The sequence below is a fragment of the Curcuma longa genome, unplaced genomic scaffold, assembly GCF_044706935.1.
Source record: "Curcuma longa cultivar G26 ecotype Majalengka, Jawa Barat unplaced genomic scaffold, ITB_CL_G26_1.1 utg2646_np1212_2152390_RagTag, whole genome shotgun sequence".
Classification (NCBI taxonomy): Eukaryota; Viridiplantae; Streptophyta; class Magnoliopsida; order Zingiberales; family Zingiberaceae; genus Curcuma; species Curcuma longa.
The window spans coordinates 1,387,825-1,497,414 of NW_027435599.1; the positions used below are offsets into that span (position 1 = coordinate 1,387,825).

At 35.5% G+C, this 109,590-nt stretch overlaps 13 protein-coding genes and 1 pseudogene across 19 annotated transcripts in view; 10 read left to right on the plus strand and 4 right to left on the minus strand.

Moving 5' to 3' along the window:
• The window catches only part of LOC141819986 (glycosyltransferase BC10-like), a 2,978-nt gene extending 792 nt beyond the window's left edge, over positions 1 to 2,186 (plus strand). The window contains exon 2 of the mRNA XM_074707257.1: positions 1,120 to 2,186. Coding sequence (XP_074563358.1) covers positions 1,120 to 1,761 — 642 coding nt within the window. The 3' untranslated portion in view covers positions 1,762 to 2,186. The remainder of the gene's footprint in view (positions 1 to 1,119) is intronic.
• A 1,381-nt stretch (positions 2,187 to 3,567) lies between these two features.
• Positions 3,568 to 4,822, minus strand: LOC141820044 (peroxidase 47-like; annotated as a pseudogene).
• Positions 4,823 to 7,372: 2,550 nt separating this feature from the next.
• LOC141819960 (protein root UVB sensitive 6-like) lies at positions 7,373 to 12,940 on the plus strand. The gene is made up of 13 exons (XM_074707228.1): positions 7,373 to 7,823; positions 8,445 to 8,543; positions 8,667 to 8,780; positions 9,388 to 9,459; positions 9,541 to 9,651; positions 9,745 to 9,864; positions 10,634 to 10,735; positions 10,826 to 10,898; positions 11,545 to 11,628; positions 11,705 to 11,769; positions 11,888 to 11,989; positions 12,065 to 12,256; positions 12,373 to 12,940. The coding sequence occupies exons 1-13, from the start codon at positions 7,491 to 7,493 to the stop codon at positions 12,442 to 12,444; spliced, it is 1,539 nt and encodes a 512-aa protein (XP_074563329.1). The 5' UTR covers positions 7,373 to 7,490; the 3' UTR covers positions 12,445 to 12,940.
• A 755-nt stretch (positions 12,941 to 13,695) lies between these two features.
• On the plus strand, positions 13,696 to 19,540 carry LOC141820049 (E3 ubiquitin-protein ligase CHIP). 2 transcript variants are annotated; one of them, XM_074707328.1, is made up of 8 exons: positions 13,696 to 13,885; positions 14,242 to 14,313; positions 14,383 to 14,472; positions 16,820 to 16,891; positions 17,611 to 17,744; positions 17,854 to 17,989; positions 18,069 to 18,179; positions 19,144 to 19,540. In XM_074707328.1, exons 1-8 carry the CDS (start codon positions 13,775 to 13,777, stop codon positions 19,267 to 19,269), a joined length of 852 nt encoding a protein of 283 aa, XP_074563429.1. In that variant the 5' UTR covers positions 13,696 to 13,774; the 3' UTR covers positions 19,270 to 19,540. The 2 variants fall into 2 exon arrangements, with proteins under 2 accessions (XP_074563429.1, XP_074563430.1); XM_074707329.1 differs by having other exon boundaries at positions 14,242 to 14,309; positions 14,409 to 14,472.
• A 1,542-nt stretch (positions 19,541 to 21,082) lies between these two features.
• Positions 21,083 to 21,597, plus strand: LOC141819860 (uncharacterized). The gene has a single exon (XM_074707114.1). It carries the CDS (start codon positions 21,104 to 21,106, stop codon positions 21,458 to 21,460), a length of 357 nt encoding a protein of 118 aa, XP_074563215.1. The 5' UTR covers positions 21,083 to 21,103; the 3' UTR covers positions 21,461 to 21,597.
• Positions 21,598 to 23,730: 2,133 nt separating this feature from the next.
• On the plus strand, positions 23,731 to 26,952 carry LOC141819862 (TPR repeat-containing protein ZIP4). Its single transcript, XM_074707115.1, has 5 exons — positions 23,731 to 25,073; positions 25,160 to 25,349; positions 25,420 to 25,452; positions 25,537 to 26,154; positions 26,230 to 26,952. The coding sequence occupies exons 1-5, from the start codon at positions 23,731 to 23,733 to the stop codon at positions 26,950 to 26,952; spliced, it is 2,907 nt and encodes a 968-aa protein (XP_074563216.1).
• Positions 26,953 to 28,726: 1,774 nt separating this feature from the next.
• Positions 28,727 to 30,834, minus strand: LOC141820128 (protein IQ-DOMAIN 13-like). Its single transcript, XM_074707407.1, has 5 exons — positions 30,725 to 30,834; positions 30,382 to 30,660; positions 29,590 to 29,832; positions 29,370 to 29,504; positions 28,727 to 29,305 (listed from the first exon to the last, which is right to left on the minus strand). The coding sequence occupies exons 1-5, from the start codon at positions 30,815 to 30,817 to the stop codon at positions 28,727 to 28,729; spliced, it is 1,329 nt and encodes a 442-aa protein (XP_074563508.1). The 5' UTR covers positions 30,818 to 30,834.
• Positions 30,835 to 34,480: 3,646 nt separating this feature from the next.
• On the plus strand, positions 34,481 to 40,537 carry LOC141820005 (arginase 1, mitochondrial-like). Of its 3 annotated transcripts, none has more exons than XM_074707283.1 (7): positions 34,481 to 34,653; positions 34,973 to 35,115; positions 35,696 to 35,855; positions 38,036 to 38,169; positions 38,840 to 39,049; positions 39,793 to 39,903; positions 40,038 to 40,537. In XM_074707283.1, the coding sequence occupies exons 2-7, from the start codon at positions 34,978 to 34,980 to the stop codon at positions 40,296 to 40,298; spliced, it is 1,014 nt and encodes a 337-aa protein (XP_074563384.1). In that variant the 5' UTR covers positions 34,481 to 34,653; positions 34,973 to 34,977; the 3' UTR covers positions 40,299 to 40,537. The 3 variants fall into 3 exon arrangements, with proteins under 3 accessions (XP_074563384.1, XP_074563382.1, XP_074563383.1); XM_074707281.1 differs by having other exon boundaries at positions 34,565 to 34,647; XM_074707282.1 differs by having other exon boundaries at positions 34,583 to 34,658.
• A 1,268-nt stretch (positions 40,538 to 41,805) lies between these two features.
• LOC141820011 (flowering time control protein FPA-like) lies at positions 41,806 to 50,223 on the plus strand. Of its 2 annotated transcripts, none has more exons than XM_074707289.1 (7): positions 41,806 to 42,319; positions 45,260 to 45,505; positions 46,306 to 46,422; positions 46,508 to 46,778; positions 46,850 to 47,447; positions 47,530 to 48,892; positions 49,997 to 50,223. In XM_074707289.1, exons 1-6 carry the CDS (start codon positions 42,014 to 42,016, stop codon positions 48,872 to 48,874), a joined length of 2,883 nt encoding a protein of 960 aa, XP_074563390.1. In that variant the 5' UTR covers positions 41,806 to 42,013; the 3' UTR covers positions 48,875 to 48,892; positions 49,997 to 50,223. The 2 variants fall into 2 exon arrangements, with proteins under 2 accessions (XP_074563390.1, XP_074563391.1); XM_074707290.1 differs by having other exon boundaries at positions 46,877 to 47,447.
• Positions 50,224 to 50,686: 463 nt separating this feature from the next.
• On the plus strand, positions 50,687 to 62,462 carry LOC141819991 (uncharacterized). 2 transcript variants are annotated; one of them, XM_074707263.1, is made up of 13 exons: positions 50,687 to 50,912; positions 51,547 to 51,599; positions 52,577 to 52,745; positions 52,836 to 52,899; positions 54,473 to 54,552; positions 54,692 to 54,848; positions 56,396 to 56,457; positions 56,633 to 56,695; positions 59,424 to 59,482; positions 59,662 to 59,743; positions 61,645 to 61,694; positions 61,779 to 62,024; positions 62,206 to 62,462. In XM_074707263.1, exons 1-13 carry the CDS (start codon positions 50,766 to 50,768, stop codon positions 62,222 to 62,224), a joined length of 1,251 nt encoding a protein of 416 aa, XP_074563364.1. In that variant the 5' UTR covers positions 50,687 to 50,765; the 3' UTR covers positions 62,225 to 62,462. The 2 variants fall into 2 exon arrangements, with proteins under 2 accessions (XP_074563364.1, XP_074563365.1); XM_074707264.1 differs by lacking the exons at positions 61,645 to 61,694; positions 61,779 to 62,024; positions 62,206 to 62,462 and adding an exon at positions 59,951 to 60,112.
• A 357-nt stretch (positions 62,463 to 62,819) lies between these two features.
• LOC141819953 (nicotinamidase 1-like) lies at positions 62,820 to 65,461 on the plus strand. Its single transcript, XM_074707217.1, has 5 exons — positions 62,820 to 63,013; positions 63,097 to 63,280; positions 64,601 to 64,734; positions 64,821 to 65,006; positions 65,121 to 65,461. Exons 1-5 carry the CDS (start codon positions 62,852 to 62,854, stop codon positions 65,205 to 65,207), a joined length of 753 nt encoding a protein of 250 aa, XP_074563318.1. The 5' UTR covers positions 62,820 to 62,851; the 3' UTR covers positions 65,208 to 65,461.
• Positions 65,462 to 66,358: 897 nt separating this feature from the next.
• Positions 66,359 to 84,006, minus strand: LOC141819952 (ABC transporter B family member 26, chloroplastic). Its single transcript, XM_074707215.1, has 18 exons — positions 83,450 to 84,006; positions 82,430 to 82,557; positions 81,031 to 81,073; positions 80,865 to 80,909; positions 80,626 to 80,748; positions 80,444 to 80,547; positions 78,124 to 78,178; positions 77,981 to 78,051; positions 76,876 to 76,978; positions 75,924 to 76,134; positions 74,070 to 74,143; positions 71,724 to 71,780; positions 71,508 to 71,582; positions 69,105 to 69,179; positions 68,741 to 69,022; positions 68,586 to 68,650; positions 68,458 to 68,518; positions 66,359 to 66,800 (listed from the first exon to the last, which is right to left on the minus strand). Exons 1-18 carry the CDS (start codon positions 83,918 to 83,920, stop codon positions 66,717 to 66,719), a joined length of 2,127 nt encoding a protein of 708 aa, XP_074563316.1. The 5' UTR covers positions 83,921 to 84,006; the 3' UTR covers positions 66,359 to 66,716.
• Positions 84,007 to 85,027: 1,021 nt separating this feature from the next.
• LOC141819945 (protein-L-isoaspartate O-methyltransferase-like) lies at positions 85,028 to 94,647 on the minus strand. Of its 2 annotated transcripts, none has more exons than XM_074707209.1 (4): positions 94,450 to 94,647; positions 91,885 to 92,155; positions 86,388 to 86,552; positions 85,028 to 85,597 (listed from the first exon to the last, which is right to left on the minus strand). In XM_074707209.1, the coding sequence occupies exons 1-4, from the start codon at positions 94,453 to 94,455 to the stop codon at positions 85,347 to 85,349; spliced, it is 693 nt and encodes a 230-aa protein (XP_074563310.1). In that variant the 5' UTR covers positions 94,456 to 94,647; the 3' UTR covers positions 85,028 to 85,346. The 2 variants fall into 2 exon arrangements, with proteins under 2 accessions (XP_074563310.1, XP_074563311.1); XM_074707210.1 differs by lacking the exon at positions 94,450 to 94,647 and adding an exon at positions 94,136 to 94,205.
• A 1,792-nt stretch (positions 94,648 to 96,439) lies between these two features.
• Positions 96,440 to 105,174, plus strand: LOC141819948 (MA3 DOMAIN-CONTAINING TRANSLATION REGULATORY FACTOR 1-like). The gene is made up of 4 exons (XM_074707212.1): positions 96,440 to 96,481; positions 96,550 to 96,790; positions 102,939 to 103,033; positions 103,167 to 105,174. Exons 2-4 carry the CDS (start codon positions 96,565 to 96,567, stop codon positions 104,940 to 104,942), a joined length of 2,097 nt encoding a protein of 698 aa, XP_074563313.1. The 5' UTR covers positions 96,440 to 96,481; positions 96,550 to 96,564; the 3' UTR covers positions 104,943 to 105,174.
• The last annotated feature ends 4,416 nt before the right edge of the window (positions 105,175 to 109,590 follow it).

Below are 109,590 nucleotides of genomic sequence, written 5' to 3' on the forward strand. Positions count from 1 at the left end.
GAGATGAATTGCTTTTCCTTGGCCTTGTTGTAGGATAGTGTATGGTGCATAGTTTGAAATCTCGTATCGTGTTGGCTGACATGGTTGAAATGTATTGTTCTAATAAGTTACCGAACTCGAAATTACTTGGCGCAAGCAATTTGTCTTGTGTTGTTGTGTCGATGATGTTGATGAGTATTGTGTCATACTAACATTCAACACCCTTTGATATGCTATGTTTTGTTAGCTTTTGTTATGTTATATAATGTTAAAATTGTACCATTCCATATGAGAGTTAGGAATTATATGTGCATTCTTCTTCTTCTTCTTCTTATTTTTTTTCATCTCCTTCCTCCATCTTCATCCAATTCTCCATCAACACCATACATCGAGAAACTAATACGGTTTCAGAATAGTATCGGTCCAATTAAGGTTTGAAACTCTGGCACGACTCGAGATTTTGAACTTTGGTATGATTAGTGAGGGTATATATGTGTGAACTTCAGGTGTTGTTTAGTATCTATTTATGACACTAGTAAACTCCTTGACTGTAATTGCTTGAAGGAGCTTGTAGGGAAATTGAAAACAATTACATTATCTTACTCTCACTCATTTCCTTCTATCTTGATTGCTTTGCTGATACTGATTGGAAAACGATGTGGTGTCTACTTGGACAGAAGTAGGAAGGAAAAGAAAAATATCGAATTCTCTTGTTTACTTGGACGTTTAAGAATCTAATCAACATAAATTAGCAGCCATATTATTTTTTTCATCTTATCTTCATTCCCACTAACCAGGAGAAATTAGCAAATTCATTTCCTTGTCTTTTCTTTTCGTCTTATTTCTCTCCAAATAAACACAATATTAGTTAGAACTGGACGATGAAGATATAATCGTGTTGCTTGTGACAGCTTATTCTGCTGGCAGTAAACTCGTTTTAGAATGTTAACTCCATGCTTGCACTAAATGATACTACAAGTTACTAAAAAGTTTCGTAGTCATTGTGAGTAAACAGTCCATCACACAAAATTAGTATGTACTTCGATAGAAATGCTAAATCAATAAATCTTTCTTTTCCTAGTAGAGTATGATGAAGAATTTGTTAACTAACATATCCACTAACAACTTCTCTTCCTGCAGGAGGTTTCTTGGGGATCGGTGACATTAGTAGATGCAGAGAAGCGTCTCTTGGCCAATGCTTTGCTGGATTTCTCCAATGAACGCTTTGTCCTCCTCTCTGAAAGTTGCATTCCTGTGTACAACTTCACCACCATCTACGACTACCTCATTTATTCTGCTCACAGCTTTGTCGAATCCTACGATGAGAACTCACAACAAGCCCGTGGCCGTTATAACCGTCGCATGGCCCCAACAATCAAACTCTATCACTGGAGGAAAGGTTCTCAGTGGTTTGAGCTCAACCGAGAACTGGCAGTGTATATCGTGGCAGATTACCAGTACTACTCGATATTCCGGAAATATTGCAAGCCTTCTTGTTATCCTGATGAGCACTATATACCGACTTACTTGAACATGTTCCATGGGTCTCTAAACTCCAATCGGACTGTAACCTGGGTCGATTGGTCAAGGAGCGGGCCTCATCCAGCAACATATGGTGCTCCCAACATTACAGCAGACTTTATCCAGTCGATTCGAAACAATGGCACCTCATGTACTTACAACTCGAAACCAACATCCATATGTTTCCTCTTCGCGAGGAAGTTTGCTCCTAATGCCTTGGGTCCTCTACTCAACCTCTCTCGGACAGTAATGGGATTCTGAAGCTTTTAGTTCAAATCCACACACCCCTTCCTTCAGCTTGAGAGGCAGTTGCTATATGATTGGAAGTCCTTCCCTCTTATTATTCATGCTGATGTGGCTACTGAGCTGGCAACATTGTACAGGTCAGCTTGAAACCTTGACTCAACTCTTTAAAGTTAGGCATCTTGAATTTATTATACTCAACCAGAGAATAAAGATGTCATTATTGATTTTATGAATACAAATTCATTTAAGTGGTACCTTGATAAGGAATTAAAAATAGGTACAGAGTCCTTGTCTTATAAAATTTATTAAAATGGTGTTTCATCTATAATTTGATACTTAAAATACCTATGTGTGCTGCACCTTGTAGTAACTTTTTCCAAAGTTGTATTATCTAGTAGAGCAACTTTGACCAAAGCTACTCCACCATTGAGATATATTGTTTTAAGGGCATAGTGCAACTTTGCCAAAGTTTGTTTGATAAGCTAATTGAGTCCAAATCAAGTCTAAAATGCATCAAGTTGTTGAAATGGTTGTTCAAGCTTGGTTTGCATTTTTTTTTTTTTACGAGCTTGAGTTTGGTTCAAGCTTGACTTGAGCTTAGATCATTTAGATGTTATCGAGTTTTGAGTTCAAGCTTTGTTAGATTGTTTGAAAATTTTATGATTTTAAACTTGTTTATCCATTTCGAAAATTTCTTATTTGTCATGTCAATGAGAGGTTTATTAATTAATATGGTTTATAAATTTTGTTCATGAATAATTCATAAGTTTTATTTATGAGCATTAATGAGTTGAACGTATATGTATCTAAATTTGTTTATTTAGTTTAACGAGTTATTCAAACTTGTTCATTTAATTGATTTTATATTTATTAAACAAACATAAACAAACTCATCTAAGTCGAACACCAAATTTGCCCGTGAATATTTAATTCATTTATGACTCTAATCAAAGTTGTATCATCTTGAAACAATTTTGATTAAAATTAGACCATTTTGGAACAGTTGGATTAAAATTATACCATCTTGATTACTTGAGAGGAAGAGAGGGGAAGGAGTAAAGAAATAGCAAACGATCCTTTCCCTCTCTTATTTCTTTTCAAGTAAACAAAAATGTTTCAGATCAACCTAATATCTCTTATTGTAATTTGTATTTGATAAAATTTCAAATTTACTCTCCTTCAAATCCAATCATATTTTTGATAAAATAACATAAGGAATTGTATGATTTTACTAAATTCCTTCACTTCCATAAATATGATGAATTAAATGCAATAAGATTTTTTCAACTTAAATAATATTTAAAAAATATGGAGCTTTTAATTATATTTTTCAATTAGAACTTTAATCCTAATTTAAATTAGATTGATACAAATAATAGAAAATAAAATTAGATTCATCCAAAATCAGAACACTCAGAATTTCCAAGAAGGATGGGTTTAGTTCTCTTCTCTAGTTAACCCGAATGGCTTGACTCGACTCGACTCTAGAAACACTAATTCGACACCATCAATCTAACTAGATAGTCGAGTTAACTAGATGAACTAGTCGCTCAATGTTTGATTCGAGTTTTCTTTCTGTATCAAATTCGAGTTAACGATGACGACGACGACGACGACTGAGCTAGAGGAAGAGCAGCAGCCACCTTCTTCAGAGTTGCCTATTTGATGTTTGAAGAATTGTTGATGTGGATTAAGGATGAGAGTATTACTCCAATACTAGTATCCTACTTAGTCAGATAAAGATTTGATTGTTATCGTGTCCTACTTAGTCGGATAATGAATAACTTTCTTAGTGTGGATTTGCTTTCGAACTTTGTTTGCGATTGTTAGCACAACAAACTTTCTAACATCCATAACATCGAGGGCACAGCTTCTTACTTACAAACAACATGGTTTTAGTTGAATTTTCTGCAATTTAGCCTGATCTCCCCTTGATTGTCTTCTTTGATGTCCAGGGCTCCCATCTTGATCATTGCCTGCTGAAAATCAGAGAAGAAACTCCTCTGGTCCATCGAATAAGAATCGACCATCGACCGTGTCCGAGGGTCGGTATACAAAGTCTGGTCCGACCGGAGGAGCCCCATCTTGGCCTGCAGCGCGTAGAAGTAGTTGACGTCGAACCGATTCCTCGTGTAGTCGAACCCGACCTGCGTGTTGTTACCCGTGCTGCTGCACGTCCTCTGCAGCATCCTCGCGTAGTTGGAGTCCATCGTCGGGTCAACTTCGTTGGTCGAGTCGAACTTGCTCAACCTTTGATTGAACGATACACACCTCGCGACCCCCAAAGTGTGGCCCCTAACGTAATTAATTCACATTAATTAATTAATTAATTAATTAATTGGTGTTTGTTTGCTTAATTAATTACCGGATAAGGCCACCAATTCCTGAACACTGAAGCCATGCTGAGCAAACATCTTGATGAGTCCTGTGCTATTCAGGGTTGGGGGCGGCAAGTTAATGGTGTCTTCTATCCTCGACCTTCTACCATCCTTCCTTCCTTTCGCTACCTCATAATATGGACCTCCAGCCTAATTTTTATATATCGAATCAATTAATGAACAATACGATAAAGAATAATATTTCATCGTCAAATTATCTTACAAATAGAACAGCATCTCTAGCTGCCAGAGCGATGATATCAGCACACGAGACGACCCCGGGGCACTGAGCCTCCAGCGTTTGCTTCGCCTGGTCGATGAGCTCGTACCCGCGAACGCTTTCATTGGCCGGCGAATCCTTCTCGGCCGTTTTGTCACTGGCATCGATCAAAATAGAAGCATCGCATCCCTACAACCCATGATAATTAATTAAGGAGCTAGCAAGATTAATTTAACAAGAAGTAGATATTAATTATGTTGACCTGAACAAAACAGTCATGGAAGTGGAGCCTCAGGAGGCCTGCCGCGAGGGTAGGATCATTTTGCAGGGCTTGGCTCACTGTGTTTCTCACCGTGAACTCGACATACGGGCATGTCATCGCGTAATAACTCGAAGACAAGGCACCGAAACTAAGTCCAACCGCCGAAGCCAATACGGCCATCATCAGCATCAAGTCCCCCAAACAAGACTTCATCATATGCATCATCCTCTCTAGCTAGCTACTTTAGTGCCAAATATAACAGCCAACAACTGTATATCTATATATATAGTGTTATTGTATGCATCAATATCCCACTTGATCGGTGTTCATGCAATTAGGGTTACATGGACGGTGGAAATGAGTCATCCGCAACAATCGAATGAGAAAATGAATGCGTGATATCTAAGATAAAGATGGTTTCACGCCCAATGTAATTAATGATATAAGACTAGATAATCTTTGTGATAAAGATCGAAAAGTGAGTGTTAGTGTTCGATAATAATAATAATAATAAATATTATATATCGAATGAATTGGAGACAAGTTGTGCATGTGCGTTTTGGCTCGATATGGGGTGAGATATTTTAGGGTTGTTTGTTTGACCTCAAAGCAAGTTTGTGGAGGTTGTTTCATCGCACACAACTACGAGGTGGGTTGTGACAAAGATTTGCACTCGTCGAAGTATTCTTCACGTATATAATTCATTTTGCTAGTTTTCACTATAAAATTAATTAGTCGATCGATCGAGCGGGTGATAACATTTAAAATTAATGATCGTCGTCCTTTTGAGAAAAAATAACTATTTTATTCAAAATTTATAAATGAATAAAATGTAATTAACATGTCGATCGAGGAATAATGAAGAATAACAACTAGTGTTTTAAAAAATATATTGAGAAAATCTCTTTTCATATATAATCCCATAGTAGTGCTTAATTGGTAAGGTGATATGGGACGCAAGAGCAATTTTAAATCTTATTATTATTATTTTTATTAAGTTAGAGTTTCGATGGTATTTTGGTTTTTACAATGTTATGATTTTTAATCTATTTAAATCATTATTTAGTTGATTTTAAATTTATAATTTTTTATCAATAAGAATTTATATTATGTTGTTTTTTCTCAAACATGTGATGTTTAATTGTCTATCTTTTAATATTTTATCGAATTAATATGGTTTAGAAGATTATTTTTGATATTCGTGCATAAATCAATGGAATCAATAATTAGTTATTGCATCATTATTTTTGACATTCATATAATCAATAGTTATCCGTTGTATTATTATTTTTGATATTCGTGTTTGAATTAACGAAATTCAATAATTATCTACTGCATCACAAATGAGCCAAGCCGAGCCAATTTTTGGAGTGTTTAAGTTTGTGTGATAAGATAACGGAGTCAAATCAAATCGATTTAAAATGAATCAGTTGTTGAAATAATTATTCAAGCTTGACTTGAGTTTGGTCCATTAATTTGTTTGATTATTTAAAATTTTTATATTTTAAATTTATTTAGTTGGTTATTGAATTTGATAATAAAAATTTATTTATTTATTTAACTTATTGACATGAATATTATTCAAGAATATTAACGAACAAAAATATATATATATATATTTAAATATTATTTATTTAATTAATATTATATATATTCAACGATTATAAATAAGTTATTATCAAAATCGAATATCAAAAATATTTATGAACGTTCAATTTATTTACAATCTAAGTACAAATTAATTATTATAAAAAAAGCTCATTCATATAAAAGCTCCAAAATGACAATCTTAGATAGTTAGATGAAAAACAAAATTGTACAACAACAACAAAAGAAACACGAGGATTAACGTAATAAAAACACGAGGATTAAGGTAATATTAATATGGTTTTATAGCTTAAATCACCTAAATGAATAATTAAAATATATATATATATAAAAGAAATTTTGAGGCGTGCACTCGAAAAGTTAAAGGACAATTGGAGCTGAGTCAGGTGGACCCCAGCGCCATCCATTTCCACGTCAGCAACGGCATGGGACACACGAAGGGACGCACGTTTTTAACGGTCAGCGTTCAGCTTCAAGCTAATTTCTCTGATAAATACTTTTTTAAATCAATATTTGTCATTGGACGATAAGTTCGTTGATCAAATCCATCTATCACTACTGCAAAAAAAAAAAAAAAAAAAAATAATCTGTCAGGTTATTGATCTCACATAATTAATTATATGATTATCTATAAAAAAATAAATTAAAAATTTACAATTGATCATAATAGAAGAGGATATTTTCGATTTTTGGAAATTCATACAATAAATAATCAACAAAAATACCAAAATAAATCCATCAATTACCAAACATAAGTGATGAGTCGTATTGACGTAGCAAAAATTATTAAGATTCATATATAAATATCAATTAATATAATATCAAAAAAAAATAGACATATAAAATTCACCATTTTAGAAAAAGGAAAGTTAAAACAAGGTTTATTGATAAAAAATAATTGACTTAAAAATCAATTAAATAATAATTTAAATAGTTTTGAAATTTAAAATTTAAATTATAAAAATGAAAATAATTTTTAAAAATTAAAAGATAAAAGATACGCAAATCCACTTGGATGGATAGAAGGTTCGACTTGGAAAAATGGACCAAGTCGGGCCGGTTCGGTGACCCACATCCAGAGGAGCCACCAATTTTGCAAGTGTTTCGACGCCACCCTCCACTTCTTTATTATTTCCTTTCTTAGTAATAATGCGGAGCTGTCACAACGCCGACGACGCCCCCAAAAGCGCCGGCGACACAACCGAGGCGACCCTCTCGCCCTCTAAATCCCGCTTCCTCGCTCAACCAGCTCCCAATCCGCCGCCTCGATCCGACCATGGCTCCGGTTCCATTGAAGCCCTCGACCAGCCTCGAGGCCCGCGACATCGTCCGCGACGCCGTCCGCGCCAACGCCGTCGCCACCCTCGCCTCACCCACCGAGCTGCCGCTGTGGGACGACCGGATCCAGACCGAGGTCAAGCTCGGGCCGCCCGTCGACCCTGGCCTCGGCCTCGCCCTCGCCGCGCCTAGGGTCCTCTGCTGCGAGGAGATCGACGGGAGGAGGTGGAGTTATGTGCTGGACGATGTGGAATGCCCGCCCGGAAGCAGGGTGAGGAAGGGACCGTCTCTGCGCGCCGTCCCGATGCAGAGCCCCGTGAATCCCTTGGAGGTGACATCTCTGAGCATTCTTTTGCTTCGATTCGTCTCTGCATCGAGTTTAATCTCTTTTGGTGAAAACATCGGACTAACTGCAACCTATCTTACGACCTAATACCTAAAGCTACACCAGAAAGATCATACACAGATTTTATCGAAGCAAAACTATATGTCTTTTATGTGGCACTGTCTTTTGTTCGCTGATGTTCGAAAGAAAGACTCTGCCTTAAGTAGATTAAGGAAGATGACAGATCATAAATCATAATGCTGAAGATGTTTTCAAGGTCCCTTTCTCTATAAATGTTTTTCAAAACAATATCTTAGTTTTGTAGAAACTAAAATCAGATATCGAACAGTATGCATCCTGTGAAATGAGGAAGCTTGCCCTTAGTCTTTCACCATGCTGTCCTAGTTCATTTTTGCTCCCTATAATGCGGATCATCTTGTTCACTCATGTACCTCTGTGATGATCTAGATAAGTTATTTTTGCTTAAATTCCTGAAAGTATTGTCGATTTTTTTCTGTGACTCCTAAGGGAAGTGACGACTTATATTTTGTGTATTTAAGATGGCTATTGTAGTTAGCACTAGTATTAGGATCCATGCTGAATTGCTAAATACACATTCACATGCAGGAGTTGATGTCATTCGTAAGATCGTATGTAGTGCCTGAAGGTTTTCCTGACAGTGTGACCCCTTCTTATGTCCCATATATGAAATGGAGGGCTTTGAAGGTGAATACTAGTTTATCTGAAGTAGTGTGAATCCATTTGTTACTTTATCCTTATTGCAATGAAGGAAATTGTTGTTTCTTTTTTGTTTTGACTTCCTCGCTAGTGTTTCCTTCTGTTGTTCAGCATTTCTTTGGTGGAGCCATGGGTGTTTTCACAACACGGACACTGTTAAACTCTGTAGGAGTATCCAAAAATACAGCTGCATCAGGTGCTGTTGCCATCAATTGGATACTCAAGGTAAATTCTTTTTTTTTTTCCAGAAAAATTAGTAGTTTATGTAGATGCAAAATTATGTCCATGGAGGAGTTTATTCCTTTAATGGAGAAGAAGATCTCTTTTCAAGCAAGTTCCTCCTAACAAGTTCCAATTCCAACGGCCACCATTTCCAAGTAAACAATGCTGAATCAGGCAGCATTGAACCAAAAATTGACAGGGTATTGTTTTTGTAATGCAAATTGATCCAAATTCACTTATTTCTTATGTAATGATCTTGACTTAATCTTTTCTAAACCTTTTTTCTTGACCATGAGCCTAAACTATTTCAGATAGCAATATTCAATGTCTAGATTTAAACTTTTTTCTTCTGATGTTACTGCCCTTTGCTGTGTATACCCTTGGCTTGAGTGTGTAAAGTATATAATTAGTTTAATTCATCCTGTAAAAACAATCAAAGTTTGCATTACTTAGTTGAAGAATTATTTGCTTATTTGTTACTTTAAGGAAAAAAAACAATGATATATTTCCTGTCGTTGGTTGGTTGAAACAGTTTTCATGTTCCAGTACTGAATCTGTTTGACCAAGTACTTCATTTTGGCTTTTAATCATATCTTCAAAATTTATCCAGGATGGAGCTGGCCGGATTGGCAAAATGCTCTACTCACGTCAAGGAAAGAAGTTTGACTATGATCTGAAGCAGGTATACCCTTGTGCTCTTTCCATTTGATAGCTTCTGTATATGGTAAATAATTGTTGATTGATAGTCTATATTTTCCAACAGCTTCGCTTTGCTGGTGATCTTTTGATGGAGTTAGGTGCAGGAGTAGAGTTAGCAACTGCTGCAGTCCCACAGCTTTTCTTGCCGCTCGCTTGTGCGGCCAATGTTCTGAAGGTTAGGAAGCAAAGCTATGTGCTAAGTGTCTAGTTTCATTTGAGGATAATAGGATCTGCATGATGTGTGATACCTTAATTGTCTCCCTTACAGAATGTTGCTGCTGTGACATCGACATCTACACGTACTCCAATCTACAAGGCCTATGCCAAAGGAGAAAATATAGGGGACGTCACTGCTAAAGGAGAATGTGTTGGCAATATCGCTGATCTGGTAGGCTATGCTATTCAACAATTATCTGGAATATAGACATTCTAAAAGTTTGAGAACTTTCCACTTCGGGAGTCAGTCGTCCCAACTATTCTTGCAGTGTAGACTTGTGCATGCTATTACTTTATTATGCATGGGCTAATCCAGTTACTATCCCTTTTTCAAGCCTGTTTCTCAATTTCAATGACTTGACCTAAATTTAAAAAAAAAAATCTTGATGTTTCTTCAAGCATATTAACTTCTGCAAATTTTAGAATGAATCGAATTAGTAAAGCAGGTTGTGTACGGTATGCTACGTTTTCAAATTTCTATCTTTTTGGTGTCACAAAGTTTTATTCTCTAAATTGGCTTTAATTCTTGCAAGCTTTCAAAATTGGAACCTAATAAGAAGAGAAAAGTAAAGAAATGAAATAAATTCCTAGTTACCTCAGAAAGATTTGGATTAGAAGGCATGCCAACTTGACTTGCTATGCATTATTTTGGAGTTTTCACAAATGCTACATAGAATTAAGTTTTACAGAAAATGGTCTTTCAGACAATTATAATATCGATGAAATCATTCTTCACTTGCATTTGCTTCATTCTTACTATCAGGAATACATTCTTTTTTGAATAAGTTACACTCTGTTGCCTTTATGCTTGACAGAGAAATGTTATCTTTCAAGATTCAGATAAATTGTCTGACATATCCCTCATTTTCTTTCCTTTACAAATTTTTGTTGTAGAACTGTATCAAAATGCTACTGACAGAAATTTTCCCTTTTTGTTTAAGTTGGGTACTGGACTGTGTATCATGATATCAAAAAGAAATCCATCTTTGGTGGCCTCATTCACATTCTTGTCATGTGGGTATCTGTTTAGCTCATATCAGGAGGTTAGTCTCTGTTGGCTTAAGGTGCTGTGTGCCATTTTTTTTTACAGTTGTTTCAATAAGTTTATTATGTGTATTCCTCATCTTTGCTAGGTCAAATCAGTAGTATTGAATACGTTAAACAGAGCAAGATTTGCTGTGGCAGTGGATTCCTTCATCAAGACCGGTATGTGAAGCAAGATATCTATAGTTTAAATGCATTTTTGTTCGCACTAAGATATCATGAAATACTTTGATGTTGTGTTTCTGATCAACTTCAGCTAGTAAATAGTATAACTAAAGTCTACTCTCATTTGATGGATCTATCAGGCAGGCAATGTGATGTTTGCAAAATTCTAAGGAAGTTAATGAACAGAGAAAAGTTTGAAAGAGTAGTGTGTGTATAATAGATATTTACTGCTGTTATAATAAAATCAAATAAACTAGTAATGGTGTTCGATAATAATGATATGGTTTTTCATTTTTAGAAAAGGAAAGAAAATGGAAAGAAGGAAACTCAAACATGGCCATATTTTCTTCTAAGCAGTTTTTTCTGCATCAGGTTGTGTTAGTCCAAACCACCGAGGGTTGGCTATATGGATACTGCATTATATGCTATGCAAGTCTATGCCACTAGAAATATTCATCTCTTAACTAGAGTATCTTTTATCCCTCGCACTTCCAATTTTATCCAATTTAAGCATGATTTGCTAGTTTTATTTCATTTCTATTACTCTGACTACTCAGTGACATTCGACTATCTTTGGAGTAGATTTTTGTATATATAGTATCTTCTTCTGTAACCTTTATTAACATTGGTTGAAATTTTCTAGGGCATGTTCCATCATTAAGGGAAGGCAATGTAAAGGAGAACATTTTTAATCCTCCGTGGTCTAACCGGACACCAATTGTTATAGGTATGCGACAAATAAATGACTATTTCTATTTGCCTGCACAATTTGCACTGCTATATCTATTTTAACTTATGTTCAGGATCAAGATTTTCTGAAGCATTCCAGGAGTCGTCTGCATTTGTCGCTACCCAGCCATTGTTCGAGGTATATTTAGTCACATTATTCCTGCTCGCTATAATTTTAATTCACATACCCAGCTTTATTTGTTTCATCTTCTACTTCCACTTGTATTTCGGAGTTTGAGTTGCTTTTGCAATCACAGGAGGAGAGATACATGATCACATATAACCCTTCGAAGGGTAAAATCTATGCATTGCTCAAGGATCATGCAAAATCAGATGATATACTTAAAGCGGCCTTCCATGTGAGTACTGGTTACTAAATGGCAAATATACAGAAAAGACCTGCTTAACTTATCGGGCACCTTCTTTTACCTCAGGCTCATGTTCTTCTGTCTTTCATCGGTTCGTCACACCCAAAACAAGCTTTGACGAAATTTAGGAGCACCGGCCAATCAAGATACGAAGAGCCATTGCTTGCTACAAATACCAACTTTCTTTCTCATATCACAGAGTCTTGCAAGATCGTGTCGTCTTCGTATACGACATTCAAGAATAAAGCTACTGAACAGGTGATGCATTGGCGTTTACGACATACTATTTATTAGTGCTTCTATCATTCAAACTGATTCATATTTTGAATAATTCTGAGCTCTCTATTGACGATGTCTGTCTTCTGGTTTGGTAGGGATGGATAATGTCCCACTCGTTGCTCAACCCTGGTAGAGCGCGACTAGTTAGTACTACTCTACAACACTGATCTACAATCGTCCTCCAAAACATTCAGAGGTCCCTTTGTTTTGCTGGATTCATGTTTAAGTTTCGACAAAGAGTAAATTTGATGGTGGCTTACACACGAACAGTGAGTTGCCACTCGAGATCATTAGCCTTTTATGCCATTGCAGACTTGAGACGTGAGAGTCTTCCAAAGCCATCACCTCCCTGAGAAAGTGTTGGCATTCTATTTGTGATTGCTCTCACAGTTGCCGCGCCTTGCAAACTAAGAGACAGGCCATTTTCCGAAAACAGTTTTGCTTGACGGGAATTGCTAGCTTCTCGATTCGCCATACGATAGTATCGATATCCTTTTTCAGCTGTCTTTGTTGTAATATATAAATTTGTTGGTTCCCTGACTGTATTATAGAGCTTGAGATGCAATGGTGATAGAAAGCAGTGATAGTAATGGAGATTTTACCATCATATAAAAGTCACTATTAGTAAAATATATGATAAATTAGTTAATTTTAAATGAACAAGGTGAGCACTAGTAAACTCGATTCATTTATGAATAAATAAACTTATTTATTAAATTTAATAAATTTTTTACAATCTTAAATTATCTAAAAAATGTTAGATATTAAAAATAAAATTAATATAAATTTTATGGTAATTTAATTTATCTAAATTATAAAAACATTAATTAGTTGAGCTTGATAAATGATTTGAGTGTGGATTGAGTTGTTGAAATGGACAAGTCAAATTTTGATGAAGTTGAGGTAATATTTTTTTTTTGTCGTAGTTAATTGTAGTTTCTTGATTTATTTTCTTATAGATGATTGTGAGGGTGATTGTGTGAGGCTGTTAGAGTGATAGATTTTATTTTTTATTGAAGAGTATGGGTTGAGTTTGATAAAATTTTTAATAAATAAATTTAAATAATTTTGATAAATAAATTTAAATATAGTTGGATTTAGTTTCTTTAAATTGGAGTGAGTTGGAGGTATGAATCCCTTATTAAAGAATTTGAATTTGTTATGATATATTTTTTAAAAAATTAAAAAATATTTATTATAATTATTTTTTGTCAAAAAGTATTTTTTAAAAAACAAAATAACATTTTTATGATTTTTTTAAAATAAATAAATTTAATTTTTTTAAAAAATAAAATAATAATAAAAACAGAAGACTTTAAAAAATGGTTAAATCCAATAAATACAATTTTAATTTCGTTTAAGATATAAAATTAACCTCGTAGTCCTGTTTATTTAACTACTAGTCCACATTTTTCTTCGCCCATCCTTTCCTGCGCGTCGTTTCGTCGATCAGGAAGTTTCGAGAGCGAGCGGTCGCGGAAGGTGGGCGGCAGCGTGATGGCGCCGGTGCCGGCGAGCGTGGCGAGGCAGGCGGAGCTCCTGAAGCAAGATGGGAACAACTACTTCAGCAAGAATCGCCTCGGCGCCGCCATCGATGCGTACACCGAGGTACACCTTCCATTTTCCGCCTTTGCCCGTGAAGAATTCGGTCCATTGCATCCATCCGGACCTTCTCTCTTTGATCCATCTATCCTTCTGTTTTTTTTCTCTATCGTGGCGGAGATACGTTTAATTTTCTTGTAAAAGTGTCTTTTTTTTTTGTTTTTCTTTTCCCCTTATTGCGATCCATGTTTTTTTTTTTTCACGTTGACTGACCTGGTGTAGATCTCAAGGTGAGAACCAAAAATTGGACTTTCAGATGATGTTCTTATGATGGATTCTTCATTTCGTGAAATCTTGCTTCGCCAATTTCCTTTTCCATGCGTTTCTTTATTTTAGATTGATTGCGTGATTTGACAAAACAGGCTATTACCTTGTGCCCGGATGTGGCGGTCTATTGGACGAACCGAGCGTTATGTCATATGAAGCGGAAGTTTGTAACAATCATATGCGCTTCTTGTTTTCTTTCTATAATTCTTCCACATAGGTATCTTAATTAGTATTAGGCTGTTTTGCTTTTGGAGTTTTGTAGGGAATGGGATAGGGTCGAAGAGGACTGTACAAGAGCTATTCAGATAGACAGTCATTCCGTTAAGGTAATTGCATTTTTTTTCCTGCTAATGCCCATTTGTACCTTTTAGATTGTTCTTTTCCCCATATCCTTGATTGCTATATTCAATGCAACCCCAATTCTAGGGTTTCATCTGCTGATTATCCATTTAGCTTTCTTTTCAACCTTACAGTTGCATACTACCTAATTGGTTGATATGAGTAATGTCACTTAGTATCAACTTTGTCCATGCATAAAGTTTGGCGATGCTTTCCCTTTGTCAAGTCAGTTTCAAGGATCATTAAAAAGGTTTATTTTTTAGATTTAGTTTAGCTAGTTTAAATGCCCTACATTATCAACTTGTGCCTCTTTTAGTCCTAGGTACAACAGTTTGCATTGTAATTTACGTGTTCATGCTTGCATAACATGATAATCCCTTTTGTACAAGGAAGTTTATGAATACTTCTGGGCTAAGTGATTTTCTATTGTATCTTTTTTCTATATTTGTCTAAAAATGCAAATAATAGATCAAGTGATAAAACTCCCATTCCATCTCTGTTAGAAAACTGAATCACTGAAATGAATCAACGTTATGAACATTTCTTCTATATGCTTATGATATGTGTATCAAAGATATTGTGCCTGTATTGAGTTCCAATGACATCCAAATATCCGGTTGACTATTCTTTCTATTTTCCTTGATTTAAGATGGTGCCTCTTATCCTATATATCCTCTTATTGAAACAATAAATATCATTTACAGTGGGCGCAAAGAACTTTGGAGATGTAGGAGCTTAAATTTAACATGAATCCACAGGCGTATAGCGTATCTAAGTGCAGAAAGTGGTTATTATCTATAATTTTTTTTGCCTAGGTTGGGTAATTTGTCATTCACCTTTGCTTGTAACTTGGAAGAACCTCATCTGTGGAATTTCAAAATTATATACAACTAAACCAATCATTATTAATAACTCTTATTCTTCATAAGATAGATTTTATATGCATATGAAAAGAATCATTTCCAACCAAAATAGTATTGGATGTTGATCAAAGAAGATATATTGAATTGTTTATAAAGAGGGAAGTGTTTATAAAGAGGACTCAGAGAGAAGATCTAGAATTCTCCTGAATGCAAAATTTTCAATATCCACATTGGACCACATTTGTTTACTAGGTTCAACCAAATATTGTCTCTAAAAGAATAATTACACATAAACAAGATAAAGTTTGGAGTACATATTCAATTCAATGCAGGAATTCAGTTCATCAAAATGAGGAGGTATAAAGCCCCTTGTCTACAAAAGATGGGGAAAATGCAAAGGAATCAGGAGCGAATAATTTAGAAGGAGAAAAAGGTCACACGTATATTGAGCTTGATGTGCGATTCAATTGTAGAATCTTTGGAAGCTAATGAGTCACATGTCTCAATGTAGACAAAGAGCTAAGAAAGCAAAGTTCTAGTTTTGTTTAGAAGAAGAAAGGTCACATGGATATAGCCATTAGATCTGCTCGGTCTTATTGTCATTCATGGTCAATTTGTCATGTCTTGGCCTGCATCACCAAGGATGTTATCTAGCCCAATTTATATATGACATGGACAAAGAAATACCTATCATTCAACGGGCAATAGTTCATGCTTATATCAGAACACTTTCCCCTTTTAGACAGCCTTAATTACTGGGAGAATCATCTGAAAACCAAAAGATCACCTCTTCCTCTATATTGGAGAGGATAAATACCCATTGATAGAGGTGCACCATTTCCATTTTGTAAAATCCTTAAATCTTTAACTCCTTTGGCAAAAAATCCAACCTGTTCAAGTTCCTTGCTGGTTTTCCTTTCTTCCTTTCTTTTAAGATAATCTTTGTGATGGTTCAGAAAGTTTCTTACATTTGAAATGCTCTTTTTTTTTATACTAGAACTCATTAGTGTTTGAAGGAGATAAAATTAGAGAAGATTGGATTTAGAATGTTCTTAAAAGTTTAAATGGCTGAAGATGAGGCCTGAACCTCCACTATAGGTTACTCAGAAACATATTGGACTATACCAGTGATTATACTTTAACCAATACTAGTGACTGCTGGACAATATACCACCTGTACTGGGTGGTACTCATGGTTTGGCATGTGAAAAGATACTACAAATGCCTTGATCCATACTGCTCTTAGTGGATGGTGGTTCAAAGACCATGGTTGGACTGGTACACACTGAATAGCCAGACTAGACAGACAGAGGGTTTCATACATGATTTATAACAAAAGTCATTGCAAGTTGTAACTCTTGTAGTTTGTTTTTTATTCTCATCATAGATTGAGTGTCTGATTGCACGCCATTACTTATCATTTGACGATTGTTGATGACTTAACAAAAGTCCTTCTATTGGGGTATCGCAGGCCCACTATATGATGGGACATGCAATGTTGGAGAGGCATGACTATTCTGGAGGAATCAAGCAATTGCAAAAGGTATACTTTGATTTATGGCGTGATCTCCAATTTTTATTTTGTCTTCAATTAGCTGAAGTCTTGCACATATCGTTTGTTTAAGACACACATTGCCTATGACTGAATATTATTTTTCAAACATTAAAGACTATCAGAAATTGCAATTTATCTTTTTCAGAAAAATTTCACTTAACACTTTTACTTGTACACCATGACGCTCAATTCAGGTTTTCCTCTACATATTTGATAGTTGGTTGGGATTTATTCATTTGCAAACTCTGATCTTGAGGTTTTTGTCTATACAATATTTGGTTTGACCTTTGGTCTGTGTTGAGTCTTTTAAAGCATTGTGTCCAGTCATTTCATCATAACCAAGGACCCCAAAATAACAAAATAAGCAACAAAGTGAACAAACCAAATTAACTTAAAGGGATCTAGACAAACAAAGTAGATATATTAGGATTTTGATTATTGTACTTAAATTTGTCCAAGTGGACAAGTCAAAGGGATCCATATAGGGAGTCATCCAAAGAGTTTACTTGAAAGGTTTCATTTAGGGACAAGATTTGTTTGAATGGAAGATGCAAAGGGATCCATTTAGGGAATTTGTCTAAATGAATGACTTAAAGAGATTTTGTTAGGGATCCATTTAGTTAGAGATTTGTTATCTGGACTGGTTATATTTGCACTCATAATACTTAATTAGTGACAATCTTAATGATAAGAAACCACTGATGCAGGCATTAGAACTTGGAAGGGGTGCAAAACCTTCAAGCTACATGGTTGAAGAAATATGGCAGGTTCTTTCCAAAGCGAAGCACTTGGAATGGGAGGATTTGTCTAGTAAGAGGGCATCTGAATTGCAGAAATTGAAGTAAGTTTCATTTGCTGATACTATGTTGCTGGATAAATGAAGCTTTTACATAATTCAGAGGTTTTGATTACCCATGAATAACCTTTTCATCATTGTTTGCTTGTTTCAGAGAAATGTGCAAGAAAGCTCTTCTGAATTTTTATGCAATTGAGGATTCTCAACATGGCACTGAGGAACGGTTGCAGCAGTTGCAATATCTCGAAGAGGTGTTTATCAAAGCTGGAGAAGATGACCAACCTAAGGATGTGAGACATGCCAATAACTTCAAATATAAGACAATTTCTTTCATTTGTTGTTATCTGACTCATGTTAGTGATATTTTAGGTGCCTGACTATCTTTGCTGCCAAATTTCACTCGATATCTTCAGGGATCCTGTGATCACTCCTAGCGGCATTACCTATGAGAGAGCTGTGTTGCTTGATCATCTTCAGAAGGTATCATATATCATTTTCATCGTAGAACATCTATATTTCTTTTTGGTATTGCCGCAACATGTAACATCTTTTTTCTTTCTATTTTAAATTATGTTTCTAATATTGAAAGAATTGAATCCATTGCCTGTTTTAAACCATGGGGGTTGCTCAAAAGATGCAAAACTCGATCAAATACAAATGTCAATAATGTTCTTTTGTTCTTTTAGCTGCCTGTTGTTGGTACAACAGTCTACTGACTCTCATGATGGAAGAGAATTCGCCAAGACCATCCTTTATTAGGAGAAACATATTAAGCTCAAAATTCTCACCCACTCTGTAGCTTATCCTGTTGGAAGGCAAGGTTTCTCGTATTTGTCAAAACTGATCAACTTAGATCATCAATGTTGATGAAGATTTAGGGAAAGGGTCTGGTATTTGTTTGCTAGATCCTGGAAACGTCGGAAACATATATTTGCTAGACCTTATTCGAGTAGTAGAGTATTCAAGGACAATACCACTCATTTTATTTTAGATAGTAATCTATACGAATACATATTTGAAGTGCCCCATCCAGAGCTATAAAGCATTCTCACTCCCATGTCTGTGCCATCATTTAAGTCTACTATTTCAACTGACCGCAGAAATAGAGTATACACAGTTTGTAATTTCCAATTCCATTTATTGATCGCTATAGTTTTTTAAATTGGTAGTAAATTCATACTCTGACATAAGTGGAAGTATCATAAAGCTATATCGATCCTAGTAAATTTGATTTGCTCTTTTTTTTTTCTTTTCTTTCTTGATCGTAATTTTCTTGTGCAGCAATTCAACCTTCGACCAAGGCCCTATATTTTGTATTTTACTGTTTCCATTGTGCATGCATGCTGATTTGTTTCAAGTTGTACGAAATAGCATTCTGAAACCGACAATGTCGCACTTTGTCCACCAAATTTCTTTTTACAAACTCTTGTAAACCATGAATCAGGTGGGGAAGTTTGATCCCGTGACAAGGGTGCCCCTGGAACAACACCAGCTGGTGCCAAACCTTGCCGTCAAAGAAGCTGTTCAGTCCTTCCTAAATCGACATGGTTGGGCTTACAAGATGAGCTGATCCTGGTTCCTTGCTCCTCCACCAACCAAAACAAAAGAAAAATCATCTGATCAGAGTATGTTGTATTCTTTGCTCATTACTTTCACTTCCAATGATCCTTAATAAACAACCTTCAGGAATGTGGTAGTGTTCATGTACATATATGTACACATACACATGAAAATTTAGTTAGAAATGTATGTGAATCTCATATTTGGAATTGTATCTTTTGCAATAGGGACAGATTATGAGGACAACCGAGCGAATTATGGAAGGTTTTTCTTTAATCATATTCTTTGAGATGCAAATTCAAGTTAAATGCTTTGAAGTTGAACCAACTAATCATGTCTGTTGTAGTCATTTTGTTTTTAGAAAAATGAAATTGTGCTTGGCTTCAAATGTTGTTATTGGAAAAGTGATGTCATTGGTCGAACAATTAGGTCGAACATAACCCCACCTTACGTCCCATGCCTCACACGACCCAACTCATGTTGTATCAATTAATGGTGATTTTTTGTCTTTGAGACGTAGCTGAGTTGATTATGACAGAGCAGATTTGTAAAAGAGAGTAAGGTTTAGAATCTCGACGAAATTAAGACAATATCCTCTTCTGTTGTGATTAATTGTAGTTTTTCGATTTACTTCTTCACAAATAATCGTGGGGTCAACCGTGTGAGGTCACTAGAGCTTTTATAGAAGATTAATGGTGATTTTCGAATATTCCTTGAGTGTTTGCTCTCACCACTTGTTGCTAATGGAAGATCTTGTGTCCATCCATCCATCCAAGCATCCCTTTTTTGACTAACTAGCTAGCAACCATTTGATAACCCTTGTCATTCATGGAAACTCCCATATGTCATCATCCATGTGACCTAGACAATTCTATCATCCACAAGAAAGCTCATTTAGAGTTCTGACGATTGGGGATGCTCCAACAAGTGTTCTCTCTAACAGTAGTTTCTCGAGATGAGTTCCATCTTGTTGTATTAGTGTTCAACAAATGTTGATGGTAATCTACCATCCCATCATCATATTTAATTGATATAACGTGGTGCTTAAGCTTTAATCTCTATCATCTTTCTTCTTTGGCAAGTGGTTGTCAATTGACTAACAACCAAACAAAACAAAGGAAGAAGAAGAAAACCGTTTAATTCATCTTCCAAATTAGTCAACAAAATTAATCAAGAGTCAAAGCCCTCACCCACCCGCCCACTCAATCCATAAAGCCACCACCTCAATTTCAAGAGAAAATTTCAATTCCCCCCTCCCTACTTTACCTACTTTTTTTCATTTTCCCCACATAATTTATACAATAGGAATAGAATACCTACTTTACCATCTCTTCTCTCACGCGAACCTTAATTTATCTATGGCACGCGTTGCACTCGTGACATAGGGTTAGGTTGTAAATGAGCTAAGTTTTATAGTATTTAAACTTATTTGATAAAATAAATGAAACTAAATCTAAAATAAATTACATCATGATTTAAACTTCACTTGAATTTGGTTCATTTAGATATTATCGATATTTAATAAATAATAGATAATGTCTTAATTTTAATACAATTTGCCCCTTCAATGAGTCACCCTTCTAGCGTAACCTAAAGATGAATATGAGATATTTTTCTTTTAATTTTCATACTATAAAGTATAAAATATAGACGGGGGCAAAATGAAATGTGGTCATATTTCCAGGCCAGCAAAGATAAACCTCCCCCAACTCGATTGCGTCACCTAAGCAGGCGAGCAGCCGCCGATTGACCGGTCAAACGCTGCTTCCTTATAAGAAAGAAACAGAGTCGCTCGGTTTCCCTTCAACTAGAGAAAACAGAGAGCAGCTCGCAATCGATCAACAATGGCGGAAGGGCTGATCCCTTACATCTACAGGGCGATCAAGAGGATGCGGAGGGAGCAGAAGTACTACCGCTCCCTCTCCACCGGGCCGTCGGACTGGTTTGGCCTCCCCAGCAGCCACCCCAAGGTCCTCCGCCCCCCGGCGATCAAGCTCGGGAGCTTCTCCGAAGGCGGCGGCGCCGAGGGGGAGACTTCCGGCCGCCACCGGAGGTACCGCTCCATGCAGGACTTCTACTACTCCGCTGACGACGCGTTCTCGCAGGAGAGCAGCGGCCGCCGGCCGGCGAAGGAGATGGCGAGGTTCGGAAGCAGCCGCAGCCGCAGCCGGGTCTTCTCGTGCGTTACCGGCGTTAATTAAGCTGATTAGTAGATTAATTAATTACATGAAATTAATGTTATCCGAAAATAATTGTGTGTTTTTTTTTAATTTATTGAAAATGTATAAATTCAAGTGATAATAAAAGGTTATTTGGTTTTGTACAATTGTTAAAAGAACCCTATTGTAATACAGTGCAAAATTATTTAATTAAAATTAATATATATATATATATATATATATATATATCATTATTATATTAAAATATTATTTTGACTGATTAAAATTATTATAATAATATTACAATTGTTTTAATCAAAATTACAAATAGGAGATAAGATGGAAATAATTTTTTGACATAAGAGTGCCTTAGTAAATACGTTTGAATGCTCTATTTTCTCTTTTCTTTCGTGTAATTTGACTTTAGGGTGTGGTCGATGCTCCACCTTTCACTCTCAAGTATAGTTGTGATCATAATTTGAGATGAATATTCATAAGTTATGTTTTAAATTTATTTGATAGACAAATTAAAAAGTTCTAAAAGATACTTCTATGATTAATTGGATGCAATTTGAAAAATAATAAAAGAATTAAAATTTAAATCTTAAATGAAATGAATATCTTAAAGGTCAACTTTTAAACGTGTGTAGGAAGATCATCAAATTAGTCAAATACAATTTGAACACTTAATTTAAATAAATATTTTAAAAAAAAAAGTAAAAAAAGCTTTAGGAATTCCCTAAATCAACGTGCCGAAGCACACAGACTTTGTTGCTTGATGCCGGTCTTTTGCCGCACACAGGTTGGTATTGCTTTCTTAGTGTCATGGAGTACAAAATTATATTATAGTGACTATCCACCAAACTTTATATCCTCCAATTGGACATTAATAATTGATTAGGGATACCATATTTATAATTGCACGGGATAGGATAAAGAGAATACCAAATTTTATAATGATCAACTGTAATTTTTTGATTTATCTTCTTACTAATGGTCATAGGGCTAATCATGTGAAACTGCTAGAGTGATAAATTCCACCTTTTACAAAAGAAAATTCATTAATAAAAGGAAAAAAAATATTTATATTCTTCCTATCAAGAGAAAAGAAAAGTTTATTAATATAATATGTATTATTCTATTTCAAAAGAATAGAAAATTAATAAAGATTAAATATATAAAAATATAAAAATATCTTATTTTTTAAATTAAATAATGATTTTATTTTTTATAATATTAATATTTATTTTATAAATATAAATTAATTATTTTTTAAATAAAAATTAATTCTTTTACAAAAGTCATCATATTATTCATTAGTCTATTAGATCAACTAATAGATTATATTTATAAATGTAATATATATATTTTCAGTGTACTATATGTTTAACATTTGGACTTTGAGGTATGGTTTCGAGAAAATATTACTTTATTAATTTTTTTATTTTATAAATTTTTCATAAAAAGTATAAATATTATATTATTGTAATATGTCATACTGATTTGAAACAATAGAAATATTTTTAATTGGAGAATAATTAACCTATGAATTTACTGTATAAAGAAAAAAAATTATAATAATCTAATAATAACTTGAGATTTCGATGAAAAATAAAAGAGTGAAAAGATCATCCTCAATAACAAAAATTAAAAATTTAAATTAAATAAATTATTTAAAAATTAATATTTTAAAATAAAAATGAAATAAAAACTATCTTTTTTTTCTTACCTCCTAAATTAAAGTATGGTAAAAAAATTTTTTAATACGAAAAATTAAAATTCCTTTCTATCCTCTCCTTCTCCTTCATCACTCCTTTTCAAATAAAATTTAAAATTTTCTTCTCTTCCCTTTCTTCAGTTCCTCCCAAATAAAACATAAATCATAAAATCAATAATAATTTTAATGAAATCAAAATAATACTCATTATCCATGATAATTATCAGGGTAAATTGAAAAATTGGTTATTATGATATAGAAAATTTTATTGAAATAGACCAAGATTAAATTTTATCGTAATAAATTTAATTATATGATTGATCATGTAAATATGAAATAATATTTCACGAAGTAAATCAGTAAGGTTCTGCTCCGGCTGCCTCAGATTTGGTCGACACGTATAATGACTCATGGTCCGGTTCTTGGCCCAATTGATTTACCGGTTCAGATATGGACGAGTGAACCAAGATCAGGTCGTTATCCGAACCAGCTTCAGGAAGTGAGGAGCCATTTGGCTAGGGCACGGACCACTCGTCGTTTGAATAACTCAAGCAAGTGGTTCGGGAAGGAGGGAAACCCGAACCTCCTCTGCGGGATGAAGATCTCGGAGCTCTCCTCGCCGGACCTCCGCTCCACTCCCACGGACGCGCAGCCTGTACTCCGCCTCCTCCTCGACGATGTAGAGTCCTCTGTCAAGGTAGCCGAATCCCTCGATCCCTCTTGCTCCCCGGCGGGTCTCGCCGCCCGCCTCCGCCTCTCCCTTTCCTCGCTGAATCAACCCGCCTCCGCCATCCAACTCACGGAGCCCGTCAAGATCCATCTATGGAAGCTCAGCTACCGCCTCTGGAACGCCTGCGTCGACCTCTCCAATGCCTCCGAGCTCCTCCGCGGCGACGCACCTTCCCGCAAGGCCGAGCTGGCGGAGCTCCGTCACGTCGCTGCCGACATGCTCTTTATCGCCGGACTCCCCCCCGCTATTCCGTCCGCCGCATTCAAGTCCGCGTCCTTCTTCCACAAGACTGGCCTCATCTGGCACGAGCTCGGCCGGTTCGATCTTGCCGCCGGGTGCTTCGAGCGCGCCACGGAGCTAGCATCCGCGGCCCATGCGGAGGGAGCTCCGAAGATTGGCGGCGAGGAGGAGAGGCAGCTCCTCCTTGACCTCCACATTGCCAGGGCGCGTACGGCGTGGGAGGTCGCCGATCGTGATCTCGCGATCGCCCTCTTGAACCGGTCGAAGAATCTAATCTTTGGCTCTCCTTCAGGGTTTCGGTCCCTGGCAGAGCAGTTCCTCTTGTTCGGGAAGCTCGATCTCTCCAAGAAATCCCCCGAGGGGAGATCGGACGCATCGAGGCTTCTCACCGAAGCAATGGATCTGTGCGAGAAGGGGATTGCCGCCGCAACAAGCCGCGGTGCGAACGGCGGAGCGGAAAAGCTAGAATTGGACGGTTTGAAGAGTCGGTGTCTCCGGTTCCTGGCGGCGGATCGGCTCCAAGCGGAGGACTACGACGGGGTGCTGAAGTGTGTCAGGGCATTGAGGTCTGGCTCCGTGGTGCCGCCGGCGGCAGAGCACCCGAGCGTGAAGTACGTGGCGATGAAGGCCTGGATTGGCGTGCGGAGGCTTCAGGAAGCGGAGCGGGAGTTGATGGGGATGATGGCCAGCAAGGAGGTTCCGGAGGCTGCGTGCGTCTCCGCTGCGGAGGCGTACCTCTCCATTGCGGGGCCAGATAAGGCAGGAGCTGTTTTGCTGGGACTAACCGGGCGGTGTCACGCCAGTGCTGTGGCGGCACTGAGGGTGGTGCAGAGGGTGGCTGAGGGCGGTGGCAGAGGAAGGGCCAGGGTGTTAGCAGAGCTGACGGCCGACGAGACAGTCGTGGCTTTGTTCCAGCCCTCCGCAGCAGCGAAGGAGCGGGAGGCAATGCACGCGCTCCTCTGGAACTGGTGAGCTCATAATCTCCTCTCCCCTTACAACGTGACTTGACTTAGCTACGTACCTGACGTCTTCTTCTCTGGATTTACTAATACAGTGGAGCAGAACATTTTAGATCCAAAGATTACGAATTGAGTGTTGATATGTTTGAAAAATCAATGCTTTATGTACCTCGAGATGAGGAGCACCAATCGCGCAGGGCAAACTGTTTCAGAGTTCTTTCCCTTTGCCATCTTGGCCTTCAACAGATTGATCGAGCACAAGAGTTCATTGAACAAGCTGAAAAGGTACAATCAACCTACCCATAATTGATTGTGGGGTTACAAATCATTACTCACCAATTCAATGCTTCAACAGCTTGAACCTAACATCAAGTGTTTTTTCCTCAAGGTACCACTCGTAGTCTCACTTGCAAAGGTCTTGATCTTCATGCAACTGAGCTCACAAATTTCTTGTTTTCTGACTGTTTTGCAGTACAAAATTTATCTGGAAAAGAAGGATGAAAATGAAGCCATCAAACAGATGCAAGCAATGGTTAGTTGCATCGATTTCAACCCAGAATTTCTTACCCTCTGTACCCATGAGGCTATTTCTTGTCGGCTTCTTCCTGTTGCTATTGCTTCATTGTCTGTCCTACTCAACCTCTATTCACCTGGGAAGAAAATGCCAATGACTGAAGTTGCAGTCTTGAGGAATCTTATCAGCCTCCTCCACAGAAGCCCAAACAACGAGCTAGAGATCCTTAAATATACAAAGTATGCTCGGGCGAGAATGGTTGAAATTGGAGTGGAGTGCTTCTTTGGCAAGGGAGCAGTTGGTAGCCGTGAGCTGAATTGGTTTGCTGGAATTTCCTATAACATGGGGTTAAAAACTGGAAACGATAAGAAGTATGATTCCTGTGCCAAGTTCTTTGAATTGGCATCTGCTTTTTACAGTGCATTCACCGATGAGGATGGTGTGAATCAAGCTATATCTTGCAAATCCTTGATCATCAGCGTGGGTGCCTTGCTTAATGCTGAGAAGCAAAAGGAAGTTACTTTGCTGGACAGTGATGTCAAATTGGCTCTGGAGATGCTGGTGAGAGCTGAAAAGGTACATTTCGAATTTGAACACTTTTTGTACATTTGAAGAAATTATCATCTTAATGCATTTCCTAAATGCCTGCAGATATTGCCCTTCATTTCATCCTCGTTCAAAGACCCCAGAGAGCCACAGACAGAGAATCAAAATCTCCACTTCCTTCATACTTACTGCACATATGAACTCATGAACCGGGTCAAAGATGGTGGCCGGTCACAGCAGTTACAATTGATAAAAAGCTTTGCTGCTTCTAAATCATGCACTGGACATCACCTTCTCCAATTAGGCCTTGCCGCTTCTTGCAGTGAACATTACGATCCAGAAGTGGCTGAGTTTGCTCTCAATGCTTGCCTTTCTGCCCTCATTGCATCCCCTTCTCCAGATTACAGTTTGGTCAGCACTGTCATCCGCAAGTTGGTCTGCCTTGCTGCATCCAGAGGCAATGAAGTTGGCAAGGATGATGGAACATATGATAAATACCGGCAAGCATACCAGATAATTCTTGGGCTCAAGGAAGGGGAGTATCCTATTGAGGAGGGTAAATGGCTTGCAATGACTGCTTGGAACAAATCAGGCATTGCTGTCCGGATGCAGCAGGTTGCCATTGCAAGGAAATGGATGAAAATGGGGTTGGACTTGGCACGGCATGTTAATGGCATGGACAAGTATATATGTGGCATGGAGGAGTATTTGGCTAATTTTGAAAGACTTTGTTGTGTTGGGGATGGTGGAAATAGTGAGGGAGAGGGCAATGGAGGATCTTGGAACAATCCTACTACAGGGAACATTGTACAGATATGCCGCGAATGAACATATTTTTCCTCTTTTAAGGATGATGTTAGTCTTGGCTCCAATCACCTACTTGAATAGAGTTCTGAAGCATGTAGCTCGTCAATTAGCCATTCGACATGTAGCATGTAACACATACTAAGAAAGTGTTTGGCTTGTGGTCATAATTTTTACCCACCAAAACACTATAGTTACGAAGAAAATATATAATCATAGTTGCAGTCATCTTATCCTCAGTCATTTGATAATATGATTGGATTGTTAATGTGTTTTCCAACAAGAAGGCTACTTTGATGATTAGCTGTGTTAGCCAAGATCTCCACTCAAACATGTCATGCCTGACAAAACAGTGTTTGTGTACATTCTACCTTCTTTGTTTGTCTTTTCTTTCAGAGCAAGTTGTTCACTAAAGTCACTTTCTTTTGTCTTTTATATCTATCTATCTATCTATCTATCAATCAAGTTGCTTTAGTTTATCATCTTCTAATATAGTAGGAATTATCCATATTAATCATGAGTGTCACAGCGATGATCTTCATCTCAAAATACTACTGATGGAGAAGAAAAGGCCACAAATAAAGAATGGATGCATTGGATGTTGATATAATTTGACAATTCTTTTTGTCTTTTACTATTAGTGTGATATTTGTTGGTTAAATGGATTCCCTTGTAGTTGTTGGTATTGACAGTCAAGTTGCTATGGTGTATCATTGTTTCAGATATTATGTATTATCAATATTAATCATGGGTTTTGTAGTGGTGATCTTCACCTTAAACTGTCATTTAGGGAGAAGAAAAGGCCACAAATAAAAGTGGATGCATCAGGTGTTGATATGATTAGTCAAAAAAAAAAAAATTCAGCTTTAACTATATTGATTCATTTGATTCCCTTGTTCAACTATTTGCTGATATTGACAGTCAAGCAGTACATAAAACAATTCAGTACCATGATCATTCTGGTCAGCTTTTGTTATTCACTTGCATGCTTTTTTACTTCTTTGGTAGATTACTAAAAGGTGGCTTCACATGTGGATTCATCGGATTCAAAGAAAGTTATCAGGTAAACTTCATGTTTCATATTATCAAGCAATACTAGGTAAACTTGACATTAATTCTTTGTGATAGTTGAAGAACAAGAATATCTAAACCTTGTTATTTTTCTTAATCTTGTTAGAAAAAATGTTTGTTCAAATTCTGTCCATGTCCATTTCCATCCAGAACATTGTTCTATTTCAATCTGCTTTAACTTCACTCCTTGAACTTAATTGCAAATTCATTTCATATTGTTGCAGTCTCCGATGCTACCGGGAGATCAAACATTTATGAGGTATTTATTTCTTTTCTTCTCCAAAATTTTAGTCTCAATCTTAAAACTTTCTTCTAATTTCTCGTTCTAACTGTTCTAATTTGTCTTCTAATGTTAGTTCAAACTTCCATTTTTTCGCCAACAGCATTCATTCATCAAGAGCATTCTTCATCTGTGCTTATCGCAACAACTCCTCACAATGCAACAAAACACACCAAAATGATCTGTATCTGTTTAACTTCAAGTTAAAATCATGAGTTCATAGCTCAAATAGTAAAGACAATCAGACATGAACCACAGTTTCCATTCTGTCAAAATTCTTACAAATCATAAGAATCAAAGTAAATGCATGTTCAAACTTCCAATTTTTTGTTGACAATATTCATTCATCAAGAGCATTCTTCATCTGACAACTTCTCACAATGCAACAAAACACACCAAAATGCTTTAGATTAAAAAAACATGGAACATCTGAATCAAAATTGCATGCTATTTATAGTTCCTCCTACCACCAACCCTTCCAGTGGGCAGAGACATGATGGAGTCCATGCTCATGCTGCTCACTGACTGTGTCGACCTATGCCTCTCTTGTATTCTCACGCTCCTTAGCCCACTACAACTGCTCTCACAACCTCTTCTGTTGGCCTCCTTGCTAGCAAACAGGGACCCGATTGTCTGGCCAAGACCGAATGAAAATCTCTTCTTCTCCGAGCCAGGGACCGTCCCAAATGCACGGTGGCTTCTCGCCTTGGCCTGGGCCGAGACAGTGGTCGTCATGTAGTTGGGCACAGCCAAGGGTGGGCAACTCACGAGGCTTGCGTCGTCGGCGTACTCTGGCTTCAACCGCACGTAGTGAGAGCTACGCGGGCGACTGGTGGTGGCTTTGGAATGCACTGTGGTAGCTGCTTGTGGTGTATGGAGACGTGATGAGTTTTGTGAGGGTGGTGGCACAACTTCGACGTTGTTGGTGGCGAGTTGGCTCTCCAACGAAGACCACCACCATGGGGCTCTACGGGTGCGGAGGTCGGTCAACATGGCCTTAGCAGATTTGGGTGTCATCTTCAACAGCTGAGGCAAGTTACTGTCAATCTTTAACATGGACAATTTGAGTCATCTGATGGAACGATCGTACCTGGTGGGTGTATGCATAAGCCAATGCCCTCTCCCTCCTGATGGTTGCTTCCACCTTCCTTCTTATCCTTGCTTCCAGTTCCTCTTTCGTGAGAACACTATCTTCCCATTCTCCTTCAAACCCTTCTGCTTCAGTCTGCAAGACCATTACAAGTGAAATCACCATCACTCCTTTTCTAGTTCATACTATATGTCCAATAAACGAGATTGAGAATTCTCACTTGGCGAGCGACACTCCAGCCGCCAAAGTTGGTCTCTGACTCATCGTTCCTTGGCAGAGCCTGGTGGAGTTGAAGACTTCTGTTCTCCATCATCTTCAGCCTTCTGTCTCTTATTTGCAACTGCAGTCGAACTAGCATTCGCATACATCTAAGGGTGTTTGTCGTCTGTTGTTTCACTCTTTGATTTCTTATGGCTCTCTGCAGTCTCATTAGACCCTTCAATGCTCGGTAGCTCCTTCTAGCCTGTTTATTGGAAGGACTTGTTGTTGTTGGATTACTTGTATACAAGTGGAACTAGGATTCTATGAAACATTTAGAAAGTTTGTGGAAGATAGAGCTCCAGGGCAAAAGGCAAGAATATTATTTCCTCAGAGATAGCTTGTATGGTGTTTTGGAACATTTTTCTTGCAGAAACAGGGAGATGAAATGAATAAAAAGAATAGCAATCTTATTAATTGGCACAAGTTGAACACTTGGTTTTAGGAATGTTCCTTGTGAAACAATTTCTTCACTTGTGTTCATATTGTTGGGATTTGTGTTATCGCATACTCACTGTTAGTTGCATGGCTAGAGTTCTCTTCAGTTTGCATTTATGTTGTGATATATCAAACATGATAGGTATGAACATTACTTGCTAGTCCAACAAGGGATCGCATGTATTGGTCGATACATATAACTGATTCTAGCAGTATACTGTCCTTTATTAATGCTAAAATGTAGAGATATATCAAGTACTTGTATCATATAGACCTTGAACGACGATTTGATGTATGACAAACACATTGAGCTTACCCTGTACCCTCTATATGCTGCTTGGATTTTGATTGCTGAAATGTGGGCATAGTTGGGAACAGTCCTTGGTTTTCTCGCAGGCGATTTCGATTGTTGAGCCTTCTTGGGGAGCACTTGCTGCACTCTATGTTGCTGGTGCTGCTCATTTTGGACATCCTCCAGTATTCTCTCAATTATGCTTTGTTGCCTATGCATGTGAATGAAGGAACCATTGTCATCATGGTTGGATTTGCTAAATCCCCACTTTTTCTTCTCTCTTGTATGCTTGTCCTGAGAGTACTGCAGTCACAAAGATCACATTTAGGACCAGTCTGAATCTAAGGGCACCTTTAGTTCGACTTACTTGGATTGGGGTACTTGTCTGGACCAATTTATCCTTGGAGCTCGAAGTGAAGGCTCTTTTGATGAGCGTAAACCAACCTGATGTCTTGCCCATCTCTAGTGATCACTTGATTCAACTGAAATAAATGAAACAATTGAACTTCTAGACATTTATCACACAGCTCTCTTGTTCTCTTAAAGCATAATCTACTAGCTGATTTTCTTTGGAATTTCATGATTGTTTGCTTGGTTTATTTTTAAAAAGTAAATAAAATATGTTTTTGCTCATTTTTATTATATTTCTTTCATCTTGTAGTACTTCTTGAAGTATTCTTCACACCAAGAACAGGTTAAAGTAGAATTAAGATTGCTATTGAATACTTTTCACAATGAACAAAATGGAGGAAACAGGAAGTTAAATTAAGTTTTGGTTGTTTTGACTCTCCATTAGAAATTTCTTCTCTAGACCAAGAAATCTTTGTTATATATATCATTAGCCGAAGTTTATGACCATAAATTGCTTAAGGTAGTTGCTAAATGCATATAGATAAACAAAAGGATGTTTTATTTACCTGTGAATTACCTCACTGTGTCTTACACAAAACCATGTTGGCTTGACTTCCTTCTCATTCCAGGAAGAACTGTCTCCAAGTCTCTCTCACATTCAACTTTTTTTGTTCTCCAGGTTGTTTTATACCAGCTTTGGATCGACGAGGAAGAGGATGACCACTTACTCCCTGACCCCAAACCAACTTTACTTGAACTAAAAGATTTCTGAAGACAGCTATGGGCACTTGAGACACAGTTCAGTTGGCCCCTTCCACTACACACAGCTGCACTGGCAATGACTCTCAGTAGAGTTTATGTCAAGTTTCTCCAAAGTGAGGTCCGGTTGAGATCCCTCTGTCGGGTTGGACTGAGATGGCTCATTCTCTCACATCAGGTATGTTCATTCTTCCTGTGCTCTGTTCATAGGATGACTGATCTAAGTCTGTTAAGTGGGCATTCATTTTCAGTACTTGTAACTGTTAACCAAGTTCTGGAGCAAAATGAGGAAAGGTAGGGTTTGTGTAGTAGGCAATCATTGATGAAGAGAACAAAAGAAATATTTGTTTAATATTTACAGATATTTAGGGCTTTTAGCCATAGAGATGGATGGATTTGTGTTGTAGGTTAGGAAGCAAGGGACCAAGGGCTAAGTGGTGGCTTAGAGCATACACAAGCCGGTGTTGGCCATTTGCTTATAAGCTACTCAATATAAACAGGGTTGTTTAGTTGCTAGACTCCTCATAGCCCTAGATTCCTAAACCTAGTGAAAACCTTTTGAGTTTGGAGCTTATTTCTTATTGTGCCCTGTGAGAGTAGAGAAAGGAAGGGGCATACTAACTTATGGAAAAGATCATGGAAAGGAGATCGACGATCGTCGATAATGTTATTATTGGATTTGATGAGATAATGTTAAACCTAGACCCGGCCACGGTTTGAAACCGATGGTTTGAAACCATTAGTTCGATAGCTCAAAAAATCTTGACCCTTATTAATCTTTAAAGGCGTATGGTTCATAGTTCAGAAATGTAGATTACAGTTAAGTTAGGATTCATGATGGATCAACATTAATATTTATATTTATATATTTTTAAATTTTTTAATAAATTTATAAATGTGAAACAATTAAAACTTTAAAAAAAAATACGAACATAAGAGAATTAAAGTCATCTAGTTATTTTGATATTAAAATATTTTATTTCTTCTTTTGAAAGTTATATATTTTTATTTTTAATAACTTTCACTCAATCAGTGTTTGAGCTTTAACAAAAATAGAGAATCAAAATAGATTAAAAAAAAATATTATATTAAAATTTGGATCATCTTTATTATTTTGATAAAAGCATAAACTTAGAATATAAGGGAATTAAAGTCATGTAGTTCATTAGTTATTTAGTTACTTCAGTATTAAAATCTTCTATTTCATCTTTTAAAAGTTATATATTTTTTATTTTTTTATAATTTTCATCTAATCATTAATGTTTGAGATTTTAAAAAACATTAGAGTCATAATAGATTGAAAAGAATATTATATTAAATCTTGAATATTATATTAAAGACATGCAGTTGGTTAATTCTTCTACTTTATCTTTTAAAAGTTATATATTTTTATTTTTTTTATAGTTTAGCTCAATCATCACTTTGAGCTTCCAAAAAGTTTGACTCAAAATAGCTCCAAATGAATATTATATTAAACCTTAGACCATTTTATTTTTATACTTATAAGTGTTTTATCTGACATTTATATTATTATATTTTAATATTATTATACATATAAGTTATATTTTTGATTAATTTTGTACCTTTGATCTTCACTATATAATTGTATTATTGAACACATTATATTTCTTCATAAATTTATTATTGAATATATCATAAAAATATTTATAAATTCAATGTTGAACGAATAGAAAGATAAAATAAGACCAATTTGTAACTTATTTTTCAACCTCTAATGTTGAGCCGAAATTCCTGTCCAAGATATAATTCTTGTGCATTGACCCGAACATCTTATGCTTCGGCAATAGTTGTTAGTGTTGGCCTGTAGCTTAGTATTTATCTAAAAAAATAAAATCGGAAATTTCAGATCTAGAAATCATAATGGATCAAAATCTTTGCAAAGAAGAGAGTTTTATCAATTTCCTCATAATTCTTTGATTGCCAAAATTCTGTACCTCCAATGATATAACTTTCCAATTTGATTTTTTTTTAATAATATTTAATAGAATCATCATTACTATATATCAATATTATTTTTTTAATATTTAAAAAATACTATAAACTAGAAATATTTATATAATTAATATTATTTTATTAATAAATTTATCTTTAATTATAAAAAATAAAAAAAATCGAGTGGACTTGAGCATGAATGAATCGTCAATTTATTTATTTTATTTATATTTTTTGATATGTTCCTATTTTTTTTAATTTTTTTTCTATTTTTTAAAGTAACATTTAAAAGTTGAAAAGAGAAATAAAGTAAGTATTTAAAAATAATTCTTTTTTAAAACATTGAATGATATAATTAAGGTAATTAATTAATTAGATTTAGCAAGTCATGCACACCTAGCTTAAGAGGGATAGAGGCATAGGAATTAATAACATAAAAAATAAAGATATTTTTAAAATAAAATATCCAATGAAGTTGCCTTTTGATTTTTTAAGGGTTGTACTTTTGATTTTTAATGATTTTATTAAGTAATCTGTAACTTATTTAAAGGTTTTATTAATATTAAAATATTTTTTTTAAGGATGTTGTATTCCATTTAATAGTCAAATATCTATTTTATATATATAGTGAATGATATATTCGTTAACATCTAATATAATTTTTTTAATAGAATTTAGGAGTTAGAGGTTAGGATTTCACATTTAAAATATAATATTTAAATTAAAAAAATAAAAATTTAAAAAAATCACAACATCTAATATAATTTTTTTAATAGAATTTAAGAGTTAGAGTTTAGGATTTTAAATTTAAAATATAATATTTAAATTTGGGAAAAAATACCGGACCGCTGTAAATTGGGAAAAAAAATTCGATTTACCCTGGTGGTCGGTGGGAAATTCACCGGACCGCATCTGGATGTGTCCCGAACCCTGGTGGTCTGGGAAATCATCCCCTTTCTATATATTTTAAATTATCATCTAAATTATCGAGATATTAATACGCATTTTAAAAATAACCCGTCTATTAATCTCTTTACCTTCTTTGGACACCAAACACCAATGGAATCCACTGCAGAGTTTGTTGCCATAGCGGCGACACGAAGAGGTTGATAAAAGCAGAGTTCGTTCCCCGCTCCACTCGTATCTCCTTCCTCACGAGCCCCCGCGCCGCCGGCGTCTCCATCTCCATCTTCATCCCTCTCTTCGATCTCTGTCCTTCTCTACGCAGTGAGAGTCAGGCATCGAGCACATTTTGTCATTTTCTTGTTCTTATTTTTGGGCGAATATGTCTGCTTATATTAGGTTTTTGATGTGTTCTAGTTTGTTAACCCAAAGCGTGTCCTGTTGCTTCTTGTGTTTTTTTTTTGTTGAAATCTGAATCAGTGTTCTCGATCGGACGTATATTTCTGTCGTTTTGTGTTCTGATAGCTGATCAAAATGTTATGTTTTTTTTCGTGCTCTTCCGATGTTATCATGTATTTTTATAGATATTTTGGCGATTTTTTCTTATTTATTTGTAGATACTGACGAGATGTTTTTATACGCGTTGTAGAAAAGATGAGCCAGGGGACGAAGTGGATGCACTACTTGAGGCAATTGAGCACGGCGAACGTCTCTGCAGGTTTGATTGAGAAGGGGCAGAACCGGGTCATCGATGCTTCCCTCACTCTGATTCGCGAGAGGGCCAAACTCAAGGTAGTAGAAGTGTTATGTTTGCTGTTCTCCTCTGTTTTGTTTAATATTGCCTTTTCTGGTTGCTTTTGCAGATCAATATTGTTGGTAGATGGTATCATCGAAATGCTATTTTCCAATTTTTTTCATCCTTAATTAGCTACTCTTGGATTAAAATCAATCGTCTTTGCAAAGAAAGAGCTATACTTATCAAGCTTCAAAGGGGTTTCAATATCATAATTAGATGTATACTAACAATCTTTAATCTGTATGAAATCCTATTCAAGTATGGACAAGTTTGCCATTAGTTTTTCAAGTTTTCTATAATTTATGTTCTTAAAAAATTACCTTTTTTTGGCGTCACTAACTTCTGTATGTCCTTGCTGTGGGTTAGCAATATATTGCTGGTTACCTGCTAAGATTCTTGCTCGCTGAAGATGACTGCTGTTACTTTTTCCCCCCATTATATTGGTTCCTATCGTGTCTACAAAAGTTGAAGAGAGTAATCTAGTTGAATTCTTTCTGTAAAATTGATTGGTCTTGAGTGCTACAAACCTTTAGCTTTTCTAAATTTCTGAACTAAATGAATCCCCTTCTTTCACAGGGAGAGTTACTAAGGTCTTTGGGTGGTGTGAAAGCTTCGACATCACTTTTGGGAGTTCCACTAGGACACAACTCTTCTTTCCTGCAGGGCCCTGCTTTTGCTCCTCCTCGAATTAGGGAGGCTATCTGGTGTGGTAGTACCAACTCAAGCACTGAACAAGGTAATACAAATTTATCAATTTTTGCTATGCATCTAATGTACCAGTCTTGTTATTGTTGGAACAGATCGACAAAACTGGATGTAGGTTAATCTTCACAGGTTTGCCTTTTTATTTCAATCTTTGCAGATGTGTTGTCTTCTTGTTTTGGTGCTTAATCATATTCACTTAGTTGACATGGAAAGTTGTCACTTGTTTCATGTGCTCTGTAAAGGACCGACTTACCTAAATATGAGTCAGCCTCCTAAAGATGGTTGCTGAAATGCTTGGACTTGCTTTTCACATTGATATAACCAGTCTGTTTGGTTGATCTAATCTCAATATTTACATTGCCAAATGTTGGTTTCTCAATTGTATCCACTGAAACTGATAGCAGAGCCCTTTATGTCAGGTATTTGATTTATTGCTGATCATGCACAAGCGAAGAACACTCACTTTCAACAAGGAACAAGCATATCATGAGTGAAATGTTACACAGGGATATGTAGATGACACATACTGATGTTTGAATTATACAAAACAGTAAAAAACACAAAAAAAGCAATAAGAAAATTAGTGCACTCTCAAAACAATAGAAAATGAGTTAAGATGATATGGAAAATTTCAAAGACTGATCAGTAAATTGTATAGTTGGCTAAAGTGAACTGGTTCTAGTTGTAAATATGAGATGTGCAGGGGACAAAAAAGAGCTTCATTAGTCCATACAATTTAAAATACATTGAAGTGATTTAGATATTAGTAGCAAGATAGCTTACAAAATAGTTCAATAGCAGGATAAGATCCATGTAAATAATCACAGTATACTGGGTCTCACGACTTGTTGCTGCTGGTGTTTGGTGGTGAACAGAAAAGAGAACATGTCAGGATGTAGGAAAATGGAAAGAAAAACAATTGAATGGATGAGGAAAGATAATAAAATAAAGAGGGATGTGACTCCTCGATTTGAAAAATCCTAATCCGCTTTATACCCTCCTACAGTAGTATGGTAGCATGATCAGCAAGAATGCATTTTACGTTAACTTGTTCCACGAAACTGTATATCCTTGAAATATCTGGGCCAAAATCTACATGAAGGTGTTTGTTTTCCATTGTTAGTGTATTTGAAGCTAGCTTGTTCTGCATACTTCAATTTATTTCCCAAAGAAATTTTTATTTGGTTGTTTAACACCATTGTAAAATAAAAATGGACTTTGGATCATAGTAAGGTATAGGAAAATCTAAATGATACGACCACATGAACACGAAGAACAACAATGACAACTGTGTCCCAAAATTTATACGTTGGCTAAAATTTTCATCAAATAATAATTATGATTAAATTGGTGATCGATAAACTACTGGTCCATCTTGATTTGTTAAGATTGGAAGCGAATATCTGAGTATTCCTGCTGTTACTTTATTTAATTTTGATCAAATAATAACGTCAAGAATGTCCCTACAATATATGAATATTACAAACGAAAAAAGTCATTACAATTGATGCTAAAGACATGTCTCTAGATGTTCATCTGATTGGTTTTACTATTTGGGGAATTCAAATACAAGCCTTCATTGCATTACATTTGCTTCTTCTATAAGTTATTCATATCTGTTGTCAAATAGATCAGTATTATCTTCTCCTTTTTGTTTCACTTTTTCTGTTCTAATTATAGTTTGTTGTAGGCCTAAAATTCTCCAAACAAGCACATATTTTCTTTTAAATAGGTTTCTTGACTCCATTTTATACACACACACACATGCACCAATGGCCTTACTGTTGAATCTGGAAACTCGAATTGATTTGAATGGTCTTTTCGTAGATATTGATTTTTGTCCATGATGGGAGGTCCCTTGCTTTGGTTTTGACATGCTATCTATGATTTGGAAGATTGCAGAAGTTTGATGTAGGAACTATGAACGATTAGAAAAGGGGTCTGGGTTGTTATTAGATTTTACTTAATTTATGATATACTTAAGTGTCACAAATAATTGAAGTTCATTTTCTTATCAGAGCTTTATTGTGAACTTTATATCAGAAGATTCCTACAATTCTGAAAAAGTTTTTTTTATGGGATTATGTTCAATATGTTTTTTTGGAGTCCTTGCTCGAATATTATATTTTTGGTGCCCATCCTTTCCTTTATGGTTCAATTTCTGGTAGATAATGGATTATCTCAATTATATACAACTTGGTGTTTGCACAGGTAAAGAATTAAATGATCCGCGTGTGCTAACTGATGTTGGTGATGTTCCTATACAAGAGATACGAGATTGTGGAGTTGATGATGACAGACTAATGCATATTATAAGTGAGTCTGTCAAGCTAGTGATGGAACAGGTAACAAAAATATTTCAATTTCTTATTCTATTCTAGTATTTGAGTTATTTACATTATTTGAATTTCTGAGATTGTAATTAGATAATCATGCTACTGCAATATTTATAGTTCTAGGCAGCTTGTAAATGATCCTAAACATATTGGGATATGTCACAAGCTTAAAAAAATTACTATGCTTATAAGAAACGCAATGTGTTTCAACTATTTGTGTCAATTACATTGATTTTATCTCACCATTAAGTTTTATATAAAACCGTATTGTTAGTCTGGTGAAGTAGATTTATTTTTGTTACAAGTAGAACATTTTTAATCACTTATTGGCAATTTTTTATGAATTTTCAATGAACACATCTACAATGTTTTACACTTTTTTTCTCATTTGTAGCCACTGGTGCTTCTGAATAGTAACATTTATTATATCAATTCTCCTTTTAATCTTGCACATCTTTTATGTTATGATCTTTGTATCTTTGTTATGTTAACTTTTTGTGAGTTCATCTTCTTAAGATACAATTTATTTTTTCTTGATCTTTATTAGATACATGTAGATATTCAAGCCCCAATGTAATTTTGTGAATCTTTCCCTTCGCATCTTTCTTCCAAGTAAATCCAGCCTTAGTTTCAGCTATATTGTGCAGTATTCTTGCTGAGCTTGTTATTTCATCGATAGGATCCCCTGCGACCTCTTGTTTTGGGTGGTGACCACTCCATATCTTTTCCCGTCATTAGAGCTGTATCAGAAAAGCTAGGAGGGCCTCTAGATATTCTTCACCTAGATGCCCATCCAGATATATATGATGCTTTTGAGGGAAACAAATATTCACATGCTTCTTCTTTTGCACGAATAATGGAGGGAGGATATGCAAGGCGCCTTCTACAGGTATTCTTTTGTCAAATTAATTAAGAACGATTTTCCACATTTTACGTTTAGATTTGGACTCTGAGGACATTATTTCTGTTACACAGTAAAAATAAACCAGAGGGCAATATTCTTGCAGTACTATACAACAGAAGAATACTATTTACTCTTTTTTTTTTTACTTTCTGAAAATTTGTTTTCTGATTGTATTTTCTATGTCGCATAGGATAATTTTTACCTAATATTCTGTTCTCTTATAAAATAAAATCAAAGGGCAATGATGCAATACTATATGCTTTGTCTTGAATTGATGACTTCAACAATGAATCTTAGTATCAAGATGGGTGAATAATTTGATCTTACTGTTATCCTATTATTTGTGAAGTAAGAAAAGGAGCCTTAGCGCAATGGTAAAGTTGCGACCGTGTGATCTAAAGGTCACATGTTCAAGTCGTGGAAATAATCTCTTGCAATGTAGTATAAGATTGCGTACAATAGATCAATATGATCATTTTCCATAGTTTTGTGATTGCCTTTAATGTTATTTTGGTAACGACAGTTTTCTTGACACACATACATGCACTATGCACAAGGCTACTTATGACGTTGAATCCGGCATTGTAGAAAATGTATTATAGGATGACATGAATGATTTCTAACTAAATTTTAATGGAAGACATGTGATGAAGTGACAATGCATACTGACACCATGTTATTTCTTCAATGTTTCATTTTGATATGGAAAATAGTTTATTTCATTTCAGGTCGGAATTAGGTCAATTACTCGTGAAGGGCGTGAACAAGGGAAAAGGTTTGGGGTTGAGCAATACGAAATGTGCACTTTTTCGCGAGACCGCCATATTCTAGAAAATTTGGTATTGTTTTATTTCCTCAAACACCTTATCAATTGTTCATCTTCATGTCGAAAGTTTGATATGTGCCAAAACTCTACTGAGACTTCTACATTGTATGAATGAACTAAGAGTTGCATGCCTATGTGATTTGGCAGAAACTAGGAGAAGGGGTCAAGGGTGTCTACATCTCGGTGGATGTCGATTGCCTCGACCCTGCATTTGCTCCTGGAGTGTCTCATATCGAGCCTGGCGGTCTCTCATTCCGCGATGTGCTCAACATTCTCCACAATCTCCAAGCCGATGTTGTCGGTGCCGACGTCGTGGAGTTCAACCCGCAACGGGACACCGTCGATGGGATGACTGCAATGGTGGCTGCAAAGCTGGTGAGGGAACTCACTGCAAAGATTTCCAAGTAGCCTCGCCATGCCAACTCTTTCAGTGCCGCCTCGAACAATTTAATTTGTGTCCTCTTAGCTTTCATGGCAAAACTCTTGAGTGGTTCATCTTGTACATTTTAAATGAAGTGCAAGCTGAACCGGTCGTCTAAACGATCAAAATAAAAGTTACGATGAATGTGTGAACTTGACTATGCAATTTCAGTGTATCTGATTTAATTCTGTCTTGTTCAAGCCATGCTCCTCTTGGCTTGAACTTGATATGGTTGGACCGAGCTTGTCACAGTCGTGTTTGTGGGCATGTGTAGTGATATGGTAGGGTTCGTTAGTGATTACGTGGACAGCCTGTGGAGGGGAGGCTTAGAAAAATATAGGTAGGTGGGGACGTGGGGTGAGCATAATTAAGCATAATTATTGGTTAAGTTTTTCATGAATCCAAAATCCGATCTTCTGTTCTAATTTCGGCATGCTTCCTGTATCACATGCTTTGGTCTCGGCATGCCTCTAGCATCGTGGGCCGACCTTATACTTCGGTTTTGACATGCTTTCAGTATCATATGTTGACCTCATATTTCGGTCTCGATATGCGTCTTACATCGTGTGTTGACCTCTTATTTTGGTCTTAGCATGCCTCCTGTATCATGTACCGATCTCATACTTCGGTATCAGTGTGCGTCCTACGTCGCGTGCTGACCTTTTACTCCAATCTCGACATGCCTTCTGCATCATGTGCCGACCTCATACTTCAGTCTCGAAATACGTCTTGTATCATGCGCTGACCTTGCGTATCTCATGCTGGTGTCGGGCCAGAACCATAACGTTCAATTGGCGGCCTTAGCGCATGATTCTTGTTCGGAGAAACAATCATCCTGCCTAATCTTGGGAATTCAAGCTGTTTCTTCCGAGAAAATAGAAGCACATTCTCGAAACGTACAAAATTAAGAGAATCTTCTTAAATAAGAATAGGTATATCAGAATATTTTCGGGAACTGATTCTAATATTTCAAAATCAATTACTATAAAAGAGACCCATATCTATGGTACAGGTATGCATACATCTACCATAATTTTTCTAAGTCATTAAACTCTTTTCTCACATCGAACCCTAACTTGAACGTCGGAGTGGCTTGCCGGGTCCACTTCCAACGTCATTTAAACTCTCTTTTTGAGTACTTTGCAAGTCTCTTTTTCATTCTCCTCAATCTTATCCTCAGAGCGTGCACGTTGGCAGTCCTTGATCAAAGTGTTGAAACCATCTACGATATATTGGCGGGAATATATAGAGAGGATAGGATCGTAAATTAATCAAATAAATATTCTTAATTTTTTTTTACGAAAATATCTTACACTCAGAATTGTGAATATTTAGATAAATTATGAGCACTTTACCGATATATCATTATCGGAGCGTTTCGATAATTCTGGTTGTACCTCGAATCGTGACTTCTGCCGTTACTAAAGTGTCGGCTCTCTCGTATCTTCTTGATATATACTGCCACGCGGGGAAATTCTTTACGGGAGGCGCATTTCCCCCTTGGAAGTTCTAGGGTTTCTTTCGCCTTCTCTTCCGCTTCTGTCTCCGATTGAGGAGTTCTAGTCGCCTGTTCGTCGATCTGCGCCGCGTTCGATTTCTGTGAGCGGTTTCTGCGTTTTTTTGTGTTGTTGTAGATTCGCTTTGGTTGGTTAGTCTCCCGTGGATTCGCTAGCAACCATTTAGGATTCGGGCGGAACCGGCGATGCCGATCAAGACGTCTGCTGGTGTTTCTTCCGACCATCGCCACCCATCGTCTTCCAAGGATCCGGAGAGCAGTGAGTCCGCCTCGAATACCCTCTGGGTGGGGAAACTCTCCGCCGAAACCACCGATTCGGATCTGATGTCCATCTTCTCCAAGCATGGCGCCTTGGATTGCACCACCATGCGCCCGGCGAGGAACTACACCTTCGTGTACTTCCGGCAAGACGAGGAAGCCAAGGCTGCAAAGGAAGCCCTCCAAGGGTACGTGATCCATGGGAGCGCCATCAGGATCGAGTTTGCCAAACCGGTTTGTACCATTCCTTTCACTTTTGTGTGGATTAACATGAAATAGGAAAATCTGGTTAGCTTGCTTTGATTCATTGTTTTATCTTTGCACATTGTACGTTCAATTAGGTCTTCCGATAGAATCTAGGGTTTTTCTTTTTTTTGCATATGATGAAACTATCGATCGTCGCAATCCACATTATTACTAAGTCGAGCAAACCACTGGGGAAAAGGGTAGTTGGACGTAGATTTGTGAGCTAGTCATCTTTAGGGTAGTTGAATCATGTGAATTATTCAAAACTTTCTGCCACACTTTCTTTTAGGAAGCGGTGTTGCCGCACTTGAATCGTCATTTTCACTTTCATTTCTTCTCATGTAGCAATCTGTGAGTCAATTGCCATTTATAACCTAAACCGCACAAACTGAACTTGCTTTATCGATGTGTTGTACTGTAGTACACTGGAGGAAACAAGAAAATTTTTGGTTCAGTTTTTTTTTTTTTTTGATAATCTAGGTGTCTGAGCTTTGCCTACTAGGTAATCCAGAGCACAGCTCATGCATACTCAGAAGCTGATCTTTAAGATATTCATCCCATTTAGAATTTGAATAATAATCCTCTTATTGTTCCTTTGAGTTCTTTACCATCGCACCATGCCTGTGGATTCTAGTTCAGAACAATTTTAGATTGGTGAAAACATATATGATCCAACAGTTTAACCTGCTCATAGGCTACTTGTATAACTTTATGGACTGAGAAAACATATTTTAGATCAAGTATCTATGGCCTTGTTAAGTTCTAGAATTTTATATTTTTGTTTCGATAAGTTTAATTTTAAAAAGAGAAATTTCTTCTTCTTGGAATAGTAAAATTCTGAGTTTTGACATAGTGGAAAATTGAAAAATCTTGTCAAGAAAAGAATTGGATGAAATATTTGCATCTATGTCATCGTTTTTTAAGATATCATCCAGGAGAGGGCTTTGAAGAAGAAAACATGGTCCTAGATTTTTTTTTCTCTGTTTGTTGGAGTTGGTGTTAAAAAAAGTTTAAAGAAAAAGTAAACAGTGAAATTCGACGGGAACTTTGTGCACTAAACTGCTCTTTTATTTTAAATAGCCCTTGACATTGAGTGACATCGATAATTTCTTTCGGAAGGACAGACTATAACCCTTACTAACAAAGATTGTGATTTCAGTGGAGATGGTTGGTCGACTACTTTGCAGGTCTAATTCAATTATGTTAATCAAATCGACATTGTCTAATCAGTCTTGACTTTTTATTGAATAAACAAGGAGGTCTTATAATCCTTATAATCTAGTAAGGAACTAGTAAAATTGCTGTAATTATTTAGTTAATTCCAATTTCCATCTTAAGAATTTGTAGCTCCAGCTTGTAAATTCCAATTTTTGTCAAGGTTAAAATAAATTCCAATTTGAACTCACTTGATCCTACTTGATCAACTACACTTAACCCTAAATTGAGGTTCATTCGACTTTAAAATTTAAAAGATTGGTTTGATTTGCCTAATTCGTTATCTAAATTGTTTTTTTTTACGTATAAAATGTAAAAATTTAAATGGGATAATATTTGGTTCGACGATATCTAGCTTCTTCTCCTTTATGTCTTTTGTTTGCTTTGGTTTTAATGCCAAGGAACATCTCGGGTTCAATGCTTTAATATATAAAACTTTATATGATTATATTTTTAATTTATTCCATTGGAATATTATTGAAAATAGACTATGATTGCAATAGGCGTGCACTAATCATATCATATTAATATATTTTTAAAAAAACTCTATCTTGCTTAATTTGAAGGAATACAATTTCGAATTTAATTTTATTGAAAACTCTTGAATCTAAAATTTTTAAACCGTTTTAGTTGAGTTTCATTTTTTTAATTTTTGAATTTTTTATGAAATAAAATAAATTTAATTACAAAAATTAAAATTTAATTTGAATCTAAAATATAATATTTAACCTTTTAAACTTTAAAAATCATCTCTATTTTTTGTTCACTCTAATTGATTTTAGTTAAGTGTAAGAAACAAAATCTAATTAAAACCAATGATAAAAATTTTTGAACTATTTCATTACATCCAATTGTTTTATTAAGGATTTATACAATAAAATACTTAATGCTCAAAGCTTTTATCAAATGCGTTTATTTCAAAGAAAATTACATCATTAAAAATGAAAGTCCCTGAAGTTTTCAAATCTAAAATTGCTCAAATACATAGAATTTAAAAAGCAAAGTACGCCCTAATTTATGGAGGAACAAAGAAGCCTTATTCTGCTCATTCTAACATCAAATGTTGAATAAATTTAATTGTAAATTATTATGAAATGAAATAAGTATATAGGATACAAGTGACCAAAACTAAAAATTAAAATTTAATTGATTGCAAGCATTTTTAACTCTAAATTAGCGGATCAAATTAAGGAAACATAAATTATATATTAGCATTCTAATTAATTCTAAAATAAACAATTAATTATATATTAATTAAAATTAGTCATGTTATTATTAATAATTCAATTAAATAAGTACAGAAATCGTAATGGCATGACAAGATATAGTGCCAAAAACCATATTATTCTGGTTTGGATTGAGATTTTAAACTTGATTGTTTGTATGATAAAGTGCAAAGGAAGGGCTTGTATTTGTTATTTTGCCAGTAACAGTGAGATGTAGTTGTAGTTACAGTCGAAAGTGAACAAAAAACATGTCAAACTGCATCTTCCATGGAATAAATTGATCAATGCATCCTCTCATACATTATTACAGCATTTTCTAGAACAAGCATACTAAATGTTTAACAGCTATTGTGCTTGCTTATTTTTCATTTTGTTCATTTTTAGTTAGTTTTTTGCTTGTCGCATTGGGAAAAACTAACTCATTTAAATCAAATGTTTGAAAGTATAGTAATCTAAATAATGTTTTGTGTTTGTTTTTCTCATGCAGCCAAGAGCAGCTAGGCAGATTTGGGTTGGTGGGTTTAGTTCATCTACAAGTAAGGAGCAACTTGAAGAAGAGTTTCTGCAGTTTGGTAAGATTGAAGAGTACAGATTTTTCAGGGATCGAAATTCAGCTATTATTGAATATTATAAGTTAGAAGATGCAATGGCTGCTCACAAAAATATGAATGGAAAGAAGCTTGCTGGTCAACAGCTACATGTTGATTTTCTAAGGCCTCAACCTCCTAGAAGGGTATGCTTTCTGACAGCTATATCTGTTTTTTTTTTTGTTTATTTTCTGTGAGTTATCTTGACGAAGGTGGCATTTCACTAATATTATTTTTTATAATCTTGCATCTAAGATTGTATTTTTATTTTTATAAATAAATATTTTATAGAATTTGTACAAATCAATATTATATATCAAATGTTATGCAGCAAAGGATATCATTATTGCATGAAGACTAAAAAAAATGCTGCAATATCATCACCATCTAAACAATTGAAGTTGGTGAAAAAGCAATAGAGGCTGTTCATTCTAATTTGGTTTTCAAAGAAAGAAATAATGCATATGGCCCATTCTAATTTGTTCCTTCCTCCCCCAGAATCCCAATCCCTAACAATATAGATAATCACAAATAAGGTCTGTTTGTTTTGCCTTCAATGTTTTTTCTTATGTATTCTCTAGGAAAATTTTTACTATGAAAATTTTAGCAAGAAAAGTATATTTCTGTGTAGTGAGTAGAGGTGGAATTCATTTCCCCCTTTCTTTGAAGCTATTTAGTGTCAATGATCTACGATGGTGAAGGACTTGCTGACAAGGGTTGGTCTAATAAATATTTTTTATTGACAATGAGTTTCTCATCGTGCCAAACATTAGAAAATCTAATATATTTATGTGAAACAAGCGAACCCTTATTTACTTACTTGTTCTTTGTACTTCCCTTCGTAGTGATATTGTTTCAATGTGCATGAAGTGATGTGCACAAATGATATTTCTGTTGTTTGATTATCTACTTATGTTGCTCTTACTGATTGTCTCTCAATCAATAGGAGTGGCCTGACCGCCAGGATTTGAGGAATGGACACCTAGGCAACCTAAGATCTTTGCCATTTGAGAGCTTGAGAAATTTTCATAATTTTTCTTCCCTTGGGCCTAAGTGGGACATGGTACATTGTTTTCTGGATTGCAATTTTGCTACTGTTTTTCTCTCACTTTAGCTTTGCTGATTTTATGAATCTTTTGAAATTTCAGCTTCATGGAGTGCTCCAAGATGGCCCTCCAACCAATGTTCTTTGCATAAGATATCCACCTCCTGTTCAGATTGATGAGAAGATGCTTCACAATGCCATGATTCTTTTTGGTGAAATTGAAATGATAAAATCCTTTCCATCTAGACACTATTCTTTTGTGGTGTTCAGAAGTATTGATGAAGCTAGGCGTGCAAAAGATGGTTTACAGGGTCGCCTGTTTAATGATCCTAGGATTCTGATACTCTATTCCAACGGTGAACTTGCACTACCTGGTAAGAATAATTTGCCACCTTTCTCTGAATATAAAATTTATAGCACCTAGATCTGATGTTTTTAGATATAGCCCCATTGGGACCTCTTGAATTGTTAGGTCCTGGTCATCTGATCACCCCGAATAATTTACTTGACCTCCTGCACGCCAATATTCAGCCTGGAACGAATCTGATAACAAGGCCATTTGGGCCACAAGGATTAGATCTCCATCATGCAGGATATGGGTTCCATGAACTTGGTATTCTTCATCCAAATCTCCTTGAGGCTGATGCTAGCAAATCTATACCTTGGACACGTCGGACCCCTTCAGCACCAGGAATTCATCCTTCTCCTCCAGGTTTGTTTCAAGATATCCGATCCATGCCTGATGGATGGGATGGAGTTGATGTGAGAAACCCAAAGAGGATTAGGCTGGATAGTCCTCCCATCGATGATGATTTTCGTCAAAGGATAGCTGGTAGCAGCAGTATGGAGGAGCAACTATTTTTGTTATCTCGTCAAGATAGAAGTGCTTCTAGTCGTAGTCAAATTGGTCCTGCTCCTCACATCCGTCCTCACTTACACTCTTCTGATAAAGACTACATTTGGCGTGGCATTCTTGCTAAAGGAGGAACACACATTTGTTATGCTCGCTGTGTACCAATAGGAAAGGGCATTGAGTCTTCAATGTAGGTTACATTTTCCCGCTCTCCATGTTCGTGATGTTGAGATTGATATTCATTCTAACTACAATTTGACATATTTTGGCAGGCCAAGTGTCGTCAACTGCTCAGCTAGAACTGGATTAGATATGCTCACAAAACATTGTGCTGAGGCAACTGATTTTGATGTTGTCTTCTTTTTACCAGACAGCGAAGAGGACTTTGCCTCTTACACAGAGTTCTTAAGGTACCTGGACCTGAAAAATCGTGCTGGGGTTGCAAAGCTTGAAGATGGTACAACACTATTTTTGGTACCGCCATCAGATTTCTTGACCAAGGTATTGAGTGTGAATGGTCCTGAACGTCTGTATGGTGTTGTTCTAAACATGCCACAGCAACAGTCACAAATAGTTATTCCTCCTCATCCACCCCGTCAGATTGATCAAGAAGAACCTAATTTCCTCCGCCATAATGAAGATCAAAAACTAAGAGGTGATTATAATCAATCTCTGCGTGAGGAAGTGGTACGACGTTCTGCAGTTGAAAAATTCCCACTAGCTCAGGGAGATGAGCAACACATGGTGCTACCAACTTCACTAAACCAAGATAATAATGCTGCTGTTGCTTCTTCGCAGTTGAAGGCTGCCTTAACTCCTGATTTAATAGCTACTTTAGCTTCTCTTATACCCAGCAACAATCAATCATCAGCTTCTGGTGTTGCTCAGTTGCCATCCAATTCAACTGTCAGACCTACTTCATCCTATACTTCTGCAGCACCTGATGGATCAACTCCATTTCAGAGTTGGAGACAAGAGAGCCAAATGGCTCTTTCTCTTTATTCGACGGAGCAACAGAAACAGCCACCGCATTTAGGACAAGATTTCAATAGCCAGGCACCTCCACCATTCACGAATGCGGCAACTAGGGTTGATCCTGCGACACAGCCATTCTATGGTGGCATCCAAATTCAAAATCCTACTCTTACCATGCCACAAGCCCCTGCTGTTTCAACCAATCTGATGAATAACTATGAAATCTCACAACGCGGACAGTTTTCTGCCACTCAACTTTATCAGTTTGACAACACTTATGGTAATCGTGACAGCTACGGAAGTTTAACTACAACAAATGCTGCTGATTCATTTTCTTCTTTGGTTCACCAGCAACCAACAACTGGTTCATCAGCTGCTCATAGTCTAATTGGAAATATGCCTCAGCACCAACATGCTTTGTCAATCCCGAACGAAAAAGGGAATCTGGAGCTTCCTAACCAGGGACAGCAGTTACAAAACATATTACCAGCTTCAACGCAAGGTGCATCCCAAGGTGATGCTGACAAGAACCAGCGGTATCAGTCGACCCTTCAGTTTGCTGCTAATTTGCTTCTCCAAATTCAACAGCAGCAGCAGCAGGTAAATGCTAGCGCTGCAACAGGATCTGGAACCCATCAGTGAGACCGACTTTGGTATCAGGTACTGCTTACCTTCCATTAGAATCTCTTATTGATATGCTGAATTTTCTTGGTTAGTTTAGTCCAAGCATCTTTTATTATCATTAAGGTTCAGCCTCACATGAATGCATAGTTTTCTGTTAGTGTTTCCATGATTGCAGAATAGCATCTTAGTTTTTGATTCATAAATAACAATTGATCAATCAAGTACAATAGGTAAAGTTAAGAAATTGTAAAAAACAGATGGCAAACTAAAGATGAAAAACACAAAAAGGAATAGATTCCTGCATTACTCCAACTATTACTCGTCTGTTATTTTGTGTTCCAGTCATGCATGCTTTACCATATGAACAAACTTGAACAATCTTGTAGGTTCCTCTTTGTTTGTCATTTTTGTCTGATTTTTTTTCCAACTTATATTACCAGTTTATGATTTGAGTTTGCTATTTTCCCCAAGATTTTGATGGATATTTATGTTTATCCTGCATTTCATATTCTCGAATTATATTGAGGTTCTTTCTTATTCTTTGTAAAGGGAATTGTCTGTTCTTAAATCTTGTTATTTATAGTATTATGACTATTCTTATTTAAGTATGAAAGTGGAAGATCTCGAAAGCTTCAGATTTGTATTTCGATCTATGCTAAACTTCTTAAAGTTAATTTCATTAGGAAAGCATCGGTGAGTATGATCCACTCTCATTCAAATCGATCTCAAATCTCTCGAAAACTAACAGAAAATATACAAAAGAAACACAGATAGTGAGGTCTTAAGCTGATTCTCTGTAAAAGTTAAGGGCTTATTTGAAAATATATTTATCTTCTTTTTCCCCATCTATTCTGGAAACACGTTTCGATAAGAGTAAACATTTCACTTCCTTTTTCCCGTATATTTAGGAAACTTATATAGGAGAATAATATTAATCGCATTAAAAATACCGTAAAGGCTTTTAGAATTTAGACAAATTAATTCAGTTGAATTTCGAACATGTGTATGTTAAGTCTAATTTTAATCAGAATTTTGATTAAATAATATTTTTTTTAAACGAAAAAAAATGATAAAGCTCTAGAATTTTCCAAGTTCTAACGAGTTGTTTTAACTACTGTGCTTGTTATCTCAATGCTGTAGGTTGGTCGGGGTGCTTATTGTGCGCGACTCATCGAGTTGTTTGTCAAGAGTAACGAGACATGAATGCGATCGCAAAAAGGAAAAAAAAAAGAATTTGTTTGAAGGAAAAACAGTGGTGTATCTTTTCGATCGTCTATTATCGAATTGGACTAGCTTTGTTTAGCGGCTATCGAGTTCGGGACGAACTATGTGGGCTTGGTTTTCGATTTGTAATTGTCTAATGCATTATGCCATCATTTTTGTTTCAAAGCAAGTTATGAAAATAATAGCTAAGTTTTGCCTAACACTAGAAGTAGAAGGATGAGGATGAGGATGAATATGAATATAATAAATGAGAATGAAGACGATTTTGATTAAATTCGACCTATTGCCTTTCCTACTCTCCACAATCTCACTAGAGGTACTTCTTCAACAAGAGTAAACAAAGCATACAATAAAAAGATGAAAACAATATTAAATAAATATTTATATTCTAAACTACTAGTAATATATAAAAATTATATATTGAACCATAATTTGTATTTAAATTGATCGTAAAATTATTTTTAAGTTAATATACTATATATATGAGCAATATTTACATTAAAATCTAATATTTTGTGAATTTTACCAAAAAAGGGCTTGTATTACAATAGATTATATTACATTCTGCTGGAGAGGGAGAGAGTAGAAGTATTCGTTCGTCGAACTTGAACTTCCCTAAAACGAAATTGTTGGGGGAAGAGGCCGGAGAAACCCTCGCCTGACACTGACCCTAGTGGAGGCGAGCATGGACGCCATCCGGAAGCAGCTCGATGTTCTCATGGGGGCCAATCGCAACGGAGACGTGACGGAGGTGAACCGCAAGTACCATGACCGCGACGTCTGCCGCCTATTCTTGTCCGGGCTTTGCCCCCACGATCTCTTCCAACTCACGGTGCTTTAGCTGAACTCCTGGAAAAACCTGCTGATTTTGAGTGTTGTCTGTTTCGTTTTCCGATCTAGACGTTTTAGTTAGGGTTCTGCCTATTCATGTGGTGCTGTTTTCGGACTTTGAGGACAAAACTTGAAAGGCGTAAAATCTTCTTTTTTTTTTCCTTTGAGTTATTTTGGTGCTTGGCTCTTGTAAAGCTGCAAGCTTCTAATGTCCTTGGTACTATGACATGCTACCTTGCCTCGGAAGGATATTTTGTTTGTATATTGAGGTTAGTTTTTGGGTTTTGTCCTCTACATTTTGAATAATGTTTATGATTTTTAACTTAGTGAAGAAAACTCATAATTTATGTTCTGATATTGAAAGGGAACTATGCTGGGCTTATTAGGCTTTTGCTCTTGGTGTAGTGTTGGCTGTGTGGTTTCGAATTGTCTACCTTGCTCATTCTTTTGAAATTTCATTTTTGTGTTTACTTTCCTGCTTTTCGAAATCCCTTCCTTTTGTTCAGATACGGTGTCTTTTTAATATATTAACTTGTTTTGTCTTTTGCATTCCACCTTTTTCTTTCAAATTTTATCTTTGGTCATTTTCTTTTCCACTTTCCATGCATTGATATCATGGCATTGGTTCGTAACAGAAAATGGACATGGGTCCTTGTCCAAAGATTCACTCCTTGCAGCTGAGAAAAGAGTATCCTTTATGTTTGCAGAATAATGATGTATTTACATTGGTTTAATCACCACATTCTGGAAATTTTGATGTGGATTTCTAGCAAACAGGTAAATAATTCAGCGTTCTAAATAAGTAGATTATTGTACAAACTGTAACTGCAGATGCAATCATGGTGTAGGTTTTGTTACTTAAGTATCATCTTGATGCTTATACGGTGTCATTCATTTCTACCTCTTTGGCATCTTTGATGCTTTTCTAGCTACTTAATTTTCAGATCAATAGCAACTCAAATGTAAATGATTTGTCCTATGGGCTGATTGCAGATTACTTATTTCTATGTTAGTATACTTTATGTGATAAGCCATTATCAGATATCTCTCCTATTTTTTACTCAATGCATGACTGTTTTATCAATTAGGCAACACAATGCTGGTTTTGTGCTTAGATGGCGGTTTTTGAGTGAAATCAAGGATACTTAAACTTCACTATGACATATAATTTCAATTTAAGTCTGTCTAATCTTGTTGCATTTCAGTATAATGTATAAAACTTTTAATTTTGGCAATATGAAGTATTTTTAACATGTTGGTTTAGTGCAGTTGTATGCTATCGAATATTTTAACAGAGTAAACAGATAGGTTCAACTGGTTGACCAGGAACAAGGGCAAAAGTCAAGTCTTGGAAAAACAACATTTTATGGGTTGAACCAGTGATATCAGAACCGGGAGACTCCAGTATGGTTTTCAAAAACATTGATACTGGATAGATAATTATATAAAAGTGATTTCATGGTTAAAATTTCTGCCTATTTTAAGCACATTCATTCACTTCTATTCTTGGTTTGAAACACACCCATGGGAACCAGTTCTACATGGTTGTTTAATATAGGATTCTGATAACTATGCATATTACTTCTATTACATACTGCAATTCTTTGATTCCTCTTCTACTGCTGCCAAAGTACAAGATGCCTTTTCTTCCTGAACTTTTCTTAGCTATGAAGAAGGAAAAGCAAAAGGTGAACATAATTATGATAGAGAACTTGAAGATATGATAGAACGACTTATTGTTGAGTGTGAACGAAAAATTCAAAGAGCCCTCAAGCGTCTTGAGGATGAGGATGCTAAGGCTGCTGTGGCAATATCTGTATCCAAGGTCACACAGGTAATCGTTTCATTCTATATTTGTATCATGTTATGTAATAATCATTAATCTAACAGCTGGAATAAACCTATATAATGTTTTCTTATGTAGACACCTGAAGCCATGGAACTTTCAAAGCAAATAAAAGAGAAACTCAAGGAAGCTGATGCATTTGGTAACTGCTTCCTTTTCATTCTCATGAATTTGTATTATTAAGCTGATTGTTGTGCTTGTGATGAGAATGTTGTGTTCAGAAATGAATTGATATTTATGATTATGTTTGCTGGCAAGGATATACTGTCATAAGAACATAAAAATTAAGGCAAGGATAACAAAATGTTGCCATGCAAATGAACACAATTTCACAATGGTTACCATTTGTCACTATAGAAAACTAAGGTGATATACCAGGTTGATTTGTAATCTGGGGGTGTTGAAGATATAGAGAGTTTGATGCAAACCCCCATAACGTACACAGGACATAGGAAGATAAGTTTGTTCCCTTGCTCTTCCAAGCAAAGGGGTATTTTTGCTGCAGCTGATTATCTACCCCAAGATCACAAAGAAACAAATAAATGATTATTTGGAGGTAACAGTGCATGGTGATAGCCCATGACAACTACCATAGGGGTTAATTTGACTGGGCATTGTACAATTCACAACATGCCATTCTAGTGTCTGACTTACATTTTCCATAAGCTAACAGTCCTTTTGGAGAGAGTCGAGAGACCTAGCCTATAATGACCTTCAAGTTATTAAAGGCTGTCACTTTGCTGGAGCATCATTACCATGCTAGATATATAATGGTTGATATTTTTGTAAATGTAGTTGAAGAATCCTAATTGGCTGGATCTGTCAAATGTATTTTTGTGGATTAGAGGGTATCCAAAAATAATTTTAAATTAGTTGTGATTATTCAAATTTTGTTGTAATGTTTGAGAATCTGCAGATGAATTTGAGATCATTTGCTGCTAATTGGAACTTGTTAGAAATGGATCTTATTGGCATATGATCGGGATTATTAACATTAATTAGGTTGAATGCTTCTTTTTTGCTTATAATGTTGCTTGTTGTTTCACTTTTATGTCTTTTAGTATCATGCTTTTTGTGGATTTGGGCCAATTCATCATTCTAAAAAGAGATCGCCTAGTTTTCTAGACCACCAAGGTGGCTCCTACTTGTTTAGACACAGGGATCACTTTGCTTACTCAGTATGTGGTCCCTTTTAGGCAGGTCTTCTCAAAAGCAGCCAAGGTGTTCGACTCGATGGTCTAGGCGGGTATAGTTGGAAAAAAAATGGTTCATTACTTCATTTGTTAAACCATTTCACTGCAGTATTAAAAATAATAAAGTGAGAAGTGTGATGAAGAGGAATTTAATGCTGACCTTTTTATTTAATAGTTTTTCTCCTCATAGAGAGGAGTACACCAATTATTGTGATTGACTAATTGTAAAGTCTATACTAAGTTTTTGAATTTTGCTATTATAGTATGAGGGTAATTGTTATATATTTGCTGGCAATGTGCCTAGACAGACTTATGAATTTGTCTTTATGTATATCTTGTTTGATTGAATAACATAGTTATGAACTTGTGTGTTCTTTTGTGTTATGCGTTTCTTGTTAGTTGCAATGCAAAATATGAAGTGATTTGTTGGTGTTATGTGTTAGTTAACAATTTCCATTTGTGATTGTAAAACAATTCAAAATATGATTTTCTATTGGTGAACCTTTTGGTGTGTAATTGCAGATTTTGAAGGAAAGACTGACAGTAAAATACGAGTAATGGAATTGGTTGAAGAACTCAAAGCCCAAAGAGCTGACAAACAAGTAACACAGTTTACACGGTTATTGTTTAATTAATTCATCTAAACTTTTCTTGAGACTAAATATCTTGAATTGATGGAATGCAAGCATTTAATACAATTTTTTTTACCTGCACCAATGTCAGTCTTTATTCTTTCTGCAGTCAGTTCTTCTTCTTGATGCTTTCAACATAGACAGGGCTTCTCTATCACTTCCCAATCCGAATCCTTCTCAATTACCATCCTTGCCTGTCATCAATCCTCCAGATCCTCGTACACAAGAAATGATAAATGAAAAACTTAAGAAAGCAGAGGATCTTGGTATGCACCTGTCTTTTCAATACTCTGTACAATATCTAGTCTCCATAGTCTCTTTGCGTACCTTTAGTTTGGATTTTTCCAAACATGAGGAAGTTTTAGCACATGCAAGCTTTATATCAGTTTTATCATTACAAACTTTCATTTTATTTACCATGATGTATGCTGGCTCGTTGCATTCACAGATGGAACAAGCATGGTAACATAATATGGGTCTTGAAGCTTTATTATGACTTTGTCTTTTGGTTTGTGGGAACCATCTGCCATAATTCTATATTTAAGGCTATTAATCTTCAAAAAAAATTATTGTAAAATACAGAAAGTATCTGCATGTCTCATTCTTTGGTCAGCATCATGTTTTCACTGGCTTCATAGCTTCAAATTTTTCGCTGGCTATCCAAGAAGGACCAGTTTGGATGAAACTACCAGCCATCTTGATTTAAATTGTCAATATAATACAAAATATACTAGTGAAATATTTCCTTCAAGTTGAACCATAAATGTCCATGTATCTTAATTGACAGTGTGATGTAACAAGAAACATTGAAAAATCTTAATGAAGTCATCAAACAGTTGTTCTTTCAAGGTGGTTTTCAGCTGCATTGCATTTCAAAATTTCTGTTTCTTCAAGTTGTCAAGTGGCATATTTCTTAAATGACAAGGAAGTACATCAGGAATTTGAGTTATCTAATTTCAAGAAAATATCCAGATTTCCTCATATATTTTGCAACGGATGCCTTTTGACTCCCAAGTTACAAGAAACTGAATGATCATCACCATTCAACGAAACATCATTAACTGATTACTATGTCAAATTTAGACAAAATGACAAGCAATGCTGTCCTTAAGATATATATCTTTTGCAACATGGCTAGAATTTTTCATACTAGGTTCAAGGACTTTGTTTCAGTCTTTAAAGACAGAAAACTTGATCAAAGTTTAGCTTTTTTTTTTTCTTTTCAGTTTGAACTGAACTTCATTATTTTAGTTTTAGATAGTCAATTCTTGCTAATTTTGAATACATTCTAATTCTAAAAATTTCTTGTAAAAGGAATTAGAATTCAGGAAATATTGAATGCTTGGTTTGGTTTGAAATATGAAACCAAACCAAAAATTTTATATCTTGAACTGATTACACTGAACCATTCAATAATGAACCAGGCTAAACCAGATATTCCGATTTGATCTGGTTGGTTTTCATTTCACTGGCGGACCTCCCTAACTGGTACAGGGTATTAGATGTGGATGGTATAGGAGGATAGAACATGTGATGTCTGATTAATAAGAGATATAGCTTCAAAAACACTTGCTGATTGTCTTCTTCTTATTGAGATTCTGAAAACACAGTGGAGGGCAAAAGGTGGCAGAGTAGTTGTTAGAACTGCTAACAAAAGAAAAATAATTGGAAAATTATGCCAATGTGGTGGATGGTACAAACATCAACTGTGGTTGGTCCAGATATTAAATATGTTAGCTTTTGCATTCTTGAACATACAACTACTATTTTTTATTTTATTTTTGACATTTCTTTTCCTTTTCTAAATTGACAGGTGAGAGGGGAATGATAGACGAGGCTCAAAAAGCTCTAGAAGAAGCAGAAGCTCTGAAAAAGGTTATTCCATTTTTTTTTGTCAATTATGGTCCAGACTAAACCAAATGTGCCTTGATATACTTTCATGATCCCACTATATCTTCTTTTATTCAAGATTGTCTACCATGATGACTGTATATCTTGTTTTGTTCAGTTCTTGTCTCACTGCAAATTTTATTTTATTCCTTTTATTCAGCTTGGCATTCGACAGGAGCCAGTCCAAGAATCATCAAAGTATAGTGCTGCTGATGTTAGAATTGTAAGTTTAATTCACTGAGAAATTTATTTGTAGCATGAGTCTCATTTGATATAATTGATAATTTGAACTCTAAAAAATGCTATCATGCCTAACTATGGTGCTTTTATTGTGGTTATAGGTTCTAGTTCACTTTGTGTCTTTCTGTAGCAATCTAAATATTAATTTTTCTTATGGAGATAATTTTATACTAATACCAGCATACACACTATTCTGTAACTCCTGTTTACAGCAGAACTTGTTCAAAAATCCATCCTAGTGTGTATAGTGGTAACAACTCACACGTCTTGTTAATAAATCTGAGTAGGCCGAGTTTTGTTCTCTTATTATTATTGCTTTAGTATAAGATAGACTCGTATAATATTTTTTTTTAACCTTTGTAGCAAATTAGAATATGCAGGGTCATACCATATTCCAATTTGTCGAAATTGGTTTCATTTGATGTCAAACTATGGAATTCGTAGATATGCAGTTTGTCTAGGTATATCATTATTTCTTCAGGATTTCTTGAGGTATTTCGTCCAAAATGACATTGGTCCATTGATCCAAAGATCAATTTGATGTCAATCTACTTTTACAATTGTAGTTATGCAGAATTGTCTAATAATTCTCCATTTTCTTTCATCTGTAGTTGATTATGGTGTCAGATACTTAAGAAGAGTAAATTTTATTAACAACATCAATAAAGGCAGGAAATATGGGTTATGCAATTATTTGTGGTTGTTTAACACTCCAGCTCCCGTTGAGATGACAGGGCATCAAAATGGTTTTCATTGACAACGTAACCTTGTGTAACATATTGGTACTTGAATTCATAAAATACATATGAAAGCTTTGTCAGCTTTCAGGAATTATTGTAATCAGTTAAGGGATTAGGGCTATACTAAGTGTTGAGTTGGAACCTTGTGCTGCCATGATATATGATGGACCTATCCTGAGTTAGGCCAGTTTTAAAGAGAACGAATCTGTCAATCAGTTAAATAAATTACAAGTAGTACCGTGCTTAGTTTGATGCTTTGGCAATGTCGAACAAGAATAGGACAGATGTAAATGAACTCCTGTTAAGGAGCTGCTTTGACATAGAACATTAGGAACATATCAGTGATCTTTTGCTGGCAATTTCTCCTGATTGTGTCCCTCAGTTGGCAGTCTCATGTGAGAGAAAAAGAAATTGGAAATAAAGGTTCCTAAGACATGGTTATAGTTTACTATATTGTTGCTAGGCAATAAAATAAAAACAATAAATATCTTTTTGTTTTAAGAAAGATATACAACTATATTATTAATTTTATTTGCATCCTTGTCCTCCATCAAGAACAACTAGACTGTGGACAATTTGTTGTCATACTTGTGTGGTCGCCCCTTCAAATATACAAGGAAAAATTGCATTGTCGTTTTCGTTTGGTCCTCAAGATATTGACCATTGGCCTCATCATCATTTTTTTTTATCCATCCCTTGCAATGAATGAGGAACATGAAACATGTTCCTAATTTCAGTTATTAACGACTCTTCTGGGGCCCTGCTTAAAGAGACTTTATCCTCAAAAGGTTGATCTCTAAATGAGGTTGCGGATTTAGTTGTTATATGATTTGTGGCATATTGGATGCTTCTTTAAGGAGGTAAGTTATTAGGCAGCTCTTTTGGGCTAATATTGAGGCTTGATTTTTTAATCTCAAGAGTGGGATCACCAACTGAGGTAAAGGCTATCTCTTGGGGTGTTGAGGTTGGCTCCATCACTAGATCTCTAATGTCCTTCTCTGGTTAAGGCAAGTCATCAACTCTCTATCTCTTGATTTTTCTAGAGTTCTCTTTAGGCTATTTTAAATGTTCTTTAATATATCCCTAAATGATGGAAAAGATTCTAGATGAGTTTGAATAGAGTTGTAGAGGAAGAGATTGGGAGACATTTGCCCGGTGCCCCCACATTGCCATGTCATCCATTGCAACATCTGCATTGGCGAGTAACCATTGCCACATGTCTGAGCTGATTATAGCCTTGCTTGTGTCTCGTTATTCTCATGTTTGTATTTTTTTTTTTCAGTTTTCATGCTGCCATCTGTTTCACTTCTTTTCTTTACTTCGTTCTCCCATTCTTGATTGGCATTGGTGTCACAGACACTGTTTTCTTTACCTGAGGAATGTTGATTGCTATTTTTGAACTTTCTGCACTAAAAAATGAAAAAGGCTTTTCTTTCACTTATTGATTTAGGTGAAAATTCATATTATTTCAAGACTGCTAGATTGAGTTTTCTTCAAAGAAATTATCATTTCAGATATATCAAAGCAAGAAACTCATTGATTTTATGGTGTGGGCTTTATATCTTAGACATTGAAGTGGAATAAAAATGTTTTGTTATCTTACCTCCATTGGTTGATAAAAACCTAGGAAGACAAACTGAACAGGAAGACAACAAAATTCAGTGTATTGTTTGAGTTTAAATATTTGCTTTTTGGAATAATTTACACTGACAGTTTATATTTGTTTGTGCCTGTGACAGTAAGGTTATTTACAGGAAGTTTTGAGTCTTACTTTACTGTTTAACCTTACAGAGTAGTTGTTATTTTCACATTCTTGGTAAAGCAACTTAGTTTCTGTTCAGATGCATATTTTCTATTTTGCTATTGTTTGAAGATTTAGCTGCAAATGATCTTTTAAGAGATAATTCTATCTTTTTAATTTATCAACTCTACAAGCGACATACCCTAATGCTTTCTGGGGTTATTTTGCAGACTGATCAGAAACTGCGTGTTTGTGACATTTGTGGAGCATTCTTGAGTGTCTATGACAAGTAATTCTCTCAAATGAAATTATTATCAATTTCCTTGCGAATATGCATGTTAGTCATTGGCATTTGGCATAGTTTTATCATGGCATTCTTTAAGTTATGAGGTGATAACATGCTAATAGACCTAAGAAAATTTAGGAGTTTTGGGTTCTCAATCAGCCAATCATTTTTGGGTTGTGCAGTGATCGTCGATTGGCGGATCATTTTGGGGGGAAACTTCACCTTGGATATATGCAAATCCGTGAAAAACTAGCAGAACTCCAGGTAATCATAGGAACTCCTCTCTTTACACATTTGTTTTCTGAACTATTCTTCTGTTCACACTTGGAACTTTCTACCTTGTTTTGGTAAGTAATGCGCTATGTACACTTGAAAATTTGGGTCTTTTTTAACAATCCTAGCTCTATTGCCATTTCAGTTTGTCTTTTTACTAAATATCTTTGAAGTTCAAACTCTGAAAATGTTGATCAGGTGATGGTATAATGTTTGACATTCTGCACTAAAGAGTTTCGCTTATTTTTGGCATCAGTGAGTTTCCTTATCTCAGTTGAAAGATCACCATGTGGTTTTGTTGAGTTTCTACTTCACTTGTTTAATTGGCTAGTAGACTGATTTGGGAGGGGACCATCGAAATAGCGAAGGGTGGTCATATATGGGGATCAAGATTACTTATGGTGTTATCCCTCATGAACAAACTGCAATCCCTAAGTCAAAAAATGTAAGCTGATGAATAGTATCATAAAGCATATTAAAATTGGTAGTAAATAATCGTGTTCTTTTCATTTTATGTCTATCTATTTGTTCTTCAATGTGGATTGGTGATTTTAGGCTTGATGCTGGAAACTAATTAATTTAACAGCTTTTGTTTGGTTAATTATGGTCATTCTAATAATGGATCAGTTCATGTATTTCTTTGTAGCATCTATTTTGTACATTTGGCAATCTTTTTGGAGTTATACACTTTTGAATGACACTTTTACTTTTAGCATTTACATTATTATATATGAATGATAGTGTCATCATCTGATAGAAAAGAGTATTTATACTCATCTGCACTCTTTGTCGGTTGATATTCATGCTTTCTGGAATATCATTTTCAAGAAAGTTCCATAGGAAAGATAAGAAATTATACTTGATGTTGTAGTGGGAGTATGTTGAGAACCCTTTGTTGTGTTAGGTATTATGATCTTAAATATTTATTTGATCAAGTATCTAAATATTTGTTTTTGAAGCAATAAATAGTTAGATTTAATTAGATTATTGGGGTTTTTTTCAAAATCTTAAAGCTATGTAGACAATTAGATTAGTGAATTGCTATTAACCATTACCTTCTAATTACTTTAGCTCATTCTAATATATGTAAATTGCACGAGATAAAAAAAGGTATAAATCCATCCATGCAGTTTTTCATCTTATATATATGTGAGTTACACAACAGAATAATAAATATTTCCTTGAACAACTAATACAAATCCCTCTATTTAATGGAACACAAAGTAATAAATGGCAAAATGGCAATCAGATAATGTTCTCAAGATCAACAAATTTGTTTCTTGAGGAACCAGTTAGCTGTGAGATTTGTCTTTATTTCATGACTAACTAACTTGTCTTTATTTCTTGAGCAACTGAAAGAAATAATGGTGTTTCTATACACCATAAACAATGTTATATACGTCGGGCGTGAGCTTAAGTCATCAGTCAAATTATTTTTATATTCATTTGTTTTTTAAAAAAAACAAAGTAGTTTATTAGATGTGTTCGGTTTAATATCTTTGGAATAGATTATTCATTAAGTATGCTTTAAAAGATTGCACTTGGATCATACTTTTTGGGAATTTAGTTGCCAAGTGTTGGAGTACCCAGATGCTGCCTCAGCCAAGTAGAAGCTCTACATTCAGTATACTGAATCAGAATATGGCAACAATGAAGCATTTAGCTATCGATAAGTGTTATTAGCTGATTTTTTTATTTATGGTTTGCTATCATTATAGCTATACATTGTTTGTGTCTTTTTCAAAATCTTGATTTTAACTTATGTGAAGCAGTGCCTTGGACATTCTATCTAATTCTTAAAATTTTGCTCATTTGTCCTAGCCGGCAATAAATCGAATCTGGCGGTTCGTTCATTTGTTAAACCAATGCTTCTTCACAATTTATTTTGCCAGGAAGAGAGAAACAAAAAGCGGAAGGTTGATCGGACTGAAGATGATAGAAGGTACTCTTTTTCTTTGCCTTTATTTCCTAGGTAAAATAGATATTTCAACTGTTTTTACATAATGTGTCTTGATTCGTGCTTTAGATCGAAAGAACGAAGTAGGGATCATAACAGGTCTGGAAGCAAGGATCGAGATGTTGAGAGAGATGGTCGAGTTGATAATCGTGATAGAGGCAGAGAATATGACCGTCGAAGCAGGGACCAGGATCGGCACGATAGAGATCGTAGGGATCGAGATAGAGAATCAGATCGATCTCGTAGCTACGATTCAAGGAGTAGGCGATCACGTTCTCGCTCAAAGGATCGTGCTAGAGATTATGATCGGCATAGGTAATTTACACAGCCACTTCGTGCTTGTAAATAATTGTAGAGGTGCTTTTAAAGAAAACACGAGGCATATATCTTTTGGTTTCCGATTTCCTATTCCCTTTGTTCGCGGCAAAGATCCTCTTGTAGCCGCTGCTCGAGTTAAGATACTCCATTTGAAATGTATATCTTCGACTTGTTGCAGGCGTCATGGAAGGTACTGAATGTTCGATCGAGGAAACTCAGTTTCCGCTGTGGACTGCTTAGGATCTGGATGAGTCTCTGTGTTGCAATGGCGATGCTATATCTTGTTCTTGCTGCATCGATCAATGTTCTGATATCAAAATATCGAATATTACTGATTAAGAGGGCAGGTGAATCCAGAGAAGTCTCCTTGTGATCTAAAAGGGTAGTTTATTTAGATTTGGCATGAAATGTGATTGTTAAACAATCTTGTTAGACTTGAAATGCAGCACAGCGATGATGTTTAAGCTACAAGTGGAGTTTTGCTGTGTCCTCAGTTTGATCTAAAATGCATTTTGCATTTTGGTTAATTCATTGAGTTATTTAAGAAATTGTAAAATTATTATTGTGTGATTTTAAAATCATTCGTTAAAAGAGTATTATTAACACATTAAAGTAAAATATTTTTTTAAGATTTGGCCAATAGAAGTGAGTTATAGTTCAACATTCGTCTGAGTAATTATGATTTTATAATTATTATAATATAAATTTTTATTATTTATATTATAATAATTACGAATATATAATAATTATACATTCACAGTAAAGAGTAACTGTTAGTTATAAATTGCAGCGTCTCTTCTCACCGAGAAGACGGAGTGGCACCGATGGGTTCCGAGACCGGCCTGGTGGATCTGCTGCGTCGTGAGATCCCCTTCGAGGAGGAAGCCGACTTCGATCTCTCACTCCGAGCGGATTCAGGCACCTCTCTGGGCCTTGTTCTTGTGGACATCCTCAATGGATTCTGCACCGTCGGAGCCGGCAATCTCGTACATCGCATACCTCTCTTTCAAAATTTCCATGTTTTATTGTTAGTTTGTGATCTTATTGTTGCCTGTGGATGCGAGGGCAGGCCCCGACCGAGCCCAACAGGCAGATTTCCGACATGGTGGAGCAGGCAGCGAGGTTAGCAAGGCATTTCTGCGAGATGACGTGGCCTGTGTTCGTCTTCCTCGATTCCCACCACCCGAACAAGCCTGAGCCTCCTTATCCGCCTCACTGCGTTGTGGGATCAGGGGAGGAGGATCTGGTTCCAGGTACCTTCTCACTACTCGTTTAGGGTTGAAGCTAACTTGTTTGTTGAATTGCCTGTGTGGATTTGTTCTAATAAGTTAGAAGCTTTTTGTGGTTCGACAATATATCAACTCTACTTGTTTGTTTGCATGAAGTTTTTGTGGCTGATAGTATATTAGCTGCCCCTTGGGTTGAAGATAATCTATCTACTTGTTGAAGAATTCTTACTATAGATCCTGAATAGTTATATAAATGGGGACTTTTCTTATAGATTAAGCTTGTCTTCGATAATATATCAACTCTTTTTTTGGGTTTTTTTTTTCTGTAGATCATGAATACCAATGTGGGAAAATATCCACTAGTTCAATCGGTCATTAGAAGGAAGATAATACATGTATAGGGCAGAAAGATAGATGCATGTGTAAATGGGGATTGATCAAGGAATTATAGCAGAACTAATCCGAGAATGTTGTGTGTTCAGGTGTGTTAGAGGTATTATTGTTAATTTTATGTTTTCGGTGCAGTGTGTTTAGTCTCACATTAGTATCGTAGGCTTAGGATTATGTTCGGAGTTCTAGAAAGGGAAAAAGAAATACTAAAGAGGAAGAAGAAGCTGGACCATGAGCTAAGTTGTCACTGACATCGCGAACCATAGCGAAGTCGTTGCCATCTTGGGACCTTGTGGAAGGCTCACTGATCTCATGCAGAATTGTTGCTTGAGTTCGAGTGTCGTCTCAAGCAAGTTTTATGTGTTAGTCAAGTGACAGAAAGAGAAGTTTTGCTTATCCGAACAAGTGCAGAATGAAATTTTAATCCATTCTTATTGCTATAAAGTAATACCTTTTGATTTGAGAAATACATGTGATGTACCACCAAAATCGAATCAAAACTCACATTGAGAATTAATACTAAATTTATGTAGCACACAGTGGTAACTATTTCACAAAGAGAACCAATTCATGCAAAAAACAAAGTCATAAGATGCATAGTATAGTCCTAAGGGGTGTAGATCCTCATATATAAATTGAGAAGAAGCTATTTTAGTGATGGAAGATCAAGACAAGAATAGAGAATGCCCCATCAAACTTTGTCAACGACACTTTGAAGAGCTAATTCAGGTAAAATACACATTAGTACAACCGATGCATACAAGGTTGAAATAACATGTTTGAATAGGGACTAATTCGAGGATATATGCAGGTGGGAAAGTGTTGATGCAATAGAGAGCAACATGATAGAAGAAAGTTAGAGCCAAAGAGAGTTTGATCTGATAGGAGGGAAGGATCAAGGAACATCTAGATATAGAGTGACTGTAATTATTCAATCAGTTATCAATTTTGCAGCTCTAAAATGGCTGGAGGAGGACCCAAGCGTGACAATCCGACGCAAGGACTGCTTCGACGGGTTCATCGGCTCCATGGAGAAGGATGGCTCTAATGCATTCTCAAAGTGGGTAAAAGCTAATCAGATCAAAACTGTGAGTGGTTTCATCTCATTTTGAGAGAATCATCATTTTCACGCTGCCTTTTACAACCCTCTTGACGATGTCAGTACTTGGTGCAGATTTTGGTGGCAGGAATATGCACAGACATATGTGTGCTAGATTTCGTGTGTTCCACTCTCTCTGCCGTAAATGTGGGCATGGTGCCACCTCTGGAGGATGTTGTGGTTTATTCCGGTGGATGTGCTACTTTCGATTTCCCAATTGATGTCGCTAGAAATATCAAAGGAACTTTAGCACATCCACAGGTGAACCTTCATTCAGTGGATTCTTTGAACATATCTTCTTTCAAAATCTTTTGATTAAGTCGAACCACATGCTGATCAACTTGTGGTGTTTGTGACTTGGCTTCTTTGCCACAGGAACTGCTCCACCATGTAGGACTTTACATGGCCAAGTCAAGGGGTGCCAGGATAGTGAAGAAAGTAACCCTTGGCTCATCAATCTAAGTCAACTCTAAATATGCTTACAAGAAAAACAAAACAAAAGAGTGCTTCTGCTATCGACATCAGCAGCTCAGATAAATCTTTCGTCTTGGTAATGTTAATGTTGTAGGAGATTTCTTCTAGTATGGGCTGTTTGATACTCAACTTTTATGATTTTTCTGAGCATGAAATGTTTGTCATATAAGCAACCAGAAACGAATGGATTATGGTTTACTGTACATATTTGAAACAAAATGCATGAAGCTCTTCTTCGCTTAGTTGGTGCCCATTAGAGAATCCAAAGCTTTCTTGAACGTCCTTATACGAATGGAAGATGTGCTTTCATATTGTTAATGTGTAGAGATGTGAATCCCTCACCCATATAGAACTGTCTTCTATGATTCTACTATCATCAATAAAGTTTTCTGCCCGAAAGGAAGAACATGAGGTTCCTATCGATTCATTACTTCCACTAAATTCTCTATGTGGGATTGGTATACTTGCTTTTGAATGTTTGTAACACCTTACGGCATACATTATTGAGACAGCAGTTTGTACCGCAAATAGCAACATTTCTTTGGATTGGCCTTCACTAGGATAGCTACGATGGTTATGGACAGCATTAAGAGACAGACAATTATGAGGATTCGATTCTCTCACAAGACATACGGTAGTCGAACTACTAGTAATGCTAGGCCATCACATCAAGAATCACTTGTGTTTCAAACTGGAGAGAAAAACCGCCCACCTTTAGGATTAATCAGATTGAATATATGAATATTTATCCAAAATTTGATATTCGGTAAGCATGAAGGAGATCAATTGGAATAATAATATAAATATTTTTCCCCCTAATTCCAGAGAAGAAAAATTGAAGAGATACACTTCAAGGTTAACTGTTTCATGTTATTTTGAAAAGCATGAATAGAAAGAATATATCAAACTTGAATATCATTTCAATACATCGAAAGATCACACAATTGTTATATTAAGAAGCAATAGAACTACCTCCTATATTTTGGGGGAGGAAATGTTATAAAGAAAAAAAAATTGTGATGACAAAAATGACTGCTGATAGTTTGATTTCCAACGCAGAGGTTACTCTAGAGCCCCCATGGCAATGGGGATTTTGGCATGGAATTTACATTATTAATCCACAACTTGAACTATGATGGTTAAAAAATAAAAATGAGTGCAAACCACCTTTCTTCTTTTAATAAGACTGTTCTAGCTGCGTTTATACAATAACATGGTCTTTGCAAATTGAGCAAATGAAACAGCACCATTTATGGTGCACCTCCTATGACAGCATTTGATCATACAAATTACAATATGGTAAACAACATTTGACGCTTTGCAAAAGAATTCTTTACCTTTGTGGAAATAAAATAGAAAATGTTTTCTGTATCTTGTACAGTGCTGATACTGATTCTGTGGAATGGACCATCATTGTTCGGGCAAACGTATGGTTGCTCCACTCAGATAAAACCATGGAGCAATCCGACGAATCTGCTAATGAATTTGTAGGTTGAACTAACTTGCAAAAGTATTGGCTTGTCGTTTTACTAACTGTGCGTACAAGCCATCCTTTTCAATCAGCTCTTTATGGTTCCCCATCTGCATTTTAAAGGAAGAAAAAAAAAATGTTTGTAACTGTAAAATAGTGTGGTTGGGAAATAATTCTGCATTTAATGTGTTTTTGATGATCATATGATATCCTATTATGTAGAGATTGCTGAAACATGGAACGAAATGCATATCTGGTAATGTGCAAAAGGGAAATATATCATTTGGAAACCATGAATGAACCTACAACATAAAATTAGACTTGACCCCTATTAGTGCTGACCAAGTCCAGCTTAAGAACATTACTGTAGCATTGATTACTGTTGATAGATCAAAGATGTGTCTCAGAGGCCGACTGTATCCTTTAAGCCAGCAGATAACAGGTTTAGAAGTGTTTTTCTTTAACAGCAGGCACACTATCTTATTGCAACAAGTGAGTCTTTGTTAATTAATATGATTTATAATTAATAAATCCAAGAACAACATTAATTGGTTAGCGTGTAGCCCTTTATAATTGTTAATTAATATGATTTATAATTAATATGCTCATATCCTTGGCAGAACCCAGTTAGTGTTCTCGGTAGCAAAGTAACAGCAAATTTACAGATGATAGCAATAGCTAATGGATTAAGAGGCAAGCATTGAGCTTTCACAGTGATGTGAACATCACAATCATGAGCATAACAAAAAAAAACATCCTAACATTCAGTCTCTTTTACCATTGGCCTTAATGTTATATTTTTCATTAATTTATTGGTCTTACATTAATGTTTTAAAGAACGGTAATTATTGATAAGCATGTATTTTGAGTACTTATAGTAAAGCTTTCAGCAAGGATATCTAAATATTGTAATACAACAACAAGAAGAAGAACCAATCCTTATCCCACCAGCATATCTAAATATTGTAATATTTAAATAAATTAATATTTGTTTATTGATCACTTTATTAAAAAGGAAAAGAGCCTTAATCTGAAAAATATTCCACGTGCGGACATTCAGGTTAACTATTGCAGAAATTCTGTGCCATATGTTTTTTTATTTATTATTTAAAATTTATCAATTAACCAATGTACCATTCCTAGGCGACTTTATGTCTTATTAGTTTAATGAATTGTGGTGTGGCCAATTATTACAGGGGTTGATTGGCAGAAGATTCAAGAAGATATAAACAACAATAACAACCAAACTTTATCCTAGGTGAAATCAGCTATATGGATTCTCATATGTTATTAGACTCTATTCCCTATTATATCATCGTTTATATTTAAATAGATTTTATCATATTTTATCGTTGTTATTCAAATCTTGTTCGGTCTTCCTCTTCTTTAATGTGCATATAGAAGATTAAAGAAGATATGATAATTGTAAAAGAGAGAATTGATATGATGGAGTTCTTTAAGAAATTAGTTTCTTTTCATGACCATAATGTGAGTGTAGTTCTATTTTATTGTTTATTTTGTTCCTCAATAATGTTACAAGATTTCCAAATTTTTATATTGACAATCTTGTTCAAATTTTGATTGAGAAAAAGAAAATTATATATATAGTCTAGATAGTAGAGGAAATTGATACAAAACTAATAAAATTTTAAAGAATGGTAAACTACATAGCAAGGGCATTAATCTATTATTTTAATAAATCATTAAGGGTGATTGAAAGAATAAAAAAACAAAACAATGCCTATGATAGAACATAATAAGGAATACCTCAACGATACTTCCGCTATCCATCACTATTATCTTGTCAGCTGCTTGTATTGTAGATAACCTATGAAATCAAACATAAGGTGAGGATGACAAAATAACTATTACTGATTATAAATCTGTAAACTTACCTGTGTGCTATAACAAAAACAGTCCTCTTTACACTAGACCTATTCTGCACTAAATGAAGTACCTCCTGTGACAACCCAAAAACAAAAGGAGTTCAGAGTTTTAAACACTTTTGCAAATCCATACTTATAAACTTTTATTTATGATGAAACAATACCTTCACATAGTATTCACTTTCTGCATCAAGTGCACTAGTGGCTTCATCAAGGATCAAAATTTTTGGGTCTCTAAGAATAGCCCTGGCAATAGCAATTCTTTGTTTCTGACCTCCACTAAGAAGAGCATCATCAACAAGTGTCTCGTAGCCATTGGGAAGAGATGATATAAATTCATGAGCGTATGCCTGTTTTGCAGCCTGTTCCACTTCCTCATGACTTACATCTCTAGGACACCCATATCTTATGTTGGAGCTGACATCCATGCGGAAAAGTCGTGGTTCCTACTAATCAAATAACTTGACCCTGAAGTACTACTATTTAATAAGTAGAAAAATATGGATTTTAGAATATAAATTTGCTTACCTGTCCTACATATCCAATATTCTCCCTCAACCATTTGATAGACAAATCTGTAAGAGGGACTCCATCGACTAATATCTGCATCGGAAAATATATTTTTACTTGATAAAGCTACAGTTATGGATAGAAAACAGTCAATGGAGAAGCAATAAGAATAAAAAAAAAAGATAGCCAATAGACGAACACCAATGTATTCTGCAACACATAAATAGCACTTAGAAAATAACAAAATTGCATCTGAATCCATTATATCGATATATTTGATATCATGTATGTTGCAAAGGGAAATGACTATTTCTCTTGATAATGATTGGTTAATGATAACACAATTAAATTTTTAAATATATTCACATTTATAATATTCATAACAACCTTATAAAAAAGATTTTGGCTCTGTAATTGAAAATACTTGGATAACAGAATTGATCAATATGAAAACAAATATCAATGTGATCAAACAAATTAGAAAGTTAGGACCTTACATTAAGTTTGTATTTTATTAGAAACATTGAATCTAAAAGTTATAGTTAGTTCCACATGACCTATTAGGTTTCGTTAGTATATCTGGAACCTATATATATGGATATAGTTCCTTTTCTAAATCTGTTAAGAGCTTTATTACTCCCAAATTGGTAAAAGAGCTTGTCATTTTAAGGTTTGAATTTCTTTCTTCCACTTTGATACCTTTAAGGGGAAGGAGACCTGTTAGGTTTTGTTAGCATATCTCTTCTCGTTTTCTATGGCCTTCCCTCTTCCCTCTGTTGATCACATACCACAATTGCTCTCTAACAAAACTTGAACCTGAGTCAATCTTTTAGCTTCATGGCCACCTACAAGCAAAGCCAAGAATACCAAACATTTCTTTGGTGCCACCACAACCTCCTTGCACAGCCATTTGCATCATGCAGGCATATCATCATGGCAGAACGCAAACATGATTCAAGTGCTTCAATCGGTGATCTTACAAGATTTGGTGTTATGCAAGGATAAATCAATGTGCTTTAGTTAGACATATCATGAGGTTGCATGCCTTTTGCTAGCACTCTCATGGGTTAGAAAAGAAATTTTCAAAAGTGATAAATTATATCATTGCTCCAATTGTTCAAACAGTACATAGGGACTTCTTTTATAGGCTTTTTACTATTGAAATCTCACAAAAACTTGGGCAAAACAATAGACTTAGATTTACTAGAATTGGTAGAAAATATATATAATGCTACTTACCTTAGGAAATAGTATATTTTATGAATTGATTTTATTTTAAATGGATCTATTTTATTTGCATCATTCTCCTCTATAAAAAAAATCAAGAATTAGATTCCTTACAAGTTGTCAATATCTTCCTATTAGTTACTCACCTATGAATAAGAAAACGCTACAAGCTATCACAAGTAGAAAAAGTTGCATGTATCTCAATTGTCCTTTGTGCTAACAAATGCCAGTATTGACACCTGGGTTGAAGTAGGATGGACAATGGCGGTAGGAATGTCAACATACAAGATGAAGAATTATATGAAATTTCCAAGTTATTATGTTAAACGAAATAAGCATTAGGATCACAAGATGGATTGGTGGTGTGACTGCGAAGGCTCTTGAATAAATACTCAAGGAAGTGCTCAGATTTATATACAAGGACATAATTGCTTGTATTGAACTCTTTTTAATCTATGAGGTGCATTAGCAACTACTTTTAGATTCCAATCCAACAACAAAGGCTCAACATGCGAATCTTGATTATCAATAATAGAGTTATATACATGCCAAAGCTGTTATGCACTGAGTACCAACAAATGCAAGAGTCAACTTTGAGCTCAATTATAGGTAAGTAAAATTACAAATGAATAATCAACTCAAACTTGCAAGGACATGCATGATAACTGAGTTACACATTATTCCCATATCACTTTATTCACAAAGTAAATCAGGAAGGAGTTTGTTACAGAGAATGAGAAAAAAATTAGACCCTGATTCAACCAAACCTCCAATCAAGGAGTAGATCTATAGACCTTACCAGTACATTAAAGGGTGACACAGCATTGTGGATGAATGGATATTGCTGATTTTCTTTCATGAAGATCAAGAAGCCTTTTCATAATCTCAAAGTTCATCTTATCAAAGTAAACAAGAAGAAACCCTTCACAAGTTTGAGTTGGAATTTGAAGATTAGCATGCAAAGAAAAAACTACCAGGCACTTTAGCTGTGGTATTAGATCAAATTATGCAGCCAAATATGTAGCTTTATTGGAATTTGGGACTATAGTTGGGCTTCCATTTTAGTTTAGGCAACCAGAGTTAAAGATTTGTATCTAAATTACTTGCATCAAAGTTGCTTTATTCCTTGGCTATTATTAATACATTCTGTTAAAGCAGCAGAATCTAAGTTAGCTATATGACAGAAAGTTTTACCTGGCCACTTGTTGGTTCATATAAGCCCAGGAGAAGATTGACAAGGGTGCTTTTACCACTTCCACTGAGACCAACCTGACAAAGGTATGTAAGATAAAATAAAACAAACTATACCTTAGAAGCCATGTCATGGTATGCCATTTGGATATAATGACAAGGTGTGTTATTCATCAAGAACAAATATTCCAAATACCATAGAGCACAGAACAGACTTACAATTGCAATTACTTCATTAGGGTGTACAGACAGGTTTAATTTTCTCAGGACTGTTGCCTGCTCAAATATAAAATTCATCAAATCAGAAGATTAGTATTTTCTAGATGCCCTATACTGATTACTGAATGGTTGCATCAAACATCTGAATCAAATCAAATCTAAGATAACATATTTAGAGTAGCCATGAGAGGTAAATATGCAAAATTAGACTGTGTGCCGCACAATACATGAATATAGAGATTACTTAACTTCATGTTAGTTCCACTGTGATGTTTTGTTCCTTTGCTGAAAAAAACTAGGCACGTCTTCATCAAATGTAATCTAAACAAAAAACAATAACCTTACTCCAAAGTTTGTTCGTGCTCAACTGTAACTTCATTTAATCTTATTGATTCAGCTCAAAATGTCTATCCCAATGTCACCATACCTACAGATGAGCATGAGCATCTACTCATTTGTTTCTTGACTATGGATCAGAAGTTTCATGCTACAAGCGATCAGACATTACTCCCCACTATTTTCAACTCGCACACCATTTCTCTTGTTTCCATTCCCAATAGCTCTCATATTTTACCACATGGCATATGCTATATGTTTCTTGCAACTCTTCTTTCTATTACTCATCTGGCTGCGACATTAAATTGCTTTCTTGACCACTTCTGTACGGTATACTTAAAAGGATTCAAGAGAAAAGGCAACAAGTGATGGATTTGAGACTAGAGTTCTCTAATAACTGGGCTATTGAGTGTTCACTTTGTCTTTCATTTCATATCAGTGGCATTGTTATCTGCATTATCCATCTGGTGATTTTATCTCAGTTGCCTTCTTGTTTTAATTGCGTGACACAAATCCTAAAAATATCATCCTCTTTTTTCTAATAGGACACACCTTGTGATCCAGTTCATAGTCTCAGTCTTGTGTCTACCAATGGGATTTTTATTATTTAGCCATCTCTATAAATGATTACAATTTCATTACTTGGCCTTGGCCACTTAAGATTTACTCAAAATCCTGATACTCTTTGGAATTTTGCAATTACTATCCAAATATTTTTCAATTACCATCTAAACTTTAAAACTCATGAAACACGTCTACCTACCCAACCTATTAATGTGTTACATACTAGCAATATTCTGCTGGGTCAGGGTGGGGGCGGGGTGGTGGACATTGAGGCTCGCTAGATGTGTTGATCTGCTTGGATTTAATATGTGTAGTGGCTTCATGAAATCTTATCCTCCATTTTGAACTCTATGCAATGCTTTATCACTAGTAGCATTCAAATCAATTAAGGCATTTATATTGCATATACTAAAGAACTAAGTCATATTATTGCATTTAGTAACGATTTCTTTGATCTTCCTCCACTCCTCAGACCTTTCACTCTTCATTCCTCTTCTAATTGTATAATTTGTTGGTCACCTATCAATATTTTCATACCACCTCAACCTATATACACCTATATACTCTTTTTTTTTCAATAATTGAAGCTACATCTAATTACTCCCAAATGTTAGCTGTTTTGTCATCTATGGTAACACTGAACATCTATCTTACCATTCTAATCACTACTATATTAAATTTTTATATGTTACTTCTAACAGCCCAACCCCCTAATCCATAAAAGTATAACACATACCACAGTTTTATAAATTTTTTCCCTTGTAGCTAAAGGGAACACCGGTCCATAGAAATATGGCACATTGTACCACACAATCTTATAAATATTTTCCTTTATGCCAAAGCAGCAGACATCAATCACAGAAGATTCCAAAAGCTCATTTCCATTTTGGCCACTTATTCCTTTATCTCTTAGTTGAACAATAGAATCAAATTATCTAAAATTTTACTTAAAAGAATTTCCATGTCTATCCATCTTAACTATTCTCTTAATTCTTTTTATATTGCTAAAACTTCAATTCATATATTCAATTTTTATTCTACTTATATGAAATCATTTAATTACCAAAGTTTTTCTCCATAACACAACCTACAAATGTAATCCAAGTACACTATCAGCAATTAATATAACATTGTTAATTATGCAAGGCTTGGGTGTTGAAAAGGCTAGTGTCATAATCTTATTTGTTTCAATTTTCAACTAAGAAAAAGGAAATCAATGCTTGAGAACAATTTATAATGGTATTGAATTCCCTGAATATGTTAAACCATCAAAAAATTCAATCAGACAATAATTTTCAGAGAAGTCATTTTCAGCTTCTATTGGTAAAAGTTATTGAACAAGACTGTCTTCATGTAAAAGACTAGTTTAGAAACTAGTCCCATATGAATGCCGAGCCACGTTGGTTAGATTTTAACAGAATCAAGCATCATAGGCTTTGTGCATACCGTTGATCTTGAAGGATAATTAAATGACACATCAACAAAATCAATACGACCCTCAAGCTTCTGCAACTTTACCCCTGTCAAACAATAATAATGTCCAAGCAGTGTAAAGAAAATGCCAGTGAAGCAGACAATAGGAACAGGAAAAGTCAATTTAAATAAAAACCTGTGCTAATTGAAATTTACAGATTCATGGGCTGTTATGACAAAGATTTCAAATGAGAAATGTAGCACATGAAATTTGGAGTTTATTTTATGCGCAAACATTAGGTTTAGCACAAATTCAATAAAGTGATACTAGTGTCAAATTTTGCCTGAAGAATTTTAGGGACTAAAGTGAGGAATCGAACTTCAAGGCCCCTCTCTCTAATGAGACTGAGAACTACAAGTAGAGATGAGACAGTTTTCCTTACCACCTATTGTTATCCTGCTTTGTATGCCCTAGAGATCTTTGCAAAAGATTGATTAATAATCCAACTATTTAATTGAATCTTTTTCTTAGCTAATAGCCTTTGCTTTAGCTGTATTAGCAAGTGTGGTGCCACACATATCGACATGCCATACCAGAGGCACCGAGGAGGAGAAGAATCAGAAAAGAGAAGTAGATGATGAAGATTGGAGAACAAGAAGGCAGAAGAGAAGGAGAACCAAATCCTAACATGTCACTCACCTTGCTGATGGCTTGCGCCACCTCACTGCATTGTCATCTTCGAAGAAGGCTCACATGCTCAAAAGCAGTGTTATGCGACATCACAGAATCCACAAATGCCTTGGGGGAAGCTTTTGACTATGTTGCCTTCATCATAGAAGATTCACAACTGATTTTGTTGTCTTGAGTTGTTTAGTATGTGTGTCAATCAGCGAGCAGAATAAAATGTTTCACATGCCAACTGGCACAAAACGAAATTTTAAACATTGTATTGAGGGCATTTACAATTCTGGCAAAGCTATAGATTGAATAGGTGGACTCAGAGAGGAATCACAACTATGGTGATAAGCAAATGCAAGTGCAGAGCAACAAACACGTGCCGAAATTTTTTTTACTTGAATACTCAATCTATAGTTTTTCTAACTAGACAAGAATTTTTTTTGTTGCCCTCTTTTTGTATTAGAAAGCAAAGACATCTTACACATATGCATAATTGATACTTAGACAAAAAAAAGGAACACCAAATCATAACAAAAACAACAACAACAACCAAATTTTATTCCACTAGGTGGGATTGGTTATATGAATTCTTCTACGCCATTAAACTCTATCATCTAATATATCATCATTTATATTTAAATAAATTTTATCTTATTTTATTATTGCTAATCAAGTCTTCTTTGATCTTCCTCTTCCTCGTTTGATGTACACATTTATCATAATTTCACATCACCTAACTAGAGCATTTATTAATTGTCTACATACATGTCTGTACCATTTTAAATGTGTCTACTAGAATTTTCCTTCAATAAGTGCAACCCCGATTTTCTCTCTAATATTTGAATTTCTTATCTTGTTCAACCTTATATATCCACACATCTACCTTAACATCCCCATCTCTGCAACTCTAATCTTCTACTCATATGATCAAGTCATAATCCAACATTCAGTTCCATATAACATAGCAAATCTAACTACCGTTTTGTAAAAAAAAAATTTAATCTTCGAGGTACTTTACGATCACAAAAGGCACCTAACACTCTCTTCCATTTCAACTATCATATTTGTATTCTATGTAAGACTTCATCCTTTTGCAAAAATATCATAAATACTTAAAGGTCTCAGTTACAGACAACTCGTCGTCTTTTATCTTAACGATTGTCTCATAACAAACTCATGCAGTCAAAAAAGCAATAGAAATTGCTTGCCTTCGGCTAAGAACTGCTTGCTTGGCAGTAGATCCATCAGCTCGAAAACCTTTTCACTTGCTCCTATTGACTGCATCAATGAAGACCAGTTGTCTCCCACCCACCAGGTAGAATAAATCAACCACTCAGAGTATAGAATAAACTTGGTCAGCTGTTCTGCTGAACTCTGACCAGAAAGAATAGATATTCCACCTACCAGAACTGCAATAACCTGGCAATAACATTATGACAAAGGTTAGCCCAAAAGATTAAAGCAAGACATAGTGAAAGTGAAGTTCTAGGTGAGCGGTGACTAAACAATTCCTTTTCACAAATTCATAATAACATTTTTTTAATTTGCAGTAGTTATTAAGGAATGCAGGTAAAATTTATTAACATGGAAGATATTCTTAACAAAAAATGGTTGGATTTATACTATGGCATCAATATGTTATGAAAACAACTGAAGGGAATAATTACGCTGACAGTAGTGAACACTAATGCCTTGGGTGATGAAAGAATCAATGAAGATGGATCACTCACGAGACTGTCTTTCACAGATAAGGACGACAGAATTGTCACAAGATCATTGTGTCAATCAGGTAATCCCTTCCACACACATACACATGTATGATTAAGAATATTTACAGGTATGCCACCCCTGAGCATTTCCATAATTACAAGGTCCTAGCTCAAAGATATCTTTAAACCCCAACTTTTACAAATGTGTTCGATTATAGTACCTCTCAATAAGCAAACCTATGAAAATAGTCATTTTAACCATGAATTAAAATAATGTTTTGTATAACTTGAAATTCGAAGGGCGCACACAATTTTAGTTTATGCAACAATTAATGTCAGCATGCTCAATAACCTTATGAATTTAACAGAAATGAAGTTTCTACAAATTTGACAATAAACTCAAATCTAATGGTCAAATATAAGCTTCTAAAGATGCAGTGTATTAAAAGACCTGAGTTGAATGATACAGGAAATTGAAGCTTGAACTCCAAAATCCATAAGCCACACTTTGTCGCAAGCTAACTTCTGACAAACTTTTAAGCCAGTTCATGTACCTGTAAAACATAAAATTTAGATCAGAGAAAAATGGATGCATAAGAGGAACAAAATTTAGAAAACACAAGCTTTCATTGAACAAGATTCAAAGAGTAGAAATAAAATTCTAGGATTTAGAATATGCATGAATGGAGAAGGATATATACATAAATACTTTCCATATAATGTGTAAGAGCATTTGTCAAACAGTCAATTCAAAAATATGCAAATGGGATTATGTGCATTGGTTGGAAGAGAAACAGAAAGGCAAATTGCCTCAAGGTTTGGAATACCCATCTTGTTCCCTGATTGAAACGCTCAATACTAGTGCGTACCACACACCGATATACCATACAGCTTGGCAAAGGTTGTGGAGGGGATGGATGAGGAGGAAAAAAGAAGCAAAAGAGGAAGAGAAAGAGCGCATGTCATAAAGCTGAAGTGAGACAAACTCCTCCTCAGAAATTGCTCACACTCCCCGTCGATCAACATGAACCAAACCCCTATATACATGCAGATCCAAGCCTTATATATGTATGTGTGTGTGTATATACTTTTGTTGATTGACAATAGATTGGTAGGATCATTATTGCTTGCACCTTCTTTTTGATTTTCGAGGATGTGTGGGCTCAAAAGAGAACGCACAATCGATGGTAGGATCATTATTGCTTGCACCTTCTTTTTGATTTTCGAGGATGTGTGGGCTCAAAAGAGAAGGCACAATCGATGAGCAGGAACTTCTCTCCAGCGAATGGTGGCTAATAAGAACAGGAAGAACTCCACTTGCGCTCTGAGATCATGTTCACTCACCTTACTCCACTCTCCTCATTGTTCTCACATGAAAAGGACTGAGACAAACACATGCATTGCGTTCATTTTGAGCAGAATGTGTGAAATTGGTAGTTTTCAAAAAAATAATAATAATAAAACCCATACTGACTTTGTTTTGGTTTTGGCACATAAACAGAATACAAAATTTCACATGACTACCAAGAAGAGCAAAATTTAAAATCTTGACTTACCTTCCAAATTCTTGTTTTTCTGTCCCATAAACACGGACTGTCCGGAACAATGATAATGTCTCTTGTGCTACCTGAATCAGAGAACAATGACTAAGAAGAAGAAACATAAGCAGCATTTGACAACATCCAAAAACTCATCTTACTTCATTAGCACTTGCAACGAGTTCCTGAGTTAACTTTGCTGCTTCCTTCTGGTATCTACATAAATAGAAGGTAGAATTAGAACAGTTGTCCACCAATATAGGAAATATAAGGATTTTTAAATATTAGTGCATGAAGGAACCAACAATTACGCACAAAGGTGATTACAGCAGGGATCTTCCAGTGACATATAAGACTGAGCTTCATTATAAAGATTAATTGCAAAAGGACGTTATCTTAGTTATTAAAACCAGACTAGAGCAGCCAATACGACCACAAAAATTCAGACTCAGATCTATGTCCTGTCCAGTTGGTAATTGGATTAGACATGCAATCAAACCAAACCAGAAAACTCCACTGTTTTGATAAAATCTGGCCTGTTTTTGTCTTCAACCCCAAAGCCCAAATCTCTAAACCCAAAGTAATGTCCTCTCTGCTAGTGATTCCTCTCTCTCAAGTCATCATCGCCATTGGCCACAGCAGGCAAGAAGTTCTTGAACGCCTTCATGAAACCATTATTTCAAACCAACTAGGTCCCACCATCCAATTCTCTGTGTGAGCTTAAAGATTAAAGTATTCCATCTTTTCATTTCTCAATTAATACTCTGAATTCAAAATATCTGTTTATTGATTTGTTTATTTATTTTAATGTTTGATTTTAGTTTAGATTCAGAATAAGAAAACAATATGCCATTATCATAGATTCAAAACTGAAAATTAATTCAAAACATGAAATTTGATTTTACATTATATACTCTTAATTTTTTTAAATAATTATTTTTTAAGTTCTAAATAATTAGATTTGTTTATATTGGTTTATTTTAGCATTTTATATTTCTGGTTCATAGTTATATTAACTGGAATTTCTGAGCCAACCAATTGGCCCACTAGTTTGACCAGTGAAACAGTAACTCGGAGTTTTTCCAGATTTGGTTCTGATAACTATGGGTATTATAATCAGAAGCAACAAGTATACCCAAACTAAGATTTGAAATGCTAGTCCCTACAAAGCACTAGTTGGTCATACTAGTACTTAGGGCATACCCATTGGTACCTGTCTATAAAGTATATTTATTCTTACAAATTTCTAGAAACCAATGATGAGACATCTACTACATTTTCATCACTGTTTAAAATGTCATTACCTGGCAGACATGAGTCCTCCTCTTTTACCACATCGCTCAAGGTGATCTTCCTCTAGCAATGAAGTGGTATTTCCTCATCTCCTCATCCTCAACCTCTTCCACCATTAGGACTAGGCACACCGCTTCTTTTCTTTTTCTTACAGTTGCTTCTAATAATATTCAATATTGGAACAGCATACCTATGGCACCAGCACATCCTGTTCTAGCTGGGGGCCGATACTTAAGTTCGGAATGAATGAGACTTTAAACCTTGTTTTCAACATCTTACATTTAGATACTTATTCCACACTAAAAGTTTGTACTTGTGCCTTGTATGTATATTTTTGTTTTCAACCTTAAACACCAACGACTAGGTAAAATAAGTTTGAACTTGAGGTAATTCCATATTTTTGTGAACCAGGCATAGCCCCCTTGTCTTGTCAAGCATAGCATCCAAAGAGATTATGACAGAGCAAGGAAAATGGGAAAGAAAGATTAACTAAGTGAATGGTTAACATCATCAAAACCATTCTGTGCATCAACGTCACTTCTATATTTCTTATTTTGAAGGTACCATCTCTGCCTCTTATTTCATCAAGACTATGTGCTTCTCCTTTCTCTAGATACTAACAAAACTAAATAGCAGCAACTATTGCCAGTATTTATAGAAATGCATATATTGGCTACCGACCAGTATTATCTTAGATTCTAATGGTTATACATAACAATTTTGGCTAGGATCCTCCCTGGCATGCTAACATTAACATGAGCATTGAATACACTCGATCAAATCATCCCATATCCATTTTCTTATAATCAATAATGAGGCGGACATTACCCACCACTGTCTCAGTCCTAACTATTTAAAATTAGCTATCTGGATCTTTTCCAGCTATTGGACAATTTTTCCATAAGATTCATTACAAAATAGATCATGGTAATCCTATGGACCATTATTTCTCTATGTTTTCTTATCTAAAAAAGGCAATGGCTCTGTATATTCTCCTATTTTATCACAATGGTCAAACCTACTTTACTGAAGAAAATCTAGGTTGCCAGAAGAAATATATTTTTTTCAAAAACATTATAAAAAGTCAAGCAAACTAACTGAAATTGTTTCATATAAAGTCTGGAAAATTTACAAGAGTAGAACAACAATTAGAGAAACTTTAAACTAACTAGAAAAGAATAAACATACCGTCCATAGAAGAACATAATTGTTGACAAGGCAGAACAGATTGCCAATGTCGATAATGTAAGACGCCAAGATAAGATAAACAAATATATCAGTGCACCTGTTGCCTGTGTGAACAAAAAAAGAGTTTGACATCCCAATTCCCAAATAATTATACACTACATAAGGTGAACAAGATTCAGTACCTGTAGCACATTCCGTAAGATAAGATTGAGATCATTCCCAATGACACGAGATACTTGCTGACAATCTGACCCAAGTCTGCTAGTCAAGTCACCAACAGTTTCTTTGTCCAAGAAGGAGACGTCCTGATAGTAACATGACAATGCACACAGGTTAGCAAATGTTCTGATATAAAAAACAACATGCCTAGCACTAGCAGAAAACAAATCAATGTGAAATTTGTCTTGGACGTAGATTTAACCTGAAAAAGCAGAGCATCATAAAGCATTTCTCTCATACGCCTAACCTAGGAAATGGGGCAAAACAAATTGATGATATGAGATTCGTTATATGCAGATTATTGTGTACATGTGAAAATTCAAGAGTTTATTTTGCTTAAGAACCATTTGAAAACCACTAGGTATTACCAATATCATGTTTGCAATACCGAAACAGCACCCTCGTAATCCACTGTACATCAGAACAGCAATCAAGTTGTCAGAAATTGATGTCTCATCTTGTCTAATAATTCATCATCTTTAGCATGATTGAGGATGAGAAAAAGTCAGCCACATAACTAGAAGCTTAAATATCAATATGCAAAAGGTGTCAATGGTTCTAGAATCTCTGATGGTCAAACCACTAATCAATGTTTCTGCAATTCAATATAGCATTTTCTTGTTATTGCAGCAGCAGCAATATGAGATACCTAGAGCATGTCAAATATTTTCTGCTGCTACATTTCTTACTACAGTGACAATTATTTCCTTTGGTTTCTCTATTCCTTGCCCCTTCCGCTCTTTCAGACTCATTAATTCTATTTATAAAATCTATTAGTTGCCTTTGACATGTATATCATCTCAACCTATTTTCTCCCTTTTACGATGACCGAACTCACCCTATCTAATCACTCACAAATACTAGTATTTCCTTTTTTCTACTGACTCTGCATATTCATTTTAACACTTTCATCATTGTAACATTTGCTTTTACATGTATTGTTTTCTAACATCCTAGTGCTTTGAACCATAAATTATAGTGAATTGTACCACATTTTCATAAATTTTTCCTTTTACACTAAAAGAAACACGATAATCACCCAGTCCTCTAGAAGCTCCTCTTCATCTTTGCCACATTCTTTTATACTATTAATGGCATCTTAAACAACAGCCCCTTCTTGTTGAATAATAGATTCAGATTATCTAAACTCTTACTAACATGAATATAATAGATGTAGATTATATGTACTCGAAGCCTAATTTCTCTTTTCTTTTGGTCCACATGAAAATCTGGCGAGTACTCAAGTCATTCATTTGAGTGCAGGTATGGTTACGGGTAGAGCAATAGATACTCATAACAGGATCAATATGGATATTAAATTTCTTAATCAGTACAGATATAGATAGTGAAAATTTGGTGGGTATCTTACCAGTTGCCATCTCTAGAAGAAGAGGAGATGAGGATAGAAGTTTCTGGAAGGGGAAGAGCAGATGAGGATGGGTTGCTTGAAGTTGAAGGGTGAAAGATCTAGGAGCAGTGAGGAGAGATCAGAGAGAGAAGGGGGAAAAATTATTAATGAAATTTTGAATTTTAATGGTGCTATTGTGGTATTTTCATCAAGCTCATTTGGGTTGATAGAAGGAGGCACCTATTTGTTATAATTTTGGAAGATTAACAAGAAGGGAAATTTTTTTAGGTTTCACACAAATTTCGCACCTCTTTGCCATTTTCCCTAGATCAAATTTTCTTGGGGAAATAGAAACAGAAAACTAATATAAAAACCAAAGATGGGAAAATATATAGGGTAGAAACCATACAAGAAATTACCTGCATATGCCAGATATTAAGCACAACAAAACCAGAAGCCTTGCATTTCTGTAGAACATCATAGTTTGTTGACTTTGGGCAGAAAAAATAGATGCAGTTAAGAAATGAGGTATTGATATTTCTGACAGCTGCATGACAAGAAAGAAACAACAATGACGCAGCAATAAAAGAAAACCGCATAGTGTTTGTATTAGCACTAAAACAAATCAGTTTAGCTCACAACAAAACTTCTAAAGAACCACAAGTTTACCATACTAATCTCTTATAATCACACGCACTAGGCCAATCTAAACATGGTGTTATAGAAATAAAAGAAAATCCATGATTTGATCTTCTATACTTCAGAATTTTAAAACAAAAATTATTTACACGATGAATGAGGTACAACTAATTACATGATGATTGAGAACCCATACGACTAAACAGAGAATTGAATCCTGATCTATACACATTATACTGCCAAGTATGTGCAGGGTCAAATAGTTTACTTAGAATGCTGATTTATTAAACATATAGTTGTGTTTTTTGTGAAGTTGGTGCACTATGCACTAATACAGATTCAAATGTTCAAATGCATGCTAACAGAATCCTGTCACTTTCTAGAAATTGTCTTTATCTAAGTTAAATAAGAGATAAAAGATTTGTTCCTCAAGATAATGCAGAAAAATAATTGCAATTAGAGAACAATGAGTGGTTGATGGAAGAGAAAGGACAGAGAGAGAGAGAGAAATTGACTAATGATTTGACTTTTATTTACTTGAAAGGAAATGAAGGGAAGGGAAGCAAATGAGGAGAGAAATTTGTTCCGAGTTCGTCTTATTGCACCAAAATCAGGCAGGAAACGTGAAGTTTGGTTAGCAAACATCCCAAATTATTTCTTTTTCCCCACGAGCTTCCCTTCTAGTACACATCAATGAGGAGTATAATTTTTCGTTTCCATTTTTTCCCACTTTTTTCTAACATAGAAATCACTTCCTTTCTCCCTTACTTCCCTACATTAAAGGCAACATAAGGCCATACCGCTGCAATGGCAAGGCATGTAAAGGCGACAAAGATGACCAATCTGTCATTAGCTAGGAGCATCCACATGCGACGGAGCGCCGCGCTGACGGACAACCCCTTCTTCCCGCTATTCCAAACTTCAGCGCTCCCCTTCCCCCATTCTATTTGTTCAAGATCCCACCAGCTTCCGCCAGGAAGCACATCTCGGAGGATCGCGATGCCGGATCTCACCCGATCAAGAAGCCGAACGTTGCTGCTGCTTGTCACATCAAACTCCTCAACTTCGTGCCCCGGAACCGCCCCCAGAGAAAGTGAGGACGAGGAGGACGACGACGCGGAGGAGGCCGCCGCCGCCCTAAGAGGAGGAGCGAGTCGACGGCGTAGGCGACGAGGAGACGATGAAGGAAGAAGCTTCGTACGGAAATGAAGCCTTGCGGGTGGGTAGACGACGGTGGAAATCGCAGGGACCGGAATCGCAGCGGAGGCCATGGGAGATTCTTCCTGGGAAGGCGGGTGGGTTTCGTCACGTTTGTTATCTCCTCCTCCTCCGTGACCGTGGTTAACTTTCTTGGACTTGGACCCTTCTGCATAATAGAAATAATGCTATTCATGTGCGGCTGGCTGTGAGCTCAGAAGAAAATTGCTATAAGAAACATATTTCCATTTTACACGTGCGTTTATAAAATTTCAAATTTAGACCAAAAGTGGCTTAATATTTGACACTTCGGCTTAGGCCGTAGGTCAACAAATGTTTGTTAGCAAATTTAATGTTTAATTTGATAAGAAATCTATATAATGTTGCAAGCAAATTTATTATTTAATTTGGAAAAAAATTATTTATATAGGATATATATATATATATATATATATATGATCAATTAAATTAAACAAATAAAGTTAAATAATTTATTAAATTAAATATATATAATTCATTAATGTCATGAATTAATAAAGATTATAATAAAATTTATAAAAGATATTCATCCAATAAATTTTCAAAAATAAATAAATAAATTTATAATATTAAACTTATTAATCAATCAAATAAATTTTAAAATATAAAAATTTTAAACAATCAAACAAATTCAAATTAAATAAATCAAACTCAAATTAGATTTAAGTCAAGTTCAAACTCATAAAAAAATCAAATAACAACCATTTCCACAATTTAATTCTAAGACTCAATTCAATTAAATTTGATTAACTTATCAAACACGCTTATACAACACAAAGTCTATCTTATACAACACAAAAGTTGACTCAATGGGCTCATATATGAATTGTTGAAATAACAAAAAATAAAAAGCGAAATGGAGCAGGCAGGAAAGGATGGAAGGGAGAGGAGAGGAGGATAGGTGAAAGATTTCCTCCTTTTTTTTCCTTGCTACATGAATAATATTTCAAATTTAATTATATGGTATTAATGCTAGAATTCATGCAATAAAAAAGAATTCATTTTTTAATATTAAAATAAATAAAAACATATTCATAAAACCAAATCTTAACGGCCAACTGCACCTTGGTACGTACTCAAGCTGAGCGTGTGCAGAAAAGTGTCCCGAGAGATGAGGAAGCTCCATCGCAGTCTCAAGCAGATTTTAAACCAAGATTGCTTTCTTCCGTTGCTACAGTAGAATGACGAACAGAGTTTGCGTCAAGATTACAACTTCTACAGCGGTTCGAGGTATTTCCAAATCAACATAAACAACCATTCATTCCCTATCCAGAGGGAAAACACACTACTGGAACCATTTGAATCTCCAAAGGTCCAGGGAGCCTATACCGCGCACAACAATTTTGGACGAGTGCATGCTCCAGACGATTTTAATAACTTCGACAGGCTAACGAGATAAGGTGTTAGCTAGTCATCATCAGGACGCGAACTGCGAACACTTCTTTGCTGAACACCAAGGAGTTAATTGTTATGCAACTGAGCTGCTTTACTGGTTAGAGGAACGTAGCGAACGGATGTTTCAGTTCTGACGCTGACTGAGCCATCCAAGTTCTTGTCGACGACTTGCAGATCCTGGAAAATTGTTCCTACTGGGATCACCAGCCGGCCACCTGGCTTCAACTGGTCGATAAGCGGCTGAGGAATTTCAGGGGCAGCAGCACCAACATGAATGGCATCATAGGGTGCCAGTTCTGGCCACCCAAGTCTCCCATCTGCAATGAATCAGCGAAGTGATTATAAATAGGCCATGATGGGTCTGGACAATGTTGCAAACTGTAAATCCTCAGGCTAAGATAGTATCAGTTGGATTATTTTATCTGATTGTCTAATGTAGTTTTCGTTAATGAAGATGTTCAATATGCAAAAGCATCGTACCAATCTGTGTAGAAGTCGCCTCACAACTAGCACACTGTTTCTTTTTATGGCTCTTCAGTCTTGCATACATAACATTTCAGTAAGACCGACACTATTAGTTCAATTGACCTTGTCATGCATCAGTGTATATTCACTAAATGGTGGACTACGCGGAATCGTCTTATACATTTCTAGTCAATGATCATCTAAAATGACACTTCACGATTTTTCCACCATGTTTAGTTTGCTATTTATCAGAATGTCCTGTATCATCAACATACCCAGCAAGACTACATGCCACTATTTTCGGTGTTACATCCTTAATATGTTTATCTGATTGCTGGTTGTATAGAGGAAAGTGATGAAGATATTACCAATTAGTTCATATTTCATGGAAGCTGAACAGGAATCAGTGAAGCAGCATTTAATACCACGTTGAGAGATGCTTGTTTGAGGAAACCAAACTGGCTTGAATGGAGTTTTAATCTACGGTTTGTAGTGTAAGGTCTAACATATCATTGCTCATTGTGTTGAAAGAAATGTCCATTGCATTAAGAGGAAAAACAAGTTATGGATGGGTTTGCAGAATGAAGTAAATTTATTCCTTCAGTAACATGCAAAGACATTAACGATTTCACATGAACTTACCAGCAACATGCAAAGACAAGGAACCTTCATTTAAACATGATGAAGCTGCACTGCTCCTGATGTTGTTGGTTGAAAAATCAACTAGTTCAGGTATGTGTTCAACGCCTACAGCACGACCTTCTGGTCCAACCATCATTGCAAAGCAAGCTGTTAAATAGCCAGTCCCTGAAAAGATCAAAAGAAAAGAAATTTTATAGCTTCCTACAATTAACAAATAGAACTTGGCTTAAATCACAGACGGAATGGACCAGTATTTGTTAGAAAAAATGGTATCCTGGCAATGATAGTAGTTGTTCAAGCAATATGCTAATGGCCTAACCAATATGTTAAATGGCATCCTTATATGGATTAGAACTTGTCCGAGCAAATGACATCCATTTCATATAGCAATATATAAAAGAGAAATGATTAGTTTATGACTCAAAAAAATCAAAAAAATATGGATGTGGGGGAATCTTACACACCATTTGCATGGTTCAAGAGTGCCTATTGAAAATTATCTAAGGTTTAAGAATCATCATTTTTTGTGATATTAGATAAAATGAGTTAATGAAGCTTCAAGAATGATATCCTGATTTCCTCATGGTTTTGTTTTTGGACTCTACCCAAAAGGCTTCATTCCAATAGAGATATCTTCCTTCTTATAAGCTCATGATCTTTTCCATGTATTTCCAATGTGGGTCTTTAATTGTATCCCAACAATCCTCTTCTCAAACAAAGGACTACTAAGAGCCCCCCCCATTATCCTCATTATCCTCATGGTCCGAGTCTGGGTCTCTCTTACCTTCTTCGTTTTTTTTAAGGCCCCCACATGGCTTTACATAGACTATGATTCTGATACCAATTGTTAGTGTAATAAAAGTTACATATCTCCACAATGGTATGATATTGTCCACTTTGGGACTAAGCACTCATGGTTTTATTTTTGGGCTCTATCTAAAAGATTTTATTCCAATAGAGATATCTTCCATCTTATAAACTCATGATCTTTTTTATGTATTTCCAATGTAGGACTTTGATTGTATCCCAACGGATTTGACTAATTAAATTATTCATTCAAAGTTCATAAACTAAGAATTTGTAGTACCCATGGTTAGACGGAAAAAATCTTCTAGGACAAACTTATAAGAATAAAAGTGAAATGCAAGTTTGTTCAAAATGTAGAGGCATTAGATTGATAAGGCACTGTGAAGCTTTGAAAAAGTGATTGAGAGAACAATATGAGAGATAATATATAGATTTCTGAAAATAAATATAGGTTGAAGATCAAGTATAGATGTTACTTAATTAACAAGACAGCTAAAGGAGAGAGTTGAAGCAAAGAAGGATTTGCTCATGACTTTATAAAGCATGTAATGGAGTTCCTATACAAGTGAAGTTGTAGAAGAATCTCATCTTTGGCATTTGAGATATGGTCACTTAAATCAAGGGGTTGCAGCTGCTAAAACAAAAGAATATGGTGATTGGGCTTCTTGAAATCAAAAGAAAAGAAATTTGTGAAGGTTGCATATGGCAAGATGCATTGTCTTCCATTTCCCAAAACAGCTTAGAATGATGATTTCTTTTGTTTCATGATGATTATACCATAATGATTTTGGTTTATATTCTTGATAAAAATCAGATGCCTTCCCTATGTTCTTGCATTTTAAAGCACTTGATGCAAGGCAATGTCGCTGTCAAATTAAAACTCTCAGAAGTGATCAAAGAGGAGAGTTAATTTACAAGCCATTCTTGAACTATTGCAAAGAGCATGCCATTCAAAAATAGCTAACAATTAGGCATACACCTTAACCAAATGGTGTGGCAAAAAGAAAGAATAGAAAAATTGAAGAAATGGCTTGTGGTCTGGGCTCAGTTGTCAATAGTGTTGTGCATATCCTAAACTGTTCTCCTACAAATATTGTTTGTGACAAGACCCTTTTAAAGCATGGCATGGCAGAAAACTAGTTGTATGTTGATTTAAAGTCATCAAGTGTATTGCATATGCACTTTTTCTTTTTAAAACAAAGAGACATTTGATGAGAAGGGTGAAAACATCTTTTTTTATTTGCTATACTGATGAATCAAAAGCGTCTTTTTAATCAAAAGACTAATCAGTTGCTACTTCCAAGAAAGGTGATTTTGGTGAAGGTGCAATATGAAAGCGGAAAAATAAATAAATTACTCATGGTACTCAGCAACTGAAGATTTTGAACCAGGGAAGCATACAACTCGAGTACAAGCAAGCTCAAACAGAGAAGCAGGAACACATATTCAAAATGACAATTTAGATTCAGATTCAGAAACCCATCCGATAGGGTACCTATCATTCTTATATGATATTTAACAATCTTGTAACGTTAATTTATTTTCTTATGAACCACATCTTTTGAAGAAGCTAAGATGTATAGAGAAAAGCTATGGATGAAGAAATGAGAAGCATTGAGGACTAGACATGGCAACTAGTGGCTCTGAAAGAAAAAGATGCAATTAGTTTGAAGTGGGTTCATAAGACCAAATACATTTAAGATGGCAGCATACAAAAAATATAAGGCTAGATTAGTGGCTAAAGGCTACTCACAAATGGATTTTAATGAGACTTTTTCTCTTGTTGTTTGTAAGAAAACCATCAGAACTGTTCTTATTCTAGCAGCACTATTGGAGTTGCAAGTTTCCCAACTTGATGTGAATTTTTCTTAATGGAGAGCTAAAAGATGTTTATGTCAAGAAATCTAAAGGTTCTGAAGTAAAGGGAGAAGAAGAAAAATGTATCGACTTCATATGGTCCTTTATGGACTAAAGCAGGCTCCTGGAGCATAGATAGCAAAATTGATGCTTATTTCCATCAAAATGAATTTGTGAAAATCCATCTGAGCCATCATTTTAGGTGAACAAAGATGGAGAAGATTTCTTGATGGCATGTATCTATGCAGATGATTTAATATATGTTGGAATCAATGCTAAATTGGTTGAAGAGTTCAAGAAAACAATGGTGAAAGAGTACCAAGGTAACAAATCTAGGCTTGATGAAGTATTTTTTTAGAATTCAGGGAAAGCAATCAAAAGTGGAGATTTTTATCTCTCAAGAGAAGTATATTACAAGGCTGCTTAAATAGTTTAGAATGCAGAGTTATAAACCAACTTCAACTCCAATGGCTTTGAATGAGAAACTTCAACAAGATGATGGTGCAGAAAAGTCAAATCCAAAAGCCTATATAAGTCTTGTTGGTTCTTTGATTTATCTTATAAATGCAAGGTCTGACATTGTGCATTCTATCACTTTGATTCCAAATTTATGAATGAACCAAGCAAGCTCCATTTTGGAGCAGCTAAGGGGGTCCTATGTTATGTAAGAATCTAAGAAGCTTGGAATCAAATATGTGAAGGAAGAAGGCAGTTGGTTACTTGGTTTTACTGATAGTGATTGGGTTGGAAGTTTAGAGCATGTGTTTTTTGCTTGGGATCAAATGTCATTTCTTGGAGTTCAAAGAAGTAAAATTCTTGCTGAACACAGTATATTGTAGCAATTGAATTTGTTGGTGAAGTTGTACACATTCTCTCAGATTTACAGCGAAACATATCAGAACCTACAGTCATTTATTGTGATAACAAGGCTGCAATTTTCATGACCAAGAATCCTATTTTTCATGGAAGATCAATGCACATTTAGTTGCATCACAATTACATTCGTGACATGATGAATAAGGAGATCTATTTGAAGTATACAAAGACATCAGATCAGTCTGCAGATGTTTTTACCAAAGTTGTATCTCTTGAGAAGTCTCAGCAGTTCAACAAGGTTATGAAAATTACAAATTAAGAGGGAGCATTAGAAAGTAATGTAATTTCAATAATTCAATCCTTTGAATGACTTTTTATATTCTCTAGACATAGGAAATAAAAATGATTTGTTTTCTAGATAAGCTCACTAGCAGATTCTAAGAACAGAGACATTTTTGTATTGTTATATGTATATAATTGTGCAATAATATAAATCATTATTAGAAAATCAATTTTTAGAAATATTTATGCCTCTTGAGTTCATATACAGCTCAGAGAATACCTAATAATTAAAGTAACAGAGGACATATTTGCTATAGTTACTAGTGGTGAAGTTACTAGGAACGAAATAAATTATTTTCTATACTTACATCAAAGCTCATTAAGACCTCACTTTTCCTATGTTAGTGTTTAAAGAATTTATTGATAAATATTTTGTGTGCAACAATGGCAGACATAAGTGTGCTAAATGATAAAAGCTTTGATAAAATAAGCTTAAAACCAGGTGGAGTGAAACTTTCAAAACTAAAGGTTTCAAACGAAAGTAGCATTAAAATTGAATAAATGAATTAGTGGGTGATGAACTTTCAGTAAGAGTTTTAGATATGTTGAATCTACTAGGAGATATTAAGGAAGATATTACTAATAGGATCAATATTTGATGGTTAAACTGGAGAGCATCTTCTAAAACTTAATGTAATTGCTTTATGCTAAAATAATAAGATTATAGTGCAATCATTCATCTTTTATATATCAGAGTGATGATCTACACATATAAAAAGTACATAAAAGAGATTAGAATACTAAAATAACATGCAGGGTTTACATCAGCCGACTTACAGTGGGGAAGGCATCACTGGCTCGGCATTCACTTGCTTCGGCGAATAGTCTTCTAGAAGTCTTCCTAATATTAAACAACCTCCTCTGCTTATTGATTTCTTTGATGTGTTGTGGTGAGTTAATTTTGTATTCATTCTCCTAGATTGACTGTTTCTTCTTCTTCCATTGATTATATCCGTAGCGATCGGATTGAAGTCTTGTTGTGATGTCTACAACCCTTGCATCGATAGCTGCTGTGTGGCGGCCCTTCAGTAAGGGGAAAACTTATACTCTCTTTTCCATGTCCCTCGTTGGAGTTATTATATACTGATTATGGAACTTCCATATTTTGTGGGGCTAATTTGGTTATTTTTTATGATAGAGATGCTTTCTTATAGGACACAGAGCAATAATCATCATCATCAAGCCATGTTTGATCCAACTATTTAGAGGTGGCTAAATTAATCTTATCTCTCCATTGAGGTCTTTAAAGGTTATATCACTAATAATATTTAAATTAATTAAACTATTTTTTATTACACTAACTAATACTTTCTTTACTCTTCCTATATCTTTTACACCTTCCACTCTAATAATGAAATTTAATTCTTCTAACTATATATATACATCTCAACTTATTTTCTTTTATTTTTGGATTTTGGAGCTACACCTAATTGTTTTCAAATATTAATATTTTTCTATTTTATGCTTTCTAATAACTTCATACATCCATCATAGCATCCTTATTTGTACTGCAATAATTATTCATAGGTGTTGTTTCCTAATAGTGCCCCCAATCCATAAGGTATAATGGACTGTACCACATTAACATATAGAGTAGCAAGTGTCTAAGAAAAAAAACTAGAAAGGGAAAGAATGGGGAAAAGACTATAAATCAGAATGTGTATAGAAAAGGAACCTGAACCAACATCCAAAGCGTTCATCCCTGGCTGCAGATGATCAACCAACAGCTCTAGACAAGCTGCATGCATATGAGGTGCAGAAATAGTTGCATTATATCCAATTGGCATAGGAGAATCAACATATGATGCACTGTCAGGAGGTACAAAAAGACCCCTGTCAATTGTCTCCATTACTTCTTTCACTTTTTTTGACTTGACAATTCCATACAGCTGCAAACGATCTACCAGCTCTTTGTTTCTGTCAACTGAACCACTGGTCCAAAGTCGCTGTCATATGACAGAATATCATTAGGTTATAATTATTGAAAATTGCACAACCAATATTAAATCAACATACAAGACTAAATTACACTATTGATAGGAACTCAAGATTTAAGGGCTTATTAGAAGCTAAAAGAACACAATGAAGGTGGGAAACATGTGGCAAGTGAACTACAAAGGCATTAACATTACATTGATATAGACAAGATAGCAAACATGAGATGAAGTGTCTATCAAGCAGATCAATAGAGTGACAAAAGGAGAAAATATATGCAGTTCTAGAGTTGCACTTATTTTATTTATTTATTTATTGTTTTGTCAAGATAAAGCTAGTCTAAGAATTCAGTTTATAACAATTTGCAACCCATTCTAATAAGAAAAGAATTTCACTTCTATAATGGTAATAAACTATCAATAGATAGATTCTCAAATCTTGTGCTTTAAGGGAAAGTACATGAGTTAAATTTCTTAGAGCCTCTTACTATTATTATTATTATTATTATTATTATTATATTAACTATGTAACTAGTGTGGACCTACAAGTATAATTAATGTAGAAAATGAAGTGTGTGATATAGAAACCGAAGCACTCTTTGTGGAATTTGGATATTCCACGCCTTTTTCCCAGTAGAACTACAGTTGCTAGTTTACTATAATTACGAAATCAAAAAGCAAAATTTTCAAAAAAAAACATAGCCAAAGGAAAATGATTCATCTAGCTTTGCCATTGCTGATGCGGTGCCCTAGGTTAGTCTCACGTGAAGGATTATGAACTAATAAAGAGAATTTATAAATTTAGACGAGTGAGCTATTATTAACTTAGATTCAATCAGTTTAGACCTTGAGCTTAAAAATTCACGGGCCAGCACTCACATCTGAGTATTGACACTTGATACCAAATAGATGTAATCCGAGATATGGTGAAGTGTTGGAAAGGGTTATCTGTATGATGAAAAAACCATCATTAGGATTCACATGGCACTGGTTAGCTTGATTATGGCTATGAGTTGGTCTGGGACTTGATGGAAACATCAAGCATTAGGTGAGGCATCCTAATTTAGTCAGCATGGTGGACGACTGTAGAGTAATAATGATGGTTTATAAGCTTAGATGAGTGAGTTCTTATTAATTTGGTCTTAAGCATGAAGCTTGATGGTTAGTTTATATTTCTTCTTTTATTCTGCATATTTTCTTTTATCAATCTATCTAATTCTTTCTCCCTGGTCATTGAAAGAAAAAGAAAAGAAAACGGGCAGAACCTTCCACTTGAACTATTTATTGCAGAATGCGCCTCAGATATCAGACTAAATCCAATGACCTTGCAAAGGAAACCAACTTATATGATTGAATTGCAGCGGCCATGAACATGTGTTCCTAGTGGTCCATTATACCTCGTCTATTAAACACAAGTAAATTTGATTTACACGAAGTAAAACATGTTGTTTCAAACATCTGGTTTTGTAACAAATCAATTCTAGTAGTTACCGTCAAGAATTGTTTCCTTGAATCACTTGAAATGCTAAACCAGCACAAATATGAAATCAAAAGAAGCACACGAAAAATCACTACCACTAACTGCTACTCTCCCATAATAGTCAAACACCAAATCAACTAAGCCCTAAACGCACATGAAGGGGGGAATTGGAGAGGAGGATCCTGAATCCAATATGCCCCGATTATAATCGTCAGCTTCCATTTTTCCATTTTAGGAGAAGAAGAAGAAGACAATGGCAACTCAATCAACCACCAAATAAACAGAATTTTCTCCAGTTATTCTTGATTTTTTTCCTCTCGATGCGAGAACGAGAAATCGCTCAAATTCCAGTGAACACAAATCAGAAGATCCAAAACAGCAAAAAAGCCGATCGTCCGCATGGATCACGCAAATATTCTCGCAACACATCCAACGAGATAAAAAAAAAAAAAAACTAGCCCAGAATCAAAACCTAAGCGCAACAAACAAGGGAGAAGCAATCGACGTAGTACCTCCATTCGGTTGAGGATGCTTAACGAGAAACGACGACAACGAAGAGCTTCTCAGCGATCGAAAGCGGCGTCAGGAGGAGGTCGTCGTGGCGATGGCGGTGGTGCGCGTCGCCGCCAACACCCGCACAGGATTTTTTTTTTCTCTCGATGCGAGAACGAGAAATCGCTCATATTCCAGTGAACGCAAATCACAAGATCAAAAACAGAAAAAAGCCGATCGTCCGCATGGATCACATCCAACGAGATAAAAAAAACACTAGCGCAGAATCAAAACCTAAGCGCAACAAACAAGGGAGAAGCAATCGGCGTAGTACCTCCATTCGATTGAGGATGCGCAACGAGGATCGACGACAACGAAGAGCTTCTCAGCGATCGAAAGCGTCGCCAGGAGGAGGTCGTCGTGGTGATGACGATGGCGGTGGTGCTCGTCGCCGTCAACACCCGCACTGGATTCCGCAGACGGACGGCGAACGAAAAATAGTTGAAGCGGAGATCAAAGCAACCTCCCGTTCCATTTCCTTTTCCTTTTAAATAATATATTTTTTAAATTATTTTACGTGTTTATTGTTTTCTATTACCACCACTACTGATCGTAACCTTTTCTTTTTCTTACTATAAAATAATATTAGAAAAGGATTAAGAACATTACAAATAAATCAAAACAGAAAAATAACTGAAAAATACATCAAGTACATGGGCCGGCGGGATGTGTTTCTTGGAGGTGGTGGTGGGTCCTAATCAAAGATGGCCATTTGTAGATTAGAAAAGGACATAAATTTTAAAAAGTGTTTTTGTTTTTTAATCGGATTTTTTATTTTTTAATCAAAACAGACGTTTCATTTAATTAACACTAAATTTCTATATATATATATATAATTACTCTAATTAGCCTCCAATATATTATTTTTATTATAATAATTATTATAATAATTATAAAATTATAATATGAATTCGATCTGTCGTTTAATATTTATAAATATTATAATTATTAAAATATATTTTTAATTTAAAATTTCGTCGGAAGATATAAATTACTAAAGGTGAAGTATTCCTTTTATTAAGAAATTTATAAAAAAATATATGATTCCAAAAAAATAGGATCTCCTTTGATTTTTGCCATTTGAAAATTGAAGATGGACCAACTCACACATGATAAGGTTGGATGTTTCTTTTCCCCATAAATGTGACGTGTCAACGAATCACGGTTTGATTATGGCAGCCTACTGTGAGCCTCTCGACCCGTCTTCAAAATACTGCCACGGATAATAGTTTTATTTAAAATTATTAAAACTTAAAATAAATTTATTATAATTATTTATATCAGTTTTATCCCAGTCTAATTTTAATCCAAATTATTATATATTTTTTAAAAATAATTAAATCAAAAGGTATATTTTAATATAATAATATTATATTCAATAATTTTGGTTAAAATGAAATATAATAAAAATAAGGGATACCTTTTTAATTTTTACCCAATTTATTTGGCAAAAGTTTCCTTTTGTCTTAAAAAATTATTTTTAAAAAAAAACCCTCATTCTTTTATAATTGTAAAACTTTATCAACTCTCTCATTGTTGCAACTCTTTGCATTTGTATATCTTTTCTTTATATTTTTATGGTGCATTAAATATTTGGTGATTTTTTTTCATGCCATATTAAATATCAAGTGGATGGTCACAGGCAAGAGATTCAAATAAAGTGTTGTTTAGAGGACTAAAGAGCAAAGAGCTTAGGGCATGGAAGAGTTCATTGGATTTCAAAGTAGGCATAAACTTGATATATGTTACTTTGGACAGAGACAGAGAAGACCTCATTTCTATTTTTATAAAAGATGAAATTCACTATTCTAGCAGTTCTATACGATCACTTTTACAATCATTTATGAGGAGGTAAATCGAAAAATGCAATTGATTACGACGGAGGAAGATATTGTCTCAGCTTCGTTGATATTCGAATCCTTGTCTATTTATGCAACTCTACTATGTCGTAATCAACTCAATTATATTCCAAGAAGTTATTGTCCTCATTTCTACACTGTTACACCTCTTCCACTATAAAATAAAGAGAGAGGTAGATTAGATCAAGCCAAGTCCGAATGGCTTGTGCTCCACCGCGGTTCAACTTGGGCCCGTGCCCAGCCCATGGGCTGTCCTGGTACAGTGGCGGTCTAGGTTTTTTTCCGTGTCAGCGGTGCACACAACTGGCGTCCTAAACGGGCCGTTCCGGTCCGCGTCGTCCGCCTGTTGTCTTGCCTATATAAACCTCTTTCTCCTCCGCCACTTCACAGTTCGCCCATCTCAAGCAACCTCCAGGGAAGAGAACCCTATTTTCGTCTCTCGTTTCGGTAAGCTTCGATTCCTACTGTATTCGCTGTCGTAGTTGAGGATTTGACGCACATTTTGTCGTCTCCAGATATTGCTAGGCCATATGGCGTCGCCGAAGGAGGAGGGGTTCCTGACGGAGGAGCAGAGGGAAGTGATGAGGATGGCGGCTCAGAACACTGATATTGTTTCTCCGAGATCTCGGAGCTCTCTGCTGGCTCCGGAGATTAAGAGCAAGGTAGTCGGCGGTGGGAAAGGTTCTGCGGTTGGAGGTGGCGGTGCTAGGCACGTACGGCGCTCGCATTCGGGGAAGACATTGCGGGCTAAAAAGGGTGAGTTATGGTGTTTTACCGGGTTAGATATTTCCTTGTTGAATATCTAGATTTGCATCAAAGCAGAGATCAGTAGAACCGTTTACTGCATCTCTTATCGTTGCGTAATTTCGCTAATGGAATAATATGATATATGGATCATTGCAGAGAGGGGAGGGTTGAAATAATTTTTGACGAAATGAAAGTGACATGTGGTAGAATTGTAACCATAGAATGTGGCCATAATATTGTAAAAATTAATTTCTATGGATGATGAATCATTACCACATGGCATGGAGGGGAGGGCATAGAATTAGTTAACAAAATGGAAATGGCATATGTGGTAAAATTATAATCATACAATACAACCCTAATTGAAATGTATACATTTGTCTCATAGACTACGGGAAGGGATATATTTTGATTCCTGAGGGACTGTATCTAGATATACCATTGCAGTACAAAAGTTCTATATCAATGGGAGGGTGTAAAATTAAGTAACAAAATGGAAATGACATATGTGGTGAAATTGTAACCATAGAATATGACCCTAATCGAAATGTATACATTTGTCTTATAGACAATAGGGGTAATGTGATGAGATTTATTTTAGATCCTAGAGGGACTATAATTGGAGATTTCATTGCAGTACAAAAGTTCTATATATCAATGGGAAATAACCTACCCTTTATTATGCTTTGAATTAATGACCTAATTATAACTAACCAATTAGATTTTACAATGGAGCCTAGACATGCGAGTTTTTTTCTCTTTAAAGCATATATTAATGTTTGAAATTCATGCAGCCCTTGCCTTTGTTAGTTCAGTTTTCTTTCTGTACCTCTTTGGTCTAAAAAACTTTTAATCTTGATGTGGTATCTAAACTGATTGGAGTGGGACATATGTTTAGGTTCTGGAAAAATGTCTAGTCATTCCCTGTGGCAATCTTTGTTGCCGTCCTGTATACATCCATTTCCCTGTGTATTTTGTATTCTTAAAGCTTAAAGTGCTTAGGTTGCATATGGTTCACATCAGTAGAATAAAATCAGAGTGATTCGTTCTCTTTATGATTCTGTTCCCATGTTTGAATGGAAATTTGTGGTGAATTGATTGATTCTAACAAATTACTTATTCCATTCAACCCTTTCCATACTTCAAGAGGTGGAAAACTTTGTCGCCTTGATCAAATATAATATTTATCAATAAATTATCATTTAAAAGCTAAAGTGGGTTGGTGGACCGAGTGAACTAGGTGATCTATCACAATATTGATCTAGTTGGCTTGGGTGGCTAGGCTTGTCGGGTCAATTGGGCCATTCAAGTCAATTGGGTTTAGTAAATCAACCGAGCTGATTAGGCTAGTTAGGATGGTTAAGTGAGGGAGGGGACTAGTTGAGATATTCGAGCCAAGCAAACTTGTTGCGATGAACAAACTGGGTGGGATATACAGTTTGAATGAGTTGTGTGGGCCTTACGAATAGGTTGTGCTTGCGATGGTTGAGTTAAGTAGGTCGAGTTAATCAGTCAGGTCGGTCAAACTGCTTGGTGGATATGTCAAGCTACCTAAGTTGGCCGAGCTAATCAGGTTAGATATATTGGTGAATTGAATGAGCTAGACGTGTTAAGTGAACCAACCAAGTCGAGCATGGTGTGTGGATCAACCAAATCAAATGTATAGAATAAATGGGATTGATTATACACTTCAAGACTAACGAGATGAACCATGTAAGTCAAATTGGCTAAAGAATTAAATGAATAAGAGGTTAAACATAGATTGAAGCAGTTCACTAATTATGTCATTCTATTGTTGCTACCAAACAAAAGGATGAAATAGACCATTTTCCCTTTTTTGTTTCATTCTATTCCATCTTCATTCTCATTTTGATTCCATCTCATCTATACACACTAAATGCAATGTTAAAGTAATAAAGTCGAGAAGGTTTTCTGAGAAATTAAATCCTAGGCTCTAAAAAGATAGTCTTTTTATTTCATAGTATCATAATGTAGTAAGATGTAGTTTATTGTGATTTTATTTCTATGTAGTATGACATTGAGTTATTGTATGTTAGTATGCTAAGATGTAGTTTATTGTTAGAACCATATTAAGTATTGAAAACTAATCATATGTTAATGAAAGTTGCATCAGAACTATGATAACTGACATTGAGTTATTGTATGTTTGTTAGGCTTGTGTTTTTTGTCATCAATATATTGAATTTGGATTTATTCTTTGATTAGTGATGTATCACATATAGTGCAATTTACATTTATTATTCGGTAGAAAACGTTGGTTAATTGAAGAACTATTATATGTTGCGAATAATGTAATTGTGAATAAACCCATGTGTGATTAAGACTTTGGCTGGTGGAAATTAAATTCTAAGCAATGAGCCATGTGTTCTTTTGCATTTATTGCACCCGCAAAGTTGAGACACTCCTTGTAGTATTTGCTCTTGGTCTTAGTCTTAACAGTACAAGGATGATTTGAGTCTTTTGCACAGATCATATATTCAGATATGCATAATATTTCCTTCCATCTTGTGCGGATCTTTGTCAAGAGAAGCAGATTTCTAGAGAATTTTATAAATGGTGAGCTAGATATGTGGATCCTAATTTTGCATCAAATGAGTTGGAATATGTATAGATTAATTATTTATCCACATACTCCGGTATGTGGATCCTAATATATATATATATTTTTTATACTCCGGTATCTATCAGGCTGGCTCAACATGGAGCAAACTATTAGTTTGGCTCATATCACGTTTACCCAGACACAATGTATCTCTATATTCATTCCAAATGAACTGTGCCCTTAATTTCCCTATTTCTTTGCCTCCTCTGGCACAATTATTGTTAAAAAATAGTAGGCTAGTCTCAGCAAACATTATTTAGTAGCAGGGTGCTGCATGGCTTCTCTCTCTGCCCATCACTGTTGTCTATAACTTTACATCATCTTACATCCTCTATCCAAATCCCTTCTCTAATATCTGTTCTCAAACTCACTACGGGCACCCTGTTAACTTTGTATTGATAAGTTCTTAGAAATTATAAGTTGCACTTTATCATTGTAGTTTATTTTAAGATGATTCTTAATTTGGAAGGAAATATGCATCCACATATACTATCTATTCTACCAAGTTAGCCAATTGCACACCAGGCTGTACCTATTTTAAAACCTTAGATAGAGTGGTGTCATTATTTACAAATTTTCGTACCTATCCATATACTTCTTGTTATTCCATCAAGCTGAAACAAGTTATTTTTTACTTGTCCGTCAAATTCAGTAATACGCTACTAACTTCAGATAAATTATCTCCTCAGCGTACAGTGTCCTTTTTCATTGGAACTGGAGATTGCTTTAATTAAAATTGAGTTTGTCCCATTTGAGAAGTCAGAGTCCATAAGTGCATATTGTTCATAGAATTTGTTATTTCACACTTATCATCCTCAAGATATTGGTCATAGTATCCCTGGGCACGCCCATCTTGATGTTTGGTGCCAGCACATGGTATTTCCTTACATATTAGAAGAATCAGCCATCTTTCTATGTTACCATGCTGATCAAGCTTATTACATTTTCATTCACAAGATCCTACAAGAGATGGAGTATGGGAAAGGAGAGAATGAGGAATTAGAAAATTAAGGAGAAGAGAGATAAAATTTCATATTTTTATTTCCTCAAAAGCAAGGGAAAAAAGGAAAAAGTAAATTTCTAAAATGCCTCGTCTTCAAACCTTTGCATTTGCCTCTTTCTAGTTTGTACATGAGCATTGTAGAACTATATACTCAACTATATAAGAAAAATATTATAAGAGAATTGAGGAAACCTAAATATTTCACTAAAAATGTGTGAGATGTCTTACAGCAATTCTCCTATCATATTTCAAACAGCCCATGATATAAACACCCTCTTCTTATGGCCCTGGAGTGGCAACAGAAGGAGAGTCAAAAGAGTAGAACAAACAACATAAGTGAAATGCAAAAAAGGGTGAAGTACAATTGCAAAATAATTAACCAAATACATACAAACTTTAAATTGCAGTTTGTATCGCAAAAGCATATTGCACAAGCATCTTAACATCCAAATATTAACTTCTAAATTGCAAACAAACAAGCACTGTTGAACCCATCCATGGGTGTTACTGATGCTATTCTACATTGCAATAGAGAGTGACACCACATGCACTTCCACTAGGAGACATTCTGCTACTTCTGCAAGGAAGAGAGGGGAGGAAGGGGGCTGCTGGAGATGGGGTTGTGGGCGGGCCAGAACTGCAATAGGTGGTAGCAACAGACAGATTATTTGCTTGAACCAAACTAATTTGAACCAATATAGCTAAGACAATCAAATGAACTCCAAAATTGAATTAGGTCCAAATCTGAAATGAACCAAAATCAATCTCAATCTGGCACAACCCTCAATCGGCCAATCCGACTCCAATTTGAACCCAAATTGAATCCAAGAAACCACTAAATTCTGCATATATTTGCTTTGCTTCAGTCCTAAATAATTTTAATTTCTACTAATGGCGTCAAATGAATTCCTTTAATGCCCTAATAACTCAATCAAATCTCAGATTTTAACATGAGATGTCTTAGTTTGTGTCTATTTCTAATTATATAGAATCAACAAAATGAGAAATGAACTGTTATTTGACTTATAAATGATAAATCTCAAATAAGAGATGGTTGAAAATAAAACAACCATAAGTTTTTTTTCTCAATAAGTTGGAAATGGCAGTGGGGATAAGTTTTCTTGGGTACTTGTGAGTGTGACTACTTGACTCGTTTAATTGGGTTAGCATATTGATTGAATGGGTTAGGAATAAGTTTAGAAAATGTAATAGATTGTGATGAGCATGAGATGAGTTAGGCTCAAGTATTCAAATAAACTAAAATCCTTGATGTATCATTTCTCTTTGTTGCATGTTAGAACTAAGTGAATTTGTTGGCTACCTGTGGCTATTTATGTTCACATTATGAGACTAGTATGAATATAATAATCCATACACATTTGTGCATAGCGTCCTATATGTATGGGTATGTGTATGCAAATTTTGCATGTATCCTATTCTTAGATAAATGGTTCATATTTTCTTTGCAGTGTCAGAGATATAAATACTATTTGTATTTTGTTAATGCTTGTGTGATTAGTGTTATTTTTTGTTTTTTAATTTTTAGTATATATTAACATCATCCTCCGGAGTTAGTCTTAACTTGATTTTTCTTAATAAAATTTAATTTTGTTGTATCAATATAGTGAATGTTAAATAATTTCTTGATATTGATTGCATACGCACCCACATAATGCTTATGCCTTGTGCGGTAACTTGAACAAACATCGTATAGCTTGCTAGATATTTGACCTCAAAAAATATGTAAGCTGGAATTTGACAAAATTACTTTCAATTTGTAACTAGATGCAAATTCTAAGTTACTACACTAAAGGAAACGAGAATGCATGGGCGACATGAATATTCTTGTTTGTCAAAGCACAAAGACCTTAATTCAGAGGAGTAATGATAATCTGAATTTACTACAGTAATCTGTGGTTTTAGGAGTCTATTACATACTTTCTTAAAATGGTTTCAGTATTATAAAACATGTAGCTTATACTTAAATTTGTACATGGTGACTAGTGGTTTGTTTATTACTAGTTTATCTTATTATTTTCCTTCCTTTTGGAATAATTGATGCTATATACTTGTAATTCAGCCATTATACATTCAGATTTGAGCTTCAAAAACAATACATATGTGTTTCTTGTTTTAAATCCTAATTAATACCAAAATGACGGCCTATGAAATTCGTTACTTCTTATCTTTACTTAGATGTCATATTTTTGTTAAATAGAGATCGATAATAATTTCTAAAGAGCAGGAGTATAGCACTGAAAATACATTGGATTAAATGTGATTTCTCTCTCTTTGGATCAATATAAAGTTTAGGTATAACTGTATAAACTTAATGATTAATACTTCTTTGCAAGGTTTCTGTCATTTCACTCATTTTTTCATGATTTTTTTTCTAAATATTTTACCATCCAAATCACTACAAAAATCTGTTGTAGTTAGGTTAATTCTCCTTTGTAAGTTTATTTTCTTGTTTTGTAGCATATCTCTACACATATATTGGTTTATGCACACTAACCTTAGTTTTCTTTTAGATGGTGCTGGTGGTAAGGGAACATGGGGGAAACTCCTTGATACTGAAACGGATTCATGTCTTGACCGAAATGATCCAAACTATGATAGTACAGAGGTATGAGTCTCTTGATGACCGTTGCACAGATGCATACACAAGCATTCGGTGGATAAAAGTCCTTTTTGTCGACTATTATTGTTTCTTTTGTTGGGATACATAGACAAATAAATGCTATTGCTGTGAATTTCAGGAACCGTATGAGCTAGTGGCAGCTACTGTTTCAGACCCTGTAGATAACTACAAGAAATCTGTGGTGACAATCATCGAGGAATACTTCAACACAGGTGATGTGCAATTGGCTGCTACTGATCTTAGAGAGCTTGGTTCTGTTAAGTACCATCATTTCTTTGTGAAGAAGCTCATTTCTATGGCAATGGATCGGCATGACAAAGAGAAAGAAATGGCATCTGTTTTATTGTCCTCTCTTTATGCCGAAGTGACGAGCCCAGCACAGATTAGCCATGGGTTTGTCATGCTACTTGACTCTGTCGACGATTTGACTGTGGATATCCCAGATGCAGTTGACGTCCTAGCTCTGTTTGTTGCTCGTGCTGTTGTTGATGACATCTTACCTCCTGCCTTCCTCACCAGGGTAAAGAGATCACTCAATGAATCATCTAAAGCTTTTCAGGTTATACAAATCGCTGAAAAGAGCTACCTTTCAGCTCCCCACCATGCAGAGTTAGTTGAACAACGATGGGGTGGTACTGTTCACATTACTGTTGAAGAGGTTAAGAAGAAGATCACATATCTGTTGAGGGAATATATTGAGAGTGGAGACCCAACGGAGGCTTGCAGGTGCATCAGGGAGCTAGGGGTTTCTTTCTTTCATCATGAGGTTGTGAAAAGGGCTCTAATTTTGGCGATGGAAATTCAAACATCAGAGCCTTCTATCTTACTGTTATTAAAAGAAGCAGCAGAAGAGTGTCTGATCAGTACTAGTCAAATGGTCAAAGGATTCTCAAGGCTTGCCGATAGCCTTGATGACCTTTCCCTTGATATTCCCACTGCTAAGTCTTTGTTCGAAGTGATAGTGTCTAAAGCAATCTCTGAGGGATGGTTGGACCCGTCCTTTCTCAAGTCTAAAGATGCACTTGAGGATTGCACTGATGAAGACCATATGAAATTAAGACGGTACAAGGAAGAAATTGTTACAATAATTCATGAATATTTTCTATCAGGTGACATACCTGATTTAACTCAAAGTCTTCAGGACCTTGCTGCTCCGGCCTGCAATCCTATTTTTATCAAAAAGCTGATCACACTGTCGATGGAAAGGAAAAATAGGGAAAGAGAGATGGCTTCTGTTCTGCTCTCCACATTAAGTATGGGGATGTTCTCAAGAGACGATATTGTTAAAAGTTTCATAATGCTTCTGGAGTCGGCTGAGGATACTGCACTTGACATCTTGGATGCCTCCAACGAGTTGGCTCTTTTTCTTGCTCGAGCTGTGATTGATGATGTGTTAGCACCACTGAACTTGGAAGAAATCAGCAACAAGCTCCCTCCCAATTGCAGTGGAAGTGAGACTGTTCGTATGGCTCGTTCTCTTATTTCCGCACGATATGCTGGTGAGAGGCTTCTGAGGTGCTGGGGTGGTGGTACTGGCTTGGCAGTGGAAGACGCAAAGGACAAGATAATGAAACTTCTGGAAGAGTATGAAAGCGGAGGCGATGTAGGGGAAGCTTGCAGGTGTATCCGCGACTTGGGTATGCCTTTCTTCAATCATGAAGTGGTAAAGAAGGCCTTGATTATGGCCATGGAGAAGAAAAGTGACAGGGTATTAGACTTCTTACAAGAATGCTTTTGCGAGGGGTTGATCACAACCAATCAAATGACAAAAGGGTTCTCTAGAGTTAAGGATGGGCTCGATGATTTAGCCCTCGATATACCCAATGCTCAGGAAAAGTTGCAAACATACCTAGACCACGCCAAAAAACAAGGTTGGTTGCTGATGTCTTTTTAACAGTGACGTTGGGCTCCAAATCTCAGCAGACAGTTGAAGACATGACCGAGCGTCGTAACGCTGTTGTGTTGTTTCTTTTGTGGGGCATGGCACATTGGTAAGATAGGCCTTCTTTGATGTAGCTGGTGACTTTTCGATGTATTTTGGCATCTCTGTCAGGTCAGAAAATAGCATCTCTAAAATTCTGGGTCTTTTGTTTTGAATGCGATGGGAGGAAGGATTAGTTAGGAAAGGAGAGCCCACAAATGTTTTGTGTTCTTTAGCAAGCTCATTCATGATGGCATAACACTAGAATGCAGGTTTAGTCGTCGAAATTATCATCATGTATTTTGAAGTACTCTTCACCTTTCCTTTCAACTATACTCAATCTTAAGCTCAGTTTTACACTTTGGTAATGAAAAGAGGAGTCAAGCAGAAAGAGAAGATGAACCACAGAGAATACAATTTTGAGAGACTTTGAATTCCCTCACGTTGCTTAGCTAGTTGCCGCCGTGAGGGAGTGGAGAATATGAAAGTAACTTTTTGCTCGACTCTAAACTAGCTCTACAACGGGAAGAACCACTATGCAAAGAGCTCTGTGTTTCTGTCTACCCAACTAGTCGGCAAGGCCTTAATCTTTTCTCGATGCTTGTTGCTCGTCGCCTTGCTAGCAATTGACGAACATAATAGAGTGCACCACCATTGTTTCCAAAAGCTAGATTAGCTCTTAAATCTCTCTAGTGGTCACTCCAAAGTGCTTGATGGTCCATAAGTGACAAACGACAAAAGGTTTAACTGATTATTTCAATTTTCTCTGACTAAAAAGGCTCTTAGGTGTTGTGTTTATTAAGAGGAAGAAAAGTTGAAATATTGTTTTCCTCAATTTTTCTAATAGAAAACGACTTTTTAAACTATTATTTCTTTGTTGGGAAAACGTTAGAATTATTTGCTTTATTTTTTGTTTTAAAGAACTTTTAAAATAAAAATATAATAAAATAATTATGAGAAAAATAATTTTCCTCAAACTAACTTGGCAATATTATCTTGTTAAGAAGCTAAATACCTTCTCATTAATCACACTTTATTTATTTAAGAATGTTTATTCTAAATTCTAAACCTTAAACCCTAACCTTCCACTAGGCATCCTTAACATAATTTCTAAATCAACTCTACCAAATCAGCCAAAAGCTACTTTCAAAGACCAAGTCCAAGTCAACATAAAAACTAACAAACTTCCACAGGAGACATGAAAATAAACAAACATTTTATTCATTTATCTATTCCTTTTTTTGTCTACATCGATTGTATATGCATAGAATTAATGATATGATATCTGAGTCGTAGTCTCGAAGAGTGTGGTGTTCTCCCAAAGTTAAAATAAAACTTTGCATGGGAACCGAGAACGAGAAAGGGAGTGTGTGTGTGTGGTGGCTTTGGTTTTGTTTAGGAAATGAATAACATCGAAGCGCAAAAGGGAGAAGACAGCAGTAGTAATATAAAGCTATCTCCCATAAAGTGGTGCCTATGACGCACAGTGCACACGCGGCGGGGCAACGCAGCACGAGACCGCGAAGCGTTTGAGGAGACCAGAAGTAAAATATAGAGGAAATGGAAGGGACAAAGCGGTGGCGTGGTGCGTGGAGAACGAAGAGCAGGAATGCAGTGCGAGGAGCCGTGCATGGTCTCGAGAGTTACGTGGTTGGAGAGACGGTCGGGACCTGTTTGTGTTAATGTTTGTGTCGAAGCAGTGCAGTGCAGTGCAATGTTGCCTTGCCCTGCCCGGAAGGCGTTTGTTGTTTGTGGTAATGTCCGTGTGGACGCACTGCTCTGCCCTTGCCGTGCAATGCTGTCCGGAAGGCGTTTGTGTGGACGCAACGCAATGCAATGCAGTGTAATATTGGCCGAAGGAGGGTGTTTGTGTGGACGCAACGCAACGCAGTGTAATATTGGCCGAAGGAAGGTGTTTGTGTTAATGTCTGTGTGAGCCGAGTACAGAATGTCATGTTCATCGAAGAAAATTTAGAGGTCGAATGTAGTTTAGCTAAGATGCTCCTCCGAGCTCATCCTTGAGGAGGTGAACTTGCTCGAGCAATCAAAATCTTGCTTAAATAGAGTTTTGCAAACATTGATTGAGTCGACAACGCAAAGATCTCTTCAGCAAAGGAATCCGTCATTCCAACGGCCTCATATAGTCGATCCCACGACTATCTGTGAGGAGGTAAATTGAGAAACTGTAGTCGATCACGATGGAGGAGGATATTACTTTGGTTTCGCCAAGATTCGACCCTTGCACCGCAAGATGAATTTGAAAAATCATCAATTGATCTCGTAAGGGTGGCTACTTTGCTAAGTCACACTGGCTTGAAGTGTAGCCAATTGCAAAATACAATGTTCGACCAAGACAACATGGAGTCCAAGTGTACTCGAATTGACCTATTCGATCGATATGTAGCTAGCTTGGTCCGCGATTTAACTAAGATGCTCCTTTGACGAGTGAATTTGCTTACGAGTCGACAATGCAAAGAGGAAATCCAAAAGAAAGACGACCATGTAAGATGGCACGATGAATTTGAATAATTACATGATTTAACCACCTATTTCAATCGTGCAACCGAACAATGCCTCATCTTCGTTATAAATATCTTCGAAATAAGTGCTACGATAACTATTTAGAATCTTAGTATATGCTTTGTACTATATGTATGTACACTAACATTTGATACAGGGAATCCCTACACACACCAAGCCCTAATTAGGGTATGCTAATGACAATGGCGGAGTAGGCCAAAGTTGAACTGCCTTTCTCTTTTTTCTTTTCTCCTATTGTAAATCGGAGCTTATCTCCTTCTCAACAATGTCGGGCCCCCGGGCTACAATTCAGATAGACGTTAACACTAATTTTTAAAAGGTGACTAAGTTTTTTAGTGGATATTGTTATGAGAATAGTAAATATAATTCCTAAGTAGAATTCTACTTTGATGAATTATGACTATCTTATTTAATAAAAAGAATATTAATTTGATTATCATACAATTCCTATTCAAACTAAAATTATATTTTGGAAATAATATATTTAGTTTTTTCATATATGAAAGATCTCTAAAAGATATAAATTAAGCTTTAATAGTTATATAATCAATAAAATCATAATATCTATCAAATTTAGCATTTAATAAATTATAATAGGGAGAAAAAGTAATTGAGATTTAGATTAAAAGGAACAAAAAAGGAAAAAACTTCTTCATTATTATTATTATTATTATTATTTCAAATGGATCATATCATAGTGTCTTTATTTATATCAATTGAAGGACTAGATTAGTAAAAGCAAAAAACATTGACAAAAGAAATTATAAAAATTCTCAATTTATCAGCACTATTTATCATTTTTATCTCTCTAATAATATGAAACTATTTTCACAATTTCATTTTTAAAACTCCTATCAATGTTAAAACATTTATATCGAATGCTCTCGAAGTCATCCTAAATTTTCTTTTCAAATTATCATTCTTAGGTAGACTTATCTAAATGTTATAATAATTTTAATAAAAAATTATTCTATTCCAAACATGGTAGTAATTTTGACCAAAAATACAATCAAATTACAATAAAAATTTTAAACTCTTTTTTAATTTTTTGCATCAATCCATTAATTAGAAAGATTATAATTAATAGGGTAAAAATTCAAAAGAGCACTATTTTTTTCTTTAGAATCACGTGAACACTTCTATTATATATATTTTTAATCAAAAGAGCATCTGTAAAATGATCCTCAATTATATTATTTAACATTATTATCTTTTTTCACATGTATTACATTTTACATCGACCAATTAATTATATAAACAGGATAAATCAACCCTAATTATTATAAGTATTATAATAATTATGATTTCTATCAGAATTATAACAATTATAATTATATAATAACTGTTAAAATATAAATATTAAATGAATAAATTAAATATGTGAATATTATTGACAGATCAAAACCATCCGAATTAATTGACCTGTTAAAAAAATTAAAATCTGAATAACTGTATTATTTTACAATGTAGACTGATGGGATGGGAGAGGAGCCCCGGTCTTAAGATATATAATTAATATTTTTTATTATTATTAAAATAAAATTTGATCAATACTTAATTATTATATATATATATATATATGATCAATTCTTAATTATTATTATAATGATAATAATTAATAATTATTATTAAAAATAAAATTAAAATTGGGAAGGAAGAGATTTTTTATTTTTTGGTTTTGCAGAAGATAACAGAAAAGAAACTTGTCACTCCCAAAGTTTAACCCACGAGAAGCAGACAGGCAAGCGCAGCCCTCGTTGCCTCTCTCTCTCTCACACTCTGCTCATTACCCGCCGGTCCAAGCGACGCACCCTCTCCCTCCCTCCCTCGCTCAACAACTTTTCTCCTGCCCCTCCTCCGCCTTCCGCCGTGTCCATGTCCATGTCCATGCAAATGTAGCAAGAAGACAGCAGCAGATCTTGCTCCCTCCCCCGTTCCCAGATCATCGTCAGATGCGTCGTCCACAACCAAAAGCAGCAGAGACAACAACAACTACAATAGCAGCAGCAGTAGCAGCAACGAATTCATTCTCATTGCCTGCTGCTTACCTGCAGTGCCTCGTCTTCCTCCTCCGCCGTAG

What these genes read in the sequence shown, in the direction of transcription:
- LOC141819960 (XM_074707228.1), top strand. Translation starts at nt 7,491, where the DNA reads ATGGCTCCGGTTCCATTGAAGCCCTCGACCAGCCTCGAGGCCCGCGAC. An exon ending in CCATCAATTGGATACTCAAG is followed by an intron (nt 8,781 to 9,387) that starts GTAAATTCTTTT and finishes AAATTTATCCAG; the next exon opens with GATGGAGCTGGCCGGATTGG. An exon ending in GTGCGGCCAATGTTCTGAAG is followed by an intron (nt 9,652 to 9,744) that starts GTTAGGAAGCAA and finishes TCTCCCTTACAG; the next exon opens with AATGTTGCTGCTGTGACATC.
- LOC141820049 (XM_074707328.1), top strand. Translation starts at nt 13,775, where the DNA reads ATGGCGCCGGTGCCGGCGAGCGTGGCGAGGCAGGCGGAGCTCCTGAAG. An exon ending in CCATCGATGCGTACACCGAG is followed by an intron (nt 13,886 to 14,241) that starts GTACACCTTCCA and finishes TTGACAAAACAG; the next exon opens with GCTATTACCTTGTGCCCGGA. An exon ending in AAGATGACCAACCTAAGGAT is followed by an intron (nt 17,990 to 18,068) that starts GTGAGACATGCC and finishes GTGATATTTTAG; the next exon opens with GTGCCTGACTATCTTTGCTG.
- LOC141819860 (XM_074707114.1), top strand. Translation starts at nt 21,104, where the DNA reads ATGGCGGAAGGGCTGATCCCTTACATCTACAGGGCGATCAAGAGGATG.
- LOC141819862 (XM_074707115.1), top strand. Translation starts at nt 23,731, where the DNA reads ATGAAGATCTCGGAGCTCTCCTCGCCGGACCTCCGCTCCACTCCCACG. An exon ending in TCAAGTGTTTTTTCCTCAAG is followed by an intron (nt 25,453 to 25,536) that starts GTACCACTCGTA and finishes ACTGTTTTGCAG; the next exon opens with TACAAAATTTATCTGGAAAA. An exon ending in TGCTGGTGAGAGCTGAAAAG is followed by an intron (nt 26,155 to 26,229) that starts GTACATTTCGAA and finishes AAATGCCTGCAG; the next exon opens with ATATTGCCCTTCATTTCATC.
- LOC141820128 (XM_074707407.1), bottom strand. Translation starts at nt 30,817, where the DNA reads ATGGGCAAGACATCAGGTTGGTTTACGCTCATCAAAAGAGCCTTCACT. An exon ending in CAGCATATAGAGGGTACAGG is followed by an intron (nt 29,833 to 30,381) that starts GTAAGCTCAATG and finishes TCCAATAAACAG; the next exon opens with GCTAGAAGGAGCTACCGAGC. An exon ending in CTTATGCATACACCCACCAG is followed by an intron (nt 29,306 to 29,369) that starts GTACGATCGTTC and finishes AACTTGCCTCAG; the next exon opens with CTGTTGAAGATGACACCCAA.
- LOC141820005 (XM_074707283.1), top strand. Translation starts at nt 34,978, where the DNA reads ATGAGCCAGGGGACGAAGTGGATGCACTACTTGAGGCAATTGAGCACG. An exon ending in ATGCAAGGCGCCTTCTACAG is followed by an intron (nt 39,050 to 39,792) that starts GTATTCTTTTGT and finishes ATTTCATTTCAG; the next exon opens with GTCGGAATTAGGTCAATTAC. An exon ending in GCCATATTCTAGAAAATTTG is followed by an intron (nt 39,904 to 40,037) that starts GTATTGTTTTAT and finishes GTGATTTGGCAG; the next exon opens with AAACTAGGAGAAGGGGTCAA.
- LOC141820011 (XM_074707289.1), top strand. Translation starts at nt 42,014, where the DNA reads ATGCCGATCAAGACGTCTGCTGGTGTTTCTTCCGACCATCGCCACCCA. An exon ending in GGATCGAGTTTGCCAAACCG is followed by an intron (nt 42,320 to 45,259) that starts GTTTGTACCATT and finishes TTTCTCATGCAG; the next exon opens with CCAAGAGCAGCTAGGCAGAT. An exon ending in AAGGGCATTGAGTCTTCAAT is followed by an intron (nt 47,448 to 47,529) that starts GTAGGTTACATT and finishes ATATTTTGGCAG; the next exon opens with GCCAAGTGTCGTCAACTGCT.
- LOC141819991 (XM_074707263.1), top strand. Translation starts at nt 50,766, where the DNA reads ATGGACGCCATCCGGAAGCAGCTCGATGTTCTCATGGGGGCCAATCGC. An exon ending in CCCAAAGAGCTGACAAACAA is followed by an intron (nt 54,553 to 54,691) that starts GTAACACAGTTT and finishes TTCTTTCTGCAG; the next exon opens with TCAGTTCTTCTTCTTGATGC. An exon ending in TAAGAAAGCAGAGGATCTTG is followed by an intron (nt 54,849 to 56,395) that starts GTATGCACCTGT and finishes CTAAATTGACAG; the next exon opens with GTGAGAGGGGAATGATAGAC.
- LOC141819953 (XM_074707217.1), top strand. Translation starts at nt 62,852, where the DNA reads ATGGGTTCCGAGACCGGCCTGGTGGATCTGCTGCGTCGTGAGATCCCC. An exon ending in AAGCTAATCAGATCAAAACT is followed by an intron (nt 64,735 to 64,820) that starts GTGAGTGGTTTC and finishes TACTTGGTGCAG; the next exon opens with ATTTTGGTGGCAGGAATATG. An exon ending in GAACTTTAGCACATCCACAG is followed by an intron (nt 65,007 to 65,120) that starts GTGAACCTTCAT and finishes TCTTTGCCACAG; the next exon opens with GAACTGCTCCACCATGTAGG.
- LOC141819952 (XM_074707215.1), bottom strand. Translation starts at nt 83,920, where the DNA reads ATGGCCTCCGCTGCGATTCCGGTCCCTGCGATTTCCACCGTCGTCTAC. An exon ending in GTATTGCAAACATGATATTG is followed by an intron (nt 80,910 to 81,030) that starts GTAATACCTAGT and finishes CCCATTTCCTAG; the next exon opens with GTTAGGCGTATGAGAGAAAT. An exon ending in TCGTTGCAAGTGCTAATGAA is followed by an intron (nt 78,052 to 78,123) that starts GTAAGATGAGTT and finishes TCTCTGATTCAG; the next exon opens with GTAGCACAAGAGACATTATC.
- LOC141819945 (XM_074707209.1), bottom strand. An exon ending in CGCTTTGGATGTTGGTTCAG is followed by an intron (nt 86,553 to 91,884) that starts GTTCCTTTTCTA and finishes TGATCTTTTCAG; the next exon opens with GGACTGGCTATTTAACAGCT. An exon ending in CTTGTCTTTGCATGTTGCTG is followed by an intron (nt 85,598 to 86,387) that starts GTAAGTTCATGT and finishes GATTCATTGCAG; the next exon opens with ATGGGAGACTTGGGTGGCCA.
- LOC141819948 (XM_074707212.1), top strand. Translation starts at nt 96,565, where the DNA reads ATGGCGTCGCCGAAGGAGGAGGGGTTCCTGACGGAGGAGCAGAGGGAA. An exon ending in GACATTGCGGGCTAAAAAGG is followed by an intron (nt 96,791 to 102,938) that starts GTGAGTTATGGT and finishes GTTTTCTTTTAG; the next exon opens with ATGGTGCTGGTGGTAAGGGA. An exon ending in CAAACTATGATAGTACAGAG is followed by an intron (nt 103,034 to 103,166) that starts GTATGAGTCTCT and finishes TGTGAATTTCAG; the next exon opens with GAACCGTATGAGCTAGTGGC.